At 35.8% G+C, this 135,833-nt stretch overlaps 7 protein-coding genes and 2 non-coding genes across 14 annotated transcripts; 3 read left to right on the top strand and 6 right to left on the bottom strand.

The window, feature by feature from the left end:
• Positions 1–2,259: 2,259 nt before the first annotated feature.
• Positions 2,260–7,301, bottom strand: khk (ketohexokinase). Of its 4 annotated transcripts, XM_059519974.1 has the most exons (9): positions 7,069–7,301; positions 6,794–6,910; positions 5,957–6,091; positions 5,562–5,696; positions 4,024–4,096; positions 3,714–3,860; positions 2,972–3,060; positions 2,670–2,827; positions 2,260–2,574 (listed from the first exon to the last, which is right to left on the bottom strand). In XM_059519974.1, the coding sequence occupies exons 1-9, from the start codon at positions 7,158–7,160 to the stop codon at positions 2,486–2,488; spliced, it is 1,035 nt and encodes a 344-aa protein (XP_059375957.1). In that variant the 5' UTR covers positions 7,161–7,301; the 3' UTR covers positions 2,260–2,485. The 4 variants fall into 4 exon arrangements, with proteins under 4 accessions (XP_059375957.1, XP_059375958.1, XP_059375959.1 ...); XM_059519975.1 differs by lacking the exon at positions 5,562–5,696 and having other exon boundaries at positions 7,069–7,299; XM_059519976.1 differs by lacking the exon at positions 5,957–6,091 and having other exon boundaries at positions 7,069–7,299.
• Positions 7,302–7,430: 129 nt separating this feature from the next.
• ankef1b (ankyrin repeat and EF-hand domain containing 1b) lies at positions 7,431–12,761 on the top strand. The gene is made up of 9 exons (XM_059519978.1): positions 7,431–7,905; positions 8,095–8,294; positions 9,124–9,273; positions 9,354–9,477; positions 9,896–10,730; positions 10,824–11,050; positions 11,633–11,760; positions 11,834–11,971; positions 12,050–12,761. The coding sequence occupies exons 1-9, from the start codon at positions 7,533–7,535 to the stop codon at positions 12,095–12,097; spliced, it is 2,223 nt and encodes a 740-aa protein (XP_059375961.1). The 5' UTR covers positions 7,431–7,532; the 3' UTR covers positions 12,098–12,761.
• A 25,654-nt stretch (positions 12,762–38,415) lies between these two features.
• On the top strand, positions 38,416–53,981 carry snap25b (synaptosome associated protein 25b). 2 transcript variants are annotated; one of them, XM_059519972.1, is made up of 7 exons: positions 38,416–38,543; positions 39,863–39,904; positions 41,624–41,672; positions 45,366–45,483; positions 49,500–49,616; positions 51,792–51,936; positions 53,158–53,981. In XM_059519972.1, the coding sequence occupies exons 1-7, from the start codon at positions 38,472–38,474 to the stop codon at positions 53,224–53,226; spliced, it is 612 nt and encodes a 203-aa protein (XP_059375955.1). In that variant the 5' UTR covers positions 38,416–38,471; the 3' UTR covers positions 53,227–53,981. The 2 variants fall into 2 exon arrangements, with proteins under 2 accessions (XP_059375955.1, XP_059375956.1); XM_059519973.1 differs by lacking the exon at positions 45,366–45,483 and adding an exon at positions 45,054–45,168.
• On the bottom strand, positions 42,887–42,969 carry trnal-uaa (transfer RNA leucine (anticodon UAA)). The gene has a single exon. It is a non-coding gene; the product is annotated as a tRNA-Leu (tRNA).
• trnal-uaa (transfer RNA leucine (anticodon UAA)) lies at positions 43,440–43,522 on the bottom strand. Its single transcript has one exon. It is a non-coding gene; the product is annotated as a tRNA-Leu (tRNA).
• Positions 53,982–58,815: 4,834 nt separating the features above from the next.
• Positions 58,816–81,970, top strand: LOC132112483 (protein ELYS-like). Its single transcript, XM_059519971.1, has 36 exons — positions 58,816–59,095; positions 65,784–65,909; positions 66,052–66,305; positions 66,650–66,830; positions 66,943–67,150; positions 67,907–68,023; positions 68,115–68,199; positions 68,288–68,438; positions 68,520–68,652; positions 68,737–68,918; positions 69,026–69,087; positions 69,167–69,295; positions 69,445–69,535; positions 69,714–69,803; positions 69,889–70,029; positions 70,126–70,230; positions 70,312–70,411; positions 70,576–70,699; positions 70,794–70,850; positions 70,944–71,090; positions 71,322–71,512; positions 71,611–71,755; positions 71,887–72,018; positions 72,107–72,254; positions 72,348–72,498; positions 74,441–74,548; positions 74,639–74,795; positions 74,927–75,142; positions 75,243–76,251; positions 76,829–76,919; positions 77,035–77,132; positions 77,209–77,462; positions 77,559–79,593; positions 79,681–79,796; positions 79,890–79,960; positions 81,107–81,970. Exons 2-36 carry the CDS (start codon positions 65,789–65,791, stop codon positions 81,303–81,305), a joined length of 7,599 nt encoding a protein of 2,532 aa, XP_059375954.1. The 5' UTR covers positions 58,816–59,095; positions 65,784–65,788; the 3' UTR covers positions 81,306–81,970.
• A 15,097-nt stretch (positions 81,971–97,067) lies between these two features.
• Positions 97,068–102,564, bottom strand: LOC132112482 (saccharopine dehydrogenase-like oxidoreductase). The gene is made up of 12 exons (XM_059519970.1): positions 102,260–102,564; positions 100,735–100,847; positions 100,050–100,130; positions 99,838–99,967; positions 99,707–99,756; positions 99,449–99,579; positions 99,075–99,192; positions 98,435–98,554; positions 98,253–98,309; positions 97,862–97,973; positions 97,693–97,774; positions 97,068–97,303 (listed from the first exon to the last, which is right to left on the bottom strand). The coding sequence occupies exons 1-12, from the start codon at positions 102,456–102,458 to the stop codon at positions 97,213–97,215; spliced, it is 1,284 nt and encodes a 427-aa protein (XP_059375953.1). The 5' UTR covers positions 102,459–102,564; the 3' UTR covers positions 97,068–97,212.
• Positions 102,565–104,504: 1,940 nt separating this feature from the next.
• LOC132112481 (consortin-like) lies at positions 104,505–125,772 on the bottom strand. Its single transcript, XM_059519969.1, has 11 exons — positions 125,701–125,772; positions 120,858–121,266; positions 118,369–118,511; positions 116,183–116,213; positions 115,789–115,875; positions 115,599–115,710; positions 114,308–114,329; positions 114,084–114,177; positions 110,828–111,363; positions 105,546–105,687; positions 104,505–105,457 (listed from the first exon to the last, which is right to left on the bottom strand). Exons 2-11 carry the CDS (start codon positions 121,228–121,230, stop codon positions 105,249–105,251), a joined length of 1,749 nt encoding a protein of 582 aa, XP_059375952.1. The 5' UTR covers positions 121,231–121,266; positions 125,701–125,772; the 3' UTR covers positions 104,505–105,248.
• Positions 125,773–126,313: 541 nt separating this feature from the next.
• On the bottom strand, positions 126,314–131,833 carry LOC132112479 (dimethyladenosine transferase 2, mitochondrial-like). 2 transcript variants are annotated; one of them, XM_059519967.1, is made up of 9 exons: positions 131,690–131,833; positions 129,660–130,125; positions 129,489–129,580; positions 128,350–128,503; positions 128,062–128,210; positions 127,867–127,956; positions 127,682–127,744; positions 127,243–127,394; positions 126,314–127,127 (listed from the first exon to the last, which is right to left on the bottom strand). In XM_059519967.1, the coding sequence occupies exons 2-9, from the start codon at positions 130,102–130,104 to the stop codon at positions 126,941–126,943; spliced, it is 1,332 nt and encodes a 443-aa protein (XP_059375950.1). In that variant the 5' UTR covers positions 130,105–130,125; positions 131,690–131,833; the 3' UTR covers positions 126,314–126,940. The 2 variants fall into 2 exon arrangements, with proteins under 2 accessions (XP_059375950.1, XP_059375951.1); XM_059519968.1 differs by having other exon boundaries at positions 127,243–127,385.
• Between the last annotated feature and the right edge of the window lie 4,000 nt (positions 131,834–135,833).

The following is a 135,833-nucleotide window of genomic DNA, read 5'->3' as shown; positions in this document are numbered from 1 at the left end:
AAAGTCCATACTGGAGTTGCTAAGCTAAATGTCAAAGCAAAATGTGATTGAAAGCATGTTCAAAAAATAGAAAAGACCCGCTGTTTCTGTTTTTTAGAGGCTGATGCACAGAAACGCTGTGAAGGAGAGGAGTGCACAATACATTTAATTTTCCATGTCGCAAGCCAGAGAAGTCGTTTGGAGATTGGCTTGTGTTTTAATGGAAAGAAAAACATTTCTGGGTGTCCATGTATGTAGTTTATGATGAATAATGACCTCTGCTTGTCAAGTCACTGGTGTCTAGACAAAGTGTTGGTAAGTGAACCTTCTGCCCTCTTTCTGATATGGGCCACCATTGGGAGTTTTTATGTTTGTTTGTTTTTTCATTTCTTCATATTGTATTGCTTTTATAACGTTAAGAACTCTAATACATAGGGATAAAAATATCTATTTTTGCTCTTTTCTTTGATAAAGTCAGCATGAAATGGCATTCAAAACCCTTTTTAGTTTTGTAATGAAACACATTTCCAAATTAAACAGAATAGTCAATGTAAGTAGGATGAAACATTATTTTATTCATCAGGGTTGGATTGGATCATCCAAAGTGTAAAATGGAGATGAGCTGAACATGAAATTTCAGTGGATTGAGAGGAATCAACATTGGCATGCCATGCACATTAAAGGAGTCTCTTTAATCAGCATGTGGAGACTGATGCCTAACTTCCCCTTTGAGAAAGTCTCGACATATCCAAAAAGACAAGCTTTTTTACTTTTTTTAAATCAGTTGTATATTACTGCAACAACTAAGTCATGCATAACTTTTAACTACTAGGCTACATAGCCCATGATAATAAATTGCTATTTGGCTACTGGTTTCCTTCTCTTCTCGGATCATATTCATGTTCATGTATTCATGTTTGTGGCTAAAAAGAAAAATTGGTTCTGAGGTCCAGTAAGTTACATTGACATTTTGATGACATATTATGAAGTTATTTGTTCTTTGGAATAATGTGCACTGATAAATGTGATTAATTTCATGCTAAGTATGTTAACAGTTGTAAAGTTTAAAAGTAAGACTACTCTACCTACAGTCACAAAAGTTACTTACATTTGTCAGTGATTGCTACAGATTTCTAGGCATGTGATACAGTATTTCCACAAATTTGAGAAAAGAGTGCATTTTACAGTATATCAAAAACGTAGGCTTAAAGGAATTCGGTTTGTATAATTTTCCCCTAAGTAAATGTCAGACAGATATTGTCAGACAGACAGGGTGTCATTAATGCACAATGGGTGTGGTAAAAGAATCCGTGTAGTGCTGGCCAGCTGTGTCTAAATGGGACTGGGTGGGAAAGTGTCACGTATCCTGTTTGTCTTTCATCTTTGTTCACTTATATTCAGCTGTCTTCCTCTGTCCCTTTTTATCTGCATACAGTGCAAACACACTCCCTACTGCAGTAGAAATGCTTGCCAACACTTCAGTATTAATCAGGGAACAATATCCCTGTACTCCGTCTCATAACTCATAAGTTTTATCAAAGCACTGTTGGATAGTATGCTCACAATATTTTTTCTTTAGTACAGGTTTAGGTTAAAAGTTTAGACTAATGTGTTCATAAAAGGCTCTTATGCTCATCAAAGCTGCATTTATTTGATCAAAAGTACAGTAAAAAAGTAATACTGTGAAATATTATTTGATTTAGATATTCATTTGGTGCTCTTATTAATAATAGTTATTTTTTATTATCAATATTGAAACTGCTTTTGCTGTTTAATACTTTGGTGAATATAAAGTGAAGCAAATTGTTTTTTGTTGCAGTATGAATGTTTTCACTTTCACTTTTGATCAACTTATTGCATCCTTTACAAATAACAGTATTCATTTCTTACCCAAAACTTCTGAAAGAAAATGTATCACTGTATTCAACATTGATAATAACAAAAAAATGCGTCTTAGAATGATTTCTAAAGGATCATGTGACAGTGAAGACTAAAGTAATAATGCTGAAAACTCAGTTTTGGTATCACAGGAGTAAATTAATTACACTTTAAAGTAAAAATAAAAATGAAAACAGTCATTTTAAATTGTAATAATATGTCACAGTATTAATATTTGTAATATTTTAGTATTTTTGATCAAATGCATTTTTTTAAAGACTTCTTTCAAAAATATGTATAAACAATATTATTCCAAATATTTGACTGGTAGTGTACACAAAAATCCTAAAGTGGAATTTATTTATTTATATATTTTTTTAAGCAGAAGTGAAGAGTTGCAAGTTGTTTTCTTCAATTTATTAATTCTTAATACAGAAGAACATCAGTAGGATATACCACCATAATTTAGACTTATCCTTTGCATATACATTAGTCTTTTCTATGTGAAGCACCATTTTCCAGTACCTCATCATGCCTTGACAATGACTACTGTTTTACAACGCTAGTTAAGTTTATCAGCATGCTTCATGTCTGTACTACATTCCAGCTGTGCACCTCTCCGCCATGTTCAGTGTAAAATTCCATCATATCCGTGGATGCCGCATTTTTTGCCTGCAATCTGGCAGCCAAATGTGAGAGCATCCTGTAGGCTGCCCCCTGCAGAAAAGAAAAAGGATCCGGTTTGGTTTATGTCCACAACTTACAATAACCTCTTACTTCTTTGTGTTTCAGAATCAGACCTTCATCCTTACCGTTAGAAAGGGAATATATCACAGAGGCATTAAACGTATCTCCTGCTCCAAGCGTGTCTACAAGCTTCTCAGGTGGGAATGCATCTGAATGGATAATTACACCATCGGGACCCATGGCATCCGCTCCCTTTTCTGCCCAGGCACAAATTAGGGTAGCTCTAGACACACAAGAAAACTCATCTAAACAAATGGAACAGCTAATATTTCAAAAAAGCACACACTTAAGCAGTGATTACGAATAGACATGGCCAGAGTTTTTTGATCATTAATGACATCTAGTGGAGGTTTTAACACTGACTCACCCCTTTCTCAGACGACCGTAGATACCCTTCAATGCAGCAGCGGATGAGGTAAACCCAAAGTGCTGGGCCACATCCTTACTGACAAAGACCTGAGTGAAAGCAGCCACTGATAAACAAGCTGTGTAGTGTACAAACATATCTCAAATGTTGTACCGGACCTGCATATATAATCGGCACACTATTTAAAGATTTTAAAAATCAAAAGCAAAAAATAAAAAAGAAATATTTGATTATGTATAGGACCTTCTTATAAGTCATATATTTTGACATTTTTAAATATATTTAAAATAGTCTTATTTAAATATATTTATGTAATATATTTAATACAATAAAAACAATACTGTTAAGAAATATTATAAACATTTTAAAATAAATGTGTTTATTGTAGTTTTTTAAATGTCATTTTTCTTTCATACGGACACAAAGCTGAATTCTAAACATTTTGAAATCAAAATCTTTTATAAAATTATAAATTCTGATCAATTTAATGCTTCCTTAAATGATCATAATAATAAAATAATAATCATAAAATAATAATTCCCACCCCAAACATTTGAACGGTAGTTTACATACATTATAATATACATAAAATATTTTGAATAAATGTTCAAAATGTAAATATTTTGAGTGATCTGACAGTCCAAAACCAGTTTACAAAGAACATTTGACAATGTGGTTTATCCATGTTAACATAATGTGTTTTATTCATGTGAAGCTTGTTTAAAATCTAGTAAAATCATACCAAATCACCAAGAGGGAAGAGCTGATAGAGGGGTTCCCTGGTCTTCTCGATTTCCACAGAGATGCTGATTCTGTTCTTCTCTTCCTGTTTACTGTTATACTCTCTCACCCTCTCAATCATCTTCACTTGTTCGTCAGCATTACGGCCCTGACAATGCATTCATAAAACAATCAGCTTTAGTTTTCTCATTATTCTCTGAAATAAAGCTATTATATTATATATATAACCTAAATAGTGTTTCAGTGTGACTAGTGCGAACTTGGGAGTGTTACTATGAAGCAAGTGAAAGATATCTGGCAGACACTCTCACCTCCCAGTGGATCCACTTGTACTGGCTCAGGTCCACCTTTGAAAAATCTTCTACAGAAACATCTGGCAAGTTTCTGATTAAACAGAGAGAATAGCTGATGAAAGTTCTTTTGTATTTTAGACTACAACAATCAGTGTTTAAAGAACGATCAGTAAATAATAATTGTACTTTGTGTACATGATAGGCCACTATCCCTTTATTTTGACATGATCTGCTGTAATCATATTATTAAAAACTGTTTAGAGTCACAAACTGAATCAGTGAAAGTCTGTATAGTGGAAAAACCCTAGATTATTGCCTTAGACCGGATGCCTGTCGGTTTGTATACGGTAAGCATTTGATAACAGTCATCAGTACAAATAGCCAGCTTTGGGCTGTGATTACAAGATAATTGTGATTATATACTAAACCAAAGACGGGAAATATTTTGGAAGTTCTCAAAAAAAAAAAAAGATTTTAGAGACTAGAGATATTATTCAAGGCCTAGGTGAAAATAAGTGTTGTTTTATATATTAAAAAACAAACACAGCAATTGAAAGTGAGGACAACGTACATTCTTAACCACGAAGATAAACCTTAACCAGGTGATATGTTATCTTCACAAATCAAAAATTCTGTGAAAAAAAAAAAGAATTGGAAAATATTAATTATTTTTCAGACTCACGAATTCTGATTTTACGTATCGCCATTGAGATTTTTTTCCCCTCAGAATTCTGACTTTTTCTCAAAAATCTGAATCACAATTTCGTTTTTCTTTTCTTTTCTTTTCTTTCTTTACAGAATTACAAATAAAAATCTAATTGCAACTTTTTCTCACAAATGCTAGTTTATCACACAATTCAAACTTTCCTTTTCAGAATTGTGCGTTTATATCTATATAGTCATGAGTTTACATATAAAGTCAGAATTGAGATTATATTATATTTTTCAATTCTGAGGAAAATGCCAAAACTGTGAGATAAGTCACAATGACCTTTTTTATTTTTTAGACACAAGCTGACTGAATGACTGGACATTAAACAACTTATTACACGGCTGCTTACCAAATAAATTTACATGATGTGAGCTTCATAATGATAAATTCTAAATTAAATTATATAGTTAAGTGGTTATCATATATTCCATATACAATATTTGGCCATAGAATGTAGCAACTGATCTTTCAGAATCATGTAATTCAGAAAGCCGTGGAATAAGCTAGTTAGTTAGTAAGCTTTGACATTGTGTCCTGTTGTATGTTGTTTAAAACAACTAAATAAAATAATCTTGTATAAAACACATTTAATAGTAAAACATAAATTAATTGAAAATAACAAATTCCCAACAAAAAATAAGCACTCAAATTAATGCATGCAATGTCAAATTGTCATGATTTGTTAATGGCAGCTACTTTAAGTCTAAATTATTGTCAATTACAGCAGTGCCATTGCGGAAAGTCTTTCTTAGATTATGTTAGAGAATGGGAAATGGTAATTTACCAGGTGCCCATCTAACTTTGGCTATGTTATGATTGTTGTAACTTTGGATGTTACTCTTACGTGTCCGAGAGCACGACAGTGCGAGAGCCCTTGGTGGGACACACCACACAACAGGCACACGGTGTCTCACCCCACAGCTGCCAAGCCACACCAGATATGTCCACCCCACACTGTGCAAAATCCCCCACGATGAAACTAGTGCAGCAAATAGAGAGGCATTGCAGTAAACCATATTCACTACTGAGTGATTTGGGAAGGAAAAATACAACAGGCTCACAAAGCGTGCCAGAACTTTGAACCATTCACTTTTAGTGCACCCTTTAAAGGGAAAAAGCATTACCACTTTGGCAGTTAGTATATTTTCACTTGTTGTTTTGATGTGATCTGCTGTGACAGCCATCCTGTGAGGAAAGAGCTTCATAGTACTTACAGTACACACAAACTCACACACAAACCTGTTCATATGCAGAATTGTACGGCTTCCTGTCGTCACACTGCTGATTACTACAGAAGCTGGAAAGGAGCAATCAGCATGCTCCAGAAGAAGAGAGATGTCAATCTTGTACATTTGAAAGTCATTCAAGATGAAGCTAGAAGAACAAATTACCAAGGAAAAGTATATCCATACAGAATACAAGTGTGCAGTGTATATAAACTTAAGTTGTGTGAGGGACAGGAAATTGTATTTCTGCTGATTTAAGTTGCAGGAGCAAGAAAATATGAGTGTGCCACATGACCCTTCAGAAATCATTCTAATATGATGATTTGATGCTATTCTTATTATTATCAATGTTGAAAACAGTTGATTTACATTATATTTTGGGGAAACCAATGCATTACCATTCAAAAGTCTGGGAAAAGAAAGATTATTTTCAAATAAATTAATACTTTTATTTAGCAAGGATGCATTAAATTGATCATGAATGTTACAGTAAATGTGTTACAAAAGATTTATTTTTCAAATAAATGCAAGATTTAAAGAATTCTGGGGGGGGGGGGGAAAGTATGGTTTTGGCAAAAAATTTAAACATTGCAACTGTTTTCAACATTGATAATAAATATCTCTTAAGTGCCAAATCAGCATATTTGAATGAATTTTGAAGGATCATGTGACCAAAAAAATAGTTCTATTAAACTGTAACTATTTTTCAACATGACTGTTTGTGTTGTATTTTGATCAAATGCACATCATTGCTGAAAATAAGGAACTCCTAATAATCATGAATGTATATATAAAATATACATAATATTTTTAAAATGTTGTTGCATAATAGTAGGTAGAAAACACTTACTCAGCTACTGGTCCAGGAGCCAAGGACCCCATAAATGCACACGGGGCCCCAAGAAGAGACAAAACTGTGCACGTGTTTGACGCATTTCCTCCCCTCTGCCATCTCTGAGACAAACAACTACCAACCAGCTGCACGTTATTGTATAACACTTGTGATGCAACATTAACTACATGCTCTTTATGGTCTGATTATGCGTTCGGAAAGCTAACGCTTAAAGTGCATTAAAATAAATAATTAGCAATTAATAGGCCTACATTATTATCAGAATTTCTTACCTGGTATCAGTATCTTCTTCCGGGTATTTATCCACAACATTTATGATATCCAGACACACCAAACCAATGCTGAGTATCTTTTTGTCTCCCATATTCTTCCTGCAGAACGAAATCCTGAACTAAGGACATGAGACGAAAGGTCATGACGTTACACTGTTCCGCACAGGAAGCACAGGAACGGGAGAACGTTTATCTTTCAGTGAACGGGAGAGCGTAAACATGAATACGAAGTCTAACGGCTTTTACCGAGTGTGGCCGAAAGTGTCAGCGCGAGCTGAACACGACGATTTCCGATTTTTACCGAGTGCAGCCGAGACTGTGCTGTCAGTTACGTTTTTGTAGTAAGTTCTAAAAACTTTGTTGTTTAAATATTTGAATGTACACATGATCTGACAGGCTTTCAGTTGCCCCATTGCCATGTTTTTAATATGATTTATTATTTTTGAAGACTAATAGATAAGAGAATGGAGGAGACTTCAGCAAGTGTGGTAAACTGGGTGGCGGAAGGCATCCTCGAGGTCCTCCAGATCTATAAACTCCTGCAATATGTGAGGGAGAAAAACAAAGCACAGATAAATAAGATGGTCGACGTGGGTGTATCCAATCTGCTAAATCTGACCGAACCCAAACAGGGACTCGGTGCCTTGTACCAAGCCTCTCTGGATCGTGATGAACACTTGGTACGGTTCCTTCTGTCACTGGGAGCCCATCCTGACATACAGGACAAGAAGGGCCGCACACCACTGATGCTGGCTGCACAGTTGGGCTACTTAAATATTGTGTATCTTTTGATCACAAATCATGCAAATGTGAATCTCACAGATGAAGAGGGAAAAGGCAAGAACATCTTTTTATGACCTCTACAATTTTAATCGAACTTGTTTACAATGTATTTACATATCGAAGTCTCAAAGTATATAACCGAAACGTTGAAATTATTGTATAGGTTCTTTGAAATAATTTTTTATTGTAATTTCCTCGGTTATATTTAGTATTGCTTTTACTAATTATCCTCTTCATTTGTAGGGATGCTGTTCTACTGCATCTCTCCAGCTAAAGAACATGCTCTCTGCCTGCAGATGGCGCTCGGCTGCAACGCAGATGTCAACAATGTTTCTAACTCGGGGAAGCCACTGCTTGTGTTCGCCTGTGAGCATGCGAAGGACTGTGAAGATCTGTGCATAAACATTTTGGAGAAAGGAGCTGATCCAAATGCAGCAAATCAGGTTGGAGATCTGTCCTCAAATCATAGCTCAGAATCAGATTAATGTTCCCTTATATGTTTGACACAGCAATAATCCAAAATTGTATGCATAGATGATTCAAAGATCTCTTTTACAAATACATAATATTACAATTACTTTTATAGCTCATATAGTATGATATAGTGACAATATGGAGCTCATATTAGGACTTTGAAGCTTTATTTAGATGTCCAAACTGAGCAATATTTTGCAGTTGCTAATGGCCATAAATTATTATTTATATGGCCAAAAAATCTGATGTAGATCAGTGAGATCTTTATAACGGTGTCATAGGATACTTACATAAAATGCATGTAAGTATTAATTGTCACTCTCTCTCTCAATAATTTGTCTTAGTAAGATTAAATATTTCGCTTTATGATTACAGTTCTGTAGATTAGACTTTATTGTGGCAGGCAAAATATATAAAACAATGATGACTGAGCGATGAAAAAAAAAAATGTTCCCCAAAAGCCTAATATATCATATTTGATATACACATTTTGACTTGATTTTGAAATATTGATTACAATGTAAGGTTATTCTTACATTTAAATCAATAAAGATTTATACATCAAAAAGACTACGTTTTTGGAAAAATACTCAAAGGCCTTTTAATTGCTAAAAAAGGAAGTAACTATCGATCAGATGACAGAATTTATGTATTTTCAGCGAAGTTTTGATCATATTGGTAATTTGGAGTCTTTCGAATTTTCCATATAAAATATGATACAGTCTGTTTAATAGGTCAGCATGAAAATTTGGATTTTGAGTTGAATCAGTATATTTGTTATGTTTTGGCTCTCCAAAGTTGACAGGATGCTCTGCGCTCATGGAGGCATCTAAGGCTGGTGCTGTGAAGCTTGTCAGAGCCATTTTACAAAAAGGAGGTAATCCTGACATGCTTGATCAGGAAGGACGATGTGCTGCCCACTTTGCCGCAGAAGGAGGTTTCCTTGAGGTTATGCCATGGCATTTTGAATAGCACAAAATTCACCTTTGTTTTGCTTTGGAGAGTATTACTGTCTCTGCTTTGTGCAGGTTTTAAAGGTGCTGTCTGCATACTCTGCTGACTTGGGTATCAGCTCGACAAAGGGTAACACACCACTGCACTTCGCTGCTGCTGGCGGCTTTAATGAGTGCTGTAGATTCCTGGCCCAAAGAGGTAGGCTGGGTCTAATGTCTTTCCATTTTCCCCAAAACAATTACTGACTAAATTAAATAAACATTGACCTGATTCAAGCTGAATACCGACACACTACTGTCTTCAGTAGAGCTGCTTATCAGTGAATTGAACTGGTTTCACATTAAATTAACTTGACACAGATATTGAACTGACTGAACCAACACTGAACTCACTGGAGTTGAACAATGACACTATTGTCTTGCTACAGATGCAGTATTTAGATTTGCCTCTTTTTTAAAGTTTGCATCAATAATTCTGTTGCTTTCCTGTTTAAACCCGAGAAGCTGCTTTGCAAATTTCTATTGGAATGCCTGGATTTTACCCACAAATTTTGCAGAACAACGGTAAATGTGACCGCACCTTTATTCATGGGAGTCCTCTCTTTTGTCCACAACAGGATGTAATCCTAAACTGAAGAATCTGGAAGGTCAACTTCCAAGCCAAGTCGCCAAAAGCAATGGCCACAAAGCTGCCCTGAAGGAGCTCAAAAAAGCAGAGAAAATGCATTTGAAGCTTTCTGCACCCGATGCTATAAACCCCAATGAACTCTGGGCCGTCACCCTTCACGACTGGTCCTGTGAGCACGAGACAACATTGCGCAAAGCCTTTGAAATGGCTGAGGGACTCGACAAACGTGTTGAAAACATTTCTGTGGAGAAATTTGTGTCTTTGCTTCAAGTGCATCAAGCTCCTGTAAGTAATGAGAACCTACAAAGGATCATCATGGAACATGACAAAAACCGTGAAAGTGTCGTCAACATAAATGACTTTTTCAAAGGCCTCAAGTACCTCCAGAAGGCCTTTGTCATCTCATCCTACGCTCCGAAGCAGGCTAAGAAGGAAAAGGGTAGCAAGGAAAAGAAGAGTGGCAAATCTGCCTCATCGTTACCCATATGCATAATGCCACCTGAGCAAATCTCAATAAGAGAGGACAGTGGACTACCTTACTACATGATCGAGATCTACCAGCCATTTACTGACACCAATCGGTTCAACCCAGACCGGCCACCAATTCACCCCATTGAGAATGATTCGGCTTGGTATATCGATGAGTCTGAAAAGACCTATACCAACATCCATTATTGTGTGAAGACTGGAGATCTAGAATCTCTCAGCCTGGCGTTTACCCAACAAGTGCCTGTTGATGTCAAGGATCAGTTCTTTAAGACACCACTCATGACAGCGTGCAGCTGTGGCAACTACCAAGTAGCTAAATTCCTCATTTTACTGAGGTAATGCTAAAAGAAAACTACAGATTTAATGTATTTGGAGGATCATTAGACTGTGTAATAAAAAAAAAAAACATTGTTTATTTGACTCCGTAGGGCTGACGTCAATGCAGCTGACCAGTTTAACTGGACGCCCCTCCACCATGCTTGCCATGCAGGTCATGTAGAAATTACCATCATGCTGGTGCAATCTGGAGCCGTGGTGGATGCAGTGGCAATGAATGGAGCAACTCCACTCATGAGAGCTATTGAAAGCTGTCGATTCAGCTGTGTAGAGTATCTCATCAAAGCTGGAGCCAATGTCATGGCAAAAAATAAGAGAGGTGCTGGGTTTGATATTGAAATGCCTCTATTTTTTCTACATTATATTATTTTTCGAAAGTTTAGTGTCAGTAAGAGTTAAATTAAGAATTTTAAGAATATTTGAAAAAACTCTCTTATGCTCACCAAGGATGCATTATATGATTAAACAAAATACAGTACAAACTGCAATATTGTGAATATATTTTTTACTATGTGTATATATATATATATATATATATATATATATATATATATATATATATCTATAGGAATAAATTAAATGTTACATAATATATATATTATGTAAATATTTTTTTAAATGTAATTTATTCATGTGAATTTTTAGCAGCATTTAATCTAGTCTTTAGTGTCACATGATCCTTCAGAAATCTAATATGCTGATTTGGTGATTAAGAAACATTATTATTATCATTAATGTCGAAAACAGTTGTGCTGCTTAATTTTGTGGAAACTTTTGTGGATTCTTTGAAGAATTGAAAGTTCAAATTTAGTTTGAAATAGAAAACTTTTTGTAACAGTCTACTATTTGTATATTTTTCTTCATTTATTTAAAAAACAATTCAATATTTTTGTATACACAGACCAAAATTGCTTGGACATTGCTATAAATTATGGCGATGCGAGAATCATTGGTTTGCTCATGGCCAAATTCAGCAGAAAGGACAAAGAAAAACCAACTTTAAAAACAGCCTCTTCAGCACAAGAAAAGGTAAAATGGGAAAATGCCCTTTTTTCTATAGCTATTGTTTGGATGTTTAATGAGTTATATTCTGTTTTTGTAGATGCGTTTTCGGTCACCAGCACCATTGGTTTCAGCAGCTGTGAAAAAAGACCTGAGAGACAATATCATAGTTAAGAACCCAAAGTTCAAGATTAGAAGTGGCACCAACAAGTCTGACATCAGCTTTGTTCCCAAAACCGTAAGATAGATTAATATAAAAAGAAAATTTCTGATGTTCGATAGACGCTGAGAATTTCTGATGTTTTCTGCATTCTAGCTTTGGGGGAAACATCTTACCAACAGTTCGCAACACACTGAGAAGTAGAAGGGAACACTTTGACAAAAAGACGCTTCTCAAGGACTTCATACACTTCAACAGAGCATCCCAGAGCTGAATGGGATTGAATGACTGGGGTGGAATAAATTAAATGTCTCTGTGCAAAACCTGCTTTGCATTCAGAGCTACTGTCTTTCTTTCATTTCTGAAAAATTAGTCTTTCCCAGACTTGTTCGTCTTTTGTCATTTGAGAAAAAAAATGAAAGAAGGACCACAGAAAAACCATGTAAATCCCTTTTCTTGACAGTGGATAAAAATAACCTTTCATAATCAGTCACTGAGATGCACAGTGGTCACCTTAGTGTGCTGCCATTTGGGATACTGCTGTACAAACCCCTGACTGAGAGCACCACCTGCTCTATAAGCCTTTTTCCTTTGCGCTTCTCCTGTGACTTTGGCTCTAACGACCAACCCCCACTGAACACAGGAAAAGGAGATGTCAGTCACATGTTTCAAGGTAACACATTAATCATTGTAAGTGATTGTGTCATTCTGATTGAAATATGCATGAACACGTGCATGATTTAAATCATCACATTGGCCAGTAGGGGGCAGTCAGAAACAATAATGCATAATTTAATGCACCATTTTAACTTGGGACAACATTTTGGTTGACAACAAGACATTAATAATAGGTCTGCTTATGTATTTAAAGATTAACATTAGAATTTTGTCTGGATGTGTTAAAGGAAGAAACACTGAAAAGTTTATTTTTTAATATAGGCTAGATATAAAATATTGTGTACAAGAAATAATGTGCACAGCACATAGGTGTACTATGACTCCGTTTAGTGGTGTTTAAATAAATAATTCACCTAAAAACTAATATGTATTCAACCTCAGGCCATTAAAGATGTAGGTGAGCTTGTGTCTTCATCAGAATAGATTTGGAGAAATTTAGCATTCCGTTACTTGACCAACAATGGATCCTTTGGATCCAATGGATGCCATCAGAATGAATCGATAAATCATAATAACACTTCCTCCAGTGCAAAGTATATATATATAATATATATATATATATATATATATATATATATATATAAATTTATTTAGAGCTGTTTTGGTCTTTTGTCACAGTGTTTGATCTGTGCATATTTCTCATCTGATTGAAAAATTTGGATATTGAATATAGATTAATCATATTTTAGAAGCAATGGTTTGGAGTTAAAATTATTTAATGGATTTGTATATTACAAACACAGTTTCTCAATTCACAAGAATGATGGACTGGAGTGATGTGGTTTATTTGTGGATTATTGTGATGTTTTTTTTATCAGCTGTTTGGACTTACATTCTGACGGCACCCATTCACTGCAGAGGATCCACTGGTGAGAAAGTGATGCAATGTTAAATTTCTCCAAATCTATTTTAAATTGCAACAAATCCATCTTTTTTTTTTTTTTTTTTTTTGGATGACCTGAAGGTAAGTACATTTTAAGCAAATCTTCCTTTTTGGATGAACTATTTATTTTACAAGACCCTAAAAACCAAACAGCTCACTCTATGTCTAAAATGTACTTTTAAATGCTGTTCATCTCCATTGAATGTAAATTCTGCAAAGCTCAATAGAAATTCAGAACACCTGCACATTGTTGTTCACAGGCTCTGACTCGGCACATTCGCATGAAAGGAGACACAGTGGAGTCAGCTGGAACTCTATCTGTGCAGCCGGATGTGATGATAGTTCAAGTGGCCATTGCAGAAAGGACAAGACACTGAAGATATCAATTCTTCTGCACTACAGACAGAAGCAGGGTAATCAATAGACAGGTTAGATTCGATATGAAATAATTCATTCATACTGTACACCAGGACTGTTAAAGCGCAAGGCCTTAAAATGATGAGGAAATGATAATTGGCTCCAGTGCTGGAGGTAATTGCCTTGATGATGTGGCACTCACAGACACACTCACCTCAGCTCCTAATCTTTAGCTCCAAAGGAAAAAGGAAGAGGAGGGGGAAAGGAGAAAGGTGTACCACAAATGAGGAGGGAGGAATATGTAGAAAAGCATATGAAGGTTATTCGATAAATGAAGGTGAAACAAGTATCAAGTCCAAATGTTATCATATGACATTCTGTTTTTTAGGACACAATTAGTTTTAAAAAAATTGAAATGTATTTATAATTCCAGTCTTGAATGCCAGTTGCTCAAATCAGCATTCTAGTGACTCTAAAGAGAAAGATCTACACTTTTAGAAAAATGGTACAAAGCTGTCAAAATATTCTTTTAAGAATTGTTCTCTGAAAAGTTCTTTGGGGAACCAAAAATGGTTCTTCTATGGAATCGCAGTGAAAACCACTCTTGCGTCCTTTATTTTTAAGTGTATAGAACCTTTCAATAGGACAAAATGTGTTACGGTCGAAACAGGTCAGTACCATGGAATCAAATATTGAACCTTTATTTTTAAGTTTGTGAAAACAGGCTTCCTCAGTGTATAGTACTGTGCAGTAAAGCTTGTATTCCATTCTCTGTCTTTAATATATGACAGCCTTTCATATTTTTTGTGGTTGGTCCAATTATGGTCTAAAATACCAAATTGTAAAAGATCATAATTAATGGTTAATTTGCATGTTCAAGTTAGTGGATCCAATTTGACCTCATCAGATATTTGAGAGTGAGTCCTTTAAAAACTGTGATGTTCCATGCTGCTGAAATATGCTGAATGTCTTATGTATTTGAATCATTAAGATGCGCACATGATATTTAGAAAGGTGGTTCTCTAAATGTGCCTCTTTTTATTATTTCACATGTATTTTCTGCTATATAATTATCTGCATCTGCAGCAGTGCCATTAAGCCTACACAAAGATGGGATATTGTTTCTGCTGCTTATTCACAGTTCAGCATGCAATCATCGATGGTAGGCAGATGATGAGGTTAATGACAGATTTCCCACCTTTTTTTTTTTTTTTTTTACCATGAGCAACATAGGATAAGGGCTCTTTCTGACATGTTGTGGGGGTGGGTTCTGGCAGTGCTGATTGACAAGAAAAACTGAAGAGAATCTGGCTTAAATAAATTAGCTTTAATTGGTAACAGTATGGGTCCTGTAAGTGCGCACTTGTGTCAAAGAATTCAGGATTAATCAGCAATTGCTCTGCCGGTGCAAACAGAAAGGAGCTGCAATGATATGTAAATCACATCTCATAATAAAAACCCAATTCACAACCTAATCTGAATTTAAATATCATCAAGACATCAATATGCTAGACTTCATTCTAGATAACAACGGCATCTTCAGACAGTAAACAAGACTTGGGTGCTAAAGACTTAGTAATCTTGTAAGTGTAAATCAATATATTTAGCAGGGTTTCCTGTTTGTTGGATGTTGCACTGACTAGCATTACTATCTCATTTGTATGTGCTGAGTCAATATCCATACCCTCCAGCAGTTATTTTCTCCTCTGCTATCTAAGGGGGTGTGTGTGATTTGTTTTACATTGCATGTTTAAACAGTCAAACTGCTTTTTGCCTCTTGGCCGGACAGTATTTTATCTCAGGAGATTCTTGACCTTCATCTGTCCTGCTGAATTAAGTATCCAGATTTTATGTCTTGATTTGTTTTAATGTAGTGAAGCACTTTGCCAGATTGTTTTGTACTACTAGCCTTCTGTTGCTTTCCTTTTCAGGTCCTCCTTCGCCAAAGTCACAATAACCTTGTCTAACACATCCTCGAAACACACTCTAGTTACAAATACAAACCGAAAGTACAGTAAACAAGAACCTTTAGAAGTCTAAAAGCCATTAAATAATTAAATAAGTGCTATTGATCCGTGCCCATTATCTGAATCTGTAAGTATATATAGCTAAAGCACTTTTATCTGATCTTGCTCCCATTAGAAAATCAGGCAGACTTGATGCTTGGGGCAAGACACAAAAAGCAATGCTTTTATTATTATTTTTTTTTTATAAAGATATTGGAAATACAAACAAGGCATCCATTTCAAAACCCACTGTACATGTAGAAAAAGGGGAAAATCAAGGTGACTTAAGCAAACTTCTGTTCCACTTGATATTTTACTCTTGCATTTTGAATAGATTAATGGAGTAGTTCATTCAAAGAGATGCATGTTTGTAGTGAACAAATCCATCATTCGAGGAAGCGATATTATGACGTATTTTGGCCAGAAAATGGTTTAAAGTTAAAATCCCTTGATGGCTTTTCACTTCACAAGATGTTAAATAATGGATTACTTCTGGATTATTATTATGTTTTTATCAGCTCTCACTCTGATGGCAGAGGATGCATTGATGAGCAAGTGATGTAATGCTAAATTTCTCCAAATATGTTCCCATGAACAAACAAACTCATCTTCATCTTGAATGTCCTGAGGGTAAGTACATTTTCTAATACTTTTCATATATTGGTGTACTATGCCTTTACCAGTACAATTGTCCCGCCATTTTCACACACTTCCTTATACAAGTTTATTTATATATTATCCATTAATGAGGCCTTGTAAACTTATGACATGGTCATATTCAAACAAAATGGACATACTTGTAATTCGGCATTTCAACAACTAAACAAAAATTCTTCATATTCCTGTGGCATCTGGAATTGTGAAATAATTACAACTGTTGATTTTAATTTAACGATGCCCATAGTTTGAAAAGGTTGCCTTTGAATATTTGAATACTTGAATATTGTCCTGAACAATGAAGCTTTGGAGTCAAAAAGGGTTGAGAACCACTACTCTGAGGCCACAATCTATGAGGTGATTCTAAAGGTTATTTCCTAGCATGTTAAAGGAGAACTGCTTAATTTCACAATCACAATAAATCAGATGGAGCCAAAGAACCCATACATTCCAATATAACATAAAGCAGGGATGAATGAGCGCTAAATCTCTAGCAGCCTCGCCCCTAGTGCTGAGGGTCATTATGACGTTAGAACATCTCGTCATCCTGGATTAGGGCGGGGACATTTACACTCACACAGGGGCTGTATGGGCACGCCCTATTGAGGCTTATTATGACGTCAGAGGGGCACGCCATCTTTGATGAGGGATGAGTTTTTTTTCACTCACTCACTCCAGAGCTGTGTGCACGCGCATTAGGTGACCCAAATCAGTGCTGAAGGAGGCAAGGCGATAGTAACATCTTCAACGTGGTTCATCGAGTGCAGGTAGGTGTTTTGATTTGTTTGCACAGCTTTTTGCATGAGCTGTAGGCGCTCAACTCTCACAGGTTCACTTCGTTAAGTTATTTTTTTTTAAAAATCATGGTGTAGTTAGCGTTTTTACTTCGATGAAGTTTCAAATAGATATCAGAACTGTAACTGATCGATTCTAAGCGTTGGCTCGTGCTTAAGCCTGTTGTGTGTATTTCAGCACCGCGGACAGCGCTCATTAAGAGACGCGCCCGCCAAAACAAAAAATACACAGAACAAGGACAAAACTACTTATATTTGCATTTAATTAACGCTTTTGTGGAAGTCAATCATCACTGGTACAAACAAACCGTTTTCTTTTGAATAAATCATAGACGTGTCCTAGTTTTTTAGCAGATTGAAATAATGAGTGTCCAGGTTTTTAATTTTTTCGTTCATTATCAAAAGAATATTTACTCAAACAACAAGTAAGGTTATTCTGGACTATATTTGCAATCATATACCGTGGGGGGGGGGGGGGTATTTTTCCATATAATGGTTGAGTGCACTATAAAAATGTAAGTGACTGTAATGGAGCTATAGGAAAAATCTCTTGCAAGTAATATATTCTAAAAGAAAAAAAACATGCATTTTATTCTATATTTATGGAGAAAAATGTAAAGATCTTCAGTATGCATTTGTTAAATATAAATATAAAATGCATGCATAAATGCAAATACACATAACAAAGAAAAATACCTTTAAGGTAAGATATATCTATGAAATATGAAATCTTCTTTTATTTAGGAAAAAGGGGCGTTCCAAAAATTCCCTGTGTGAGGAATCACATTTTAATGAGATTTAGTATATTTAATTGATATTTATTGCATTATTTACTTTGTGATTTTAATGAAGGTGTTTATTGTTGTGCTTTGTCTTCATGTTATCATTGACCACAGTTGATGAAGAGACCAATTTTCATTATCTTGTTGCATTTTAAAGGTTCCTATAAGTTGGTTCATTAACATTAAATGATTTAATGACATATATAGTCAAATAATGCCATATCATAATGCCAGAAATATTGTCACAGTAATTTTGCAACAAAACTCTGGCAACCATAGCTGTCCTTTTTACTTAACATTTTTGTTATTAATATTTTAATGTTTTATCAATTTTTTTAATCTATATAAGCCTATCCTCCATGGTGTTATGTTAACTTGCTCTTATGTTAATGCAATACTATATCATAAGACATTGATTGAATGTAAGATGAGCTTGTTGATAGATGATAAATGGGATTGAAGTCACATTGAAGGGCAGCTGGGCCCTGACCATAATTGCATTTAAAGGTATGGCTGTTCTCTATATCAATTAACACTGCCAAAAGTTTGTCACACCTCTCCATGTGCAGTGAGCCAGCAGACATCGATGTTCAAGGAGAGCCTTGGGACTTGTAATGTTGACATTGCTCTTCTGTTTTGGGGGGAAGTGGCCAGTGCAGATTGCATAACTGTTTATCTAGGCCAGGGTGTGTTTTCGTTGTCATCGTTGTCAGTTTTAGAAAATAATTGAGGCGCTTGATGCAGGTGGAAATTAATATGTTGGGAACACCCTCTACCTGTATGCATTTTGTTCCAAGGGTGTTCCACAGTGTGAAGTCTAGCGCTGCTTTTCCTAACACATGGTGTTTAAAAATTGAATGAAAACAGTGATACATTTGTCTGAAAAGGATTTGGAGCATTATTTATAGACCTCAAAGGCAATATTAACTAATCTGTAAAAATTACTTATTTTGTAGTTGTAAATAAAATAGGGATTATGGAGTATGTTTTATAAGGAAAAAAAATTACTTCAATATTTTACATTAGAAATGTAATATATGACATATATTGCCATATATCAAGATTATATTGTCAGATATGCTACCTATAAGGCAATATATAATTTTTCCATACATACATTCTCATTCACATGTAAAATTCCCATAGCAAAAATTTAAATTGAGTTAAACATGAAATTTTAAAGTAGAAAATTTGTATTTAAATGGTAAAATAATTTAAATACAAAAAAATATATTTTTCTTGTAAAACTTAATCCAGCATTTTTTGTTTTATTTACAACTATATATATATATATATATATATATATATATATATATATATTAACAATATTATTGGATTATGTTTTGTATTATGTATCATGTAATCATATAATATCAAGGGTTTAAGATGTACAGGTCTATTTATTGTATTAAATGTACTGTATTGCAAATTCAAAAACATACAGATTTTTATGAGCTAGATATATATGTTAATATATGAAATTGTTCCAATAGGCTTCATATATGTTTTTACTGCATATGACAACATATTTCATCCATGGAAATTTAATATATGCAAATATATTATTTTTTATTTATGGGACTGTACTTTTTGTCTGATGTTTCAAGATATTATCTATTTAAAAAGTTTCTAAATGTTCTGTTTCTAAATCACTTCATGTTGTGTGATTCAGCAGTGATTTTACATTGTGACATGTACAGAAACATCACATCAGTCAGAGATTATGATATAACATGCTCCTTAGGCTGCATATGACTTTACTGGCTGTGTGGATGCGCCGTATGTCAAACAGTCAAATGCAAATTGTCTGTTTGCTGTAATGTTCTCTTCTCTTGTTGACTCTGGTGGTGACTAATGCCAACCATGATGTGCATATGGGCTGTGCAGATGACAGGCTCATGTTCTGCTCTAGGCGTGCAATGCTAACATGTTAAGGCTCCTCTGTAGGGTCAGAGAGAAAGTTAGCAGCCCGCAGAAATTACTATGGCTGGTGGCTTTAATGGATGGCTTCGTACAAGCTACCTCCGCTCTATCAAATTAGTACACTGGGCTTTATCCCTTCCTGAATGGGACACTCACTTTGGTTTTAAAGCGGTAATCCCCTCTGGTAAAGATGATTGCTTTGAACCTCCCGAACGCTGCTGCACTACACAGCCAATGCTCTGACACAAATATGACAAATATATAATCGTGAAGTTTTCAAATAATCATTCCAAACTTGATATGTTTTTAAAGTGGCGGTATCCAGCAGGTTTTATGGCATCCTTAGGGTTGTTTCTCTTGTTTGTGTGCAATCTGGCATTTACCCAGAATAGCAACATTTTCTAAGGGCAGACTGTCATCTTTTTTTCCTCTTTTCAAAAAAGGACATGTGGCCTTTGATAACACAGCACATTTCACGGCTTGTTCTTTGTAACCGTATCATGTCTGCTGTGCCTCTTGCTGGGCAAAACACGGGTAACATCCTTGAAAAGTATATGCGGTTTGCTTTTATGAATGTTTTTGCTGCTGCTTCTTGTCATGTTGTGTTGTCATTCCATGCTGGCTTACAGCTGAGAAGAATCTTAGAATAGTAACTGTTAAAAATAAAGATTTTTCATGGGCATTGATGGATCCATAAAGAACACCCATGAAACCTTTCAATTGCACAATAGGGGCAAAAGGTTCTTTAGGTTATTAAACTGTTCTTCACACTAAGAAAAAGTGGTTCTTTTAAGATTTGTTCACTGAAAGGTTCTTTGCAGAACCTTAAAATTGTTCATTTATGGCATTGCTGTCAAAACCTCCTTTTGGAAACTTCATTTTTTAAGAGTTTTGGAATTTTTTTTGACCAAGGACTAAGTTTTTTTTATGCTTTGAATGTCAGTCACAACCTGTTTATTTCAGCAAACTGATGTTTTTTTCTAAATGAAATATGACTTCTCATTTCTATGAGAAGAAACGTGTGTCCTTCCTTTGGGAATTGTTTGGCTTGTGAAAAATATACCATTTGGAGCCAAGCAGTCGGAGGTGAGGGGTTTTGTGATAGCAAACGAAAAGAAATATAGTTGCAGAGGTAGAACAGGATATTACTTTCTGATTAAAGATTACAAACAAGCAATTTTTTATTTAATATAATGTGCACTGATGCATTGTGCACAATAAGACCAGAAATGTGCATTGACAAAGTAAATATAAATATATTTCTTTTCTTCTTCTTCTTCTTCTTCTTTTTCTTTTTTATGTGGACCATTTCCATAGACTGTGAAACATTTACACAGTTATTAACATCACAAATAGTGAGGTTTTTAATATTTAAATGTTCTAAATGTAGATTTTAAAAACTTTCAAATTTTCAACTTTCAAATATACTGTAAAAACAGCAGATGTGATTGCCAGAACTTTACCGTGAAAATACAGAAGCAACATTTTAAGTTAAATTAATCTTAAATTAAGAGTATATACTGTAAAAAAACATATCATTAATGGCTGAGGCACTGATGGCAAATTAAATACCTTCCTTTGTAGAGGAAGTTCCTCAAAAAAAAAAAAAAAAGGAAAAGTCATCAAAACACTATCATGGATTTTTTTCTTTTGCTGTTGGACAGTAGTTTCTGTTCACCACTATATTTGTTAACCCAACTATGATGACTTCTGAGAACCACCGAAATGTAAAAAAGGTCCATTACATGCATTTATTAATTCATACATTCATAGAGGATACATTTTAATAGTGCTCTGTTGTTTTAATGCCATATAGGCTATAGCCCATGCATGGCTTCTTGTAGTAGTGTTTTTTGGCCTATTTTGCTGCTGTACATTTGGTTTCATGTTTTATTCAACCTTTCTTCACTTTTAAGATGCCTGCCATGGATTTTTCCATGGTCTGACAGACTCGAACAGTTTTTGCATGTGTGTTGCTGTAGAGTTTTAAATATGAAGCTCCAGTCACACTCTGGGTATCGTTAAGTATGTGTTGTTGTGTCCTAAAGGCTTTAAAGGTCAGATGTTCATATATTTTAGAGAAAATGTGATGCATTGAGATACAGATCCCTTGTTGCATTTGAACTTTATTCACGAATTCCATGCAGAAAACTCTCTGTGTCCTCTGGCACATTGAATGCATTCCCTCCTTTAAGTAAAGCTATTTGGTGCACAGTCAAAGAAAAAATGTAAATAGTAAAAAACAAGAACTACTGAACAAAAATAGGCTGTGTCAGAAATGAACAAAAAGCTTTCTACCTCACATTTGCTTCCCATCCCCATTTTTGCCTTTGGCAAGGAGAAAGAAAATAGACTCATATCACAAATATGGCCTTGGGTTAAACTCTCCATTTTGCCACTGATTTAGGACCAATTCCCCTCCCACGGATTCTGTCTGCAAACATAAAAAGAAAAATACAAAACTGATGTCAGATTTTGTTTACATACACAATATCTCCAAAGCAACACATAGGAGCATGCTGGTTTGGATCTCTCTGATGAAGACCATTTCTCAGCAGAGGGCCGGCCGCTGCTCGAGGGACTCTCCTTGATCCTGGGATCAGGGTTTTAATGGAGATAAGCCTGTGGAGTGTTGGAGGCATATCCCGGGGGTTGAATGGTCATATGTGACCAGATGGTCCCTTGTGAACTGTGTCATATGAAGGAATCATGGGATAGCATTGGAGGGAGGGACCTTTGGAAGCACAGGGTAAGGTTAAATATGTTGACAAGGACATTTTGGTCACCGAGGTTAACACAGGGATTTTGAGTTACAATCCATCCGCTTTATTTGATGTTTGGTTAGTTTTATATAACATGTTATATAATTGAATTAAATGATCAATGGCCATAAAACAATACACCATAAAGGACCAGTGTTATTTTAAGTATTGTTTGTATATTTATTTATTTATTTATTTATATGCATGTGTGTGGGATTTTATTTTAATTAGCAAAAAAATGTTTTAGTTTTTTTGTTGTTACTACACTAGCTTCCAGCTATGGCACTTCAGAAGTAGCTGTGTATTTTACCAGAATATATATATATAATTTTTTTTTTTTTTTGCAAGCAACATATACATTATAAATAGTTTGTTAGAGATGAGATGAGATGTTTTTCCAGTGCTGATTTTGTAGATTGAAGGGCTCTTAAAAGTGTGGAATGGACTTATATTTTCCCTCTCTGCTGTCTTTGACGTCACAGGACAGAGGACAGTGACTAGTGAAGGGTTTGAGATGAATGGACTAACAGATAGATCTCTCCAGGTATTATCAATGTCCTTGGTTCAAACAAACTAATAAAAGGAGAAAAACAAGCCTCTCAACAATCTACTTCATAATGGTCACCTCACCATCTTTAAAAATTAAAGACAAAAGACATATGATATGAGAAGTCTTATAAAAGTAAGATGTCTAGTGATAAGCTATGAGAGGCTGTGTGTTACACTGCTTTTACAACAGGTAAAGGGTTAAAAAAAAGCAGAAGCAGCTATATGGATCAATAATTTTAAAAACTGACATAAACAGTGCATTCAGAGTATAGTCTACATTTTGAAATATTTCAGCTTGCATTAAAGAAATATTGATTTTTAAAAATGAAAATCTGTCATTTACTTTACCTGGATTTTTATTATTATCTTGGTATAACACATCTTGGCCACTCTTTTCAATATAATGAAAGTGAATAAAGACTGATAATGTGAAAATCCAAAAAATTAAGCCATTATTATGGAAATTCAAGATTGAAAGCACCAGCTCCCAATCATTTTAATTACATGAAAATATTTTTTTTCCACAAAAGAAAAAAATGATATTACAATAGCTTTGAATGAATAAACAGACTTTAGATTCAAAACTATGCATTCTATGATAGATGTAATATCATTACACAACATAATCTGGTCCTATTTATTCCTAGTGCATTGTGGATTTTATAAGATCAAATCATGTCTATGTTCAGCCCCGTGTCTCTACACAAAAACAGTGTTGCATTAATAATCTTGACCCCATAGATCTCAGTGAATAATGTATGTCTGCAGTATAAAGGCAGATACAGATGTGCCAGTGTGTAGCACTGACATTTCCACTGTCCTTGACCGCAACAGCTGCATCTGAAAGCCACAATGCACATTTGAAGGTTTCTCCATCTTATAGCACATGCTCCAAGCTATGCGTCTTCAAAAGATTTTGAATTAAAGACTCATTTTAAATGCAACGGGATCAGAAATTGGAGACCATTGTGATGTTAATGATGGAAAAGCCTCAAAATAATGAGGAATATAATAATATTCAAGCTTTATTTTTGTATCAAATCTGTTTTAGATGAGCATGGGAAGTATCATATGAGAAGAAGTATTAGAATATTGGCTTCAATGCATTTTTACTGAAACAAAGACGAGCAGTTATACGTGACATCCTCTCCATCACAGGGCTGAGATCATGATCGTGTGCCCTACTTTCAGAGTCTACGCCTCTGAGCATGATTAATGTGCTTCAGCGTGTTTTCCAAATAGAGGTACTATATCAGCCTTAACTGAAATTCTGTTGACTTTAGGAAATTAACACTGCCAACTCACTTCCTGCTAACATACCTCCTCTGGAGTTACAGGATTCAGTTCTCTTGACATTTTCGTAATTTTATAGACGTGTACATTTGGGGATCGGTTGTAGCTGACCTGTGCATTCGACCTTGTTGTGCGGTGGAAGCATCAAGACATCGGTCTGAGGAATGGAACCTGTCGTTTTCGTGACAGTTATGTTCAAATATTTAATAACAAATTTCACAGGCTGACTCATGCTAACTATACCCCACTTTCTCAGTTTTTTATCACACCTTGGAGAACTGTTGTCTTCTGGAAGGTGTTGGAATGGCTGATTAGGTTTGATGAGCTTTGCTTTTGTAATGAGCAGGATTTAATAGTTGATTATTAAAGTTAAAAGGGCTCTTGGGGGAGTAACATGGAGTTGATTTTCTCTTCTTCTTCTTCATGGTTTAATTGATGCAGTCTATTTTTAAAGAGATCGTTCACCCAACAGATGAAAATTCTGGTATCATTTATTCACCCTCATGTCGTTCCAAATCAGTATGACTTTCTTTTTTCTGTTGAACAAAAAAAAGCAGATGCATTCGCACTCTTACAGGAACAGTTCATCCAAAAAAGTTTGCTGAAAATGTACTTAACCCCAGGGCATTCAGTATGGAAATGAGTTTGTTGCTTCATTGGAACATTCATTGGAGAAATTGAGCATTATCACTTGCTTACCAATGGAACCTCTGGAGTGAATGGGTGCCGTCAGAATGAGAGTCCAAACAGCTGATAAAACATCCGAAGGTAACCTACATGGTGCCAGTACATTAAAGGGATCATATGATGTTGCTAAAAAAGAACATTATTTTGTGTATTTGGTGTAATGAAATGTGTTTATGCAGTTTATGTTTAAAAAACACATTATTTTCCACATACTGTACATTATTGTTTCTCCTCTATACCCAGCCTTTCTGAAATGCGTTGCTTTTTATAAAGCTCATTGTTCTGAAAAGCGAAGTGTACTCTGATTGGCCAGCTATCTAGTGCATTGTGATTGGCCGAATACCTCAAGAGTGTGATGGAAATGTTACGCCTCTTACCATACTGTGATGCCGTGTCCAGGTGAGATGAGACAAAAACAATAAAACCCATTATAAACGAGGCATTTGTTGCATCCAGTGGGGACATAATTACTTTTTTATAATGACTTATACTGTGTTTTTACGCGTTAAACATAAAAATATGTCTGCATTTGTGATCAGAGAAATTACAAACAACAAGCGCTACTCTACACTGCTTAAAACTTGCATTTGAATCATCAGTGGCAAATTGTAAGCTTCTCCACCAGGTTCAGGAAAATTCCTCCGTAAAATGCGTTGCAACTGCTGAACTTTTCTGGAACAGTGTTGTAATTACAACTTAACAGCTGATTTCTAGTTGTGTCCTCTTTTAGAAGGCCAAACAAAGTATTTTCACTTTCGCAACGAAACACACAGCATCTCAACAACATGGCATCGGCGGCAACAATACTACAGCAAAAATAAAAGTTACGCCTTCTTTTTTTTTACATAAACATTTGGGCGGCTTTATGCAAATCTTCCCACACAGTGACGTAGACATGTGTGGGCATGTTTAAATGATTTTAGGAGGGCGTGGACGAGTCTTTTAAATAGAATATCTCTTGGGTTTGGGACTTTAGTCTTTGCAACTTTAGGGATCTTATCTATTCACGAACAGCATGTAACACTCCAAAGAGAAAAGAAAACTTAAAATCACATCATATGACCCCTTTAATATCTTAAGTAGATATTTAAAGTGAAAAGGTGCATGTTTGTAACAAACAAATCCATCATTAAGATTGGAGATAAACCATTGCTTCATATGCACAGACCAAGCACCATTACAAGCAAAAACAATCAAAAACAGTCCTAAATAAATATGTTGATGGATTTTGATGTGAGAGGACAACAGGGGATGGACTAGTTTTTTGTGGTTATGGATTATGGACTAGTATTTTGGCCAGAACAAATGGTTAAAAGTTAAAACAACTTATTGATGAATTTGTTTCTTACAACGCACAGCTTAGGGCTGTGCAATTAATCAAATACAATTTTCATGCGCATCTCGTCAGTAAAGCTGGTTCTGTGATTAGTGGTAAATCTCCAGCACGTGCTTTCAGATGGAGTGGCATTTAATACACAGAGCCGTAGTTCACTGTCAAGCTACACAATGAATCAGCAATGAATAAGGTTCATGAAATGTGCATGAAAATCACATTCAATTATTTGCACAGCCCAAGCACAGCTTTTCACTTCATAATACATTAATTCATGGAGTGGAGTCATGTTGATTACTTGTGGATTATTGTGATGTTTTTATCAGCTGTTTGGTCTCTCATTCTGACGGCACCCATTCACTGCAGAGGATCCATTGGTGGGCAAGTGAAATGCTGAATTTCTCCAAATCGGTTCTGATGAAGAAACAAACACATCTACATCTTGAGTAGTCTGTGAGTGAGTGGGGGGGATCCTTTCCTTTAATATATAAAACAGATGATCTGTTTATTCGATGTGGAACAAGATGGATAGGTTGGATGGAAATCTGCTTTCTATGATTGTATGGTTCTTCAGGTCGCTTGGTAACTTGCAAATTACCCAGCACTTGTCTGTGCTGTTTGGATGTCCCACCATTTTCTCTTTCTCTCTATTTCTGTTCTTTACTGTGCCTTACTGTTATTTGAGTTGGCTTGTAAACATGTAGATAGCTATATGTCATGTTTGAAATCAAGTTTGGTTTTCCTTTGTTTCTCTTCTCGTTCTCTCCCTCTTTTCTGGTTGTCATGGTTATCAAGCTTTAAACTGAATGAGATTTGCTTTCTAATGGCTGTCTAGTGAATGCGAGATCAGGTAATGGTAGAGGAGTGGAAAGACCTTTGCTTTTTCTGATATACAAGGAAGTATCAGCTTCAGGATGGAGGTCACAGCTGGAATATCCAGAGACACTGCTTTGAGTAGAATGAGATCTGATTATGCTGCATATTAAGGGAACATTTGGTGTGGCATGAGACTAAATCATGCATAAAGGCACTTCTGCAAGAGTAAACATCACATATGACTATAATTAGACTCGTACCTGTGCCAGATAAGACTGTGCTGGAAGTGTTTTCTGGGGAGTAAAATCTTTAGTAAAAGTTTCCCCACGAGGTCACAGCCCATCATTATGCCAAGCAGGATAATCTCAAATGTTTTTATAGAGCATTTATTCAATAACTGCAATATTACAAAAGAGATTTATGTATAAATACACTAAATTGTTATGTATTTTACACGATCACGCTGCTTCGTTCTTAGACCTTTATGATTATCTATCTAACTATCGATCTATCCATATGTCTGTCTGTCTCTCAGTGTCATTTTGGTATCTTTGAGATTTTTTATTTTTAGTGTGTGTGAGTGTATGAGTATATGAGAGAGAGAGAGAGAGAGAGAGAGAGAGAGAGAGAGAGAGAGAGACTATTATAGTTTTTTTATTAATACCTTAATAAAAATGTTTTATCAGTTTTTGTTTATATATATATATATATATATATATATATATATATATATATACACACACACACACACAAACCTGATTGAAAAAAAGATGGGACACAAATTGTGAGTAAAAAAGGAATGGAATAATTCACAAATCTCATAAACTTATATTTTATTCACAATAGAATATAGATAACATATCAAATGTTGAAAGTGAGACATTTTGTCATGCCAAATATTGACTCATTTTGGATTTCATGAGGGCTACACATTCCAAAAAAGTTGGGACAGGTAGCAATACGAGGCCGGAAAATTAAATGTACATATAAGGAACAGCTGGAGGACCAATTTGCAACTTATTAGGTCAATTGGAAACATGATTGGGTAAAAAAAGAGCAGTGGCAGTGTCTCTCAGAAGTCAAGATGGGCAGAGGATCACCAATTCCTCCAATGCTGCGGCAAAAATGGAGCAATATCAGAAAGGAGTTTCTCAGAGAAAAATTGCAAAGAGTTTGAAGTTATCATTATCTACAGTGCATAATATCATCCAAAGATTTAGAGAATCTGGAACAATCTTTGTGCGTAAGGGTCAAGGCTGGAAAACCATACTGGATGCCTGTGATCTTCGGGCCCTTAGACAGCACTGCATCACATACAGGAATGCTACTGTAAAGGAAATCACAACATGGGCTCAGGAATACTTCCAGAAAACATTGTCGGTGAACACAATCCACCGTGCCATTCGCCGTTGCCAGCTAAAACTCTAAAAGTCAAAAAGAAGCCATATCTAAACATGATCCAGAAGCGCAGGCATTTTCTCTGGGCCAAGGCTCATTTAAAAAGGACTGTGGCAAAGTGGAAAACTGTTCTGTGGTCAGACGAATCAAAATTTGAAGTTCTTTTTGGAAAACTGGGACGCCATGTCATCCGGACTAAAGAAGACAAAGATAACCCAAGTTGTTATCAGTGCTCAGTTCAGAAGCCTGCATCTCTGATGGTATGGGGTTGCATGAGTGCGTGTGGCATGGGCAGCTTACACATCTGGAAAGGCACCATCAATGCTGAAAGGTATATCCAAGTTCTAGAACAACATATGCTCCCATCAAGACGTCGTCTCTTTCAGGGAAGACCTTGCATTTTCCAACGTGACAATGCCAGACCACATACTGCATCAATTACAACATCATGGCTGCGTAGAAGAAGGATCAGGGTACTGAAATGGCCAGCCTGCAGTCCAGATCTTTCACCCATAGAAAACATTTGGCACATCATAAAGAGGAAGATGCGACAAAGAAGACCTTAGGTTGAGCAACTAGAAGCCTGTATTAGACAAGAATGGGACAACATTCCTATTCCTAAACTTGAGCAACTTGTCTCCTCAGTCCCCAGACGTTTGCAAACTGTTATAAAAAGAAGAGGGGATGCCACACAGTGGTAAACATGGCCTTGTCCCAAATTAAATAAAGAAAAAATCATGCACTCAGCTAAATTAATCGGTTGAATTGACATATAAATGTGTGAGAGATTTCTTGTACAACCCGAATTCCGGAAAAGTTGGGACGTTTTTTAAATTTTAATAAAATGAAAACTAAAAGACTTTCAAATCACATGAGCCAATATTTTATTCACAATAGAACATAGATAACACAGCAAATGTTTAAACTGAGAAAGTTTACAATTTTATGCACAAAATGAGCTCATTTCAATTTTGATTTCTGCTACAGGTCTCAAAATAGTTGGGACGGGGCATGTTTACCATGGTGTAGCATCTCCTTTTCTTTTCAAAACAGTTTGAAGACGTCTGGGCATTGAGGCTATGAGTTGCTGGAGTTTTGCTGTTGGAATTTGGTCCCATTCTTGTCTTATATAGATTTCCAGCTGCTGAAGAGTTCGTGGTCGTCTTTGACGTATTTTTCGTTTAATGATGCGCCAAATGTTCTCTATAGGTGAAAGATCTGGACTGCAGGCAGGCCAGGTTAGCACCCGGACTCTTCTACAACGAAGCCATGCTGTTGTTATAGCTGCAGTATGTGGTTTTGCATTGTCCTGCTGAAATAAACAAGGCCTTCCCTAAAATAGGCGTTGTTTGGAGGGAAGCATATGTTGCTCTAAAACCTTTATATACCTTTCATCATTCACAGAGCCTTCCAAAACATGCAAGCTGCCCATACCGTATGCCCTTATGCACCCCCATACCATCAGAGATGCTGGCTTTTGAACTGAACGCTGATAACATGCTGGAAGGTCTCCCTCCTCTTTAGCCCGGAGTACACGGCGTCCGTGATTTCCAACAAGAATGTCAAATTTGGACTCGTCTGACCATAAAACACTATTCCACTTTGAAATAGTCCATTTTAAATGAGCCTTGGCCCACAGGACACGACGGCGCTTCTGGACCATGTTCATATATGGCTTCCTTTTTGCATGATAGAGCTTTAGTTGGCATCTGCTGATGGCACGGCGGATTGTGTTTACCGACAGTGGTTTCTGAAAGTATTCCTGGGCCCATTTAGTAATGTCATTGACACAATCATGCCGATGAGTGATGCAGTGTCGTCTGAGAGCCCGAAGACCACGGGCATCCAATAAAGGTCTCCGGCCTTGTCCCTTACGCACAGAGATTTCTCCAGTTTCTCTGAATCTTTTGATGATGTTATGCACTGTAGATGATGAGATTTGCAAAGCTTTTGCAATTTGACGTTGAGGAACATTGTTTTTAAAGTTTTCCACAATTTTTTTACGCAGTCTTTCACAGATTGGAGAGCCTCTGCCCATCTTTACTTCTGAGAGACTCTGCTTCTCTAAGACAAAGCTTTTATAGCTAATCATGTTACAGACCTGATATCAATTAACTTAATTAATCATTAGATGTTCTCCCACCTGAATCTTTTCAAAACTGCTTGCTTTTTTAGCCATTTGTTGCCCCCGTGCCAACTTTTTTGAGACCTGTAGCAGGCATTAAATTTTAAATGAGCTAATTAAGTGGATAAAAGTTTAAAATTTCTCAGTTTAAACATTTGCTACATTATCTATGTTCTATTTTGAATAAAATATTGGCTCATGTGATCTGAAATTCCTTTAGTTTTCATTTTATTATAATTTAAAAAACGGCCCAACTTTTCCGGAATTCGGGTTGTAAATGAATTTAACAGAAGAGGCGGGACAACGCAGTAAGCTTGGTGTAAAGAGAGCCAGTGGGCCATAAATCCTCTTTGAGTAGTGGGTTTAATCCGTAGCCCCATGTCGCCCTGCATGGCCGATGTGATGCAGCCTGACGGGTTTAATACACATCAGGCAGCAGATCTCTGGAGGGGAGGCAGTTCGATCTCTTTTGAAGGATACACTGAAATGTTGAGTGACTGCTCTGTTTATCTCACTGACCTCTATCCAAAACATCATTTTCTTTTTATGGACTTCGTTTTGATATAAAATTCATTGCTCTCTTCATGAGATGTGGAGGAGGACATGGTAACATCTGTTCATAGATGACTGGGGTCACATTCATCTTCTTCTTCACATTGTGTTGAATGCTCAATGAACTTCCATGAAAATCCATTTATCAGGGAGACTCTTTATTCAATGTTTCATCATTACCAGCTTTTCTTAAATGTGCTGGGTGACAAATCCTGCCGAGCAATGTGCTTTTGGGATTTGTACTGGGATGTGTAAAGAAAGGATATAAAGAAGCACCTGCTCTTTTCTTTGTCAGCGCTTACCTGAAATTGCTAGCAACATGAAGATTTGCTTAAAATGTGCTCTTTGGAGGTTAATCTGTCATAAGCTAAAATAAACTCTTGCATAAAGTCTAAAGAAATGCAAAAAGGTTCAGAAACATAGCAAGGACATCTTTAAAATTATTCAGGTGACTTCAGTCATTCAAAATAGATTTTTTTAATGATGTCCTTGCCACGTTTCTGAGCCTTGATTGTCTAAGGATCCTTGCTGTCTATGGAAGGGTCAGAGAGCTCTCAGAATTCATCCAAAATATCTTAATTTGTGTTCCGAAGAGAACGAAAGTCTCACAGGTTTTGAATGACATGAGGGTGAATAATTAATGACAGAATTTTAATTTTGGGGTAAACTGTCCCTTTAACAGCCATATTCATATGCAGTAGCAGAAATATTTCCATATAAAAATATTTTTTTTAAATAATAGTGATTTTGACTGTATGTCATTCGTCATATGCTGCTGCTTTTTTTAGTGTGATTTATTTATTTTTTAGTTGTATAATTGCATAAATATCTCAAAGGCAGACTCAGCTGGATGCTGTTTTTCACATGTTGTAAATGTTCTGTGTAAATGTCAGATCACTCTACATGTCGGAGTACTCTGTTAATTATTCTGCTTATTTTATATTCACAATAGAAGCTGAGTCATTAATGTGGTTTTGGTTTGGCGTTAAAATTAAGCATCACATTGCGAGGGTCGTTTTTGCATCAGCTAGTTCTTATCAAAGGTGTCTAGATGGAAAATCTGCTAAAACGTTGAACTGGGGGTTATTTGATGCAGAAATGAAATTATGTCCTTTTCAGTCAGATGGATCTGATTATGCGCATTAAAATATTTCAGAACCAAGCCTTGTGAACCATGTTTTTGTTCTGTGCTAGTTTTTTATTTATAATAATCAAGATGCATCACCATCACATTAAATACAAATGGAGATGGCAAATATTGTTTAGAGATAACAGCACAAAGGTAATAAGAAATATACTCAGAGAAGGTTTTTCTTTTTTTTTTATTACTGTATAAATGGATGCATAGTTTTTGTCATTTTGTGCAACATTATGTCATGTTTTCACTCATGAATATAAAAAGGCAATTTCTCTCAAATGAATAATCAACTATGTAATAAAGCCGTGTTCCTGTTTTTTATGTAATCAGAGTTCAACAAACCTGTTCTTCAATGTCAAGACAGTATATATCAACCTTGTACTTGCCCTTCACGTCAGAGGTGGTTTGCACAACACTTGCCAAAGTTTTTTTCGACATTTTTTTCAGTGCACTGTAAACGTTATTTTTTTGAGGTTGTAAATAAAAATATTATTGAAAGTAATAATATAAATTATTGGAGCATGTTTTACAAGAAAACATTTAGAAGTTTTTCTACTTTAAAATCGAACTTGTAATATATGTTTCTTGCTGTTTGTTTGTATTATTTTTGAATTTACTAGCAATATCTGAGTCAAAACAGTTTTTGCAATATTTTTTCAGTGCAGTTTAAGTTTATGAATGCAAAAAATAAAAATACAAAAATTACAGTAAGCCCTGGTGACTCAAACAGTAAAGCTCTTGCTGCTGGCAAGGTCATATACCCAGGTAAACCAAAAATATTTTACTTTGTTCCTTGAATGCTTGAATGCAATGTAAGTTGCTTTGGACTAATGCATCTGCCAAATAACTGTGAAGAGTTTGTGATGCTGCCTGCCAAAATTGGCTCTGATACATCAGTCCAGGCCATTTTTTTTTCATGACAGGAAAAGGAAAGTACGCCTACAGCTGGCATGTTTGGGTGGTGATGTAGTTTTTCTCTTGGCTTGTGGAGTAACTCTGGTTCGGCAGATAAACCACGTCCTTGAAGAACAATGATTTACAAGATGACCTGTGCATCCATGGCACTGTAGAGACAAGGCTGGAAGAAAATGCTTGCCAATGAGAAAGCCATTGGTCTTGTTCCTTATCTGACACGTCATCCATTATTGATGGAATACTGAATTAGGTTGGCTCAGGAGAGATAGTAATGGAGAGAGAGATGGAGAGAAAGCACGTCGATGATACTATACCGTGTAACTGGATCTCTAATTTCTTGTTTATCACCTGAAAGATATGCAGTTTCCATTATACTGTATGAGATAAATCATGCCATTGTCCTCCTTAAAGACCATGCAAGCTCATGTCTGTTGGATGTTTTAAGAATTAATATTTTAGGTTGCCATGTTCTTATAATTGCATTTTTAAGATGAAATATATAGTTATGTTGTGTATTTAAAGGAATTATGTCTTTTTGTGATCCTTGTAAAGATTTCAAGCACAATATATAGATAAAATAAATGAAATAACTATTTACGTTTTTATATTATATTATATTATATTATATTATATTATATTATATTATATTATATTATATTATATTATATTATATTATATTATATTATATTATATTATATTATATTATATTATATTATATTATGCAAAGGACACTAAAGAGTAAGAAGCACGCTATTCTGAACAGCACATTTCATTGACGTGATTGGACAAGGTCATTTGTGACCTTCAAATTTAATTGTTACTATTAGTAAATGTCAAGTTACGACAAGAGTGCTTTAAATAACTAACAAGTACTGTTGTTCTCTCCAGGGTTCAAAGAGATGTACAGCAGCCCTTCAGATACAGGTCACAGATGTATATATAACTTCACAGGTTCATTACAACTGAGTGGAGGTGTTCGAACTGTGCACTCTGTGATGCCACACTCTCTTGGGAGTGTGTGATTATTTTTACTCCAACATCTGAAAATGTTTCATTATATTGTGTTAGATGGTGACAGATCCACAAACGACGTGCTCACAATTATTTTCAGCTGGCGTTCACTGTACTCACAAAAGAACAAAATAAAAGCGTAATTTATTTTTCATGCACTGCACTCTTATGGACATGAAACATTAAATATCTGGCGAGGCATGAAGCAAATATAGTTCTGAACCCTCTGCCCATGGTAGATTTCTGCTACATTGACATCAGTCTGCAAAGCACATCATGGGCTTGACCTCAGAGTCCTCACACATTATAAAACCGCAATGACAAACTTCGCTGACGGCTTCTGGGTTGCTTTTACTTTTAGATTAATTTGTGTAGCGTCGTTTACACATACTATTTGTCATGAATATGTGACCTTATGCTGTCACTTTATCTTTATGTACTTTTGTAAGCTTTGAGTTATTAAGATTGTCTTAAGAAATTTTCTTTTTTCCACCTTAAGATATGCGGCTCTTTCTAAACATAACTGGCACTCGAGGAGGCTTGACAATTTCTTTTGAGGAATTGCATTTCTAGTGTGATAGTGAAAGTGTGAGACATGGCAGTTTGAGGTATCCTCACTGTGATTCTTTTAGAACATGATTCTTTTATAACAGCTTCTATATAAAGAACTGGAATAAAAAGAGAGCTATAAAGGATGACGCAGGGAGTGGGAATCTTAATACCATATGTGGTCCATATAGGCTGACCTGTTTCCACTGTAATAGATGTGTCTCTTTTCTTGCCATGCAGCATGTATGCAAATTTTAACATGCCTTTGAGTTCACTCAGATTCAGACTGATATAAATTCTGATTAATTTAAAGTTATCAATGACAAAGTGTTGTTTTGTAATGTTAATACTTAAAATGTTGAAATTATTTACATTTTAGTAAATCTGGGAGTTGATTCAAAAAAGAGTCAATTCTTAGGCGTTGAGAATCAAGAGTTGACTCTATAAAGGAATCAACTTTACTGAAGGGCTTGGAACGTTGCGATGATTTTGATTCATCGATGACTTTGAATCAGTTGATTCAATTCACCAAAGAGTTTGTTCAGACTTGTTTGCCGTTTAATTCCGTGAATCCCTCTGTATGTTACATCATGAATGAGTCTTTTCAATAGCATCTAGTCTTTCACAAGCTAAATATCATATTGGGCAGACTGAGCCTCATAAGCGAAGCTTTTGTTTTAATTTACACGTCTATGGACATAATTCTGCTAAACATGGTGAAATATTGTTTTTTCTTTTATATGCGGTAGCCCAGACTAGCTTTAATCGCTGCACGAATGTTACAAGAAGTGGCTAAAAAGCTCCGCCTATTAACAACTGACCAATCAAGGGTGGATATTAAATTTGCATAACCAATCATTGTTAGAGATTTCAGTACCGCATTAGAGCATCACCAAATAGGCTACATGTTTGATTAAAAGCAGGTCAAAGAGAAACTTTTTAAATTTAGGCAAAATGTTGATGAAATACAACTGAATATGTAATAAATATAAATCTGCCACAATGAAGGTTGAGGTTCAACTACTCTGCATATGTGATTATGTGTTAGATAGAATGGGAGCTCTCCATTTATGTGTATATAAATGTTGATATAGGTCATATTTATTGGTTCTCACAGTTATATACTGATGGTGATTAGAGATATTCTAATGCTTTATTTATCATTCAGACTATACTAAGATATCATAGAGATATGTATATGGGAGAATAATTATCAGTAGGTTACATATATGAACATAAAACCTGCTCCAATCGTTTGAGGTTCGATTAATATTAATGTAACTTATGTTAGCCTTTCCAAAATGACCTCACAGTTTGCCTTTGTTTATTTATGAATTTTTTTAATATCTAAATACTAACAATCATAACAGTGTACATTTTACACTATGTCTTGGTCACTATATATGCCATTTTTAGAATCCCATCCATCAATCCCAAATCAGATCTGGAGTTTATTCAAAATATTATAGAATCAAACAGTATGCCATTTTAGAAACACAATAGAGCTGTTGATAGTTAATTCATTTCTTAATTAGAAAAACAAACGAGAGACATTAGAACACAATAAATAAAAGCATGAAGTCTCAAGTGTGCCAGACTTCCAGCTTCAGTTCTATATAAATGTGATTCTTTAGTTAATCTAATTTTCTTATAATAGAAAAGAGAATAAGTTAATTACTCATGTTTTCTCTGGACCTCTCACCACTGAAGTGCAGAAAGAGAGATAGATAGAGCAGCCAGGGAGAAGATGGAGTATCAGAGGTCCGCTGCCTTTTCCAGTTGGCGTAAGATGAAATGGCTAATGACAGGGAGCACCAGCAGCAGTTCCAGCAGATTTCTGCCAATATATTTACATGACTTGATGCCAACTTACACTTGATTAAAGTAACATTGCATGGATTGGCACCATCCAACCAGGAAAAAAAGTGACTCTTTTTGTCTCTAGCTCAACTGGCACAGTGCAAGCAATGCAAAGGTCATGGCTTTGGTTCGCAGATAACAGATAAAATGACTAATTTGAAAGCATTGTAAGCAGTTTTGGAAAGAAAAGTTAAATGCATAAAAGAAACGCAATCTACTGTCTGTTTAAAAGACATTGTGTAGTGCTTAAGTGGTAGATCTTGACAAAATCTCTGATTGGTCCCTATGTTGATCAACAGTGGGCAGATTAAGTGTTTTGTGTGCCAGGAGATGAGGAATATAAGGGAAACATGCCAGGGCCTGGATGCCAAGATGATGCTTCAGCCAACATGACACACTTGTGTCCAATGCTTTGAGATAAACTAGATTATAAAAGCATCTTTATATGTTTGTGCTTGAGTTTCAGTGAAAAGAATAAATTATCTCAAGGTTCATGAGACACACTGGCTTTTATGAAAGCATCCAAGACCCCTGATACAGATGGAGGTGACATATGTATAATTTCAGTGAACACCCTTTAAAATGACCCTGTGGTCAGTCTAGAAAGAGCATTTGTCTTTGAAGTCAACATTAAAAGGTTTGCTTATGTGATTAGATGTATTTTTAGAAGATATGTGGGATGGTACTTTATTTTATCCATTATACATTGTTCTTATAAAAATAAATAAGTTCAGTTTTGTTGACTTTAAAGGAATAATTTACCCCCAAATTAAAATTTGCTTAGAATGAACATCATTGTTCACCAATGGGTCCTCTGCAGTGAATGGGTGCCGTCAAAATGAGAGTTCAAACAATTGATAAAAACACTACAATAGTCCACAAGCACTCTAACAATTGCTTTTCACTCCACAAGATGTTAATTTATGAACTGGAATCGTGTGGATTATCATTATGAGGTTTCATCAGCTGTTTGCACTCATTCTGTGGCACCCATTCAATGCAGAGGATACATTGGTGGAAACTGAGGGATGGGCTGAGGGTAAATTTTCAGCAATTCCTTTTCATTTCCTGCATTATTTTTAGAAGTAGCAATGAATTCATAAAGTAATTCTCAGTACACATCTTCTATGCCTATCATTTTTCTCTTTCTATTTTTTTGAGCTTTGCGTAACCTGAGTCCTTGAATTGATGAGTCAGTTTCTGAGAATCATCTAGATATATTGACTGCCATGCAATACTCGCTCGATTATTGGCTTCAAACGAAAATAAAATAAAATGCAGAGACGTACATGCAATGCACGGCACTGTGAATCACTTATGAATTCTGTTTGTTCATTAAATAATATATCACTTAACTTTTTTCTGCATTTCTGTACCATATCTGTCTGGATGGCTCGCTTTGGTGTGTCTTCTTTGGCATAGCCTAAAACAAAGCATTTTCCCTCTCCTTTCCAGCCTTCAAGAGCTACACTTCCCATTTAGAGGCGAGCACCTCATCCCTCCAACAGCCATGGCAGACGAGGCCGACATGCGCAATGAGCTGACAGACATGCAGGCCAGAGCTGATCAGCTGGGCGATGAGGTAAGTACACCTATAACATGCATGGGAGATGAACGTCTAAAAATAAACCCTAAATACGACAGCTTGTGTTTATGAATAGACCTGTCCCAGCGTGAAGGAGAATGAACACACCATGACTTCCAGACGTGCAGTAGAAGACAGAACCACTCTAAAGAGCATCTCTGAATTAATAAATTCTCTTGTGCAAAATGAAGCAGCTCTATATTAAGACTTCTCATCTATTTGTCATGGAGCGGTGGAGGATGCTTGGATATCTCCAGGCAGAAGCAGTGGTGATCAGTGAGAGGTTCTCCACTTATTTCAGACAGAAACAGCCTCCCTCACAGTGGGGGTTCTGCACTGGCTTTGATAGACCTCTAATCACACAGGTCTCCTGCTGAACAATCAGAACTTTGACACACAACTGCATGTGGGAGGGGTAACAAAAGGGAACAAAATGGTTTTATTTTAGATTCAGTTTTGGAAACGGGCTTCCATAGTCTATAGAATGTTCTATTTGAAAAAAATTGTTGTCATTTGTTATGTATGGTGACATGCCACAACTGATATATTTTAAGTTACGTAAATGTGAAAATAGACTAAAATTGGAGCACCTCGCATTCACAATATATGCACACTGATAACCAGACTACTAAAATTGTCTGGTCAGTTTGAAGCATTCACAAACAAGCCAGGATGCTTACAAAAGTAAACAAACATTTTCCAGAGGCTTTTTTCTAATTTTTCTCTCAATTAAATAGCATCGATAAACAAGCTAATCATTGTGTAATATAAAAATGTACTTGCCAGCTAGTTGACTGTTTGTCTTGACAACTTGTCAGTGCATTAAAGTGGCACATGAGACAGTATTAACACTGAAAAAAATGACACCATTCACCTTCATTATAGCCTCACAATGATGCATGCTTCCATATGATCTATGATATGACTCTTGGTAAAAGCTCTCTAAAAAGGAAATCATGATCTCAATAATGATCCTGCTATTGAGTCATATTTCTTCAGCTCAGATATATACACTGGACTGGAATGGGAGAGCTTTAAATATTCATGAGTGGATAATGCTATCTTGAGCTTTCTTTGAAGGAACAGGAAGGAAAGGAGGGGGAACAGAAATGGCTGTACATTCAGCTCAGTCTTAACTTGGCAGCCATTAGTAACATGCTGTCGGAACTGACATTATGAACATTATGGCCTTGTGCCAACTGTGGTGCTCGACACATAGCGTTCAAATAACAACACAAAGAACCTAACAACAAGCAGGAACATATTAGCTGTTGAGTGCATTGTGAGTAATAAGAAGTGTATTTTTCTTTTTACAGTCTTTGGAAAGTACTCGCCGCATGCTGCAGCTGGTCGAAGAGGTAAGATATCGATTTAACTCAGTAAACAGCAGAAAACCATCATGCTGTTCTGTCAACATATTCAGTTACATATTGCATATTGAGGATACAGATATAGACTGAAGTCATATACCTGGAAATGTGAACACTAGGAGAAATTCTTGCTCATCGGTTTGGCTGTATATGAAAAGCCGTATTTACACAGAGTTTGGTGCACTGCTTGTTTTCATGGCCTGCTGAAGGTCAGAAATGGAGACGGTGAAATAGCACCGAATTTCCGCTCTGTGATAAAAATCAATAATGATTTCAGAGAAACTCCATCTATGTGTTACTGATAGGGCAGCGGCGAGACAAAGGAGAGAAAACGAGTCTTTCTAGTGTCTAATAGAGATCAAACACTCTTGACCACACGTGGAGATGAAAGATGTTGAGAAAAAATGGTGGTTGCTTCGGCATTATAAAGATAAGAAACCTAAATTTTAGTTTTAGTATGATAGCGAGTATAAATCATATTGTTTATTTATTTATTTATTTTCTTTGTTTTATTAAATGTTTTCTTCACCAAGGCTACATTTACATGATCAGAAAAGCAATGTATATTTGTAATTGTTTTTTACTCCAGTCTTCATTGTCACATGATCCTTCAAAAACCATTCTAATATGCTGATTTGGAGATTAATAAAATATTTCTTTACATTAATTGTTTTTTTGTTTTGTTTTTTCAACAAAGTTTAACAATTACTGTATTTTAAAAATCCATTTAATGCATCCGTGCTAAAAAAAAATATTAATTTCTTATAAAAAAAATAAAAAATACAGACCCCAACTTTTGAATGGTAATGTTAGTATAATATGAAAGTTCCATTTGGGTTATTGCAGCCAAGATGCATAATATTTTTGATTTCTATATCTTAATGGTTCTTAAAAAACAGGCTCAGTACCCAGTTTTGTGAATTACATCTCGAAGTTGGTTATCCAAAGTTATGAACAAATCATTCTCCCGCTTCATTTTTGCCATTGCTGGAAGAAAATCGCATACTTGGGCTGCTAATGAACTTCAAAGGTTAGCGGTGCTGAACAAATATAATGTTCCCATCAGGTTTTCTGTTTCCATTATGCCATATGTCACTTTGATTAAATGCTGAGCTAAAGCACATACCTATCATTATTAGTATAAAATATTTTGATATTTTGATATATTAAGCTGATAAGTGGGAATATTTTACTAAATTAAGTATTGATATTTGTTTTTCATTACATATAAAGATTACTGTAGGTACTTGGTGCTGTGATAACAAACCTCAGCAGTGCTCAGTCATCTAGTTAAAATACTGAGGTGATGTGGGATTCGGAATAAGATAATCAGCTGTTCTATTTAGGTCAATAGGACCTGCACGTGCCTCAGAGAACTACTCACCATATTGCACACACACATGCTTTCATACCTTCAGAGTTCAATCCAGTGCTCTGTTTACAATTCTGAGTTAATTTTAGCTCCATACTGTCTGCCACCTCATTGCCTTCTTATAATTACCTGCCAAGTGAATAAAGCACTCTTGAAGAATTTCAATAGTTGTAATAATGCTGTGCGCTAGTCTGTCCTCTGCTGAAAAGCTATTTTATTCCCTGCTGTGCTTTTCTCATCTTATACCTGCGTGAATCTCTTTTCTGTTCACCTGTAGGCTTCTCTCACTTGTTTATTTCCTCTTTTCTCTTGCTTTTCCATTCTTGATGGATTAGAGTAAAGATGCTGGTATCAGAACTTTGGTTATGCTGGATGAACAGGGAGGTAAGTTACGGCGAAAAACTCATGGAATCATTTAATGAGGTTGCGCAGTATTTGCTTATTTTAACTTAACTGTCTATAGGCTAGTCATTAAAGAAATGATCTGAAACAATTATAAACATCAGGCAGTCATGTCAAAAGTGAAGCTTTGAGAGTCATGTGAAGAGGTAAATTGAACGATCGATGTTGCTGGTAATGACAAACAGCTTTCCTCTTCACCAGATGAAATATATCTGTGTACGTACAATCCCTGGGGCGAAAGACTTTCCAGTTAACACTCAATGCTATTTTAGGATAATTAGACAAACAAACAGCGTAGGCATTTATATATCAAAAAAGTAAAACTATAATTGATTTATCAATAGTAATATCATAACAATGACAAATTAAGCCTTTATAATGCTTGAGGCTTTATACAGTTGTATTTGGATAATAAGAAATTTTGAGTTCCTTTCCACATGGAAGAAAATTTAGAATTAGTCTGTCAAAACAACATACTGTCCTTCTCATTGTGTTAAATTATGGATGTAGTGTTTCTCAGACTGCCTTAGGACAATCCATTTCCTACTTTAAATGATCTTGCTACCTTTCTTACCTCCAGTTTTAGAGCAGAACAACAGCACGTCTCGTAAAGATGTGCTCTGATTGCTGGATGTAATAGTCTCCTAGAGCTCAGAAGGCTTTTTTAACTAAAGAACTACATAAAGTCAGTTGTCTAACTCAAGGGCACAGCAACGGTAGCTCATTAATCATATTTTCAGCATTTCAAACCAACAACCTCTGGGTATCAGCCTACAGTGTTAACTGTCCCAAAAGGCATGGTACTCCATCTGTTTTATTTACAGATAGAATGTGTCATGACATAAACATTAACCAAGCACAAATTGTAATGTTTGAAATAAGCTTCATTGTCAGGAGTGGAGTTCGAACCCATAAGGACATACATCCATTAAATCTAAAGTCCAAAACCTTAACCACTCAGCCACCATGGTTGTCTTGTGAGGTGGTAGTTGAAGTGACTGCTCCTCTAATATGGTTGCAAAGGCCAGTACATGTGTTAATTATAGCTTATGTCCTACGCCATAAAAACTCAGACATCCTGGTGACTTTGTGGCAGTCTTTATTCCTTTTAGAAGTACTTCATAATCACTTTTAAGAAAGCTGGTATAATGACCCATACAACTGCATTACTATTCGACTTGAAATTCACATTTATTTACCAGGAGTGGGGTTTGAACCCACGAGGACATTTGTCCATTGGATCTTAAGTCCAACGCCTTAACCACTCGGCCATCCTGGTTGCTTTCTCTGGGTGTAGTTGTAGAAATTATAGAATTTGTTCATAACAGAATTGACATTTGATACTGGGAGTGGGGTTTGTACCCACAAGGACATTTGACCATTGAATCTTAAGTCCGACGCCTTAATCAGCCATCCTCGTGACAAATCCCGCTTTATTAGTTTTAGACGAACTTCATAATCAATTTTGACAAACCAGTTTGTTGGTAACAACCACATACAGCTGCATTACTATTCTACATAAAATTTACATTTATTTAGCAGGAGTGGGAGTGGAGTGGGGCTTAAACACAAGAACTTTTGTCCACTGGATCATAAGTCCAATGCTTTAACCACTTGGGCACATAAATTCAGATGTTGATGATAATCAGAATAATTTTGGAATTCCTGTCATGACAGACAAATGGACCTACCTGCTCTCATGTTGAGTACCATTTGCAGAAAATTAAATTGATATAGAAATAATTCTGCTACCAGAAGGGGGATTTAAACCCACAAGGACATTTGTCCACTGGATCTTAAATCCAACGCCTTAACCACTCGGCCATCCTGGTTAGAAGATTGGAAAGGCACTAAAATAGCTCAGTTGATGCAATGCACACTACCGGCTCAGTCCTGGTGTTATTTTACTCAAGATACAAAAAAGTGATGATATGCTTCATATAACTGTCAACCAATGATGAGACGAGTCCCCCACCATCTCTTTCTTGCCTCCTTCCTCCTCTTTCTTCAGTCACGCGGCTCTTGCTCATGAGATTAGCAGTATAACCCAATTAGCCATTTGGCTTGTTGTCGGTAAATGGTGGAAACCTCACACTAGACCCTGTCAGTTGTACTTAAAATAGCATAAAGAATAAAAGTAGAATAAAAAATTTAGTTCAGCTTTTATGCTAAATTAAGGACAGATGATCAGACACTTGAATCATAGTATCATATTTGCTCATTTTTATAAACTTGCAACATTTGTTGTGCTCCCCCAGGGATTTTACAGTTTTCTAAAGCCCTACAGGAATGTGTATCCCTTCAGTCTGTTGTTCATTTCAGTTCATAAAGGATCAACCATGAAATTTTTCAGTTTACTTCCCCTTACCACGCAATAACTAATATTTCTGCTCCAAATTTTCTTTTGCTTTTTATTTCTGTTCTGTTTCTGATCATCTTTTTTCTTTCTCAGCATTTGCTTACGATGTTCACACATTCATAATCATCCTGACTGTTTCTTTTTTCAGTTTAGCTCAGACAGTGGTGGCTCAGTTACAGTGAGCAAGTGCCCAGTGATGCCAAGCATTCATGCCAACAACCACTGGATTCCCTAAAGGCTCAGAAGAGCATGCCTGTTACAAAATATTAGCATATGCTTTTTGATTTCAAAGGGATAGTTTACCCCAAAAATAAAGTCACTCTTATGTTGTTCTGAACCTGAACCTTCTTCCACTGAATGATTATGATTTCTTATACAGTGCTGATTTTGGAGCTTGACATCTCAAGTCTTCCCCCTCTCAATTTTATTATCACTTTCAAAAATAAAGGTTACAAAAGTGGGTTTCCACAGCGATGCCACAGAAGAACAATTTTTGGTTCTTCTTCTTAAAAAAAAAAAGTGTGAAAAAAAGTGTGTTTTCTTAGAATGAAGAATATTAAAAAAAAAATCTAAAGGACCTTTTATGGAATGGAAAGTTTCTTCATGAAACTATAAATGAAAAAATATATAATTTTTGTGTTTAATGGAGGACAAAGAACTTGTGTTGGTTTGGAACAATATGAGGGCATGAAAAAGACGATTTTTAATTTTGGGTGAACTATTTATTTAATTATTGCTGTAATTGATCCATATTGTCAGTTGAGCATGAATTAAACAGTTAAATGTGGGTTGAAAAGTCTTTTTTTATTTGTATATATGCTCTACGTCTCATAGCCCATGTTCTTGGCATGACCTAACCTACCTAGCCACCCACTGCATCATTCAAATGTCTCACGTTTTGAGTTGATGTGTTTCTGGACAACTTAGATGTCATTTGTCATCATCGTTTGTCTGCAAGAATGCAAAGTCTCATTTCATTACTGTCACCCCTTTGTCCTGACCAGAACAACTCGAGCGTGTTGAAGATGGCATGAACCATATCAACAAAGACATGATGGAAGCTGAGAAAAGTTTAAAAGATGTAGGCAAATGCTGTGGACTTGTATGTCCCTGCGACAAGTAGGTACTGGTGAAGCGTCCAAGGCTCTCACCTGTCTGCTGCTGTCTGACTGTCTCTTGTCACTGTGAATGTTTAAGCCTCTCTCTTTCTTTTTGTCCCTCTTTTCCTCCTTGCCTTCCCTTTCTCTTTCTCTCCTTGTTGCTTTTCCGCACTCTTTATTTCTTTTGGGGGCATAATTGACTAATGTTTAAATCAGAGCAACTGGAGCGCATCGAAGAGGGAATGGATCAGATCAATAAGGACATGAAAGAAGCAGAAAAGAATTTGACGGATCTAGGAAATCTCTGTGGTCTATGTCCATGTCCATGTAACAAGTAGGTGATGCCTGTCACCTGCCTGCCTGCTTGCCTGCCTGAACCCGACAAATAGGAAAAAATGCACGTGGCCAGTTTGCACGCTCGCTCTTGCTCGCTCTGTAGCTGCCATTTCCCCCCACTGCACTCTGCCTGGACAACTTCTCTGTGCATGGGGATGGTATTAGAGCTAAGTCCGTCTGCGGTGCCACTGTTTAACCCATAGTTATAGCTGTAGGCCCTACTCTCTGCCGGCTGAATGCGCAAATAAGCTGGGCTCTATGCTTCACTGATCCGTTGGTCAAGGACTGTTGTTCGTAAATGTTAAGTGCCTGCTTAATATGCATGTGCTACTTTTTGAAATGCAAGCATTACACACTGCATGAACGAACTTTGTGGACCGCAGATTAGAAATTCACGCTTTATTTACTTGAGGCTGGCAGAGCTGGTTTCCTGAAAGGCAAAGCATGTCACTGCATTGGGGTAACATGGTGGTCTGTCTAATTGATTATAGTCCAGCTGATTGATAATTTTGTGCTATTCATACCTTAAAGGTGCACTAAGTCATTTAGTTCTAGTCTGCGAAATTTGATTGGTTAAGTGGCACTCCAAGAATGATCATAAACTGTCCATCAGCAGTGGGACATTTCTTTGTTTGTATCCTCAATGTTCGTGTGTTACACAGACAATCAGACAGTGAGGATTTTTCAGTGACTCCATCTGCTGGTTATTTATTCAGTGATTCATTCATAGACACTGATGTACTCTTGAAACAAGAGACTAACAATGTGTGAGTCACTGAATCATTTTTAATGGATTTGTTCAAAAACACTGATTCATTTAGGGACAATAAAATGACTCTCTTTGAGTAAGTCACTTCATTAAAAAAAAAACCAATTCATTAATTCGTTCAGGAAAGAAACAATTGACTGAAAGTGAGTCAGTGAATCATTTTCTCAACACATTTGTTCAAAATCACTTATTTCTTACAGGAACAAAACAAGTGACTCTCTGTCAGTGAGTCACTGAATCATTTACTGAAATGGTTTGAGTCACTGAGTTGTTGGTTCATAAAAAAAAATTAATCCAGGAACTAAACTAGGGACTGCTTTTGAGTAAGTCCTTGAATCATTTAGCTAAGTAACTAATTAACTTACCAACCGAACCGTTCAAAAACACTGATTTAATCAGAAAAGAAGAAACTGACTCTCAATATCAGAAAGCCACTGCTGATACAGAAAACAACAGTATGAGCTTGCAGAACTGTATGGCTTCAAATATGGCTCATCCAATCAGAATTTAGTGTAGGAACTTCTTATTTTTTTAAATGGCATACAAAGATTTGAACAAATGTTTAAATGTTTACATTTTTATATGCATTGTATAGGAAGATAAGTTAATGAAGTAATGCTTTATGTAGGAATGGACGGTCACTGTTTAACATATTTGCTCTTTTCTGTTTACACTGTAATAGTGATTTCACTGATTGATAGATATTGTTTGAGGGTTATGGGTGGATTCATTCTTAACTGGGAATTTAGTAATCAACTTCATTGATGATTTGTTAAAATGATTTGTTAATTAAAAGGAAAAAAATGACTTAGTCTACCCTTAAACCTCATAAATGTACAAGCTCATTCAGTCAAGTTTTCAGCAGTATCCAAGTGGGCACAGACATTGGTTCTTATTATTCTCTGTTTCATGAGTTGCAAATATTATGCTAATAATATTCTGTGTGACCAACTCTTGCACAATGGTGCAAGCACTGCATAAATACTCATGTGAGCAACTGTCACTGGCTGAAAAGTGTTGAACCGTCATCAGCGGTAATGCAGGCCATCGTCAGACGCCAGTTGTTTGATCAAGTATTTATGAATGTTAACTATTGGGTATGCTTATTCCTTTTATGTATTTGGGGTTGAAGTAATCAAAATGTAACGGAACAAAACAGTAAATGGCTTTATTTTTTTTTTACTTTTAAAGTCAACATGAAAGGCAAGATTGTGTAATGAATATCCAGTGGGAAAATGTTGACTGGGAGCTTGATTTTGTGCATCAGAAATTGATTAGGTTGGGAAACTGGTCTTTTTATGACAGGTGACTTGATTAGAGGGCTTGTTAGCCGAAAAGAAAAGTCATTTCAAGGGTGATGCAAGTTATTACATTTAATGAAAGATAATTGATCATGCACAGTACTACAAGAACGTGTATTAAGAAGGTAAACAAGGTCAATTTTGATTTCATGTTGACTTTAAAGCATGCGCAGATGAATGTAAAGGAGATTTTGACTCACATCAGAACTTTTATTCTTGTTTCTTTTTAAAAACACGCACCTGTGTCTATAAGGATTAAGGTCATGGTTGAGTCTCACTGCCTCTGGTCAGAGCTTTTCATATCAGCTCCTGTAGTCACAATGGCAGTGGCATAAGGCGATGCGTACCATAAAATATCCATATACTGTAGAAACAGCCCTATCTTACATAAAAGGTTGAAATTAAATGTGATAGCTTATAGGAAATCACCTGCATTGCTTAGAGAGTTGCTGTGAGCTTTGTTGAGACAAGCAGAAAAATGATCTTATTTTTTAGGTACGTTTGTATCTGGACCTCAAACCTGTTAAAAACAAGTTTTGAAAAGGCCAATTCAAATCACAGTCATATATTGTTTCAATTCAGATTTCAAAATGTGTTTAGTACACATGAGTACCAATGGAGCTGAAGCAAAACTTCCCAAAAAAATATCGGGATGTCGTTGTGCGTAAACGTTTTGGGCCCTGTGAGGGGGAATTACTAAGGTCCATTATGGTACAGCCTTCTCAAAGAACCTGTGGGAGGGTGGGCTCACCAATAAAAAATACATATATGCTGGTCCTCTTGAATTTTTGCAACATTTCTCAGTTTTGGGTTAGAAATTCTCTTGAGATAATGTAACAGTTAAAGGGATAGTTCACACCAGCATGAATATTATGTCATACTCACCCTCATGTTGTTTCAAACCTGTATGAGTTTTCATCTGTGGAACACAAATTAAACTGTTTCTATTCATTTTGTATCAGTGGCAGTATTATTTCTGTACTGTTATAGTATTTATTAAAATATAATTGATTAGCTTTTATTTATTTATCTAATTTTAAGTTTTAGTCATTTTGTTTTTTTTTTATTAAGCTTTAATTTATTTTCATGTCAGTTTTTATTTTAGTACTTAAACTTATTACTTTTAATATATTTGATTTTCATATAAGTCTTTCATTAGTATTTATTTTTTATTTGGCCTTTATTTTATTTAAAGATTATTAATTATTTATTTTTGTTTTAGTGAACAAGAACAGCAGTTATATAGACAAAAACACCGAGGCATTTTTCAGAGTATTTACTTATGTGTTCCACTGAAGACAGAAGTTTGAAATTACATGAGGATGAGTAAATGGTGGCAGAATAAAAATAAAAAGGTATGTCTTTAAGTTACTATGGTGACTGTTACATACTTGGATATTGACTATCTGAACAAGCAGGCCGATTTCATCACTTACAGAATCACTTACTAAAGATTGGATTTGAAAAGTTGGTGCAGTGTAAACAAAGTCTTAGACATTTACTGTTTGCTTACTGCTGTATGATAATATGCAGTATCTAAATGTTTAATTGAACAGACTTTAGACATTTGGAATAGGTCTAATCTGTACTTTCACTGAGAACATGTTACTTCTGAATGCTTCTCTTTGTCTCTTCACCTTGATAATTGTTGTGAACCTCCTCTAATTAACTGTCACATCTCCATCAGTGTCTATGTAATTGTCTGTCACACCCCACTGTACGTGACATGTGTACGTTAGTTCCAGGAAAGTGTTGTTCATTTATTCATGAGCACCTTTAATGCATGTAATTCCATAACATGCAGATAATCCTGACCACCGTTTCCTGTCTTAAGTGTTCTCTATCTGCATGTAGTTCCTGTCAGTGCATGTCTAGTGCTTTATAGTGTTACTGAACACCGTTTGGCTTCTCACCCTGTCCTTCTCACTTCCTGTGGTTGTTCAGGCTGAAAGGTGGTGGCCAGTCATGGGGTAATAACCAGGATGGGGTGGTGTCCAGCCAGCCGGCCCGTGTGGTTGATGAACGTGAGCAGATGGCCATCAGCGGAGGATTCATCCGCAGGTCAGTTACTTAGGAGAGATTACTGCAAATACAGAAGAGTTCAGTGGACTTTGGTGAGTAGACTTTTGAGGTTGTCCTTTTCTTATGAAATTTGTCATTTTACTTCATAACCTTGTTGTTAACCTTGTTGTTAACAACTGAAAAAAATGTATACCAAAAAATTATGTGTAATTTGCTAAATGAAAATGCAAAAAAAATAATACATTTTAAATAATTAAATATTATAGTTATATATGATTGTTGTTATTATTATGCATTTCCATACTAAAAACTGGTGTGACAACAGACTACATATATCTATATATATATATAGATATATGTAGTCTGTTGTCACACCAGTTTTTAGTATGGAAATGCATAATAATAACAACAATCATATATAACTATAATATTTAATTATTTAAAATTTATTATTTTATTTTAATTCATTAATTTAATGTGACAAAATACTCAGATATTATTTAAAGTGTAAAGTAATACATCAGGTAATATTTGTTGTACTGCCTTATATATTAAGTCTTACTGTCTTGTATAATATATTCAAATTCATTAAGACTTCTTTGCATTGCAACATAATTTTCAAGACAATTAAGCAAATCTCTAGTTTGTAGTATGCTACAGTAATGCAATTATTACAGTATTATTATTATTATTATCATTATTATTATTAATGGTAATGTTGGTAAAATCTTGTTCATTAATGTAATCACATATAAATTTATTAATTACTGTATCAGTGTGGTATGTAGTGTACACTGTAAAATGATTTTTCAAAGTTGTAAATAAAACAAAGATTATTGCAGAGTATTTTACAAGAAAATACTTTTTCATTTTTTTCTACCTCAGATTTTCTCATTTAATTCAATACAGACTTGTAATTATTTATGAAATTTACTATCAGCTTCTGAGAATTTTCAGATTTATTTTAGGTACAATGCAAGAAAAAAGATGAAACTAAAGAGTTTTAGAGAAGATGAAAGCAGCAGGAATATTCCAAAATATTTGGTATCAAAATAAAATCGTGATATAAAGTCTTGGTGTTTACTATTGCTATTTGTTGCTATGGTTACAAGCATCACCTGCCAATTAGAGCAGTGTATTGACTTCAGTTACCTGTTAGTACAGCTATTTTTCGATCATTACCTCTTGTCTGCTGTTGTGTGGACAGATCAATTTGAGCGACATGTTAAATACCCTTGTCAGTCCCAAACACTGACTTTATGAGCGAAAGCTAATTATGCTGCGGTTGTTTTCATCTGTCTAGTGTATTAGCAGTAAGTACACCGCGCTTCACTTGTCAGTGAGTCACGAGGAACTCTGTTATTGTCTGTTGAAGACGAATGTCCGCTTTGTGCCAGACTGTAGCTTCAGGCACGTCAGGAATGGTCATGAATCCACTGAGCTGTTGTTGGTCTGCTGTCTCAAAATATCCCGTCAGTCCACAAACAAAATGAAATGTTTAGCTAGAGTCCATATACAACTTAATTGTTTTAGACAGTTGTTCTAGTCATTCTCCTGTAGACAGAATCCTTGGCTTAGGTAATGTCAGTAAACAGAATCGCCCACTGTATTATCATGTGCTTAATGTCCTTTTTCTGTCCTGGAAAACCTTTTAGACTATGGAAGCATGTTTCCGCAACAGAATAAAATTTTTTAAAAAGCTAACTGTGACATTTTATCTCACAATTCGGACCTTATATCATGCAATAAAAAAAAAAAACCTCTGAATTGTGAGATAAAATGTCACTATTTTTTTTCTCATTCCTGAGTTTAATTAACTCAATTATAAAACAATTCTGAGATAACATAAAAAAACATCATAATTGCATAGTATAAAGCATAATTTTTTTTTTTTTTAACTATGACAAGGCTTCCATATTGGACAGATTAGGATTACTATGAAATAAAATATTACAATATTTACTTCATAAATACATGTTTGTGATTCATTAGTGCATGCTAGTTCACAGAGAAAAAAAGGGTTTTAACATCTTTTCTCAGAATATAATAACTACATTTTTCCTGTCTATTTCATAATGCTTTATGTCACATTATGGAAGTAAAATGGGTTGCGAATGCAATTCTATGTTGACTTTGTTGTAAAAATCATCCTGAGGATATTGTGTCCATCTCAATCAGTGCTCTCAATAAACCCAGTTGTTTTTTTGTCTTCAGGGTAACAAATGACGCACGAGAGAATGAAATGGACGAGAATTTGGAGCAGGTGGGAAGTATCATCGGTAACCTCCGCCACATGGCTCTCGACATGGGCAATGAGATCGACACCCAGAACCGTCAAATCGACAGGATTATGGACATGGTAATATCATGATACTGTAATATTGGAGAAATTATTACTCAACACAAGAGCACCAATAGAGACGGCAAACTCTGTCATGAGATAACAGCTTCTAATTATACCACAAGATGCTTGATTGTGCTTGTAATGTCACATCCCACTGCAAAAATACCTTCTGAGATCAATATTTGTTTGCAATAGAGCAATTATGAATTTTAGATCATAAATGCATTTTAAAAGGGCATCATTATTCATCATTATTCTGCATTTGTATTGCTATTGCTCACTCAGAAGAGTAGTTTTCAATTTGGTAACTTCAACAAATTTCCAAGGGGGCTGCAGCATGAAATTGATTAAATTAATTTATTAATTATTTATTTAAATAATTACAATTAATATATTATAATGAATATAATTAATATAATTGTTAATGTTAATGCTAATATAATTTTTTTCTTCTCAACTTGATTCTATGATTTCAGTTAATACATTACTATAAACATAATTAATATTATTATTCATATTAATATATTAAAGTAGTCTAACTCAATTAAAATACTAAAAAAACTAAAATCTAGTTAGTTTTCTTTTCAACAACTATTAATTTTACTGAACAGCAGCTCATGAAGCTTCATAAATTACCAAATGAATTGTGATTCTCCTTTAGGGCTCAGCAAACTTCCAAGAGGCTATTTAAATAAATACATAACTATGAATCAGTAATAAAATATAATATGTTAAAATGTTGCAATAAATTCTATTTATTATTCATTTATTGAATAACACTTCTTGAAAGTTCTGGAATCACAAAATGAATATTTTTAAATTATTAATAAATATTAAGACAATCAAGCATGACCAATATTCAGCACTATAAAGCATATATATATATATATATATATATATATATATATATATATCTAAAATCATAAATAATAATATTCATCATTATTTTTTCTTATTAATTTAATGTGACAGTACTCCAATATTTTAAAGTAAAATAAACTGTAAAGTAATATATCAGGTAACATTTGTTGCACTTTCTTATATATTAAAATAATTATTTTCATGACAATTAATCACAATATAATACAATAAAAAATTTATATATTGTTTACATTTTAAAGTAATAAACTAGGTAATATTTGTTGTAATATTTTACTAATTTAAACAAAAAAATATTTGATAAATTACTGTATTAAAACACCTATTGTATCTGTATCTATTATTTTTGTCTTCTAGGCCGATTCTAACAAAACCAGGATCGACGAAGCCAACCAGCGCGCCACAAAGATGTTGGGCAGCGGCTAAACCCCTGCGAGAAGTGCTTTGGCTTCCTTTCCCCTCCCCGCTGTATACCTGCAACAGTGCACATGTGCTTTTCCCCCGACCGGTTTGCACTCATGCACTTATCAGCCCCTCTACGCTCTATCTAGGAAGTGTCGTTGTGCGTCTGTCTTGACTGATAGTCTAGTAAATGGTCACATTTACTCTGTATCTTTCTCTCCAAAGGTTAAATGTACATTTGTGCATATTTGATGGCTAGAGCTCACGTGAAGTTTCTTCTTCTTTTTTTTTGTTGGTTTCTTTATGTTTTTTTTAAGTGTATATTTATTAAATATACATATACACACATTTTTAGGATGAAATTTCTTAAAGGTTTTCAGTCATCTGTGTGTCCATGCTCTGTGTTTTACTCGATATAAGCCATGCTTCATATTCAGATGTAGCGAGACAGGAGACGAATTAGACTGTGAGGTGCAGGAGATCACATGACCGATTGCTTATCTTAGCCTGCCATTTTGTAATCGCCTTTAGACAGTGTTCAGCAATGATTATTCCACCTAAAGTGGTCAACATATGTACTGTATACAGCTTGTCACTTTCACTTATTCTTACCTGCGTTGTTCACTAAGTGTAGACATTACCATACAGCATGGGCATGTATATGCATTCGGTTTAAGCAACATCACGATAGTGCCACTTTTTATTTCTATACATCTGCAAAATGTGTCAGTTGATGTAAAATTGGAATTAAATGCCAATAAAAACTAAATAAACCTGAATCTATTGTTTTCTGCATCGGTTCTTTTGTGTGATGTTTCATATCTGATTTAATATCTTCCCAATGCAGAGACAATAGCAAGTGTTTGCTGTTGATACATGAGTGTTAGAGTAGCTGTGCGCTGTACTAACCCAGATCCTCTTTGAACCAGGGGCTTTACGTGGATTATGCCTGGCAACGTCACTAAGTACTTCCAAGTGCTGATAACACAAATACACACACACACTGGTGCAACACACACAAAAAGGATAAACACGAGCAAATGTAAACCTGGGTGTTAGGGGATGGCTGGCCAATCGTGATTATTGAAGTCAGCTGCCAGTAATGTACAGCAACATTATTAACAGGCTGGAAAAATGTCAATTTTTTGAGAAGATTACACACCATAATGAACAGATCATAGTAAACAAGGCTTAGTATATTGGTTAAAACATTAAATGTAAAATTTTAAATCATTAGTTTTATTACAAATTAATTAATTATGTATACAATTATATATAACAGCTTAATTAGGTGCACATGGGGTGAATTTTGAACAGATGTTGCTTGTGTAGTGCACTAATTTCTAACCATATAACACACTTGAAAAAAAAAACAATGTTTTGACCTTTGATTAAAAAAAAGACTTCTTCGTTGCCTTTTTCTCTATCACATTTTAGAAATCATCAGAAGTTACATATCAACTGAAAACTTAAAATTTCAAAATATATCCTTTAAATCCCATTTTAAAATCAGATATTGCATTACCATGTAAATGATACCTCAATATCATGTTACAAAATGTTTTCAGTCATGAATTATAAAAATTAGGTTTGTATCATGCACATTCAAGTCTATCTTCAAAGAAAATATAATGATTGTTTTTTTTTTTTTTTACAATTGTATGAATGAATTATATAGAATTAATGAAATAAAAATGTTTTTTGTTTGTTTTAGAATCATTGGTAGTCTTTTTTGCAATTTCCCTTAAATGATTAAAATATCACTGTCCAGGAAGTGACAAACATTTTGGTTGGAAAACAGCACAAAGGTCAGTAAGTTTTAAATTTGATTAATTCTTTTTGTTGATTTTTGTGGTTATTAGATGGTTTGTCTCATCTGAAAACATTAACACATTTGATAAAATTGCATTCTTTCAATTTCAAGGCTTTAAAATTTTTTAAAATACCCTCCTATACACCAATTTTCAGTCCCTCACTGAGAAATTACTAATATCAGCTCTGAATTTTATTCCTATTCAGAAATGTTATTAAATATTGCATTTCTGTTCTTTTCTGAAAGAACCCTAGAAATACTTCTTACAACAAGAGCATATTCATGTTACAGAGTTCAAAATATTAGCATAACTGCAGTGATGCTGGTCAAGAAACATGGTCTCACTTGTGATACTAAAGTAGTTACATTAAACAACCAGGCTGAGAAGCAAATCAACCAAAATATAAATCCAGAAATATGAATCCATTTTTGTTTTTCTCTTTGTTGTGGACAAGAAGCACAATGCTGTTCTCATCAGATGGAGATAATGTCCTCTGCTGTCCAAGCTGAAAGAGATGCTCTCAAGCGTAGCCTGAGTCCTGACTCTCACATGGCACACTTGTCGCACATCCTCAAAAGCAAAACACACATTAAAGCACCATCAGCCAAGACTGCAATATCTTTCTGCTACTATCGGAGACGTGTTTCATACTTCTCTGCAATCTCTTGATGATTTTCCTCTGCTACATTTGTGGAAATGCATTTGGCAGATATGCATCAGTGACTTCTAGATGTACACTGATACAGTATTTTACACTGCTGAGTTAGAAAACGGTGAGTAGAGGATGTTGAATGAGTTCATATGAGTACAATAATCAAGAGGTTCCATTTTCATTTCTGGAGACTGACTGGACATTATAAAAAGCCTCTAAAGAGCCTGTGAAATCCCTTGACAAAAGCACAGCTTCGTTTGTGTTGACAAATTTCCTTTGGAAAAGAGTTGTTTATAATTTAGCCAATTTAAGTCACAGCCACTCCGCAAAAAACATCTTATTCTTAATGAGTAACTAGACTGTTAATATATTTTTTAAAAAAAATATTGTATGCTTAAATTCAAAATGCACAGGAGTAAATCACGCACATCTTATTTTCATTACTGGTGCTAGATCACAAGTATAATCCATGTAGTAGTAAGTAACTGATCCGCACACTGAATAAGCTCCCATTCAAAAATGTTTTTTTTATTAGTGACGTTTCGGGCCTCACATGGCATAGTTAGTCTGAGGAAGGGCCATGTGAGGCCCGAAACGTCACTAATAAAAAAACATTTTTGAATGGGAGCTTATTCGGTGTGCGGATCTGTTACTTACTACTACATAAATTCAAAATACAATCTATGAATAGAATGATTTATAATAATAATTAATTTTAATATTCATATTATAAAATAAAATCGTATTTTATATGTTAGCCTATAGTTCATTTATTTTGTTATTTTTTTTTCAGGTAAACAAGTAAAAATGTATAATATATTAATACTTTTATAATAATAATAATAATAATAATAATGTTTTATTAATAATATAATAAATTTTTTTTACATGCATTGGAATGGGCTATTTGTAACTTTCTAATCAAAAGCAGGCAGTATTTAAAATAAAAAAATATTCTCATTAAAGTAAGCAGTTTATCATTTTTAAATGCATATCTGCATATTTTGTGTTCATACAGTTTTACGTTTTTAAGGTTTACTTTTAGCTAACATAAAATATGTTTTACGTCTTTATTGTTCTCATGGAGTTATAATACATGTTTCTGAACATTTTTCTTAGTTATGTGAATGTTTAAGACAAGGGGAATGTTCTATTTTATTTTTTGCAAACATTATTATTTTTTAAACAACCAACAGGTTCGATAAACAGTGTTTTATGCTAATGTTTTAGGAAAGATATTAAGTAACTTTAAATGAACATTCCGTTAACCTTACTATTGTTTGACCAGACCTTTAAGTCAACCGTTCCAGAACATTCTGAGGTACATAGATGGCCTCAAAAATTACACACAAAGACTAAAAGCCACAAAACTCCACATGAAATGCATTTCACAGTCTCTTTAAATGCATTAGCAGATTCATTTTTCTTAATATTCTTAATTGCGTATCTGCCAGGCATTTCTAGCCTTAACCCTCCCGCTCTCTCAGTCAGATTTTCCAATTGTGCTCAATAACCTTATTTAGCTGTGAAGCAGATGGGTTGTGACAATTCTTTGATGCATAATTTGCTCTTCAGCGCAGGTGCTGATTGAACTGGATCATTATTCAGCGATTGACACCCACTCTCAGCACCCTCTCTTCTCTCTGCTGGCCTGTTCTTCTTCATCCCCCAGCCCAGCTCCTCCTCATCCTCTGTTCACGCTTCTGTACACACACCTAGTCTCCAGCGTCGTTTAGCCAGAGCTCATTAACAAACACTGACAGCAGCTCCAAAGGCTCTCTAACTCTGACTCACTGGCTTTTGTGATAGTCTGAATGCATTTGTACATCAGATATTATTTGAATAATCATTTGAATACATATTGCACACATAGTATCCCTCATTGTAAAGCTTACTATAAACACTGTTGTGATGGACGCGTTAGTTCATCTCTTCAGGGGTTCATATTTATTCACTTTGACAATCGAGTGATGTATGGGCAAGAGCGAGGGTGTGTGGGGGAAGGGAAATGTGAATTGCATAACCTCCGAGCTCAGTCTTAGCATTAAGAAGAGGGAAGAGGAGAAGGAAAGAGTCTCCATTTGCTCTTTAACCTTATAGTGAAATGCGGAAATTCTAAATCAGGCTACAACCAGAGGTGTGAAAACAGGATGACTGGGACAACGATGTAGGCTACTTGTACATAGAGCAAATACGTGGTTCCAAAGTGCAAATTATATTTAATAAACTACAGCTTAGCTCCTCCCACCACGAAAAAGGTCAATAAACGCAGAAAGGGTCAATAAATGCAGAATAAAAAGAAATATGCATTGAAGAAGATACTTGCTATTATAGTGAATTACGTTAATGTTCATTATTATTTATTGTTGTAAAATTAATTAATACCATAAACAATTTTCCATCGCTTTACATCACAAAGTGTTTATTAAAAAAAAGCATGACTATAGCTTATTTTTACCATTGTTTTAATATACTAAATTTCACCATCTGTGTTTGTAGTAAAACTGTCGTTGTACAAATGGTAATCAATACATCAAAACCTGTACACTTTTACTATAATAAAACCATATTTCATTTTCATAAGGGTGTGTTTGCAGATGAGATATGTTAGTGTAGACTGACAGCTAGTGGTCAAAGAGGAGCAATTAACTACTAAATAAGCAGCTTCTAACATTTTAATGTTTCATTTACAAGCACAATATACTAATTATTAATACTAAAACGGAGCAACTGTGATTTTTTTAAATCACTAGGTAAAGATTAGGCTATAATTATGACATGAAACCAGGCAACTTGAATTGTTACTATGTTTTATGTGTCCTCTTGAAGTGCACACAGTTGTATTATTATTAAAAGAGGTAGTATTTATTTTTATAAAGATATACTCGGCCAGTTATTTATTTATGATTTATGAGTGGAATAATTAATATCAGGATTCAATATTAGTAAAACAAACAAAAGACAAATCACATTAAAATTGTATAATTTGCACAGATGTGGTCTCGTGATTATGAAAGACGTTCTCACGTCTTTTAATAAATGAATGCAATAACAATTTTGCAGATAGAATATGAAAACCCCGTGATTTCACTGGTCAAGGGCAGCTGCTTGAAATCTCGCGATACTCTTTGTGGTGCGCGATTTGGCTGAAGCAGATGAATGCGCAGTAGTCACTCTGCAGCGCTGTGGAAATGGCGCCTGCGTTCAAGCAGCAGTAGTCGGCAGTTATAACGATTTACACATTGAACTCACGGGAATTCAAGGTTTCGCTTTGCGACTGCTTTAAAGTTCAGCACTTCTCGACTACGAGAGTTTATTCATGCGAACCGAGTCCGGATTATGTCCGGGAAAGAGTTGACAGCAAAGCCGTGTTTGAAGTAACGTATATCCAGTTTTCTTGAGGGCCATCCTCGTCATTAGCGCGCAGGTACGTTACAATCTGTGGTAATTTTTTGCCTATATATATATCACATTAGGATACATTTTAGAGCATTTTACGTGTTTCTACAGCTCAATATCATTTAGCCCTCTTTTTTTGGATTGTTTAGTATTTAAAGCTATTGTGAGTTAACGTTAGTCTCGTGCTGTGACCGTTAGCTTGTGCGGCTAATCTGAATCTGAAGGGCTCATGGTAACAGCCTGCGTGGGCTCAACTCATGCCACAACACGGCTCTGTATGAGACATTTTACCCGCTTTATGTTTTATTACACATCGTACTAAGCTTTTTAAACTTTTTATTGACCTGTCGTCGATGTATTTTGAGTCTCTTGTTTGTTTTTACATGCTTTGTCGGTAACAGTAACAGTCCACGCTAGCGGTGCTACAGACGTGCTGTGGTTGAAAACAGTTTCCAGGAAAGGTTGTTATAATAATACAGACCATGCAGTGGTGTTTTATGTAAACCTTGCAAGAGAATGGACGCTTTTGTTTTTCTTGGAAAAGAAGCGGTGTTTGTCAGTGGTAATTTGAATGGATTTGAATGAACTTTTTGCCCCGTCTACGAAGATTTTAAGTGACCGTGCATCTAATGATGTCGCGTTACGTCATATTTATCATATATATAGTGATATTTAGAAGCAAATATTACCGCAGAAGCATGTTTGTACAGTGTTTGTGTACTTTACCTAGTAAGTATTTAATAAAACTGAGCTGTGAGCTCTGATTTTAGATTATCCATGTGAGTCTCACGCATGGGTGGTACTGTAGTCTGCGCGGGCACATGGATGAGTCCTATAGGCTGTTTGCAATAGATGACCATGTTTTTCCAGGGGGCACTATTGCATGAACAAAATGTTTTGTAATTTTACAGATCCAGACTGTCAGCCAATCCAGGGAGTCCAGCAAACTTAATAATTACTTTCGTTGAACATAGCTTTTTATAATATATTACTACCGTCAGCGAGTTATGTTTAGATGGTTTGAAATGTCATTCATGTTGTCGTTTCACGAGAGTAAAATAGTTGTTGTCATCGTGGGAAACCTTTCTCTAGTCTGGACGTAATCATGTAATTCAGATTTTCATTTAAACTTATGAGTCACGTTGTGTTTTTACAAGATAGTGTTATCATGCCTGTACCACGTCTTAAAATTGGTAAACATAAAATATATGTAAACATCCTGGTAGACTATACTAGGATAGTCAAAACTAAATCATTTGTGTGTGTGTGTGTGTTTCTGAAGGGTTTTGATATTTTTTTCTTTTATAAATATGCATTTTATAGAAATTAATTAATGCCAGTTCAGTGAGAATAGTGTCTACTGATTCTATTTCTAACTGCATAGAATATGAAAATGATCTATAAGAAACATAAAACATAAGTATTGTTTATAAAAAAATAAACTGCAAAAGGATTTACAAGTATGTTTTTAATATTTTGAATAGTTCACTGCACAAAATTAATTTGTGTGTGTGTGTATGTGTATATTTATGTGTGTTTCTATATAGCTTTTTATTTCTGTTTTAGTAATTTTTCTAATATCCGTAGCTTATTTTATCTTCATATAGATTCATTTTTTACTTCAGCTTTATTTCAGTTACAGAAAACTGTTTTTAATAAGTTTAATTAAAATAGCATCACTACCAGATGAATAATATAATGCATCAAAATATTTGGAAAAAGGCATGATTGGGTGTAGAGCCTTTTAAAGTATCCTAACTATGCACAATTAAATTAACAGTTGCGTTTTTTATGGCTGACAGTCCAAACACTCATCATACGCTCATCTGAACAGACCCACCAGTTGATTTATTATCACTCTTATATTGTATGTTTGGAGGAAACAGAAATGTGGCGGATATCAGTGATGCGCGGGTTGATCCGAAATGAGCGGTTACCCACGGTTACGAGTCATCCAGAAATATTTTTAATGATATTCGTGTCGCGGTCGGTCGGATCATTTGAAATAAAGATGCCAACTAAACCTTTGTAATTGATATAGAACTAGACACAATTCAGTGTTTCCCACAGAATTAGATTCTATTTGCGGTGGTGTGGTGTTTGGGGACCGGGGAAGGGGTGGGGTGGGGATTAAGTTACATATATCATATATATATATATATATATATATTAGTATATATCAGGGCTTTCGGTACGGTGCACGTGTGTACCGAATGACCGAATGCAATATTTTGTTTTGCGGAACATATGTACATTTTCGTATTTCCAAACGAACATATTAAGTGGCGGAAGTCTCCGCGTTCAGCGCAAATCCCACCCTGCAGCTGATACTAAGGCCGGTGACACACTGGCTGCGTGAGGTGAGCGTGGTGTTTCTGCTGCGTGTGACTTGCGTGACGGCTGCTTCGCGTTTTCTGTGTCTTTACACACCAGAATCGTGCCTGACGCGCTGCTGCTAATGTAGGTGACATAGAGGGAGGCCGCCGACAGACCAGGATCTTGTCTTCACGACAACAATATCTATACTTCATGTTGAGCATAAATATAAAGCCTACTGATAAAGGACATCGTCAACAGTATTAACGGCAAAATAGACTGTTTGACAGGTGCAATATGCCAGTGTGTCACCGGCCTAAGGTTTTCAAAAGGCATCACGCGAGTGTGAACATCACTACAACTAGGAAAAAAAGCATTGTAATTCAAACGCAGCTCCCGTCGGCATTTAAACAGACCTTTGCTCTTAATTCCGATCGGTCCAACGCAATAATGAAATCTGAGCAGGTCTAAAAACTGAAACTGTTGATGCTGCACTTTACACTTTGGAAAAGTTATATATTTTTTAAATATGAGCAGGCCTACACGCTGGGATTGGTAATGCTGCACTGTAGGGATGGGACGATAACCGGTTTTATCGATAACCGTGATAAAATGTGCTGAAGGTTAGTAATATCGTTTAAAAATGAATTATCATTAAAACCGTGTTTGATTATCGCGGTTTTAATAACTCGCAATTAAATCATGTCCAGCCAGCAACAGTCTGACGCAAGCGCAGCGCACAATGTTTTTTTGTTTTGTTTTTTCGAGAAGGAATGGCGAAAGTCAGTGACTTTTCTATGCTTCTACACTTTTTATTGTAAGGAAGGAAATGCCACAGAATTTAATCTTTCTTTAAATTAAGTGCATAGAGTTGCTTGTTTTATTAGTTTTTTGTTGATTATTAAATATAAAACTTGCTGAAATGTTTTCAGTGTGAGCATCAACTATTTTTGAACACTTTCATCTCGTTTCAACAAAACCGTGATAATATTGATAATCGTGATAATTTTAGTCACTATAATCGTGATATTAAATTTTCATCCCATCCCATCCCTACTGCACTGTAATCATAGTTATTTATTTATATTTTTCATTATATTTTATTATATGATATTGGTTTGAGACTGAGAGTATTTTATTTAGTGGAGAACTTTGCAGCAGTATTTTATTTCTTATTCTTTTTTTATTTTATCTATATATTAAGAATTATTTTAAAAAAGTGTAAACAAATTGTAAAAAAAAAAGTTTATAGTAATAAACAACCTGGAGTTTAATGTTTGCATTTCTTTTCCTTACTGCACCGAAAATGAACCGAACCGTGACTTTAAAACCGAGGTACGTACCAAACCGTGATTTTTGCGTACCGTTACACCCCTAATATATATATATATATATATATATATATATATATATATATATATATAATATATAATATATATATATATGTATATATATATATATGTATATGTGTATATATAATAAATATATCATATATTTTTAGTGACAAGTACACATTTCCATTGCCAACACTTAGTGTCAGATACCTTAAAGGGATAGTTCACCCAAAAGTGAAAATTCTATCATCGTTAACTCACCCTCAAGTTGTTCCAAACCTGTATGAGTTTCTTTGTTCTGTTGAACACAAAGGAAGATATTTGGAAGAATGACAGAATCAAACATATCTCGGTCCACATTGACTTCCATAGTATGAAAAAATATTTACTATGGTAGTCAATGGGGACCGAGATCTGTTTGGTTACAAACATTGTTCCAAATATCTTCCTTTGTTTTCAGCAGAACAAAGAAACTTTCACCTTATGTGCGCTGAATATACGCGATGGCCGGATCAACATTCTGTCCAACGTTATATAACCAATCCAGGGGTTTTTCTGCATCGATCTTTTTTTTTGGCGGCTGTCAAAGCCTTATTTAATCGGTGAGTGATGTAGAATAGAATGACTGCTGCGCCTGACAGGGCGCGTACGAGAGAGAGCCCCGGCTGCGCGCGCACACTCACAGTCTTTAAACAACACGAGCGCTTCTTGCTCTCTCTCTCCCTCGTGCATATTAATCAAAATCATTAAACACGATAGAAAAAAGGTGGAACGCCAAAAAGAAGTTTCACACGCGCTCGCGCACTCACAGTCTTCAAACTACACGAGTGCTGTCTTGCTCTCTCTCTCTCTCCCTCGTGCATAACATTAACCAAAATCATTAGACACGATAGAAAAAAGGTGGAACGCCAAAGTTTCACGTGGAGCATTGGGAGATTTTTTTTTTTTCTCCATGACAGGCTGCTGGCTCCCACTTTTAATTTTTATTTTTTGGAAAAGCACTCTCTGTATTAGCTTAAAGCCCTCAAGTTTACATTGGTTAGTGTATTCTTTCAATTGCTCTAAACAAGTATTTTGGGTGACCTTTTTTATTGAATGCTAGACATCAAGTTGTTGTTATTTTCATCTGAAAGAAGAACTTTTTTTCAGTAAGCTAGGCCCTATGTGTTCAGTAAGCTTGTTTCAGTAAGCTGTGTTTTCAAGGCTTCAAGGTTTTATTGAATGCTATCTCTATACAAGTGCAAAGTAATGCATTCTTAGTCAGTCTTTTATTTTGTAATTTTAAGAGCAATAAACATATATTGCAATGTTAAGGAATTCATGTTTTTTTTCATTCAGATATGTAAATCAACATGTATAAATTGTTAGTAGTCAATTAATGGGGAGATAATCAAAATTGAATCGGCCTGGAAAAATTTATCGTTAGATTAATCGATGCATCGGAAAAATAATCGCTAGATTAATCGTTTAAAAAATAATCGTTTATCCCAGCCCTAGTTGCCATGATTTTTGGAATGACTGATCACGAGAGGAAAAAAATGACGTTTTAGTCGCATAACATCGGTTAATGGAAATGCCGTCATTTCGCAATAGTTGTTTATCGATATTTAGAAAAAAAAACACAAAAGTTTTGCGCGAATCTGTAATGGAAACGCGACAGCGCTTAACATAGACTAACTTCTCAGAGTTATGTTGAGCAACAGTGTTCATTACTAACCATTCAACTCCGGATTGATTCTGGAATCTTCGCTGGGGGAATAAGCATTAAGCACCGGCAACAATCTGTCCTCTAACTAATGTATACTCATGTTTTGATTCAGATCATGTTCGAAGAGGAGGGGCTAGTCGTGCGTGCCTCCGTTGTCAGTTTGTGAGAGTGAGGGAGCAAGCAGCGCGCAGCTCTACAATAAAATATAATTGTACCCATATTAAATAGTTTAAAAATCTGAATCAATCAGTGGCGGTCAGCATTGATATTGTGGCGGGCCGCCACAAATTAATGAATGTATGGGAAACCCTGCAATTTTGAGGTTAAGCAGCCATGGCCATGAAAAAGAGAAGATGCACTTTTAGCGACATGGTGCATGTGAGTACCACAGAAAAAAACATGTAATCAAGAAACATGCAAATCAGTGCAATCAATTTTCAATAAACCAAATGACCCACAGGCTGACAAAGTCTCGGGAGTAGTGACTAACATTTATCATGCCGTACATCACACACATTCATATCGCTCTACCGACTGCAGTAACAAGTTAGCCCCAGTAATTTTTCCAGATTCTGAAATAGCTAAGAAAAAAAGCTGTAGAAACTTTGTGTGATATTTTGGGTCAGGTAGTGTCTTAATCTTTTAGTCGGTAGGTTTAAAAAGAAATATAGGCAATATATTACAGAAAGCTTGAAATGTCTACTTTTAAATGAAAACATTCATACCAAAATAAATAGGCTACTCTCTTATTATGTAATCCATATGAAATGTGCATTTCTCTCTGGTGTTTATGGCTAGTCCGCATCGTCAACTTCATCTTAGCAGCGACACAGAAAACACCAGTTTATTACTAAACAATTAAATGTCTCCTTGATAATTTAGACACATTCATAATCATTACCCTTTCTTTGTGGCAAACTTTGTGTACTGTCATAACGCGTATTATCCTGTAGGCTATAGCCTAAGTAATTAAATTAATATAAAGGGGTGATGCATTTACTACTTGTAAAAAATGCGGGTCAGGATGCGGGTTCGCGTACAATATTTTCTTTTTCTTTTTTTGCGGTCTGAGTTGCGGGCAAGTTAGTTGAATCATTCTGTCGGGTGCAGGTTGTTTATACATTGACCCGCGCATCACTGGCGGATATGTATGTGCCAACTGCTCCATTGGAGGCACAAAAGTGCTGGCAACTGCTGTTGTATTTGAAGTTCTTTTGTCCTCCGTGTTATCAGTGATATTTTAGCATGATTTTTGTACTAATTCGAAACATTCTGTTTGTGTTCAGTTTTTTAATCATATTATTTGCTTGATGTTTCAGGGCAGGCAGATTGATTTTTAGTATGTTTTTTCTCTTCAGTAAGCATGCGTGACCTGGCAGCCCAAGTCACCAGCAGCTTGCTGCGCTTCCCAGAGGTGACGATAGATGCTCTAGGGGAGGATGAAGTTACGCTGGACTCTGTGCTCCATGGGAGATTTACTTTTGGTGAGTCTTCTTTTTCTCTGATGGCATGTCCTTATCATTACCAGTGTCATGTTTTAGATGTTTCATGTATGTTTCCTAGGTTACTATATATCTTCAGTTCTCCTCTTGTGTTTCTCTGACATCTCTTATTTATTGGATGCAGAAAAAAGTGGACTGGCCTGGCTTGCCTGTGGGCCTCACTTGGAAGTGGTCCATGCTGTTACTGGAGAGCGTGTCTCTGCCTACCGCTTCAGCGGGGTGTCCGAACACCCGCCCACAGTGCTGGCCGTGCGAGACTTCTGTTGGCTGAAGCGAACAGGGCTGCTCATCGGTCTGGAGGAAGCCGAGGGCAGCATGTTGTGTCTGTATGATCTTGGTATCTCTCGTGTTGTCAAGGCTGTGGTCATTCCAGGCAGAGTGAGTGCGGTTTTTTTTTTTTTTTAGTATAATTGAAAAAAAATATATATTGCTATATTTTGTTTTCTTTTTTGCTCTTGTTTATTTTTTTTTAAACTAAATTGAAATGAGAAATGTTGCTTAAATTAAGTTTGTGTTTTCATATTTATTTCAATTAACATTTAAATTTTATTTCTAACTACAGTAAACCTTAGTGTAAACAGGTTTATTATGTAATTTGATTATGTAATTGATTTCTTAAAAGGCATCCTGGCTGTAATCTTGTAATTATTCCACATCTGTTGTTTTAATGACACTACTATGAGTGATCATGTGATTGATAAGAGCATCTGTTTTTTCTGCAGATCACAGCCATTGATCCCCTTGTTAGTTATGGAGGGGCCAGCGCTAACACTCAACATCTGCACCAGAGTTTGCGCTGGTTCTTTGGTGTGGCTGCTGTGGTCACAGACGTTGGTCATGTAATGCTGGTTGATCTCTGTCTGGATGACCTGTCCTGTAGTCAGAGTGAACTTGAGGCTTCAGGTGGGACTGTTGTTGTTGTTGTTTTGTTTTTTTTTAGCAAAAGCTTTCATGTGAACTGAAAAAAAAAAACTTTTCAATAGTCTCAAACCATTTTCATTTGTTTTGGCCACAGATCTAGAGGTGATCAATAAGTCTCCGTCTGAGATCCCACGTTTACGGGAGGGTGTGACGCAGCAGGGCAGACACCTGTGTCTTCAGCTCTGCAGCCCCACAGGTACTGGAGCGACAGCCCTGCAGTACATCCAGCGCACCAACCAGCTCGCTGTGGGCTTTTCAGATGGCAACCTACAGCTCTGGAACATGAAGACACTGAAAAAAGAGTAAGTAAAAGACTTAAAACAAGCTGACTTTTTTCCCATTTTAATGTGATTGTATGTTAAATTTGACATGAAATTAAAACTCACCGTCTACTTTCTAAATGCATGTTGTTGATTATATTATGAACAATTCATTTATGTTTTTGACCTTGTAGTTCTTAATCAATTTCATAATGCCATTTCATATTCCAGTAAAAATTACAGACTTTTCTATGTTGACACATACCGGGCTTTTCCAGTTATTTAGTCTGCTTAAACCTTTACACATTCTTAGAATCCACTGCAAGCTCAAATTCAGATCTGCCTCCATACAATCAATGGATCCCACCCTACATATTTCTTTTTCAGTTACCGTATTTTCTGCACGTATTTTTACATTTTCTCAAAAAAACGACAGTGCGCCTTATAATCCGGAGCGCCTTATATATGGGTCAAGGCGCTCTGTCAAAATGTTGACATTCCCTTTAGCACAGCTAGATCTAGTGGATGCATAACGCAAACCCAGTCAAACGTTTGACTGCAGTTTCTTCTTTTCTATGCGCCTTATAATCCGGTGCGCCCTATATATGAAAACAGTTCTAAAATAGGCCATTCACTGAAGGTGCACCTTTTCCGGTGCGGAAAATACGGTATCTGTTTTACTCCAGATGTATGTCACGTTATGGAAGAAGAGATCTGTCACTACTTCTGTTTTGTTTCGGCTATAATCTATTTATGCACCAATGAATTTGATTCTGAACATGTCCTCTTTTCCTTCAGATATCACTCACAGCTAGAGGGTGGCAGGGTGCCTGTCTATGCATTTACCTTCCAGGAGCCAGAGAATGACCCACGGAACTGCTGCTATCTGTGGGCAGTGCAGTCTGCACAGGATCAGTAAGTTTGCTGTTTCATGTGCTGTTATCGAAATAATCTGACTTTGTCTGATTTGGTTCTGATTTATTCGGGTGTATTTTTGTCTTTGCAGTGAGGGGGACGTAGTCAGCCTCCATTTATTACAACTGGCTTTTGGGGAGAGAAAGTGCTTGTCTTCAGGGAAAATTATTTATGAGGTACAGAGTTATTCAGGATTCTCCATTCTCAAATTTATTTGAATGTTACAGTTTTGTATCTATACAATGTGTGATGCTTGACTCTCAGGGTCTGGAGTATTGTGAGGAACGTTACAGTCAGGACTTGAACGGTACAGCTTTTCCTCTAAGAACTCAGGCCATCAATACCCGTCTGATCAGCTGTCAGTCCATAGAGAAATTTCGCCACCACCCTGATCGTGACGACAGCATGAATGAAGGTGTCTTTGTATATCCAAATCATGCTTTGCAGAGTGATTGACACTGAATGCTTTTTATAACATTTGTTTTTCTGTTTTTAGTGACTTCTCCTGATACAAGTGTGTCAGTTTTCAGCTGGCAAGTTAAATCGTATGGACAAGGCCAGCCATCGACCTTCATTGGTGTTTTTGACATTAACCGATGGTACCATGCTCAGATGCCAGATTCATTAAGGTGGGTATGCTTCTAGTAAAGGTTGAAAATACAGTCAGATGTGTGGTGAGGGACATGTAAATAGACTTCCTCTTTCCCATTCAGAACGGGCGAATCCTTAAGAAACTGTCCATATCTGGCAGTGTGGTCTCTTGACTGTGCGATTGAAACGACAGCTCCCTGTACACTGTTGGACATCCTGATTCATGAGCGCAGTCTAAGTAGGGGTCTGCCCTACATCTGTCCTCCACCTGAACAGTTCTTCAATCCCACAACCTACAACTTTGGCAAGACATGTTCATTTTTTTTATATGATTATTAATTTGCATGTGTAATGGCTGTTATGTAACCCCATTTAATATGTCATAACCTCTGAATTCCTTTTCTATTCTAGATGGAAGTTGTTTGCTTAATGCTGGAATTGTGCACTTTACATGCTCTGGCTATCAGAAAGAGGTTAGATTTTGGCCCTTTAGTATACTATGCTTATATTAGTCTTTTATTTTTGGTCTGTTAAAGTCTTTCTCACTCTCAGACCTTGAGCTACTTGAAGAAGGTGGCACCAATTTTAGGTGACAGCATTTCTAATGGATACTCCCGCTGTCTCATGTCTGGTCTCCTATCCTCTCGTCTGGCTGATGTCCAGCCCTCCAGCCTCTCACAGGTATCAATTAAACATTGTACAGGAGTAAATATACACTAGTTTTATTTGTGTGCTTAATAGATCTCATTCACGTGATGAACTAGTGGTATAAGAGTATTTATACCAGTAATTCACATTTTTTAATTGATTACATTGTAATTTGCATTTAGGAAGAGCAGCTTGATGCTATTTTGTGCACTGCTGTGGAAACAAGCTCATTGGGACTCATCACTAGCTGTATTAAACAATGGACCACTGAAGGTGAGAATGGGAGAAGTAATGCATTTGTAGTCTAGAAAACTTTAATTATACTGCTGTTCTTTTTTTTTTTTTTTAAGTTTATTTTCTCACCAAATCAGCTTACAGTAAAAGCAGTAATAATGTGAATTAGTATTGTAATTAAAAACTAATATCTTTAATCTTATTTTCCTCACATAAGAGCAACCAGGGTCAGCCGTCAATCTGCGCTACATATTGGAGTGGGCCTGGAATAAGGTTGTGCGCACCAAAGAAGAACTGGATGAAATATGTGAGTTTTCTGCACCCATTTCTCTGAATATGGTTTTATTGCAAATTTAACAGCGTTCTGATTGTGCTTTTCTCTTTTTCTCCAGGTGCTCTGCTCTTTGACAGCTCTGCAAACTTCACGGATCCCCAGACACTGCAGCTGCTACAGCACAGTCAACGCTTGCTGGCAAACCTCAGCACCGTTTTCCACTGTTTGCTAAATGAGGCTCAGGAGCTCACACAGAAAGGTGTCGGGAGTGTAAACAGACATCACACTGTTCTGTGCTTTTATATGTGAAGTTGGAAATTACTAGAATGACTGACTTATTTTTGGTTACTTGCAGGGTTGATTGGACTCATGAATAAATGCATGGTGTCTAGCTTGATCTCTCAGTACGCTCAGGTGGTTCTGTGGTTCTGCCGGACTGGTCTCCTTCCAGAGGGCTCTGGTATGGTTCTCGGTCACTCAGATTCTTTGAAAAACAACTGTGCATTGCTTATGATGAACTCAAATTGTTCACTGTCAACAGAGGAAGATGATCTGCTGCAGATATCAAGGCCCTTTTACAGTCATTCTATTATAAAGAATTATTACATCAGCCAGAGGGAGGAGCTGCGGAGACTAGCCAAGTAAGTGGCTGAAATTCTGAAGAACTTTCTGAAGGCTTTTATTTATTTAACATTATTTGTATTTAGTGAATTTTATTTATTCATGTTTACTAAAAAAGTGCATAAATTAATATTTAAATCTCCAGAAGTCACAAGGTACAAAAAACGCTCTTTCCTTCCAATAGGGACAAGTGGTGTGCAGATTGCCTCATGATTGATGGCTTAGTGAGTCAGTGTGGGGAACGCCTTACAGAAATCTGGAAAAGGGACGAGGGTGGAACAGGACAGTATCCTCCCCCTTCACTTCATGTAAGTCAAGACTTGTTGAATGCGGTTGTACAACTTTGCTGCCATCAACTGCGCTTGCTTTTTTTAAAAATTTTAAAATCTGTTTCTGGTACAGGCCTTGCTGGATATTTACCTCCTGGAAAACATTGAAGAATCTACCAAACATGCTATTGTATCCTTTTTGGGTTCTTTACTAAATCTTGTCATACATGTTGTGTTGTTTATTGTTGGTTAGTAAAGATTATTCCTTGACTCAGACTCTAAGGTTATTTATTTGCTACTGGATGTGATGTACTCATTTCCTAATAAAAGTGGGGCATCCGTGGAGTCTTTTCCCACAGCGTTTGCCATTCCCATTGGGCTGGTGAAACTGGTTCAAGGCCTGTGGTTGCTAGACCATCATGATCATGAGGTATATATATATATATAAAAATCTGTGTGTTTGCACTTACACTAGTATTTTTAAAAGAAACATTACGATTTTGGCTTAATTTATAAATGGTTTGAATAGTGACAACTAGCAGATGTAAGAGCCATATCAGTTTAAACACTACTTTTAGTGTATTTTGTGTGAATGCCAAGAGGTACTTACAAACTAATACTTTATGAATAATTTGTATGGAATGGTTTTCATCTCCCTTAGAGCTCTCTGGAGCTGCTGTTGCATCCAGCCTCCAGTCACTCTCTGTGGAGCTGGCAGCACGAGCGTGTCCTGCAGGCTTTGATGTGCCAACAGAAACACAGCGTCGCCCTACGCTACCTGCATGTAATGAAGCCTCCCCTGTGCACTACCAACCAAGCCAAATTGTGCCTCTCTGTCCTGCTTCATAACAGGTATGTTTGTAATGTACCATTGGGAGTAATATGTCAGGTTAAATTGGGCTCTTTTGTAGTTTCTAAACTCTACTCTTTGATTGTTTTGGGCTGACCAGGTGTATTGTGGAGGCCTGGGCTTTGCTAAGGCAGCATTGTAACAAATTGAACATGGAGGAGATGATGAAGTTTCTTTTTGAGACCTGTCAGGACCTGGGACTGATGAAAGAGCTACTGAAACTGCCCCTTGGACTTGCAGAACAGGTGTGTGCAAATCTCTGTAGCACTTAAGTATAGCCTTGATGAGCAGAAGAGTTCTTGCACAAAAACCTTTGGACAATAGTGTATATTAGCACTGCTTTATCTTTACCTTTACCTCAAATGTACCTTTTTAGGAGTGTTTGGAGAGGTTCCTTCAAAGCACTGGAGGTTTCCAGAATCGGGAGCTGCTCATGGTCCACTACCTCCAACAGGCAAATTATGTGCCTGCACTTCAACTCAACCAGACCCTCAAAGTGAACCTAGCAGTATGTTCAATTTCATATTATAGCCTACATCTGTATTTCATGTTTTGTAAAAAAAAAAAAAAAATTGATATAATTTGGTTTAATTCAGGCTGATCGGGATCCTAAAATGAAGGAGAGGTCAAACACAAGGAACTCCATTCTCAATCAGTATGGGAAGGTTCTTCCTCGGGTTCAACGGAAATTAGCCATTGAGCGAGCAAAACCATACCAACACCCTGCTACTATTCACAGAGAAGGTACTGATGATGGTCATACTCACTTGGTCTGTGTGTTAGAATTTCAGGTTGTTAGGATAAATGCCAATTGCTGCTTTTTTTCCCCACTATTAGTTAAAAGACCTCAGCCTCTGTCAACTGTAGCTAAACGTTCAGCCTCTGAAAATGTGATGACCAGAGCAGCCTTTATCAATAATGTCCTCTCAAAGATCGAGGAAGTATGGGTTGGCAAGAACACCACTCCCAATTCATCTCCTTTCAAAAGGTACTATAAGTAGTTTTTCCCAGCTTCTATTTGAAATGTTTTCTTTAACCCCTTTGCATAGCATGGAGGTACAAATGACATACCCAAAATGAAAAAGGTTGCTGCTCATGAGTCTTTCTGACTAGATACATAATCAGCATTATATATTTATATATATGTATATGTATATATGTATATGTATATATATATGTATATATATGTATATGTAAAGAATGTACATATTTAAATGTATAAAAAATTGTTGCTGTGGTAAATGTTTTTAGCTAAATTAGCTAAAGCCACAAGTCTACACATGCTTCATTTAAAATCTGAGGACATTCTCTAAAACTGTGCATTTTATGAAACATTTTGTGAGATCATGCCATAAGAGTTTATGGCCCCCTGTAAGCACTCCTGCATGCTGTCGCCCCATGTCTGTCCCGGCAAACTGCCCCATTCATGATTCTGTTGTTCTCACACAGTGAACCTTTCACACCTCCACCAGGCCACAATACTCATTATTCCTTTATCATTATTCTTTTTTTTTTTTTTTATTCAGCCATTATAGCTTTTATTCTGGAATTACCAAGACCTATCACTTGAAACACAAATTAGGGTTGTCCTGATCTGATCCACGACATCGATATCGTGCAGATACTGACCTAGAACGCTAGATCGGAGGGGAGAAAAAATATGCTAAAGTGCCCTTGCGGTCTGCCCCCGGTCGACGATTTCTTCTGAGGGAAGGGGTGTGCAACATGAATATTTTTGATCGTGGACGATTAAAATGTCTACTTTATCTGCTTTTGAAGAAATATAGTTGTATTATGCTGCAGCGCACATTCTATCAGCTGCATTTCTGGCACCACTGAATGAATATACTGCGACAGCCGACATATCCAGTACCATAGACATAGGTATTTATGTCTATGTCCAGTACCGCTGCTCCCACACAGAGTACGCAGTAAAGCACCAACTCCCAGGGGGGCACCATCCAATTGCTCAAAAAAAAAACAAAAAAAAAACTTTCGTTTTATATTTATATTAACGTATACGTAAATAAACATAATTATAAATGATGTTTCACGGTGAAGACAGTAGACCGGCGAAGCACACGTGACGCGCCATTCTTAGAGTTTTAATGTTCCGTTTAACTCCATTCTAATATCCACTTAATCTTTCATTTTTGGCCACCTTTTTGCGATAGAAATACTAGCCTGTATAATTTCTTCAACAAAAACATGTGGACATCACAACCCTTACAAAAACGAATCCTCGTTTTTATTGAAGTAAAATTTTCTTGTGTGTCATTTCTGAATACTTGAGACTATAAAATGAATCTGACAACTTTGTTAGTAAAATCATAGCCATAGGCAATTGTCTAGGTACAAATGTAATTTGTAAATAATAATTTTTATTTTTACTTGTTCATTCAATTTTTTTAATGCTCCTGCTAAATACTATTGTACCTGCAAAAAAAGGTTTATTTTTGTGTATTATGTGTATTTGTAATGTGTATCTTTTATTCTATTTTTCTTTTTTAATAACAAAGATAAAATAATGACAAAGATTGGTTTTAGGTGGCTAAAGTGCTTCCATTTATTTTATTATTATTATTAGTAGTAGTAGTATTAGTTCAAGAATAAAATAAAAATTATCGGATTGATATCGTAATCTGCAAATGGCTAAAGCTGCGGCATCGGTATCGGTAGTGAAAAAGTGGTATCGGGACATCCCTAACACAAATAAACCGCTGCGTAAAACATTGTTGCAGTGATAGAAGTTTATTAATTTATCAAAACAGTGGACAAATATCAAAGCTAGAGTCTTTATTCTTTCTACTGATTCACAGTTTGTCCAGATACAGTATGATGTGTTAACGTGCTGTTAAAGTGAAACAACGATAATCTGGGGTCGTAGCTGACTTTTTTTTTTTTTTTTTGCTGTTGGCTTTCCTGTGCAGCCCCAAAGAGTCTGAAATGCAAGTGCCTATCCTACATCCTTCCTCTCCAAATAAACCAGAGGCCTTTGTAGGAACTCCCATAAACATGCTAACCAAAAGAATGTCCAGGTAAAACAAAGACTGGTCCAAGTGTTTTTGAAATTTCCTTTATTTGTGTCTCAGAAGACACTAGTAACATCTCACTTGCTTTGTCACCAGGCTTCTTGATTTGGTTGTGCAGCCGTCTTCCCAGAATTCTCCAGAGAGCTCTAATTTGCCTGGCACTCCTACAAGGTCCATTACTTCATGGGCTGGACCGCAGAGTGTCACCAAAGCTCCTGAGCTTAGTCTGCTGCAAACTCCGCAAGTGGTAAAGGTGAGACCGCATGGTTTGTTAAACTTTTTCACAAATGCTCACAGACTTGTTTGTAACTTTAAATGTGCAGCATGTACTTCCTCTAGTGTTTTAGGAAATTACCCACCACAATTTTGAACTCTGGTTTTCAGAGAGCTCGAGCTTTGGCGTCAGGCCCGGTTTTCTCAGCCTTCACCCCACAGTCTATTCTGAGGAGCAGCCTACGTCCCACTCCTGTGGCCACCCCTTCTGCCTCCCCAGGCCGATCAGTCACTCCTCCTTTCCGCTCCAAAGAGAGCCGCATTACCTTCATAGAGGAGGCTGATTCTCTGGAATCTCCCAAGGGCTTTGTCCACTGGAACAATGGGGTAACATACCTCTTTTACATCTAAAATGAAATGTTAAGATGAGTTTCCATGAAATTAATAAAATTTTTAGCTTTAATAATATGGTTGTGGTTCTTTACAGATTGCGATTAACCAGGAACTTAATACACCTAAGAGGTCTTCTCCATCTCCTAAAGCAAGTTTTGCAGCCTGGAGTGAACATTCAGATGCTGAAGAGGAAGAAGCAGATCTAAAGAGGACGTACATGTCCTCACTGGAAGAGAAAGAAAATCCTGATGTAGAATCTCACAGTGGATGCTCTGTCAAAGAGATCCCTGCAACGGAATCCAAACAAGTGCTTCCCACTCTTGTACGACGACCTAGTCTGGGGCAGGAAGCAAGTCTTGTGTCCAATCAGTCAGATACCACTCTTGAGTTTCATGATGCTCCTGAGGATTTTATGGCAACACAGGCAAACAGCAGTGTGGATCGGGAGGTGACCATAAGACTTCCAGACACTTCAGAGGAATGTGAGCCTCCTGTAGAAGACAACACAACGGCAGAATTAAGCTCTGTTAAGCTACCTGAGGAAGAGCTGAAAATACCTCATGAGAGCAGTACAGAGGAAGACTCATCCCATGGAAAGACACCTTCAAATGCACATGAAGCCCAAAGTAGGAGAGGAAAGCTTGAGGTGCATGTTGATATTGAGAACGATCATGTGAGGGAAGTAATTGAGGAGGAGCTTGAGGAAACTTCAGAAGCTCATGTTCTCAAGCTGGATGTAGTTACGGAGCCAAAGCTTGTTGTTCCAGTTCAGGAACAAAGCTTAGAATCTTTGGCTGAGATTTCTAAACATCAGGAAATCCAGGAGCCAGCTGAAGAATCACAAAACACATCCTCCATTTTTGTTGAAGCTCTCAGTTTTCCTCCTACTATAGAGCCTGTGAACAAGTCTATGGAAGAAAATGCTGCTTATGACACTATTGATGAACCAGCTGTCACAAATATATCAGAGTCAGTACCAGAACAACTAGTTTGTGAGGCTTCTGTATCTGAGATTCCAGCATTTGAGTTGGTGAAACACAAACAAATGACTAGTGAACCTGAGATTAATGAAGAATGTAAAAAGGAATCTATGGAAACCTCAGGTACTTTTACTTTACTTGTACTTTTTTTTTTTTTTGGACATTCAGTACCTTTCAAAAGTTTGGGTTCAGTAAGAGTTTTTAGTTTTACTTGAATGCTTTTATGTGGCTTTTAATTGCATTGAATTGTTTAAAATTGAAGTGACAGTAAATGTTACACAAATTTCTGTTTTAAATGCTGTTCTTTTAAACTTTCTATTCATCAAGAATCCTGAAAAAATGAATCTCAATTTCTACAAAATTATTAGTCAGCACAGCTTTTTTCAACACTGACAAGAAAAAGAAATGCTTCTTGAGCACCATCAGCATACAGTGTTATTGGCTGAAAATCCAGCTTTGCCATTACATGAAAACTTGCATTTTAATGTGTATTAAAACAGATAATGGTTTATTTTAATTGTAAGAATATTTCACAATATTGCTGTATTTTATTTACAAGTAATTGCAGCTTTTGTGAACATGAGACTTTCAAAAACATTGAAAACATTTTCTGACCCCAAACTTTTAAACTGTACTGTAACTGTCGTTTTGTGACTGATAATTGCGCTGGTAAGAAATTAATTTCTAATTAATATTTTAGATTTGGATGCCTTTGTGGAACAGCATTTATTTGGCCCAGATCTGTCTCCAACTTTAAACCGGTCCAGTATTAGAGAGGGATCACTCAAAAGGTGCTTGTTAATGACTTACCCATCATGCTTTCTGGGTGCTGCTTTATGCATGTTTGTCATGTCCTGACATTTAAATTTTTTTTTAACTTTTGTTGGTGCTGTCTACACCCTATAGCGAACCAGGTAGTGACATTAAGGAAGTTCAGCCCACTTCTGAGAATGCAGCAGATCTGAAAACACAGACATCAGAGCCTGCTACCTCAGAGTCCAGATGTAAGCCCTTATCCGGTTTAACATTATAGTAAAACAACATAATGATCCAAAACTAACCTCAGGATTCTTTCTATAGCTGTAGTGAGCTTGAATGACACTAATGGCCTCTCCAGTGCTGAATCGTCAGAGGATGAAGAAGAGTCTGAAGATGAGAAGGTGGAGGACTCAGGTAGTGAGGTTGAGATTATAGATGAAGTAAAGGGTAATGGCAGCAGTAACCACCGGCCTGCTCCTGCCCTTTACATGGAGGAACCCCCACTGCATGAGCAGTACCTTCAAGAACAAGCCAATGCTGTGCTGTCACTGGTTACACCTGAGGCTCATCTGAAAGTAAGTGCATCACTTTAAATCTTACTTTAAAACACTGACCTGTTGTACATGGACTTCTGTCATTGGTTTATTTGTTTGTTTGTTTTTACTCTGCAGGTTCAAGACACTGACATCCCAGAGGAAGAAGGTGAAGTTGTAATGGTTGGCCTTGCCCCTGCAGATCTAGACGAGGAAGATCCAATGTGTTATACTGAGCTTAAGCCATCCACCACTCTCCTGGTACCTGTAGAGCTGGCTGAGGAGCAGCATACACATCTTGTAGATGGAGGAACTTTACAGACCCTTAGCAGTGCACCGGATGGTACAATGCCAGAAGAGTCTGATGGCTTCATGCTCATGCTTGATCCAGATGTAGAGGAACTGCCTGATGTTTCAGAGTTGGACCACAATGCAGCATTGCTACCTCTACATGAACCAGAAGAACCTCAGGATGTGGAGAATCAGCTCACAACTAACTCTGATGTTGTCATCTTGGAGCATATGGTTCAAGTTCCAGACAACAGATTGGAAGACATAAAAGACTTGGTATCTGACATTGAACCTGTTGTCATGGGTGCTCCTAAAATTGAAGACCAACCAGCTGAAGTCCTCCAGATGGTGGAACAAATATTCACACCAGAAGCAGAACCATCTCTTCAAGAAACAAAAGATCTTTCCAATGGTGATGGGATAGAATCTGGTCCTTGTGAGATGCAGGAAGAAGCACATACTCCTCTTCATGGGGAAGTGTTGGAGTCTTCTCTGCCAGAGAAAGTCTTGCCTTCAGAAGAAGTTTTAGGGGCGGTCAATGAAGTTACTACATTGGACACAGAGGTGTCAGCCGCTGCAAAAGATAAAATAGCTGAGTCTAACCAAATAGACACTACACTCTTATTGGAAGGAGAAGTTGAGGAACTTTCCACAACCAAACAAATGGGAAGACCTAAGTCACCAGGAAGGCCAAAGTCACCAAGAAGAACCAAGTCACCTGCAAGAACAAAAGTTGAAAGATCTGGAAAAGCTACTGAGGAAGTTCTGGAGAATATTAAAGAGGTTCAGCACAGTCCATCATGGAGAACTAGGAAAACTGTAACATTCCCTGTACCTATCCTTGATGGAGAGAAGGATCTTACTGAAGAGGAACAAATGGATTCTCAAGTACCTTCAACACCAAGACGCATTACAAGGAGTGGCAAACAGCTCCAAGATTATCAAGTTCCTGTTACACCCAGAAGAAGCACAAGAAAAGCAAGTTCGGAACAGCATGCTAATGAGAATGACCAAGACATGCCTTCTCAGATAGTATCAAAGCCTGCAAGTCCGGCACGAAAGACCCCACAGAAAGCAACACCTAGGAAAGGATCTCGACGAACCAGGAGCACAGTGGTTGATGATGATGATGAGGCCCTGTCCATTGTTCCTATTCCCAGTGATGACACAGAAACACAGACCAGGCACAGTACCAGAAAATCCCAAGCACCAAGTGTTGAAGTTCCAGAAGCTCATCAAGAAGTCCCAGAGGAGACGATACAGCCAGCCAAAACATGTAGTAGTCCTAGTAGGGTTACACGCAAGTCTACCAGAGGACTAGCTTTAGAAATTTTCCAACAAGATCCTGCAGAAGAAGCCACAATCCTAAATCAACCTCTTAGAACTCCTCCAAGAAGCAGGAAGAAGACCGTGGCCAGCACTGCAGAAAAAGTGAACAATGCAACCTTTATTATTGATGATGCACAACTTCAGAGTGTTTCAAGAAGACTTACGAGAAGCCGGCACTGGAATCAAGGTGAAGATCTTGATAAAGAAAGACCTGATTTGACTCCTTTGAAAGTGGAGACTGAAGCTCCCCAAACTGATGCCCTTGTACAGCGACTCAAAGATGAAGAAGCCAGGGAGGAGACTGTTCCTGTTGTAACTGAAATTATACATGCCAAGAGAAGACCTACTAGATCTGCAGCGCCTCATTCACAGAATGAAACCCAAATGGCTGACATTGAAAAATCAAAATTGGCAGTGTCCAGTGAAATACAGGAACATGCAAGCAAGTCACTTGCAAGTGCTAGACGTACACGAGCGAGCAAAGTAGCAGAACAAAACTCCACGGCTGTCAATGATTCAGTTACTCCCATAGCTGATTTGAAAAGAACAAGAGGTAGTCTATAATGTAATGCCACAATTAGCATTTTATAACACTTTAATGTGCCTACAATCCATTTTATCTGCAATCCTTTAATTTTAGGAAGGAGAAAAGAAACTGTTGTGCGAAATGAAGTTGAACTTCCAGAGGTTTTGTTGTCATCTTCTGTGCCTCAAACCCATAGCTCAGGAGGGGAAGGTGATTCTCAATCGAAAGAGGCAAGCAGAACTTTCTAAAGTTTAAGTACTAACGCAGTTTTCATATGTGCTCCATCACACTTTAAACTTTATAAATTCTTCCATTTGTTGTAGGACAATGGCCCTCTAGATGATGTTGCAGTTGAAACTGAGGTTGTCAAACCCAGAAAGAAGAGGACAACCAGGTGAATGGTCGCAAGTAGTTCTATTGATATTGTTATAAGTAGCAGCTAATGTGCATGGTTATAATTCAAGCAGGATCTTTTCGTTGACAAGCTATAACTACAAAATTTGCAACTGAATAATGTGTTGGTTGTCCATCACCTTGCCTTAATTTGTTTTAAGGCTGGGCAATTTGGCAAAAAATTGATTTTTTTCTTTTTTTTCTTTTTAACTTAAAAATCTTATTACAACATGATTCAAATAACTTTTTTTTTATTAACCCTCTAGTTAAAGAAGATTATATTTTAAGTGCAGCACACGACGTTGTCAACAGGATGTAAATGTTAAACACATCACTTGTTTAATATCTTTGCAGAAAAGCATGAATTACAACTACATCCTGTACAAACGTGTCTTAAAGCCTACGTTATAATATTCAGAAGTTATAGACTAAAAAGCAAATGCTACAAAAGATTCTCACTAGTCAATGTAATTCAAATTCAAAATGACTGCTTTTATACATAGAACCAGAAAATTGTACATTTCTAAAATGCGTACTTGTATATAAATATAAATAAATCTGTACATTCATTCAAACAGTTACATATCACTATATTTCTACTTCTGTATATAGTGCATTATTTAATTTTCTGTTTTTCTTATATTAGTGTTGCTAGTGTCTGCTGCACTAGTTTACACTATGTCCATCTTTTCTTCTGCACTGGAAGCTCCTGTCACTAAGTCAAATTCCTTGTCTGTGTAAACATACTTGGTAATAAGACCCTCTCTGTCTTCTTAAGGTATAACATCAGTAAACTATTAACAATAAATGTTCTGTGAAAACCATAAGCAGCAGCTTTCAGCCTGTCACCATAATGCAAACGTGAAATATTAGACACACAGTAGTTCTTTACAGGTTTTTTATTCGATTGCGCTTATTTCTGTGTAAACATGGACGTGTTTGACTGTTGCACTAGCATCTCTTGCAGCATCTCATGCATGAAAGAAGTTCAATCACATCTTATTGCATGTTTTTTCTATTACACTTTTCCATGATGCACCTTTGTCAACACATAATCGCATTCTGTGTAAACGGCGCATCACTCGTGCAGTTGGATTGTTATTTTGTTTGATGATCTTACCCTAATTTTCTGTCGTCTTTTTAACAGAACAAAAGCTGCTCCAGAACCTCCACCTCCGGTTGAGATCAGTTTCCTCTCTCCCCTCGCCAGTCCAGCTGAACCGATCGCCAAAACTGAAAAGAGAACAGAAGAAAAGGAAACCCCTTCCCTGAGGATGAACCTACGCCGCAAACGCATGATGGATGCCATTTTTCCTAAACCTGTAACGAGGAGGAAGAAGCTTTGATTGTGAATTGTTTAATTTGGACTCATTTCCCAATTTTATTTCTCTTTTTTTCTGCTCTCCTGGTTACATAAGAGCTCTGCAACCTGCTGTTTTCTAATTAAGATGATCAGTGGATAATGTTTGGAATAAATAAACCTCTAATTTGGGATAAATAATTTTGTATAATAAATTATGCTGTTTACCGTAAGGAGCACTGAGGGACTTGAGCACCAAAAAAGAAAGGTTTAGTTTTTAAATGTTTCTACTAATTGATGCCAGTGTAAATAGCCTTTTAGCCATGTTATAAATAAAATTTGATACTTGTGAATTATTTTGTTACTTGTTTTGTTTACAGGAAAGATTTTGCAATGTGTAAAGTCAGATCAAACAATTATAAGGTTTATGGTTGTACTACTTGGGAAACATTTCGTATAGTTGGATACTTTACAGTGGTTCAAAGTGTAATAAAATCATCCATATTGCATGGATGAACTTCTTGCTTTGATGCTTGGCACTTGGTCTCCACTATCTTGAGGTCTTAAGCTGGTGAACACAGCATTATTTGGTCCTTGCAGATAATAATGTACATTTATTTTCCTTAAAATGCATCAGTTTTATTTTGAACCGCATTGTAAACATATTTGTAATGCCTGTTTGCTTTCAAATACAGAAGAGTTTACAATCTTTGATGTATTGTAGTTCTTCACAGAGGTTTGTGTGTGTGTGTGTGTGTTCATTCACTGCTGTGTGTGCGCACTTTGGATGGGTTAAATGCAGAGCACAAATTCTGAGTATGGGTCACCATACTTGGCTGTATGTATGTCACTTCACTTCAGTCATTTTCCTTCAAAAACGTAAGATGACTAACCAAACTGCAATATATGTGCATTGCTTTTTTAATACTATTTAGAGTCTTGCAATGGTGTTCTAGAATATTTACCATTCCAAGTCAAAACTAACTCATAAGTTTTTGCAATAGCAGTAACAGGTATGTTTGTTTTAGCAATCGCTACTGATAACCAGGCAATTGTATAAACAGCGGTTGAATACTTGGACAAGTAATTGTTCATCTAAAAACCCTCCGTAGTGACCTAAACGAGAAAAGAGCCCTTCTCCATTATTACAGCATGGAGACAGTGGAAGTGATCTTTAGAGAAGCCAAGGCTACTATATTATTTATCATGCTGGCCCCTGGTAGAAAGCAAGCGTAACAAAGTACCCTGGTTTCAACCTGTCACTCATACTGTGTTTTCTGTGTCCAGCGTATCCACGGGAGCATGAGGGCGAGGGGAATGGAAATGGCCAGCAAGGACTGTGAAAATGGCAGTCCGGGTCTGACCCTTCAATAAGGTTAGTACAGTTAGATTATATCACAAATTGCAGACTTGTAATTGAATATGTATTTAGGTTCATTTGTAGCACTTTATTTGGAAGTCTGCTTCAACAAGTTAAGCATGAGAATTAACCATAGCTTTGAGACTTTAAAGCTTTTTCTTATACAGAGGGAGCGGGATGCAGGCAGTCACTGCATTATCTCAGTGACCTCCAACAATATCAGTATTGTTGCATGCATTTTCACTTTTGACTACACTTACTGGTCTCACGGTGGCTTCAGAAGGAACAAAGATGGTCAGATGGTCTGTTTGTACCCGAGGAGACAGGTGGGCGCTACACTGGCCAGATAACAGATACCTGGTTATATAGAGGATATCTCACCTTGCATAAGAGTATGCATCTGTTCATGCTTACAAAGGTTGTAAAAGCAATGTGCATTTTAAAATCTTGTATCAGACTACAATTGCTGCTGTATTTATTTTGATGGTGTCATTGGTTTTGTGGAGTCTGATTAACTGATAGCGGCTGAACTAACTTTATATTTGGTTCAATCCCTCTGTTCCCTGTGGTCATTATCAGGCTTTTGTGTTTCCGGATTTGAGGCAGGGCATTTTTGATACACTGCAGGGCTACAATGCCACATTACTGGCATATGATCAGACTGGCTCTGGGAAGAGTTACTCTATGGTCGGTCATTGTCCTAACAAAGGCCTTATACCCACCCTTTGCGAGAGACTGTTTCAGTCTATCAGGAGCATGCAAGACCGCAGGCAGTGTCAGGTTGTTCAATTATATTTACATAACATCTTACTGTATTGCAGAATTTACACTGCAGTGGTGGCTCAGAGGCGCTTCTGAAGTGGCATTTATGTGTCTTTATAAAAAGACTGGTTAATGATGCTGAGAGGTGGCATGAATGCTTTTACACAGCAGTGATAACCGTACACATTGATATTAGCTGGTTCAATGCAGGCTTAAGTCTGGCTTTAATGTATTACATCTTTACACAGAGAAGGAACAGATCATCCTTAACTTGGATTTGCCTTTTGAAACGGTTTGTTATAATTAAAAATAAACAAATAAAAATGGTTACTGTAGTTTAAACCATTGTAAAAGTACCACACTAACCTAGTTTAACCATGGTATTTGTACAACTGTGGTTATACAAATGGTCATCAATGCATGGTTACTACTTTTACTATAATAAAATCATGGTTATTTTCTATCTTCCCCTTTGTGGTCTGTTCTACTTGCAGCACGATTTTGTGTGTGTGCGTGTTATGAGTATTTGCAATGCTTTTCTGTATTTGTTTTGCAAGTATTTGCTGCACATGTGCTGTCAAACTGACAAAGATGTTTTCTTACTTAGCTGGTGCTTTTTCTATTTACATGTGTTTTTTTAATTTGAAACGTATTGAGCTCTGTCAGCCATCACATAAATCCTTAAATTTAGGCTCAAATAATAAAAAACCATGCATGCAAAAATACTATTACCTATTATCTTTTTTATAAGAATTACTTTTTTAAAAGTGAAAAATTTTAAGATGTGACATTTGCCTAGTATGGTAACCCATACTCGGAATTGGTGCTCTGCATTTAACTGCATTTAGTTTTGTGCAAACTTCATATAGCCAAAATTGTAAATTCTACTTCTTGTTACAAGTATGGAAGAACCATCACTTCTACCACAAAAGACTGCTTTTTAAGTTATCTTCCTGATGTATCCAAATTCCTTAGCATATCCAAAACCTCAGAACAACTTGATGATGTAACAGAAACTATGGACTCTCTCTTTTCTAGCACTTTAAATACAGTTGCTCCTCTACGCTTAAGGAAGGTTAAGGAAAACAGTTTGACACCATGGTATAATGAGCATACTCGCACCCTAAAGAGAGCAGCCCGAAAAATGGAGTTTGACATTTCCCAACACCACAGCAGTAATGACTTTATGAACTACTTTACTTCTAAAATCGATACTATTAGAGATAAATTGCAACCATTCAGCCATCAGCTACAGTATCGCATCAGACAGTGCACTATAGACCCCCTGAGGAACAGTTCCACTAATTCTCTACTATAGGAGAGGAAAAACTTAATAAACTTGTTAAATCATCTAAACCAACAACATGTATGTTAGACCCTATACCATCTAAGCTCCTAAAAGAGGTGCTTCCTGAAGTCATAGATCCTCTTCTGACTATTATTAATTCCTCATTGTTATTAGGATATGTCCCCAAAACCTTCAAACTGGCTGTTATTAAGCCTCTCATCAAAAAACACAACTTGACCCCAAAGAACTAGTTAATTATAATCTCCCTTTTCTGTCCAAGATACTAGAAAAGGTGGTATCCTCACAATTATATTCCTTCTTAGAGAAAAATGGTATATGTGAGGATTTCCAGTCAGGATTTAGACCGTATCATAGTACTGAGACTGCTCTTCTTAGAGTTACAAATGATCTGCTCTTTATCATCTGATCGTGGGTGTATTTCTCTTTTAGTTTTATTGGATCTTAGTGCTGCGTTTGACACAATTGACCACATCATTCTTTTGCATAGACTTGAACACTTTGGCGGCATTAATGGAAGTGTTAGCATGGTTTAAATCGTACTTATTTGACCGCCATCAGTTCGTAGCAGTGAATGAAGATGTATCATATCGATCACAAGTGCAGTATGGAGTACCTCAAGGCTCAGTACTAGGGCCGCTACTCTTCACGCTTTATATGTTACCCTTGGGAGATATCATCAGGAAACATGGTGTTAGTTTTCACGGTTATGCTGATGATACTCAGCTCTATATTTCTTCACGGCCCGGCGAAACACACCAATTTGAAAAACTAATGGAATGCATAGTCGATATAAAAAACTGGATGACGAGTAATTTCTTACTGCTAAATTCTGAAAAAACAGAGGTGTTAATTATAGGACCTAAAAACTCTGCTTGTAATAACCTAGAACATTGTCTTAGACTTGATGGTTGCTCTGTCAATTCTTCGTCATCAGTTAGGAACCTAGGTGTGCTATTTGATCGCAATCTTTCCTTAGAAAGCCACGTTTCTAGCATTTGTAAAACTTCATTTTTCCATCTCAAAAATATATCTAAATTACGGCCTATGCTCTCAATGTCAAATGCAGAAATGTTAATCCATGCATTTATGACCTCAAGGTTAGATTATTGTAATGCTTTATTGGGTGGTTGTTCTGCACGCTTAGTAAACAAACTACAGCTAGTCCAAAATGCAGCAGCAAGAGTTCTTACTAGAACCAGGAAGTATGACCATCTTAGCCCGGTCCTGTCAACACTGCACTGGCTCCCTATCAAACATCGTATAGATTTTAAAATATTGTTTATTACTTATAAAGCCCTGAATGGTTTAGCACCTCAGTATTTGAATGAGCTCCTTTTACATTATAATCCTCTACGTCCGCTATGTTCTCAAAACTCAGGCAATTTGATAATACCTAGAATATCACAATCAACTGCGGGCGGCAGATCCTTTTCCTATTTGGCGCCTAAACTCTGGAATAACCTACCTAACATTGTTCGGGAGGCAGACACACTCTTGCAGTTTAAATCTAGATTAAAGACCCATCTCTTTAACCTGGCTTACACATACTAATATGCTTTTAATATCCAAATCCGTTAAAGGATTTTTAGGCTGCATTAATTAGGTAAACCGGGAACACTTCACATAACACCCTATGTACTTGCTACATCATTAGAAGAATGGCATCTATGCTAATATTTGTCCGTTTCTCTCTTATTCCGAGGTCACCGTGGCCACCAGATCCATTCTGTATCCAGATCAGAGGGTCACTGCAGTCACCCGGATCCAGTACGTATCCAGACCAGATGGTGGATCAGCACCTAGAAAGGACCTCTACTGCCCTGAAAGACACCGGAGACCAGGACAACTAGAGCCCCAGATACAGATCCCCTGTAAAGACCTTGTCTCAGAGGAGCACCAGGACAAGACCGCAGGAAACAGATGATTCTTCTGCACAATCTGACTTTGCTGCAGCCTGGAATTGAACTACTGGTTTCGTCTGGTCAGAGGAGAACTGGCCCCCAACTGAGCCTGGTTTCTCCCAAGGTTTCATTCTGTCACCGATGGAGTTTCGGTTCCTTGCCGCTGTCGCCTCTGGCTTGCTTAGTTGGGGTCACTTCATCTACAGCGATATCGTTGACTTGATTGCAAATAAATGCACAGACACTATTTAACTGAACAGAAATGACATCACTGAATTCAATGATGAACTGCCTTTAACTTTCATTTTGCATTATTGACACTGTTTTCCTAATGAATGTTGTTCAGTTGCTTTGACGCTATGTATTTTGTTTAAAGCGCTATATAAATAAAGGTGACTTGACCTGACTTTAACCCATCCAAGTGCACACACACAGCAGTGAGTATGGAACACACACACACCCAGAGCAGTGGGCAACTATGTTTTCCAGTGCCCCGGGAGCAATTGTGGGGGTTCACTTCAGCCATGGGTATTGTGGGTGGAGAGAGTGCTGTTCATTCACTCCCCCCACCTACAACGAACCTGCAACCTTCAGGTTACAAGTGTGATGCTCTAACCATTAGGATACAGCTGCCCAAGGAAATGTGTTGGCCGTAAACTGTGCTCAGGTTGTAGACCTGTTATCAATATCCAGCCGAGGGGATTCTGTGTGTTCTGTTCTTCGGCTTCTGAGCTGACAGCTGCTGAGGGCTTCCACATTTAGTCTCTGTGTGACAATCAGTGTTAAATTGATTGAAATGTCTATTTCTGATTAGATATCTTTTAGGTTTGTTTAATTTGTATACATCCAGTGTTCTTTTAGTTTTATGTACTTCTATAAAACATTAATATTTTGAATTAGATAAAATTTTTCATATTTTCAGTTTTCATTTCATTTTTTTTTATTGTTAGTTTTTGTTTTGCCCAGGCATCATTTCAAATAGTGTTTTAAAAGTTTTCAGCTAGTGTTTGCATTTTATTTTATTTCAGTTAATGAAAATTATTTCTAATGGTTTTAGGTAACAATAACACCACCTGCAGGGCCACAGAAGATATTTTGAAGAATGTTGATAACCAGACAATTGCTGGTCCCCATTGACTTCCATATTATGGAAAAATTCTGTAGAAGTCAATGCTGATCAGAAACTGTTTGTAACATACAGTCTTCATTTCAATGTGTGTAATATTATTTTAAACAGCCAAAAGAAATTCATACGGTTTGGAAAATCTTAAGGGTGAGTAAATGACAAAATTTTTATTTTTTGCATGAACTATCCGATCAAAGGATACAGTTTTTACCTTAAATAAATACATAAGTACTTTAAAAAAATACATTTAGGCCAGTCAAATGCTGCTTACTTTACTATGACTCTTATTACCCTATTCTTTCAGTTTTTGAGTGAAATAAACTATCTGCCATTTGGCATTTCTACAATGGAAGTTTTAACTAAAAACACTAATGTATATAATATGCTGGTATAAGTTCCAGGCTTTCATATTGTAACAAAACGTAAAAAATAATGCACCTTTCAATCGTGATTATTTTTCATTATTTTTCATTTTTAGAAATCAAGAACTTGGCAATGTCAGACTCTAAGGGTCATGACCCAGAGAAGTTCACTGCGGTGAGAGTGACATCTGTGGAGAGCAAACAGGTGAGAAATTTGTCGGCATTTGATTTAATTACAGATAAAGCTCTTTTCTTTTTTTGGATATGCATGATGCATAAGAGCAACAGTGAAAAGTCTCTTTCTCGGAGTACAGAAGAAAGTAGAACTTCCAAAATGTAATTAGATGTTTTTGAAAACACGGGCTAGTGTAATTGAATAAGAGACTAATGAAATTACAGCATCAGATGTAGAGCTGAAGCACGAGGCTGCTGATGTTTTATTATCTCAGCATGCACAAAAATGTTCTGGAACCCTCCTGAACTTAGTCATATTTTCCCCTAAAATACAAATTGTGTCATGCTTTACTCAATCTCTTGTTTCAAACCTGTATGAGTTCCTTTCAAAAGAAGATATTTTTAAGAATATTGGTTACAAGTTGCTGGTAGCCATTGACTTCCATAATATGGAAAAAAAATACTAAACGGGTCAATGGCTACCAGCAACTGTTTGGTTACCAATATTCTACCAAATATCTTCTTCTGTGTTCAACAGAAGAAAGAAACTCATACAAGTTCGGAAGGAACACACACACACACACACTATATATATATATATATATATATATATTTGCACTAAAAGCAGTCCTTATTTAATTTGACATGCCTATTTCCACCCTTTCCCTGAAACTTATATTTGAACAGGCGACTTTTTGCTGCTATGGCTTTCAAACTTTTCATAAAAACATGAGATCTGTTATCATCTAAACGTCCACGCTTTTTGTCTTAGGTATGGATGTGGTCCAAAGCCAAATCTGTCAACCGTAAGTTTCTGTTAGTTTGGAAGGAACAGAGGAGGCCATACTGCAGGCACAGCTAGTACCCTGCAGCCCAACGGGATTGTGGGTAACATTTCTTCATTGAAATGTGTTGAACGAATTAAATATTAGTGAAGACGGCATCCTTATAGGCCCGTCAGAGATACTTGGGAAATGACTGGACTTTCAGCTGGTCTTGGATCAGTGCTGTGGCCTACGCCGGGTTAAAGAGGCCTGGAACAGAGGCGTGCAGATCAGTGCTGGCAGTATACAGTGGAAAGTTTGTTTAACTCTTCTTCGATTTTGTGAAATCTTATTTCTGTTTTATATAAGAAATAAGTCTTCTGTGTGTCAAAATTAATTTCTTTATGAAAAATTTATTTGATGTTTAATGAAAGATTAATTCATTAAAAATGTATTTGTTTTATTTTAGCAATAATGCTTCTAATTGTCCCATAATTATCATCAGATTCATTGCCAGATTAATTTGGCTTTTATTTTATTTCATTTACATTTTTGTTTAATTTTTAGGTATTTTGTCATTTTTATTAGTTTAGTATTTCTAAATAGTTTAAATTTATTTTATTTCAGTTTTAGTAGTCTTCAGCTTTTTACTTTTAATTTAATAAAATTTTCATTTGGTTAAAGTTTTACATGTAATATTAGTATTTTATTTCATTTCAGCTGAATTTTTTAATATATATATTTTTTTCAATTCAATTCAAGTTTATTTGTATAGCGCTTTTTACAATACAAATCGTTACAAAGCAACTTTACAGAAAATTGTTTCTACAATATTTAGTAGTAGCTAGTAGTTTGTGCACGTTTGACAGGATTTTAGAAAAAATAAAAAAATAATAATAATAATACAAGACGTAGTCAGCTAGACGATGAACTATCAATATTATTAATTAATAGTAATTATATGATGCAGTCACACATGTAGCAATAATTGTTAGTTCTGTTTGTTGATTCAAGGTCAGGATCATCTGGGGTCCTCTGAGGGTCGGCATCATCTCTTCTCAGGTGTTCTGGATCCAGACTGGAGCTTGTGTAAATCCTAGTTACCACAGGATGTAAATCCCGTGGCGAAACATAGAAACAAATAGAGACATCATTAGCATAGCTGCTGATCCAACAAAGTAAAATTAGTTTAACCCAAGCTAAAGAATAAAAATGCAGATGCAACTACACTCACAATTTAAGAGATACATTATTTGAATGCTTGGCGAAAGAGATGCGTTTTTAATCTAGATTTAAACAGAGAGAGTGTGTCTGAACCCCGAACATTATCAGGAAGGCTATTCCAGAGTTTGGGAGCCAAATGTGAAAAAGCTCTACCTCCTTTAGTGGACTTTGCTATCCTAGGAACTACCAAAAGTCCAGCGTTTTGTGACCTTAGGGTGCGTGATGGGTTGTAGCGTGGTAGAAGGCTAGTTAGGTACGCAGGAGCTAAACCATTTAGGGCCTTATAGGTAAGTAATGATAATTTGTAACTGATACAGAACTTAATAGGTAGCCAGTGCAGAGACTGTAAAATTGGGGTAATATGATCATATTTTCTTGACCTCGTAAGGACTCTAGCTGCTGCATTTTGGACGACCTGTAGCTTGTTTATTGACGAAGCAGGACAACCACCTAGAAGTGCATTACAATAGTCCAGTCTAGAGGTCATAAATGCATGAACTAGCTTTTCTGCATCACAAACAGATAACATGTTTCGTAGCTTGGCAATGTTTCTAAGATGGAAGAATGCAGTTTTTGTAACATTGGAAATATGATTTTCAAAAGACAAATTGCTGTCTAATATAACACCCAGATTTCTGACTGTAGAGGAAGTAACAGTACATCCGTCTAGCTGCAGATTGTAATCTACACGATTCTGTGTGGTGTTTTTTGGTCCAATAATTAATATCTCTGTCTTATCCGAATTTAATTGGAGAAAATTATTTGTCATCCAATCTTTTACATTTTTAACACACTCTGTTAGCTTAGATAATTGGGAAGTTTCATCTGGTGTCGTTGAGATAAATAGCTGAGTATCATCAGCATAACAGTGGAAGCTAATTCCGTATTTTCTAATAATATTACCAAGGGGCAACATGTATATTGAAAATGGAAGGGGACCTAGGACGGATCCTTGTGGCACTCCATATTTTACTGATGATAAATGAGATGACACCCCATTTAAGTAAACAAAATGGTAGCGATCGGACAGGTAGGATCTAAACCATCTTAGAGCCTGCCCTTGAATACCTGTATAGTTTTGTAATCGATCTATGAGTATGTCATGATCTATGGTGTCGAACGCAGCACTAAGATCAAGTAAGACTAGAAATGAGATGCAGCCTTGATCTGACGCAAGAAGCAGGTCATTTGTCATTTTAACAAGTGCAGTTTCTGTGCTATGGTGGGGCCTAAAACCTGACTGAAATTCTTCATATAGATCATTTTTATGCAGGAAGGTGCTCAATTGAGCAGACACAACTTTTTCTAAAATTTTAGACATAAATGGAAGATTTGAAATAGGCCTATAATTTGCTAGTACACTAGGATCTAGTTTTGGTTTCTTAATAAGAGGCTTGATAAGCGCCAGCTTGAATGGTTTTGGGACGTGACCTAAAGATAACGACGAGTTAATGATATGGAGAAGCGGTTCTTCGGCTACAGGTAACAGCTCTTTTAGTAATTTAGTGGGTACAGGATCTAATAAACATGTTGTTGGTTTAGATACAGTGATAAGTTTATTTAGCTCTTCCTGTCCTATATTTGTAAAGCACTGCAGTTTATCTTTGAGTGCGATGGATGAAACTGAAGTGTTAGACGCTGTAGAATCTACATTCGCTATTGTATTTCTAATGTTATCTATTTTATCAGTGAAGAAATTCATAAAGTCATTACTATTTAACGTTGGTGGAATATTTGAATCAGGTGGCGTCTAGTAATTTGTTAATTTAGCCACTGTGCTAAATAAAAACCTTGGATTGTTTTGGTTATTTTCAATGAGTTTGTGTATATGCTCTGCCCTAGCAGTTTTTAGAGCCTGTCTATAGCTGGACATACTGTTTTTCCATGCAATTCTAAAAACTTCCAAGTTAGTTTTTCTCCATTTGCGTTCAAGACTACGAGTTACTTTCTTGAGAGAGTGAGTATTACTGTTATACCATGGCACAGTACGTTTTTCTCTAACCTTTTTCAATTTGATGGGGGCAACAGCTTCTAATGTATTAGAGAAAATAGTGCCCATGTTGTCAGTAATTTCATCTAATTCATGTGTATTTTTGGGTACAAATAGCAGTTGAGATAGATCAGGCAGGTTATTTGCGAATCTTTCTTCGGTGGCTGGAACAATAGTTCTGCCCAGACGATAACGCTGAGACATATAGTTCATAGAGACATATCAGTTATACGCAGCATGCACGATACAAGGAAATGGTCTGTAATATCATCACTTTGGGGTACAATATCTATAGCAGTAAGATCGATTCCATGCGATATAATTAGATCTAGTGTATGATTAAAACGATGAGTGGGCCCGGTGACATTTTGCTTGACTCCAAAGGAGTTTATTAGGTCAGTAAACGCAAGTCCTAATGTATCATTTGCATTATCAATGTGAATATTAAAATCTCCCATGATTAGCGCCTTATCAACTGTAACTAGAAGGTCTGAGAGGAAATCTGCAAATTCTTTTAGGAATTCTGTATACGGCCCTGGTGGTCTATACACAGTAGCCAGAGCAAGAGATACATTAGAGATACATTTACAGTAACAATGCTTTGTCTGATGATTTGCATCCATGTTGAGATTTGAAATTAAATCTTATTTGAGCTCTGTAGGAAGCAAAATCATCATCTAATAGTTTGTCCAAAATCCTGAAATCCTGACTTTAGAAATACTTCTAAAGTCGTCTTCTGTATTCTTTACTTTGCTGGAGTGTATGTTGAGATTGAAATAATAAAGTTATTTTATGTGTGTGTGTATTTGTGTATATATATATATAAATGGCTACTTTGAAGAACCTATGACATATTTAACCAATATGACATATTTTCAGTTGTTTCACACTTTTTTGTTATGTATATAATTACATATATAATTCCACATGTGTTAATTCATAGTTTTGATGCCTTCAGTGTGAATCTACAATTTTCATAGTCATGAAAATAAAGAAAACTCTTTGAATGAGAAGGTGTGTCCAAACTTTTGGTCTGTACTGTATATATATTAGTAAATAAACAGATATGATGTTTACAATAAATGTGCATTATGTTTGTTGACAACCAAAATGTATCAGAAAACAAGACCTTTTCAAGTTGCATGTGTATTTATGCTTGTTTTGACTGCAGAAACCGGAGGCTCATCTCTCTGAGCAGCTGAGAAATGCTAACGCAGTGCTGAAGAAAGAAAACAGTGCTCTGAGAGAGCAGCTCAACTCAGCCAGAAATGGTAAATACTTTCTGTTAAGTCATGTAGGATATTATTGCTCTGTCAAGATATTGGTCAGGGTGAAATGCTAATTAGGGGCTCTTCCGTGATTGAAACCCGAGTTTTTTGTTGAATTTTTCTGGATTCCATATTTCTCCTGTTTTAATATTTCTACATTCAGGTTTATTGGTTAAATTAGATTTTAGTAATCAAAAAGCATGTCTGATTCATTTTAAATATGAGACGTATACAATATAACATCAGTTTATCAGTTCAGACATAAATGTCTTTTTGATTGTACAGTCGTGGCCAAAAGTTTTGAGAATTACATAAATATTAGTTTTCAAAAAGTTTGCTGCTAAACTGCTTTTAGATCTTTGTTTCAGTGATGTACTGAAATATAATTACAAGCACTTCATTTGTTTCAAAGGCTTTTATCGACAATTACATGACATTTATGCAAAGAGTCAGTATTTGCAGTGTTGGCCCTTCTTTTTCAGGACCTCTGCAATTCGACTGGGCATGCTCTCAATCAACTTCTGGGCCAAATCCTGACTGATAGCAACCCATTCTTTCATAATCACTTCTTGGAGTTTGTCAGAATTAGTGGGTTTTTGTTTGTCCACCCGCCTCATGAGGATTGACCACAAGTTCTCAATGGGATTAAGATCTGGGGAGTTTCCAGGCCATGGACCCAAAATTTCAACATTCTGGTCCCCGAGCAACTTAGTTATCACTTTTGCCTTATGGCACGGTTCTCCATCGTGCTGGAAAATGCATTGTTCTTCACCAAACTGTTGTTGGATTGTTGGAAGAAGTTGCTGTTGGAGGGTGTTTTGGTACCATTCTTTATTCATGGCTGTGTTTTTGGGCAGAATTGTGAGTGAGCCCACTCCCTTGGATGAGAAGCAACCCCACACATGAATGGTGTCAGGATGCTTTACTGTTGGCATGACACAGGACTGATGGTAGCGCTCACCTTTTCTTCTCCGGACAAGCCTTTTTCCAGATGCCCCAAACAATCGGAAAGGGGCTTCATCGGAGAATATGACTTTGCCCCAGTCCTCAGCAGTCCATTCACTATACTTTCTGCAGAAGATCAATCTGTCCCTGATGTTTTTTTGGAGAGAAGTGGCTTCTTTGCTGCCCTTCTTGACACCAGGCCATCTTCCAAAAGTCTTGGCCTCACTGTGCTTGCAGATGCACTCACACCTGCCTGCTGCCATTCCTGAGCAAGCTCTGCACTGGTGGCACTCCGATCCCGCAGCTGAATCCTCTTTAGGAGACGATCCTGGCACTTGCTGGACTTTCTTGGACGCCCTGAAGCCTTCTTTACAAGAATTGAACCTCTTTCCTTGAAGTTTTTAATGATCCTATAAATTGTTGATTTAGGTGCAATCTTAGTAGCCACAATATCCTTGCCTGTGAAGCCATTTTTATGCAACGCAATGATGGCTGCACGCGTTTCTTTGCAGGTCACCATGGTTAACAATGGAAGAACAATGATTTCAAGCATCACCCTCCTTTTAACATGTCAAGTCTGCCATTCTAACCCAATCAGCCTGACATAATGATCTCCAGCCTTGTGCTCGTCAACATTCTCACCTGAGTTAACAAGACGTTTACTGAAATGATCTCAGCAGGTCCTTTAATGACAGCAATGAAATGCAGTGGAAAGGTTTTTTTGGGAATAAGTTAATTTTCATGGCAAAGAAGGACTATGCAATTCATCTGATCACTCTTCATAACATTCTGGAGTATATGCAAATTGCTATTATAAAAACTTAAGCAGCAACTTTTCCAATTTCCAAAACTTTTGGCCACGCTTGTATATCATATATTACAGTTTACACATATTTCTCTCGACTAAGAGAGCCCTGTCCGTTAAAATCAACAAATTATTTGAATGAAAAATATTTTTTGCAGCTTTCCTGCTGCAACCTAGCTTGACATTATTGTTTACAAGTGATTTTATTTGTGTCTTTTCAGGGTTGAAACACTGAGTGAGAACATGACAGTGAGAACCCATCAGGAGGCCCTCAGAGAGGACCTAACTATTACAAAGTTTAAGTTGAATGTTGAAGGTCATAGGACCTTGTGAGTGAATACATTTTTATTTTGATACATTTGCAAGTGTGGATAGTGTGCAAGATTTATTATATTTGTTCTAAAAAAAAAAACCTAAAAGGCATTAGTTTCTTTTTGCATTTTACAAGTTTATAATTTGACCGCGAACACGGAATAAAATGTTTATGAAATAAACCCTTAAAATCTGACTATTGAGATTGTGTTGGAATGTGAAGGGATAAATGAAAGACGCCCACCCCAATGCTGTTAGCACTGTGATTGGTGGGCTAGCTATAAATTACATATTATAGAGGGCCAATGAGAGAATAAATTTTAATGAGTCTACACCTAGATGGTTGGGGTTTGATTTGACTGACTTCTGTGGGGAACGACCAGAGGATCCCCTTCACTATGGAAGAGCAGGTAACATTAAAGGGGACATTGTTACGAATTTAACCCATTTAATCAGACAGGAAAATATCAAAATGATGTGTCATTAGGAACCCATTGAAATAATATAATTTTTTTTTTTATGGTAAAATGTTTGTTTTATGGTTGGTCTCAATTGTGACCGGTGGGTTGTGTATGCTGAAATTTAATTATTTCTGCGGTCATTAAAACTCTTATATATCTCCAATCTGTTATTAACCCATTTTTAACTGTCTCATCACATTCTATGGTTACTATTATACACAAGACAATGAATAGGTATACTAAGACAAAAAACTGAAATGCACCCACCGGGTGCACTTGTTAATAACTAGCCTTTTGTTTTGGAGCTTTGATGCAGCAATCATATTATCAAGGTGCAAACAGGAAGTAAACTGCTCTCTGGTCATGTGATTTAATCGAGATTCTGAAATATTTTCCATATTTGCAGAAAAAATGCACCAAAACACCAGTCAGTAACATTTTTAGAGCTTTCTAAATGAAAACCTTTGTGGTTACGATTGTGACCGATGGGGTTAAATATGCCATTTTCAAAATGAACCTTAAAAGAAAATTTAATTATGTCATGACATACTGCATACAGTTTCAGACTATAAAAGTAGGCCATATACACTAAGCAACTACATTTCAGTTACATAATATTAGACACAGAATACAGTTTGATATATTCTTCATTCAGTTAGAAACAAACCAGAACAACATTCTGCAATCTTTCAAATAGGCCTAACTCAGATTCATTGGTCTTTAAAACATTTCTCTCATTTCTTGTATTATTTAAACTTTTCTGCTACAGTATTCACAAATATAACAACTCATGACAATTTTACAAAAACTGGTTCTTTCTTTTACTCGAACTATATTTCTCTCAACTCTGGGTGTGCTTTTAAGTATGTTTTTAGAGATGTCTGTCATCTGTGAGAATTAGCATTTCTGGAAGTGAAAAAAAAAAAAAAAAAACATTTTCAAACAGAACGTGATCAAATGGAGGGATTTCAAGAGCGTTTGCTCCACACTTGTAGTGCAAATTCTCAGCCATTTGAGTGCATGCGAACAACCCCATCCCAGTGTAGCATGCACAAGCGAGGACACTAAACCAAAAAACAGTAACACTCTAAGGAAAGCTTCAAATAGCAGCAAGACTTCTCTATGCTCAAGCAAGTAAATTAATATTCTGATGTTAAAGTAAGCTGGTTGAGCCCTGTTTAATCTCTCACTTAAAGGACGGAGAACTGAATGCCATGTTTGTTGAGGCGGTCGATGAGGGTGGTCTTGGCAAACGTCGCTCCTGGAGTGTAAACACCGCCGCTGTGGAGAATCACCCATAATATACATTCAGAATTTGCCACTTAAAGAGACAGATCACCCAAAAATTTAAATTCTGTCATCACTCAAACTGTTCCGAACCTGTATATGTTTCTTTTGTATGCTGAACGCAAAAGAACAATGTTGGTAACCATACAGTTGCTGGCCACAATTGACTTCCATAGTATTTTATTCTACACTATGGAAGTCAATGGGGGCCGGCAACTGTTAATTTATCAACATTCTTCAAAGTATCTTTGAATTTGTTAGCAACAGAAGAAATTGCTCCAGGTTTTAACAGCTTGAGGGTGAGAATTTTCAGCTTTGGGTGAACTAACAATACAAACCGTTTATTTGGGTTTAGTTTTGACCTCATATATGGCTGGACTCACGTGTTTGGAAGAGAATCGGATTCTTTTAACATGGTAAGAGCTGCCTGAACCATAGCGATTGGTGTGGCGACATATCCTACCTCTGGAAAACACACACAAAAATAATCAATATGAGAAAAATACGCACTGATGTAGCTCCATTAATATGAGGCAGATCTGAATATGTTACCTGGTCCTTTGACTAGTGTGCGGATCTTGCCATTGGGTTTACCCTCACTAGGGTCTGAACCTTCAGTGTAACCCTCTCCAAGAATGATGAAATGGAAAGAGGAGCCCTCCATCTGCAGATACCACAATTAAATAAAAAATTCTAAAAAATAGAGCTGATAGCCTAGATCAGGGGTGCCAAACCCTGCTCCTGGCGATCGACTGTCCTGCAAAGTTTGGCTCCACCCTAATCAAACACACCTGCCTTTATTTCATTAAGTGAGCCTGAAGACCTTAATGAGTTGCTTCAGGTGTGTTTGATTAGGATTGGAGCTAAACTTTGCAGGACAGTCGATCGCCAGGAGCAGGGTTGGGCACCCCTGGCCTAGATGATGATAATGTGAGTATAATACCTGTTTTCTAGTTGGACCTGCTTTGGAGAAGAAGCCGAATGAGAAAAACTCTGGAAACTGCAGACAAAGTATATATTTGATTACACAAGATCCATTAATTAAAATGTAGGCATCACATTAAATTCACTGATTTTTGCATTGAATATAACGTAGCTTTCACAACACGATAGAGTATGTTTTACCTTAATGAGGAGATTTCTGCCAAAGCTGAACTTAACAAGGAAAAAGAACATCAATCCAGCGAAGACAAGTTTGAAAACGTTGGAAATACCGCCGATGCCAACATACGCCCCATACTGAACCTGAATGAAACATACACAGAGTGTCAGTACATGTAAAATATATCAAAATATTTATGGCAATGTAGTAATTTTGTTTAGACTTCAATCAAGGTAGATGCCTATATATCTATCTATCTATATCTATATATAGATAGAAAACCTCGGACGTTTACTGTTTCAGTCCAGTTTCACTGATTCAGTGTTAAGTTAAACTGTGACACTCCCATTTGTACAGTTCCCTTTGCCACCTTTTTATTTTTTTAATTCTTAATGAAAATTATAAGTATGCAGGGTTGTTCATTGATACTGAACTAGCTTTTTTTAATGTGCTTTTGTAAAATATTTTTTGTTTGTTTTAATTTTGCTTTGTTTTAGTCATTTTAGCACTAATATAATATTTATTTTATTTTTATATTTACACACACACACACACACATACATATATATATATATATATATATATATATATATATATATATATATATATATATATATATATATATATACAGCATTATTCCATTTAAAAGATTGAATGACTTACCGGAGACTCCTTGAGTTCTTCAGTTAGGTAACGCTGGGTCCTTTTCACCACTGATGGGTCGGTACCCATGAAGGGAATTGCATATTGCTGCAACTCGTTACTATAAAACAGTGTGCCCCTGTAGATAGAAATTCATGTGATATTCATGAGCACCATAACATTACAGAATATTACTTGTTTGACTATATTTTTATTTTTAAAATGCAAACTTGGTAAGCATGAGAGACTTCCTTCAAAACATTAAAAATTCTTACCCCTCACAAAAAGGTCAAAATTGACCCCAAAGAGTGGAAAACGGTTATTCAAAAGCATTATAAATGGACTTCTTGAAATACTGCGGACGATATACAAATTCTAATGGTTGTCATACATACCTCCTTTTAATTTTAGGCCCCACTACAGGGAGAGGCTTGTGACCGAACTTCTTCCTGAGGCTCCGCAACTTGTTGCTGTCGGCTAAGCCGTAGATGGCCGACTGCCAGGTGCCATCATGGATGCAGCCTCCCTACGAACACACACCAGAATCTGGGTCAGTCACTTAAACACAAAGGCCTTTTAAAAACACAGACTATTTCAGTGTTCAGAGCTTTTGTTCTTAGGCTTGTTTACGTTTAAAACTTAAGAACACTGACCTCTGGCCCTGTACATGCAGTCAAAAAGCTCTCAACGGATGTTAGTGTCCCTGGTAATGGAAACAAAACATGAAATGTTTTAATATGTAAATGTACATAATTAAGGACATTATATAGCATGACAAACATACCTTTAAACTGGTCCCTGGTATAAATGACACCCATGTCTGCAGGAATGGAGTCAAAACCACAGCTTCCCACAATGTAGACGCCCTTTTCAGCAGCCTGGTCATGATAGTTCAGCTGCATACTTTCCAGGAACTACAGCAAACAGATCAATGCCAATTTATTGTTTTATTGTTATTTTGATCATGATAATAGAACAATGTGTCAGGAAAAGCACCTGTGGTTCTCCAGAGATATCAATGCAGTGTGCTCCGTTCTCCACACATGACTTGACAACAGGTTCCCCAAAAAATCTGTACTGTAGAAAAATATCAAAGATCTGAATTAGTAATATAATGACACTACTTCTTCAGCAGCAATTTAGCATATTAGAATGGTTTCTGAAATTTTTGATCAAGTTAATGCAGCCTTGCTTAGTATAAAACCCGCCTTACTGACCACAAACTTTTAAATGGTAGCGTAAATGAAAATGTATACAATATTCTATACAAAACGTCAACTTGTCAAGTTATTTAACAAATATAAAAATAAATAAATGATCTAAAGCTGTAGTCACACTAGACTTCAAGCATCTGAAATTGCATGAGCTTGCGTTTCCGGGCTCCAGCATTTGCATGCGTATGAATGGAATTCAATGGAATGAAAAGTTTATTGTGACCGACCCTTAATACAAGATCATCTGATGCTCAATGTACAAATGTGATTATCTTGTTTGAAGGACGGTATTGCATAACCACATAAAGTCACATACAGTTATCAACCTGATGTAGCAAGCTGGGTAAACATCAGAGCGTTATATTGCAAAAAGTCATTAATCAATAGCTTGAGGTTTTATGACATTTATGATTTATAATACAGCTCATATACAAGGGATTCCTTGTTCTACAGTCTTGTGTACTTACAGGGCCCACACAGCTGAGCACAATAACAGCCTGTTTGCACATCGCAGCCAGGGAATCCAGATCGCTGACATCTGCGATGAGAATATCCACCTCGGACTTCAGCTCCGGCTTACCTGAGAACAAACATTTTACAATATTATTTATGCAAACTCTGCAGAGTTAACTTATGTGTCATATTTAATGCAAACTGGTGAGACTGTAAGTTATTCAAGATTATGATTTACTGCAAAAATGCAAAACTGTCTAGGCCAAACTCCATGTCATAAATAATTCAGTTTGTCCACTAAGATCAGATAACCTTCACTAAAAGGAATCCTAAACGGTCCTATCTTTATTCAGTGACCCGTCTGGCTAAATGAATTCTTATTGAAATCTAAATATAACTCTGAGCAAATGTTCTGCTTGAGCCCATCCATTCAAAGCTACATGATTAAAGGCATTAAATATGTCACTGGAATATAATTTTCCATCAGCTGTTGAGGATGAATTAAACCGTCTCTGAAGACCACCATGACCAAAGAGCCTATTGTTTAAAAAATGCTAAACAATGCATGGTCCCACACAAAGGCATTTATTAGGAGAACAGTATCAAGCATTAAAGAAAAACAGTTCACTGCTGATTGCCACGATGTGGGTCAAAGTCAAGTCAAATCCAATATAGTTGGGTCAGTGCAACCTTTCTAACACGAAGTCATTGCCAAGTTTGCTGCTCCTACACTCTATGATGCTTCCTTTTGTACTTCTGCTAAAAAGCACAACAAAATTGAAACGCAGATGTTTTCGACAACTCATTCTGCTCAGCTATCCTGGAAATTAGCTTATATAAATATGTGACATCTGCTGAGCATTAGGTCAAATCAGAAATAAGGTTATACAATGCAATTTAACTTAGAATATTGCTTAAAATGATTTTTATTACATGATGTCCTTTTGTCATTTTAAATAATTTTAAATATTACTATTGGTTTAATTTTTATTTCAGTTGTCAATACAGTTAGTAATTTACGGTAGTCATTTGTGTGTGAAATGGATTTGTTATTCATTCAAGGCAACATTTCTCTTTTTCATTTAGTTTTTTAAGTCTTTAATCAAATATTTCTATTTTCTATTTTATTTCCATATTAAACTAACTCTAAAAGTTTTACTCAACAATAATAACCTTGTCATCGTCATACATGCAAAATGAATACCATTCACAGACATCAATGCATGCACTCATATCAACTCAGTAACAGTTCAAATGTTTTTTTTGTCTTTAGTCTTGCAACATCTATTGCATTACAAAAATACCATTGTCATCAAACGCTTTGTCTAAAATACCAGTTACAGCAATTAACCAATGAAGCAAACAAGCCAAGAACATTTCTGTAACACTTTTTATGAATTTACAAAGCTAATAAATAACTGTACTATGGTATTTTTCCAGAAACTATGGTATTTTTGGAGCGCGAGTTATACCAGTTCACTAAATTCAAATGTAGACGTTTAAAGCAACTCTAGAATAACTGAAGGAGGCATCACGCACTTAGAGATCCGGCGGCCTGCTCCAAAACTTTCTCCAGCTTGGTTCTGTTCCTGCCGGCTACGGCCCATTTCAGACTCCCCTCGGGACCCTCGGACGCGGTACGGGCCACCTCCTCCACCACGAACTGCCCCGTGAAACCAGAAGCGCCGAAGATGATGATGTGGTAGGGCCTGCTGGATGAGGTACTGAACGACGCCATAGCGCTGCCGAGCTGCTGATCGTCTGGACTGATGCTGGAAGAGACAGACTGCGATCAGCGCGCGACGAACAGCTGACACACTGACTGAGACTCGCGCCACTTCCGCTAACGCCTACAAGTCGAGGTTCTTTCAAGAGCGTCATCGATGTGCAGGCCTTGTGGTCGGAACGGGTTTGGGGGGGTGGGGGGGGGGGGTAACAATTATTTGGATTACAGTAGGATATGATTTATGTTGTTTGCATTGTTATAATTGGAATTTGAAATTAATCTAACACAAAAGTGTACACACAGCATAATACACACACACACACACAAACACAATATTTTTATTGTTAATGTTAGATAAATTACATAATTGTATGAAGCGTTAATTTGCACAAACAGATAACTCCGTTTTAATCGTTTACATTTTTATTTTATTTATTTTTTATCCTGCATTCCAATTAATATCAATCACACTGCTTGTTTTGATCAAATAATAATAACTGAAAACTAAATTAAAACAATAAAACGTGAATTATTAAAATTAATAAAAATGGGGTAATCTGCATTTGCAAATAAACTTTTCATATATGAATTATTATAACTTTCTTGGCAATAAAATATTTGTATTATCACAACAGTTGACTTATTTTCATTTGTGTATTTTTAAATATTTAATGTTGTTTACAATGTTATATTAATATATTCACTGTCATAATATGATAAATTACATAATTGTTATATTTTAATTGTTAGTACAGACTTTGGTATGCAGGTAGATAATTTAGTCAGCACATTCAAAACCCATTTTCTTCTGTAACGCAACATTTTGCCAGGATATTCAATATGTAAAATAGAAATTTAATAAAAAAAAATTTAATGGAATTTTCTTTATATATATATATATATATATATTAATACATAACAAAACATAGCTTCTGAACTTCATTCAAATAATACAGAAACTCCTCAATCTCAACAATAAGATTTATTCATGAGACATTTTAGGTCAAAAGAGATCTCATCTTTTGAAATTTCCCCCCGAGACAATAACTAAACAGATTTTAACCATACAATTAAGAAATACAACAACCATCACATGATATATACACAAAATCAAAAGGAAGCAAAGCAAATATAAGTTGCAAAGTCTCAAATTGTCTCTGTACAGGCAGTAAAAGACTGCATGCACCAGAACGTGTGATTCTAAAAGACCTGGCTTTGCATTAAATAAATACTGAAAACTCACACAATAAAGACATTCAACAGTCATCTGAACCAGCCAGACAACATGCAAATAAAAAACAATAAACTTGTACAGTTCTTGCCAAGTACGTTCATGCACTTGAGCAGAACACAGCAAACTGACATCTATGTGTTAAATCTACACATTAATTTAACTTCATTTACTGCAGACTTATGTTGACATTACCATAGTAAGACTGTGCTTCAGAAGGAAACATAAAAGAAGTTCAAGACACAGATTCGGTAGAATAAACACAGGATGTGCTTATGATAACAATAACCAAATAAGAAATAACACAGGAGGTCATGGTTTAGAACAAAAAGATAAAGGATATAAACATCATGATTGCAATAAGAGATATGCCTGAGCAAATGATATCAAAATCATATGACATTCTCGTTCTAGTACCAGTTTTATCTTAAAAGCTTCCCATTGCTAAATACGGTTATACACTGGAGGCCTGGTTTAACCCGGAGAAAACAAATCCTGGTTAGCATAGTTGCCAATTCATTTCTATGTGGAAAATGACATATTTAATAGATTTGGCTGTTTTACCCCAAAAAAAAAAAAAAAAAAACACACAAACACATATATATATATATATATATATAATAAATTGTGTGCAATTTATATAAAATATGATCAAATATATTTTATATAAAATATGAAATACACTTAAAAATTTTATAACCATAACTATAACTTGTGTGTATATATATATATATATATATATATATATATAAACAAACAACAGCTGTTTTACTTGTACTTTAAAATGGTAAATTTTGATGTTTATTAGTCATGAATTTATCAATTTATTTCAACCAGCACACCGAATAAAATAAGTATAAATACAAATCATTCATTAATAATAATTACATAAAATAATAATAATTAAAACATACAAAGGAAATTCAGTCTGATGGATGGTATATGACCTGGTCAACTGTTTGAAATAAAATATATTGATCATCTTCAGTGATTTAACTTTTTATTAATGATCAAAATATTGTAAAATCTACTGGAAAATTATTTCCCCCCCTTGATTAATAATTGAGTAACTATGATAACCGAGATTTGCCTCTTTGCTGACTTTATATCTATCTAAAACTATATCTATATCTGTAATTCCTCAATATACATGTATTGCTTTCCTGTACCTAAAAACATCTTTCCATAAGTCAATTCAAACCCATCACAGGAAAATGCTACGTCCAGGCTACAGATGATTATGTCCATTATTATATCTTAAGTACCATGATGGTCATTCACTTTTCCAATGAATAAAAGACAAAACTCTGTCAACCAAGTGTTAAGGTTTTGATTTAAGACAATAGAAATGAAGTCTCTTCACATGAGGTTCAGTTGATGGCAGTAAACAGTGGGCTACTTGAGTCAAAAACTGGCCAAAGTGGTTTCCTGTGCCTTCCAGGGGCCGGACATCGCCTCGATTGGGCTTCATCCGTGACAGCGTGACCCAGCAAAGGCCTACGTACGAGGATATCTCAGCATTAAAGATCACGGAGGCTACAGAGAAGAAGAAAACGAGTCGCCCCGTCCTGCTATGAGCTCGGGGACAGCCAGTGTTTGAGCTCATCCATGCCCCTCTGCACTCGTCCGATGTAGAAGTCCATGTTATGGAAAAAGTCTGTGCACACACTGGATTGGGCATCTCCGAAAGTGCAGTAGAGCGCAGTCCCGCCCACACTTATGACCACGGTAGCAAAGCACAACAAGAGGAGGAGCAGCCAGGAGTCTCCGCCCACCTCATCTGCATATTGCAAATCAGTGTAGAATCAGAACATGGTCAGTTTGAATACGGCAAAAATTAGTTTTTAGAAAACAATAGCAGTTCTTACCGTGGTCCAGGCCCTCGTCAGGCTCTCGGAAACGGACTTTACGCTTCGAAATGGGTTTAGGGGCGGCAGGGACAGAGCTGGTGGCTCCTTCCAGAGAGACTCTTCTCTTCAAGATCGACACAAGACCAGCAGCTGGAGTGATCTGAAAGACAGAGGGCAGGTTACTGAGAAAGATTCCTGGATTCACTGGCTCATAGTGTATCCTGAAAATTAGGAAGTGTTCTCCACTAACATACTTCACCCACTAGATGTCACTATGAGCTGAGTGTGCAGGAAATGCATTGCTCATGTATGTAAGAACCAGACTTCTTTTTTTTTTTTTTTTTGGCTGCCTGGATGTAGGGTTCAGTATGTAAAATACAGCGTTTTACCAAATTACTATTAGTGTTTTTTTTCTATTTAACAAGAAATTATTCCCAATTGTCAGACTTACATAAAATAAGCACTTTTTTATAGAAATTATTTTTAGGTTTTATTAATTTGTTTACTGCAATATAAATAAATATTAAACTTCAAACCCACATGAAGATCTACAGTTTATAATTGTAACATTTATTTATATTTAAGATTTAATATTTACTTTATTTGATAGTTAAAACGTCTATCACAGTGAAGAAGAGAATATTTTAAAGAGTTTATGTAAATCAGGTTTATTGAAATACACTGATTAAACTTAATTTAATTCAGCAAATGGACAAGGCAACATTTCTCATTTACACTTAGTTTAACCTGATGTCATAAGAAAAACTAAAAAATAACTTAACAAAAAAAATAATGTATAAAAAAAGCACATAAACTATAATGGTATCTTAATTATACTAAAATTAATGCTTTTTCTTAAATGCATTAAAACATTAAAAACATTTTTGAGACATTTAATTTCAAGTTGTACTCTCTTTACATACAAAAATAATGATATATCAGAATCATCGTTCATTAAGTAAATATTCTGATGGAATAAAAATTATTCTTAATGGGATAAAATAAATTATAATACTAAATAAGTGCTGCTGTTTAAAAAAAATAAAACAATACATTATACATGTTCTTTACTATTCAGCAAAGAGCTGGAATCCATTGGCTTTACCCCTCTTCATAAATTATGGACATGAGAATGAAAGTATTGTAGATGGTGAGGAAAGAGATTCAGTAATGTTACATCAGCCACCAAGGAATGGAAAAGGTCACAGAGAGGTCAAACTGTTAAAGACCATTCAGCACTGAGAATGAGTGGACATTCTGAAGAGCTGTGGTCTGACCAATTAATACTGAATTCCATGAATAAATCTGAATATATAATGACGTGAGAGAGGCTGCATAGTGTTGTTATTGTTAACTTAAACTATAAGTAAAACATTTAAAAATATATTTGAATTGAAATGAGCTGAAATAAAATATCAATAAATGAAAACTTAAAAATTAGAAATGGAAAAAATAAATAAATGAAATGTATTTAAATAAAATGTGTACACTAAAGTACTAAATATACTAAAGCAGAAAATAAAATAAAGCTAACAAAATATAGATAAAAATATAAATATATATATATATATATATATATTTTTTTTTTTTTTAATTACAAAGCACATAAAATTACTATAAGGTAAAATAAAATAATAAAATAAAAGCTAGAGAGTCACTAAGTAAACAACAAAGTAAAGGAAAAAAAAACACTTAATTAACAGAGGAACTACTTTACATTGACAACATTAGGTTGTTTTCTTATTTCATTCTCATTTGTAAAAGACTAGCAGGCTTGTTTTTCATTTAAACCCTTGCAGTCCACATATTTCACACTGACAGCTTCCATATTTGGCAAGATCTGTCCCAATGAAAACAAATTTTCAAGCACTGCAATTATAGTTCTCTATTTTTGCTCCATCATATCATAGCAGTTAAATTTGTCAGGAGAGACTGAAGCCAAACAGAACAGAATGACTCAATTCCACAAAGACTTTAAAAAGCAGGACAGCAGACCTCACTGTACAACTAAACACTGTATTAAATGTCCAAAATAAAACTACTAAAGCAATAAGGTATATGAGGATGTGTTTTTACCATGGTAAAGGCTGTTGTTCATCTCTAATGCTCTTTGAAGATCTCTAATCCAACTTTAGCAACAGAACTATCTGTTTCATTAAAAAGCTTAAATACATTGATGTAACAAAGTAGAGGTTAACTATACTTTAACACTTAACTATAGGCTTGGATGTTAAACTCAAAATGTTTTGCTTTAAATCTCTCATAAAAGAACTTCTTTTAGGAAGTACAAAGCGCATAATCAGCGTTACAAATTAATAGGACTAATAACAGGTGCATTAATCACTTGAGTAAATGACACTTGAGTAATTAGGCTTCTAAACAGTCCACAATGTGGTGAGCCTATCACGAAGTGGACCATTAACAGTGAGCAATCAGCAGAACAGCCCAAGAATAACACATGCTTATCATCGCTAATGAAAGTTTCCAGCTCCTCGAATGCACTCTGATGACGGACTTGAATAGAAAAAACGTCACGTTTGTTGAGTGCTGACATAACGTCAGTCAGGTAATGTTTGTTCTCTCTGTGGTTGTTCAGCATTATAAGCCACAAATGGCCATAGTAACTCCATCACTGACCAGACATGCAAGACAAGATTGTGTAAATCTACAAAACATTGGGTCAGCTGTAGAGCTTCAGAATAAATCGATGTCCACTGCTGCATCATTAATTACTGAATGAACAGATACAGCAGAGATACTTGGAATTAAAGATAGAATGAACCGTTATTTGATCATGTGACGCTGATAACTGCAGTAATGATGCTGAAAATTCAGCTTTGACCCCTGTAATAAACTACATTTTAATATGTATTAAAATAGAAAACTGTTACAACAATATTGTAATAATATTTAACAATATGACTCTTTTTACTTTAGTTTTGATCAAATAAATGCAGCCTTAGTGAGATTTTAAAAACGTTTAAAAAAGAAATCTCACAGGCTAAACTTTTGAATGTGCTTGAACAAATGTCAGCAGTGCTGATGGGATATCATACTCTGGCAGTGCTGTGTACTTGTTCTACTACAAATGAACCGATAAATAATGAGTATTGCATGTTATAATGCATGGATTTCCAGGTCAGTAGGTTCTGTCTGATTAAAAAGCATCAAAATCGGGTCTTACTGAGCACAACAGTCTGCAAGCACATCATGTTTCCGCAGTATGTTGTCGACCTTTCCAAGTAAAGGGAAAGCTCAGACAAATGTTCAAAAGTCAAACCATTTTAACAAACTCAACAGATTTGACAATTGACGGTGCAGGCTGAAGGTCAAAATCCACGTGTGTGCTGATAAACGCCATCATTGTTGAGTCACAACTCTCATGCAACATCTATTCTTGCACACAAAAGAAGATATTTTGAGAAATGTCTTGTTTTTTGTCCATATACAATTAAAGTCAACGGCACCACAACATTCTTCAAAATATCCTATTTTGTATTCCACACAATAAAGAGAGTTATACAAGTTACATACAATTTTCTTTTTATATATATAATTTAATTGTATTTATTTATTTTTTTATTTTTTGGGGGGGGGGGGGGGGGGGGGGGGGTTACATCTATGACAGCTGCAACCAGAAAGTTTTTTTTTTTTTTACGATATTAATACTTTTTGTCACTGCTCCACAAACATATTAAGCAGCACAACTGTTTTCAACATTGATAATAATAATAAGAAATGTTTCTTGAGCAGCAGATCAGCGTATTGGATTGATTTCTGAAGGATCATGTAATGATGCTGAAAATTCAGCTTTACATTACAGGAATAAATAAAATTTTAAAATGTATTCGAATATAAAAGTTACTTTAAACTGTAAAAATGTTACACACATTTTTTTTTTCTTTTATCTTACCGACCTCAAACTTTTGAATAACAGTTTTATATTGAAAGCACTAAACACAAGATGCCGCGTTATATACTAGTCCTGAAATCAAGATCCCCCCGCCAAGAAACAGCACATCACATGTTTGGGAACAGAGCACAAAAGGGTTTAAGACACAGGATATTGGCTTCATGAAAGCCTGTATTGTGCTGGCAGAGATCAGTGGTCCAGATTCCATTGTTGATTGTCTCATTGAGGGTGGAAGTGTCATTATGACATCATCACACACTGCTGCCTGTTACATTTTCATTCAGATCTGACAATCAGGGGAAAGGTCACCCTTTAGGTCACCCAGCTCTCCCAATCACTGCTAAGATTCCGACATCTATTATTTATGCTCTTATCTGACGCCTTCTTACCTCCATAACTTACAAGAAATAAAAGAGGGGCCGGGACTTGAGATCATACAAGCTGAGCTAAAAAAAAAAACAACACACCAAGAAAATAATCCAAAAACACATCACGCTTCTATGTGAGTCGCTAATGATGTGTTCTTGGTTCATTACAAGTTAAAGGGACAGTTCACCCAAAAACTTATTTCTGTCATCACTTCTGTCCGTTCTTTCTTCTGTGGAACATAAAAGAAGATATCTTTATAAAACGGAAGTCATCGGTCACCAAAACGGTTTAGTTACCAACGTTCTTCAAAACATTTTCTTTTATGTTCTGCAGAAAACAACTCGTACAGGTTTGGAATAACATGAGGGTGAGTAACAGAATTTAAATTTTTTGAGTGAACTATCACTTTAAGAACCATTGAGACAAGCAGTCGGTTATCACAGACAATTTGACTTGTACATATTTGTTTTTTAAAATTATCTAAATCAATTATATAGATAATATGAGTCTATGTTATGTCTCTTCTTTAAATTCTTTTTGCACAAATAATTTAAATAAATGGTCTTATTTTAAGATATTATTAGATGCAAAATTGTCCTTTTAACATTAGGAATATTTTTATAGTTGGAAAGGGATATACAGAGGGCTCCCTTTCTGGTAACCTTAACATGTGAAAGTTACCAGGGTTGAAATAAGGTTTCATAATATTGCATAGACAAGGTTTGCAATCTATTCTGTCTTAGAAATCTACATTGTTGTTGTGAAACCTGGAATATTCCATTCAGTCATTGACTAAAGTAGCTAGAGGTGATGCAAGATGACATCACTATGACATCACTGGATGTTATCATAGTTTCATAGTTCAAGTTCCACAGCTTAAGGGCCTAATTGGAAAGACCTTTAAAACTAATCTGATCCGAAATCAAACCAATTCTCAAAACAAAGCCATGCCAAGCACAAAACAACAAATAAGCCTCTTTGTCATTTTAACTAAATTGAGTGAAAATCTGTCACTTACCTCTTCCACCTGTATGCGTTTGGCCATGTCATCCAGCATGGACACATTCATATTATCCAGCGACTCCACCCCGTTCCCATTCTCCTCTAGATCCAACTCTGCTGTTTTCTCAGGAGCTTCCCGCTCCAGAGGCAGCTGATCTGCTCCTCCTTCCTCCAGCATCAAAGCCTCCTCTTCCTCCCCTCCATCTTCTTGCTTAGTGTGTTGGACGGACTCCACCATATCCTGCCCCGTATCCACAGTGTTCCCCGTTTCCTCTGTCACCGGCTGGGCCTCCACGTTGCCTGGTAGAGCAGTGTCCATTGGTGTTGCATCCCTGTGGGAAGCTTCAATTTTTACCCTCTCTTCTTCTGCTCCTGCATCCTCACAGGCTGGAGAGGAGGAGCTGTCCGTCACAGCCGAGGAGGAGGAGAAGGAGGAGGAGGGGTCATGCTGCTGTGCACTCTGGTTGGATTGTGGGGTGGTGCTGCTACAATCTTCATGCTGGATGACTTCCTGTTGTGCCTCAGATGTACTCTGATCCTCCATATCCTTCCCTGTTTTAGATTAAGAGAGAAGATGGTTTATATGAAACTAATTATAAAATATTTTTTGTATTACAAATATTTAATTTGAATTAAAAATACATTTTATTTTAGGTTTAATAATTGTAATAATTATTGTTACTATTATTTGAGAATACTGTTAAAATATTTTTATTTAATATATATTTATTATTTTATATATATATAATAATACAAAGTAAACTTTTATAATAATTAATATATCATAATTATGAATTACATATTATAAAAATTACAACTATTTAAAGAAATCATACATTTTGTATTATATAATGGGTGAAATCAGATGGTTCGTCACGATACAATATCGATTCTCATATGATTACGATTCAATTCGATACAGGAGTATATCGATCGATATCGATATTTTGATATTATACAGTATATCTATTTTAAACAACCATCTACATTTTTATTAACTCACACATGCAACCAAAATATAAAACAAGAACATTTATCTGAAATTATTACATTCTGCACTCAATTGGGACATTCACAACAAGAAAAGATAGGCCTACACATTTTTTTTTTTTTATAATAAAGAAAATAAACAATTGGGGAAAAAAATCTGGATGCTACTATCACACAGCGTTCAACTGCTCCGCCAACAATCCCGAGCGTTTTTAATGCTCACCTTTTCCCTTCTGGCAGTCCTTATATTGAGTCCTGATACATGATAAATAAATAATAAATAAATATTAATAAAATAATAATATACTTACAATAAATTATAATAAATATATATGAAAAATGCTGGAAAAATAGCATGAATAGTATGGTGTACTATGTCTGATTTCTTTGGATTGAATGGCGGCGTGGTCATTTGACCATCAGACCCTTGTGTACAACAGAACAGATCGATGGCAGACGATCAATCACTATTGATGCTTCCTGAGCCTGCTGCCTGAAGCCCTGTGAATCAATAATGCAGGACTCCACTGTTGACTGTTCTCTGCTCCCTTGGCGGTCATAAACGCACAGGGGGCGCTGTGCTGCTCAGAGACAGGATCTTAGTAATGACAGCTCACTGTCAGAGATCAGAGAAAGACACACGACAACCAGTGCCAGGCCGATACAGTCTGATGCTCAGTTTATAAAAACTACACTCTCCCTCACTGTAGCTCTGCCCCTGCTTTAATTGCGTTAAATATTTTTAACACGTTAAACTGAAAAAATTAATCGCCTGCATTAACTCGCCAAGTTTGACACCACTAATATTACATATATATATATATCAGACAATCAGAAACCATAGTTCAGGTCAACATCTAACAGAGGGCATGGTATTATGATGAACTTTTGGATCAGAATTCTTCATGAACAAGCAGTACGAGTGAATGCAATCAATCTCTAACTGGTGCGTCTGGGATGTTACCGGTGCAGGACAAGATGCACCTGCTGCAGGAGTCCCGGCCAAGCAGAAACCCTTCTCAACACACTCCAGAACAGGTGGCTGGGCAGAGGCTGTGTGTGTGTGTGTGTGTGTGGTGCTGCCATGCCTGGCATGTAAAAGTGAAACCGGGTCAGGGAACTCAATGCGAGTAACGCGGTGTTCAGGTAACATACCCCAGCAGCACATCAGCTGCGAGAGCCAGTGAGAAAGGGAGTCTCATCAATAAGACATGATCTGGAGGGACAGGAGGGAACTCTAACTCATGGGGTTTGCCATGGGGGACATGGGGTTTGCCTCGTCCATGGATGATGCAAGAATCCTTCTAGGTGACTAGGTGTACACAACTAATATTAAAAGAAAATTAAAACTGATCCTATTTAGGTACTTGATACATGTTAAGCAGTTTTATTTGCCATAAGAATTTACTTTTTAATAAACATTTTTCTGAAACAACTGTTGGGATAACCACAGTGAGACCAACAATGTTGTTGTTAATTGATATTTAGCTTTATATATATATATATATATATATATATATATCTAAATTCCATCGTGTCTTCTCACAAAATAGAAATTATAATTTTTTTTTTATTGTACTGTATATATTTGGAAATAATATATGCATATAATAATATATAATATGTAATGCATGTAAGCACATACTTTTTGAAAAATTGAAATCTTAATACCTATTCTGTGCGAAAACTGGAAGGTTTTAGAAAAAATAAAAAATTAATATTACACATATATACAAAAGCACTCAAATATAAAAAACCTTTTCAAAAGTTATCATTTAACTGAGTGGTAAAAGTTGAAAGAATAAAATAATATCTACAGAATTTTTATGAATCATATGAAAATTCGACGTAGTTGTAACCCGGATCATAGGGAAATAGGAATTACGTCTTCTGCGTAAGGTATAATATAAGACGACTCATATTATATTTTGTGAGAAACTGTTACATTCTCGAGCAAATCAGGGACTACTTTTGGAATCAGCGCCCCAAAATTAGTAAGAAACAAGTATTGGATTTCCTTTAGTAAATATGATGCAGGATGGTGTTATTTCACACTGAATAAATACATAAATACAGACATCATATTATGGAAATTACTCTGATGGTAGGGAGATTGTTTTTTTGTTGTAGTGTTTTTTATAATTAACCTGTTAAATTGAAATAAAAAAGCCCTAATAAATATATCTAGCACATATAAAGTATTAAATCCAAGATGATGTGTTTTTCTGTAGTTGATGGTCTATATTAGATGGTCTGGCCTGTCATTGGAGAAATAAACTCACCTGAGCTGCATGAAAGCTCTTGCGTGTTGAGGTTTTGCTCTCCTCCCTGTGTTTCTCTGATCACACTGTTCCTTTGCACTTTGGACAGCTCGCACTATGAACGCACGCAGACAACACTGACATTCACCCTCTGGTCTTTAAACATGGATTTCTTTTTTTCTTATTACAGTTACATACATATAGACATGCTGTTTCAAAAGTGAGCATCAAAGAGGCAATCTTACCTTCTCAGCGCTCCATGCAGGTCTGAAAAAAGGCGAGAAACAGTGAAGTGTCAGTCAAAATCATCTTAAAGAGCTATCTGTATTTTTTTATCTCGCTCCATCTCTCTCGTAGCGGGACAACATGCATTAAAAGGGGACGCAAATCTAAGGTCGCTCCGCTCAGCGGGAATCTAATATTAGCGCGGCACATTTCCCATACTGAAACTCTAGCACTTGTCTCAAATTGCTGAAAGCACAGCAATGGGCCATATGCTTAAACCATTACAGGACTACAAACTGCAGCCAGAGCACAGAAATGAGACACAGACGAGCTAAATTTAGGAGGGGAAAGAGAGACGCTCAGGTGTGGCTGCCCATGAAAGTGTCTGGCCCGGAGAAACGGGACAGAAAGAAACAGCTTTTACCCCGTACTTAAATTTTGTAGTGGCTCGAAAGGTTAAATATTTACTTGTACTCCATTTACAACACTGCTAACATATTTATATAGAGCTCTGCTGGACATCTGATCTAGGAAAATATGCATTATAAAAGAGTGGAGAAAAATACTTACTTATAGGGAAGCAAAAACATGTATAATATAGAATATTGTTGACCCAATCTGTAAGTAATGAAGTGTGGAACAAAATAAAGTATAAAATGTAAATAATATTAATGAAAAAATATATATATATGATATAGTTGACCTGACCTGTGTGGCTGATCAATTGTAGACTGCAATAAAACAATGATTTAAAAAAATAAAAACTAAAAGTAAAAAAAAGTGGCTGATCTATTGTAGAGAGCAATAAAAAAAAAAAGAATGAAAACAAAGTAAATAAAAAAAAGTTGACTTGATCTGTGTGGCTGCACTAATAAAGTGTGCAATGAAAATTTTTTAAATACAATAAATAAATAAAAACATAATAATATAACATAATAATAATAATAATAATAATAATAATAATAATAATAATAATAATAATGTTGCCCTGATCTTTGTGGCACATAAACGTATAATATAAAATTATAAAATATACAATTATATAAAATATTTTTGACCTAATATGTGTGGCTAGCCTATTGTAAAGTGCAATAAAATAATATAATTTCTGCATAAAAAGGTGTGAATTAAATATAAAAATATATTAAATATATATATTTTATTAATATATAAATAAATAAAATAGTGTTGACCTGATCTGTGCGGCTTAACTAATGGAGTATGTAATAAAATAAAAAATAAATAAATATACAAAGTTGACCTGATCTGTGTGGCAGACTAATGTAGTGTTCATGTGCAGTGTGCACTCACTGTCCATGTGTTCTGCAGATGTGTCTCAGTTTCTCCAGGTGTTCAGCATCCAGCTCAGTCTCTCTGTCTTCTGGACCATCCTGACACTGGCCTACCAAACTCCATCTCCTCTCTGATCACATAAAGACGAGGTTAAAAGGTGTTCTGTCAAGAACCAGCTCTGGGTAACAGTTTACCAGAATCCACTTACCCCACTGCTGCTGTAGGGCGTTGAGGTTGGACAGCAGACGTTCGTGATAGAGTCTCTCTAACTGTATGAACCTGACTGCTCTCTCATCTGGAAAATGCTCTGGTTGAGGAAAATCTACAAGAAGCGGAAAACCCCAAAGCACCAATGCACTTTACAACAGTGAAATACTATCATATAAGACAATGACAGGCTGTGGTAATGCACTGAATGTAATACAATAAACAGCATTATATCCATAAACATTGCAAGCATCCCCGATTCAGTTACAATAACAAAGGCAACAGGGTATAAAATAGGAGCTATAATGGAAAAAGCGTCAAAGGCTGTTTAAACACACCATTACACAGTTCCTCTATATTATCATATAATTGAAAAATAATAATATTAAGGATACAGTCCTCCTCACGCATATATGACTCTGCAATCTGTAAAAAAGAGAGTTTAGCCCACAGTTATTATGCATTACATTACACAATGAAAAGCATCATTAGGTAACACTGTACAATAACTCTAATGTATTACATTATATAAAACAGGTCATTAATTAAAGTTCATTTTTAAAGTGATTTATTTTGCTACACCTGCATGTACAGTATATTATTGTTGTCTGAGGTGCAAAGACTCGTTCCCATGGAGTAAAACTCCTGACATGAGCTCTCTTCAGACGTCTTGCAGGGTAAAGTTGAAGTGAAGAGGCAGGATGAAAATCACTACAGCATGTATCTCTCTGAGTGCAGACATGAGAGATGTCTCACCGAGTGGGTGGCAGTAACACGTCTCTTTTATTTCGCTCTCCTTCATTCCTCATCCATCTAATCTTCATGAGGCTGCTCACGACTAAAAGATCTACATAAACGAGGCACTAATTATTTGTTTTTCTAGAATTTATTTTTTCAGCACTGATATTCAAAAACATTGCTTTTTTATTTGTTAGGTTCTCTACAATTTTTTTTTTTATAAATTCAGTCCAAAATGCTTAATTTACATGTGTTGATAACATTGACTGATAGCAGCTCATGATAGGAAACAGAATAAAATTACTGTAATAGGTTGAAATACTGTAATTAAAAATAATTCTAATAAAATTTTAACTAAATAAAAAAAACACTAATAAAAATTACAAAAGCACAACAGAATGGTTAAACACACACACAAATTATTAAAATATTCTAAAATCTAAATGTATGTTATGCAAGCCTGTTTTCACCACAGGAAAAAAATAAAGGCAATTAAAAAAATTCTCTCTCAATTCTCACTCCCCTCTTTGAATTTTGAGTTTACATCACAAATTTGTTGTTTTTTCCCCCTTTATTTTTTTCCCCACCATGGAATAAAAATTAAAAAAGGTAGTTTATATCTCACAGTTCTCAATTTTCTTCTCAGAACTGCAAATTAACAATTCTGGTTTTGTCAAAGAACTGCAAAACAATGTTTGAAGTGTGAGACTGAAAAGCATCATTAAAATAAATCCTGTCTATTGGCATAGTTCAAATTGCCGTTCACAGCCTAAACAGCCATATAAACTTTACTGATCCTATGTTAACATAATTATGAATCATATGACTATTTCTGACCCGCTTTTGCAGCTTACTTTTAATAAATGGTCTGGGTGAGCTGAGGAAGGGGCTTTGTTGTTAATGTTGGAGTATACACCGAGCACTTAAAAAGTCAAGAGAAAATCCAGTTATCCAATTTGTTGCCTTTAAAACCTCTTTTAAGAACATAATCCACAGGGGAATAAATGAGAACAGTTCCAGCAGAGTCGTCTTGTAGCTTCACATAAATCTCTCCCCAGGATGAAACTAAACCAGCTGAGCAAAGAAGTTCTGGTAAACATGTTGAATAACGTCAGGCTCAAATAAACCTTTTAAGGTGCCGGCTTCCTATCAGATTCATCATGTACCGCTATCAGTCAGTGTTATCTGCAAGGGCCAGCAGCAACAACAGACTAACATGAGCTTATTAATGAACAATGTGGAACATCACAGGAAAATTCATCTCATGTTCTGACACACACAATAGCAGACTGAAGTAATAAGAGGTTTGCACTACTGGCATCTACTGGCAACGAAGAGATGCCCACAAAAGCTGTTACTAGGTCACACATCATTTTCAAAATCAAGGTTTTTTTTACTTATTTTTGTCAAATGTAAATTGCAGAAAGACATTTTTTATTTTTTTGTTAGCTAAAGATAAAAGTACACTACCGTTCAAAAGTGTTAGGGTACGCATAAAAAAAAATCTGTATTTTCGGTTTATAATCAGTTTTTGAAGGATCATGTGACACTGAAAACTGGAGTAGTGATTCTGAAAATTCAGCTTTGCATCAGAAATAAATTGCATTTTAAAATATGCTCAACAGCCATTTCAATTGTAATAATATTTCATAATATTACTGTTTTTGCCGTATGTTTTATTTTTAATTTGAAAGTCTATTTGTAACAGACAAGTGTTTGCAAATGATGAGACATTTAGTTGTCTCACAATCTCTCACATTTCCTTTCAATTTAACACCTCATTTAGTAATTTCGAGCAGACACACACACTCAGAGGAGCTGATGTAGAACAGGAGTACGAGACCTGATGGAGGCACTGTGGCAGAAGGGGGTGTTCTCCCTGCTCCGCCAGCTCCTGCAGAGACGCCAGCAGGGAGCGAGCGAAGCCCTGGGGAGATCTAGCATCAGCGTGAGGCGTCCCTTCAGGACTCACAAGCCCCTCTGACACTGAAAAGACAAATAACACATCCTCTTTGAACTGTATGCTATTTGTATGCATAATTATTACCAATAGACTTCTTATTTTACTGTATGTAGTTTAGTGTTATTTTAGTGCCGTTTATACACTTTTTTTTTTTTAGTTTAATATTCTGAATACTTTTACTTTTTTAAAGATTTCCAGTTAGTTAATTAAGTCAAGTTAATTTTTAATAATTGTGTGTGTGTGTGTGTGTGTGTGTGTGTGTGTGTGTGTGTGTGTGTGTGTGTGTGTGTGTGTGTGTGTGTGTGTTTTAACCATATTACTGTTTAGGATTAATTATTTTTTAAATTATTATTATTTTTTTTTAAACTTCAGTTTAAGTTTTTATTTCCATATTTATTTTCCACTTTTTCTTTCTTTCTTTCTTTCTTTCTTTCTTTCTTTCTTTCTTTCTTTCTTTCTTTCTTTCTTTCTGTGCTTCAGCTGATTTCATTTAGTTTGCATTGAACATTTAAAATTTTGCTTTGGTTTATCCATCTAATATCTGATCATATTTCAGTTAATTTCAATTAAAACAAATGTTTTAATAGTTAACGGTAATTACCCTGATGTGGTTTTGCAAGACACATGTAGCATATAGGTGTCTAAATGCTCAAAAAAATTGAATTGAGATGTTACAGCCAGTGTTAGTACATCAACACAGATATAACTCGGTCTAGAGGTTGGCCCTTATTATTCACGCCACTCAAACCTGTCTGAAAGTTGCATGACAACAATGCGATGCAGTCACTCGATCTACAGCAGAAACAGAAACAGAAGTCCTGCACTATTACTCAGGGTGTCTGAAACATCAGACAATAGAAACACTTCTCCACCTTCAGCCTGATGTCCATGTCATTCAGGATGACACCATTTGGACTGGGTTGTGACACAAAAACCATTCAATGTTTAAGGAACATTCAGTATTAGTCTTTTTTATTTTTATACACAAGCAATACTGAAAGAAACAGATTTTATATTATTAGTATAAAAATCAGATTTATTCTAGCACAGCACTGCTAATTATGACAAAAAAAATCCTCTTGGTTGGCATAGAAAACCACCAAGCATCATTTCTTTTCATATTTCTGACTTTTAGTTGTGCTCAAAGGACTAATTCTCAGAAGATCTTGTAACATTTCAGTGGAATGAATTTCACAAACTCTTTAGAATTAAACTGAAAAAACCTGCACAGTGGAACTGCAAGATGAGCTATTGATTTGTTTTTGTTCTAGAACCGTGGTAGTGTATTCACACTCATGCACTGACACATGACTCATGGGACTGAACTTGGGTTGACTGCTTCCAGGTCAACAACATCTGGAGAATTTCCCACTGTGAAGATTGGGAGCTGTTTCTGCCTTAATGTACTATAGGACCTGTTTTTTATTTATTAATTTGTTTAGTCGTGGCACTATCAAAAAACAGAATTTTGCTGTATGAAAGCTAAATAAATTATGAATGGAAAGCTAAATAAATGCTTAGCTGTCAAGAATTAATAGATTCACATTTTGGGTTGGGTACAAAATATTGATTGTGTTATTTCAATACTATTATAATAATAAAATTTGTAATTATATATTTTTTATATATTCTCAATTTTCATTTTAATTTTAGTTCAGGTTTTAGTCATTTTGTTTTTATTTATTTTTAATTATTTTTATTTAGCTGTAATCTATTTTTATTTCAGTTTTGGCTTTAGTAATTTTAGCACTTATTATTTAGCACAACTTATTTTTTTATATTATTTTATTTCTAATTTCTGAAATTATATAAGATGAAATAAATCTTGAACGAAAACCATTTCCCCCTAATTAATCTATTTCTTTTCTTTTTTTTATTATTTATTTTTAGTTAACCTGAAGTTAAGCACTTAATATTTATTTATTTCCTCTTTATTTCAATTACAATTTGTTAAAAATAGTTTAAGGGGTTGTTTACATTACACTTTTTTTGTCTAAAGATGGAAATCTCTTATGGTTTATGGCTGTTCATTTACATGCCAACACCATTTTGGAGGCCTGAAACTTCACATTTCTAAAAAATGGGTTTCAAAATGCAAGTTTTTGAAAGAGATACTGTTATCATCTCTGTGTAAACAGCAAAAACTGATTTTTTTTGTAAAGGTCACATAATACAACATTTTTGTCGTTTTTGTGGGTCCTTGTGAATGGGGAACATTTTGACAATCTTGTTGTTTGTCCATGAAATTTTCCAGAAATGCGAAGTGTAAACTAAACCACACACAGATATGAGTAACAAAGGCTTTATCTATGCTAATGCTGCAGGTTGTTTCTCAAACCGTGGTCTGGAACTCAGATATTGTCCGTTACCTGTGGGACTGGGGCTGGGTGCTGGTGAGTCTCGGATGCGTCCCTCCAGCTCTGGAGAGTAGGCTCTACTGTTACTATCCACCTCTTCCTCCTCCTCATCTTCTTCATCCTCCACCTTGGAGCTGTCATAGTCTTCGTCATCACCATTGTTGTTAGTGTTTTCCTGTCGGAGGGGCCTCTGTCCACCACGGGGCCCCTGTTCAACCTCCTCCGCTTCCTCCACCAGTCGGTTCAGGTTCTCGTCCGGGCTGCAGCTAGAGTCAGAGTCATTTAGGAGCTCGGGGTCAGTTACTCCTCCCCGCCTCACTGGGCCGTCGCTCTGCCACTGTCCGTCATCCATGAGATCCCGCAGACCAAGAGCATGAAGATCCATTCGAACCCCTGCAGCTTTCGCAGCCACTAAATGACGCTGGAGAACAAATCAGTGGGACACGTTAATGGTCTTGATCCATCATCAAAAGTAAAGAGCTCATTGGCCTTTAAGAGAACTGACTCATAGTTTACCCATAATTCCACTTCAGGCTGTCTGAGAGCAGTGCATGAATCAAAACATTTGAGATTTGTCCCTGTCTGTTTAGATTTTTACATTTGTTTATAGCTGTATTAATCAGAGGCCAAATGCAAAATAGATTTTAGCTAATGTTTTGTTTAGCTGTACAGCTCTGGTATCATTTCACATGATATCATTAGAGACTCTTTCAAAACAAAAAAAAGGTTTCAGTAACGATTATATATATATAAATGCATATGCTAAATATTAGATTTAAAAGTAATATATTTTAAAATGTATAATATACATTGTAAAAATTACACATTTTTGGAATACATTTAATAAATTATACATTATATCACCAAACTGCTGTCCTGTGTCAGCTGTAATATACTTAATTAGGAAATGCTCTTAAGTCTATATGCTCTCTCTCTCTCTCTCTCTCTCTCTCTCTCTCTCACACTCGCTCACACACTGATTGTTTGGTTCCCCTGAATAGTGAATTCATACACCATAGAGATTTTCCATAATAGTCCCCACTGGGTTTTTATAAAAGAAAAAGCATCATGCTTATTACCATTCTGTCTCATGACAGAGCTTACGCAATATCATACAGCATCTTACAGATCTTAAAGCAGACTTGCTGTTTGTTTTTCATCTGCTCAGGGGGATTCTGGAGCTGCAGCCTGAATGAATGAATAAATACTACAACACTTATAGGTCACTGCGTATAATGACAACGCTTAAGGCAGTTCAATGTGCATTAAGTGAACAAACTAAGCTGAATCCAATGTTGTTACTGTCTGAAAACTAAAAATGTAAAATACAATTCCTGTTAAAAAGCTGAAACAACAACAACAAAAATACTGGGTATTAAAAAAGGTAAAATTAAAAAAAAAAAAATTTAAATAAAAAATGTTGGCAACTAGCTGAAATAAAAAATTAAGTTGAAGTAGGCTACTTAAAGATAAATAGAAATATGTACAAAACCTAATAAAAAGATAAAAACGCAAGATAAAATTACTAAAACAATCTAAAACCTAAATGAAAACTGAATAATTAATAAAATACTACACTCAAAAATTAGTATAGGACTTCTTTTGAAACAATTGTAAATTTTTATTACATTTTTATAAATAATAATAAAAAAAAAATCAAGTACTGATTTAAACATGCAGTTTTGAAAATGACTGCAATATGTTTTTTTTGTAAAACACTCCAAAAATCTTAATTCGCTACTTTTTGTTTTAACAATAAATGATTATAATTACAATTATATAATCCACTAAAATACTCAAATAATCACTCAAATATTGAAATTACTGTCAATTTGTGTTCATTTTTTTCAGTTCAGAGTTATGAGAATTAGAGATTTAAAGTTACATTATACGGCTTTGGCTGATAAATAATGTAAGTAAATTACAATTCTAAAGTCATTTCAATTTCAGTTTTCTTTCTGCTTTTTAACCTTTTCCTTGCCAAATATAGATCAAAGACAGGAAATAAAAGAAATGTTAAGAGCTGGCCACAAACGAATGTATGTAACTACTGCAATACGAGTCTTAAATAATATTAGTTAAGTTTTATAGATGACTTACAAGCTAATAGATATGGACTAAAAACCATAAACACAATACCATTTTATTAGCTGACATTCTTTTTATTTTTTTTTATTTTTTTTTTTTTTACTTTTTAGTGTAGTATTTGCATTTATTTTTCATCTTTTATATTTTTTAAGTACTTTGAATTACTATTGTGTATAAAATGTGATATAGCCTATAATTAAACTTGCCATGTCTTGCATATATACATTAGAAATGCCATTATGTTGCAATTTACAAGTTGAACCAATGACTCATTATTTACCAGGCAGCTACAGACAGAAAGAACTTGGCTGTTTGTGAAGAGGACCTGATCCTGATGTTATTTGGCTCTAGAAGTGTAGACTGACTCACAGCAGACCTCGGGCGTTCATTCGCTTTTCTGATAAAACAGTGACTCAGTGAGCCGAGGACCACTGGATCTGTGCCTGCGGTGTGTGACCACCTACGCACATCCAAACCACATCAATGAGAAGGGGCAGGTGAACCGCTTCACACCACCCATGTGGGCTTTCTATCAATTCTGAGTGACTAGAAGTGATAACAACTAGCTATTGTCTTGGGTTTGTGACAGCTTTCATTTCAAAATCCAAATGCAAAAAAGCTCACCAGAAGATTTTTATGTAAAAAGTTGAGACTTTAAAGGGTACAGCCACAATAACATGAGGTCAGTCACATTGTGGCAAGCAGAAATTTGGGTATGTGAGCTGCTATGCTCCTTTATCCTCTTTTAAGAGAGAGCTCATTAATAATCAAAGACAGCTGCACTCTCTCATTAGCTCCTTTAACAACATTAAAGCCTGAGGGGTGAATGAGAGAGAGAGAGAGAGAGAGAGAGAGAGAGAGAGAGATGAGAGATGGGTTTATTCATCCTGAAAAACAAGCATGACTGGAGTAGCTAGATACAAATGTGTCCCGTACGCACACAGCGTTCTTCGGAACCATCTGTGAAATTAACATCAGTCCTCTATTCTGACTTCCTCTATTCTAAACTGAAGTAATACCGAAACTTCTTTCTGAATGTTTTAGAATACCTTTGGAATATGGAATAATTTGTTTGTATTCTAATTGGTTAGTCTCGGCAATAGAGTGCAGCACTTGAGCTCCGGATTTAAAAATAAAAAATTCATTTTCTCTATAAGTGAATTGATTTTGAACAACCTATTGTAAGATATGAGGTTGTTAACTGATGGTATATGCTTTTGTTAAAGCCATCAGTCTGTGTTATTTCAACTAATTTTATTTATTTTCTTATTTGAACTAACTTTTTATTTTTTTAAAAAACTGTTTGGTGAAAACTACATTACACATGAATCTGCAGAGAAACATCCACCAATCAGAGAACATAAACAGACACATAAATCAGCCAAAAGAACGTTTTAGGGCCTACCCATTCACATGAAGCAATGATTATGAGATACATATTTGTAAGCGTATTTTGTATTTAAAAATGTCATTTTGATTATGCCATTCGCAATGTTTCATGGGATTGTAATTCTTTTCCTCATCAATTTAAAGCCATTAAGTTCACATTGTACCTTTTGTTTTTAGTCTGAATTTCAAATAATGTTTGTAATGTTGTGATTTACCTCGTGGGGGGTTAGTTTGGTTCAAGGTTTATAACTCTTAAACTAAGACTCATTTTTAAAAATCCTACGGAACCAATGATATGGAAAAAAGTGGACTGTTGCATTCTATACTTTTAGAAAAAAAGATACAAAAGCTGTTATGTGGGTACACATATATGCCTTAATTTCCCCTAAAGAGTGCATATTTGTCTTAAAGGTACTTATCATTACCTACAGGGTACATATTTGTGCCTAAATGGTACATTTTAGTAACTTAAACTTGTCTACCTTTTTTTCCGAGAGAGTATTTTCTGTTTAGGGCTGCTGTCATTATGACAAAACAAACTCCTGTCATGGTGTTCAGGATCATGATGCATCACCTTGAAATGGTTTATTGTATGATAATGGCCAAGTGACTCTATATTATAGCTTATTATGTAATAATAATTAATGATAATACCAGAAAAGTCCAGGCTAGAAACAGTAAACTCAAAATATGACCTTTGGGAGGGGTTGTGACCTCTATGCATTGAAATGACATTCCTTTCCTAGCCTAATCGTGATCTATTTCCATGTATATGGAGCACAAAGAAAGTTATTTAACACATAAACAACATTTGCATATGCATATCTCACGCTCAGCGAAGCAAAACAAACCAGACAAAACTCATCATTCTGTTTTGACACATGACTTGAAATAATTATTTAAACTTAAGACACCATTCATTTTTAAAGATTATATTGTATCACAACATAATGCTTATAAACTAAGAGAGACCAACACAGGTCGTTCTGCAGCTGGATAAATAAAAGATGTTGATCTTATGTAATACAGTGTGTCCATCATCACATATAAGCTATAGGTCGGACACACACACGATTCTACGTGCATCAAAAAAATCAGTCACATTTATTTATAGAAGCAGGGTAAAGCTCTATGAGAGCCGCTTTCATCATTTCTCACATCACATTTGTGTAAAATGCTATCAAAAGTGTTAACACATTAGGTGCCGGTGGTGCGGATAGTGCAGAGAGAGCTGTCATTAATTCAATCGCTAACATGCATAGCATCATAAGTGAAGCAAGCATTTATTGCAACAAAGTGCACATTTCATTTTGCTTTTTAAACGCGGATATTATCTTTCATGAATAATGTATTCAAAATAAGAGGCAGCAGCACTTACAGATCGATAGGGCAGGTGGTTAAATTCGGATGAACAGGCAACCGCGCTCTTGACTGTCGGCTGATGTGTGTTTGTGTTCCTGCTGCACGTCTGCGCAGCTCTTTCCTGTCACTCATCCGGGTTCTTCAGCCGCCTGCGCAACTCCTCCCTCCCGCCACTATCCGGGTACTTCAGCTCAAGGACTGTATCTCATGAATATTAAGTGTATTGTATATGAACCTAAATATTAAATAAATATAAAATATACCTAAATATAAAATAATTCGTTTACACATACGTAAACACATGTCTATTCATCAACCAAGTCTTGTCATAGTAGGATTTGTAAATCTGTAGGGGACCATTGATCATTATATAAGTACTCTACCACCTTTTGGATGATATTATACGAACATACATTATATACATTTCATAATATAATCTGTGAAAAATATAAATAAAAATAATGAAAAAACAAAAGAAAAATAATGAGGGAAAAGTAAGGAAAATTCTGAACTAAATTAAATTTATTGAAACAGTTGCATCTATTTTAGCAAGTCTTTTACTTAGATAGATGTATAGATAGATAGATAGATAGATAGATAGATAGATAGATAGTGCATGTGCATGACTATTTTCTTTTTTTTTCAAAATCAAGCAATTCTTACATTCATGTAGTCATTTATTTGTTGTTTATTAAAAATTCATATATTTAAATACAACACACATTAAAAAAAAAAGACAAAAACAAGGAAACAATCAAAAAGTTATTTTAAAGATTTACATCATTAATGGGTTTGGTAATGTAATCATTAGAATAACACATAGTTTTTATTCCTGTAATGTTCAAATGTGATATTTCCTACTTACTGTCAGAGATCAAGCAGGTGTTTGGTATACTTGTAGTACACACTTAATGGTTATTGTCTTCATGGCTTCAGCATGGCAACAATACCTCTCTGAAAATGTGACGGTATCTTTATTTTTGATACCGTAAAACATCTTCAAACTCGTCTAAAAGGTATCCAACCAGCAGTCACCAACAACCAAAACGAGCACTGATGAAACCAGCTCCTCCAGTCCACATTTTATGACCAAACACAAAGTAAAGTCCTTCATAGACAAGACTGTCTAAATAGGCTTTTAGTCATCATTAAGAATTTGAATTTCTTTAAGCAATTCTTTAGCTGTCTCTTCCATATAAAACAATGTCTTTTGTTCTTCATCCATGATTAGCTCTGCATGTCTGTACATGGCGGTGTTATGCGTGACCAGTGTTTGTGGTTTCCAGCGTCTCTTCATAAAGCCAGCTCTGAGTGAAGTTTCCAGACTGCTCCATTAGCTCAAACAGACGCTTGAACTCACCAGGATAAACATCGCCTGTCATTGTGTCGTCAAGGAAGCCCAGCTTTGAAATGAGCTCTGATCCACTGCCGGGACTCCATGAGCTTTGAAAAAAACAGAATACAAAAGGAAAGTATGAACACAGCCGCCTTTATATAGGTTTAGAGCATCAGCAACTCTAGTCTGTTTCTAAATAGAGGTCAGAGTTCATAAACTTACTTAATTTGTTCTATCAGTCTGCTTTTCCTTTTGGCAAGGCATTGTTTCACCATCATAACCAGAGTGCTGCCGTTCAAGGGAGTCAGGTGAGAGTTAAACAAGTCCTCACGTGGAGTTATGCGCACTAAGCAAAGGTTATCACTCTGGGATTGCTGGGGAGAAAAAAAAACGTGTAAATGAAAAACGTGGGTGTTTCTCAGCTCATGTTTTGATAGCGAACATAACCTGTAATTAAGTGAGTGAGAGATAAATCTACGTTCATTCAGTCTGGCTCAGACCAGTGACTCATTGATCAATTCAGTCTGTTTTTTACTAATGATTTCAAGTTATTGATTAAGAAGACCTGCAATCAAATTCATTAGAAAGAAGGATGTGATGACACAGTGCTTCTCCTAAACCACTAATACAATAGTTATAGTACCTGTGTGCCAATACTTACACTCTTCTTTGAGGAGGGCCTTCCAGTCTTCTTGGTTACAGTTAGAAAGGATGACAATGGCTCCTGGTAATGGAAAAGCATAAATGCACAAATACAGTACATGCACAAACACACCAATCATTAATTGAAAATTATTCCCAGAAAAAGGTAACAATAGTGCATAAATAATGATTAAAATGTCTCACCTCATGCAGTAACTCAATATCACAGGCCATCTGCCAGAGGACACTGAAAGCTTGGTAGTTCTTGTAATCTCTTGGACGGGTCACTAGTTTCTGAAAGAAAAATAAATCATAAATCAAATAATTCATACTCGGATCCAGCTTGAAAGCTCAAACCCTCTGCTACTTATATAGCTTAAACCTGACATGCAAACTCACAGTGTATTCTTTCTGGCTGATAAACATGACCAGCTCCACACGTCCGTACTGGAAAATGGAGCGGCGTTCAAACAGGTTGTAAATCAGCTTCCATAGTATGTTCTTCTCATTCCTTTGTGAGAAGATGCCCACAATTTTGACTGGGACATCTGCTCAAAAAATGGGAAGAAATCAAAAAACATTTAAATCACACATTTATTCCTTGATTAAAAGGATTATTTACTCATTCTCATGTTATTTTCCTTCTTTCCGCCCTTTCAAAATACTCTGAATGTTTAGGGCACTAACCTGCTGACCAAGGAACCTCAGAGATGGCAAGGTCAGAAAAGAGCTTCTCTGAGTACATGGCCGGAGGTTTCATGCTGCCCTGGCCGATGGGATCCAGTTTGAAGAAGTCACAATGAACCACATCCAGCTGCCCTTCCAGTTTGTGCTCCAGGTCCTTTAAGATCAAAGGTTATTTTAGAGGTGTGCTGTTTTTGATTCATATCTATCGCGGTTACATTGACATTGATGTTCTTCGTAATCAAATAAAAGTAAACAGCTGGGAGGAGGAGCAGCTGGATGTGTGTCTTGGTTTATTTTTTTGGTTTAGCATTACGGTAGTATTAGATTGGTTTAGCATTACGTAAATGAATTCACCAATGGATCCTCTGTAGTGAATGGGTGCCGTTAGAATGAGAGTTCAAATAGCTTTTAAAAACAATGTCTTGCGAAATGAAAAGCTGCAGATCAAATTGTTAAAATGTTTTTAAACCATCTCTTCTGGTCAAAATACCAGTTCATAATCCATTATAATGCTTCGTCTAGTAAACAACACTTAATCTGTGTATATATTTCTCTCCTGATTTAGATGAGATTACTTTTTCACTGGAGAAAGCAATATTACGGACAGTTGACTATTTTAGGTGGATGCAACAGTTTGAAGTTAAACTTCTTATTTAAATAAACATGAAGCTTTTTAATTCCTGAGATGCTAACTGATTGACTGGGGTCGCACAGATTATCATTATGTTTTTATCCGTTGTTTGGACTCTCATTCTGACGGCACCCATTCACTGCAGAGGATCCATTGGTGAGAAAGTGATGTAATGCATTTCTCCAAATCCGTTCTGATGAAGAATAAACTCATCTTAGATGGCCTCAGGGTGAGTTCTGAATAACTTTTGTAGTTTTAATAACAATCCAAAATATATTTACTTAATTCAGTAGGGGAAATAGGGAATTTAATAGGAAAATAAGTTGATTAACTTGCAAAATAGTCTAAAAACCAACATAAAAAGAAAGAAAAAGACAGTGGATTGTCATCCTGCCTGAGAAATACTGTGCCATGATATTTTTGCCATATTGCACACCTCTAGGTTATTTATTAGGGAAATAAAAGCTGACAGGGAGCAGAATGAGATAAGATCATTTCAGACATCTACCTTCAGCTCAGGAAGGAAGTTTGTATCACTTTCCAGGGCAACTATTCTTTGAGCCCCAAGGTTCAGCAGAGCGCGAGTCAACACCCCAGGACCTGCGGACAAGAGACAAAACCCAAATTAATATATTTACAAATACTGACAGCATTTAAATATTAGTTGAGGAACACACACCTGGGTTACACTCAAATATAACAGCTTTCCCATCATCAATGTCTCCAGCGAGGTGGTCAGTCACGATTCTTGCGAGGGAAGGGTCTACTATGAACCGTCTCAGGTGTTTACAGGCCAGTGCTTTCTGTATGTTCTCCTCCACATCACCCAAATCCAAAGGATCATACCGGCAGAGGGGGCGAAACTGTCCCTGCAGGGGCACGGCGACAGCAGAGATGTTCCTCTGAACGCCTCCTGAGGTTGGAGAAATTCGCTCTGGTTTGCCCACCTGAGCCGGGGTCTTCCTTGACCCGGAGGGGAATGGGTCTAGAGAGAAAGTTCTCACTGAGGTGGACAAAGTCCTGTGCTTAGTTAAAGGCAGAGCACAGTGTGCTGCAGATCTTGATGTTCCACAAAGTGTTCTTAAAGTCAGGACAAAGAACCGACATCCTCCACACGCTGCCATGATGACCAACACGCTTGAAGCCTGAAATCATATAATATGCAATAAAATAGTAAATCCAAACCTCACCAATTAATTTTTTTAATGTAATACTATTGCATTATATATTATATATATATATATATTATATATATATTATATATATATATATATGCATTATATATGCATATTATAAATAATATATTAATATTATATAATGCATGTTCAGTTAAAAAAAAAACATTTTTATAACATTAACATACAACATTTTATATATATATATATATATACATATATATATACATATATACATATATATATATATATACATATATACATATATATATATATATATACATACATATATACATATATATATATATATATACATATATATATATACATATATACATATATACATATACATATATATATATATATATACATATATATATATATACATATACATATATATACATATATATATATATATATATAGTACAGACCAAAAGTTTGGACACACCTTCTCATTCAAAGAGTTTTCTTTATTTTCATGACTATGAAAATTGTAGATTCACACTGAAGGCATCAAAACTATGAATTAACACATGTGTAATTATATATGGAATTATATAAATAACAAAAAAGTGAAACAACTGAAAATGTGTTATATTCTAGGTTCTTCAAAGTAGCCACCTTTTGCTTTGATTACTGCTTTGCACACTCTTGGCATTCTCTTGATGAGCTTCAAGAGGTAGTCACCTGAAATGGTCTTCCAACAGTCTTGAAGGAGTTCCCCGAGAGATGCTTAGCACTTGTTGGCCCTTTTGCCTTCTGTCTGCGGTCCAGCTCACCCCTAAACCATCTCGATTGGGTTCAGGTTCGGTGACTGTGGAGGCCAGGTCATCTGGCGCAGCACCCCATCACTCTCCTTCTTGGTCAAATAGCCCTTGATGCCTTCAGTGTGACTCTACAATTTTCATAGTCATGAAAATAAAGAAAACTCTTTGAACGAGAAGGTGTGTCCAAACTTTTGGTCTGTACTGTATATATATATATATATATATATATGTCACGACTTTCATATATATATATATATATATAAGCTGCATTTTGCCCAAAACATTTTAAAGTTTTTTAAAGGGCTTGAAACTCCTATTTAATTTTTTATTTAACATGCATTATATAATATTAATATATTATTTATAATATGCATTCCTATAAAGTAATTTTATAGAGACTGTACACACAATAAGCAATTTGCAACAGATAAAATGTTTTTGAGTTGAAAAATTTACTAGAAAAACGTGTTAAAAATCTGATATTTCCTTGGTTTAAATGACTAGATAACCATCAATACAGCCATTTCACGTGGTTATATAAGTAAATTATGATCAGAAATCTTCTTCGCGTAACTCTAATATACTTTACTGAAAATAACTCTGTAAATACACATTTGAACCTTGGCTAAAATGCATCACATAACGTACTATAATCCTGTCCAATGCTGTGGCAGAGAAACGTAATGTTACTCGTTTACTGTCGCGATAAATTAAACACATGCAGATTGTCGGCTTCACATCTATAGATAATTTGAACTCAAACTAACCTCAAATAACACGGTTCTTGACCACGAGATCTAAATTAAAGAAAGCTGCGCATCACGCGCATCTGTGACATTGAACCCCGCATGTTGTTGACATAGACAGTTCCGCAATCCTATTGGTGCGGCGCACAACGTACGTCATGTTGCCGCGACGCGCCAAAATCATGCCAAAATACTGTGTCAGTTTTGCGCATTAATATTATTATTCTATTATTTGTTATTCTGTTATTCTAATATTATTATTTGCAGGAAACATTCGTCTAAATGCAAAACTATTTATAAATATATAAATAATTATGAAAATATCAGATATATGTTGAAAACAGGATGTATTGAAGGCAAAAAGGGACAAATGTTTTTCTACATATAGTAAAAAATAATTGTCAAACTCCAGTTAATGGCCTGTATTTTTAATCATTTTGCAATTATTCCTTTTTTTTTTTTTGGTTTATGCAAATTAGTGTAATCTGTCCGTACTGGCGTCCAAACTCAGGGCATACACTATTACTGTTTCCATATAGAGCAAAAATACATTTTAATTAATATTCTGTTTGATTAATCTGTTGACCTTCTTAATGATACAGTGGAATATATTTAATATGACCACTTATCCAAACGTTATTATTATTTTTTTTTTTTTCACAAAAGCCTTGCATACAAGATCCAAGTGGAACATGATGTTGTAATTGTAATTGGCTTGCAATCTAAATCTCAGAGTGCACCAGATGAATCATGAATCATCGATCATCATTCAGAATAGCTCAGTTATAAATTTGGGAGATGACCACAAAATGTTGTCACCTGAATTAGTGTTCTTGTTGGCATATGAAAGCAATGGATCCAAACCTATATATCCAAAATTCTAAATGACAAAACTCGAGATGTTTATCCATTTGTCATAAAAAAGCTGAAATATTTCATTTGCAGATGTTCCTTCAGTTTCCCAAGTTGATGGTAAGCAAACCACTTTAAGTGTTAAATTCTCTACACTGAAGTTTTCTCATAGTGAAGTGAGGTATAGTGATACACCAAGACTTGATCCTGGCAAAAAGTCAATGCTTGTCAAGGAACTATGATTAACTGATTTGAAGCAACTAGCACAAGAACCTGTTTTACAGGTATAAATCTGAATCTGAATAAATCTGAAGCAGTTGTTTCACACTGCATTTATTTCTTTTACAGGTTTGAGGCACCAAAGAGAATTCTTACTGACCAAGGCACAGAGTCTAGTTTATTGAACGAAGGAAAAAAAGCATTTAAATGCAAAATAAATAAATAAATAAATAAATAATAATAATAATATAAATAATAAAAATAAAAATAATGCAGTGCATTTCTAACGTTTGGAACCCCCAGCAACGTCGCTTTGCCCCTGCCCCTCAGGAGGTCTGTGAAGGCCACTGGTATGTAAATGACATATATGCACTGCAATACAATGGTATTTGTGGCAGTACTAAAAAAGCAAAAGTAAAAAGCAAAAATCTCTGCATGCTTCTCTTCTCTTCTGCCGTTTTACCTATGTTTTTGTGATATGAAATGAGTTTGTTTGATCAATGGATTCAAAGCATTCATAAACTGATGGAGGATAAAATGCACGAGTTCTGCATGACACGTCTGAGTGTGGTCTCTAGGAGGCGCTGTTGCTCTTTCACTGACGTTGCTGCACTCGAGTTATTTTACAGCTAATGATGTGTGTCCGACATTAGAGTGCTGTTTACATTGGCTACATAAAATAAACGAATCTATTGTATAAAGACTCAACACATCTTTTAGGTTAAGAAAAAATACCTCTAAACTGCTTTTTAAATTGCTAAACGTTACTTTTAGTGAAGGCGGCTTTAACTAATTAGCAGGATTAATACGTTTTCACTGCACGTCCAATGGATTAATATTTTTAGCATGTTTTTTTATGCATTAATACAAATGTAATTCATTGATTGAGACTATAGTTTTGTGCATTTTTATGTATAATAACTCCACACAGCTTGTAGTTTTTTGAGTAGCTTGTGTAAAGTTAGACACTGTTCAGAACAGCATAATATCCATCTGCTGTGAAAGAGACAATATAGATATTTAGCTTAATTTGGCTTTCCATTTCAGTTTGATTATGTCATATTAGCAGTGGTAATATGTAATTCTTCTATGATAAAAATGGTAACTAAATTAAAAACTTAAAAACTTTTTTTAGATGATCATAAATATTAGTTAAGATGGCTACACACAAGATTTGATATAAAATACATGTATACTGTAGATATTCTTAATTCAGTCTAAATAAGACAGAATTTCTTTTTATGATAGCCTTGACTCATGGTTGCCTAAATATAGATAATTATTTAAAGAAATGTAAAATATATATTGCATTCAGCAGAGCGATTAACCTAATTCAAAGTAAAAGTTTGTTTACATACTATATGGTTGTAGTGTGTATATTTATTATGTATATATAAATACACACACACATACATGTGTGTATATTAAAGGTGGAGTGTGTAGATTTTAGCGGCATCTAGCGGTAAGGTTGAGAATTGCAACCAGCGGCTCAGTCCCCCGCTCACCCCTCCTTTAGAGAAGCTACGGTGGACGCCACAGGTTAAGATGTCCTTGGTGAAGACAGCAGAGAGCAATGAGATATCTTTACAAAGCTAAATTAAGGAATTATATTTACTTTATTAATCACTGTGTCAGTGTTTTATTCACAAGAACAAAGTTACGAAACTACGCTCTGTAGAGCAGTTTGTCCTGCTACTGTAGAAACATGATGGCGACTTCCGTGTAAGGGGACCCGAGGTGCATGTAGATAATTGCTCAATCTAAGGTAATAAAAACATAACAGCTCATTAAGTAAGGTCTTTATACACCTCTGAAAACATAGTTATGTATATTATATTGCATTTCTGTAAATAGATTGTTGTAAATATTACACATTGCACCTTTAAGGAAAAATATATTAGCTTTATATATAACATAGCCTACTTATATTTTTTTATAATATATACAAATATGTGTGTGTGTGTGTGTGTGTGTGTGTGTGTGTGTGTGTTTATAGTCTTAACTTATGACTTATATATAGCTTGCAGAAACCAATTACCTCAAGAGTCAGAACTAATTCACCAGTTTACTCAAGTTGCACCAACACTGACAGAACAGTTAAGCATTAATGTGCTCCAAAATTTCTATTCAAATACAGGCCAAATTAAAATATAAGCCTTACTTTACTATGTTGCGAATCTGAAAAACAAGGTTTGTTGTTGAGAGCATCTGTTGAGAAAGTTTTCATCAGTATCACTGTCATAAGTCATTTTGTTACAGGTTTTTTCTCGTGGCAGTCTGGCTTGTTTGTTGTCATCATTGCTATTAATTTCAGACACGTACTGTATTTTCATTTTCCTCCCACCGAGCAGAAAGTGTGTGTAGGATGATGCTGTACTGACATTTCTAACAGATCTGCTGTGATTTAATTCACACTAGTTTTTCATGCCCTCTCTGTAGCCTGATTATTCCTGACACTTGATTAGAGTCTACAAAACTCTCAGTGCTCACAAATACTCCTGCATGGTGTGTGTTGAGAAAATCATACAGTAGTTCTCAGCAGTCAGGCAGTGCATAAATGTTGAGATTGTTTCTGTATTTCAGTGAAAATTGGCATCCGTGGTTCCATGAAGAACCTTTAAAGTCCATGGAAACTTATCATTGCACAAAAATCTTTAGATGGAAGTCCATTGTATTTTTCTGCTGGTTTTATCATCCTCTTTGACTGAAAGGTGCATCTAGTCGCTTAGAAAAGTAACATCTTTAGTGATGTTTAAAGGAATAGTTCACCCACATTTGCTCTCTTTCAGGCCATCTAAGATGTAGATGAGTTTGTTTCTTCATCAGAACAGATTTGGAGAAATTTAGCATGCAATCACTTGCTCACCAATGGATCCTCTGTAGTGAATGGGTGCCGTCAGGATGAGAGTCCAAACAGCTGATAAAAACATCATCATAATCCCCAAGTTATCCACACCACTCCAGTCCATCAATTAATCAATTGTGAAGTGAAAAGCTTGTTTGTAAGAAACAAATTCATTGCTTCAAAGGCATTTTAATGTCAAACTATCGCTTCTGGCCAAAACACCAATCCATAATCTAAAAAAAAAAAACC

This window comes from Carassius carassius, chromosome 32 (assembly GCF_963082965.1).
Source record: "Carassius carassius chromosome 32, fCarCar2.1, whole genome shotgun sequence".
NCBI lineage: Eukaryota > Metazoa > Chordata > Actinopteri > Cypriniformes > Cyprinidae > Carassius > Carassius carassius.
Note: the sequence above shows the minus strand (reverse complement) of the source record. Positions and strands in the feature narration are given on the sequence as shown.

Excerpts from the sequence above, each read along its gene's own strand:
- khk (XM_059519974.1), bottom strand. The coding sequence starts at position 7,160 with ATGGGAGACAAAAAGATACTCAGCATTGGTTTGGTGTGTCTGGATATC. Across the intron at positions 6,092-6,793 it reads GCTCCTGGACCAGTAGCTGA|CTTCATCTTGAATGACTTTC; the intron begins GTAAGTGTTTTC and ends TTGTTCTTCTAG. Across the intron at positions 3,061-3,713 it reads TCTTCCCTCTTGGTGATTTG|GTCTTTGTCAGTAAGGATGT; the intron begins GTATGATTTTAC and ends GCTTTCACTCAG.
- ankef1b (XM_059519978.1), top strand. The coding sequence starts at position 7,533 with ATGGAGGAGACTTCAGCAAGTGTGGTAAACTGGGTGGCGGAAGGCATC. Across the intron at positions 9,274-9,353 it reads CAGAAGGAGGTTTCCTTGAG|GTTTTAAAGGTGCTGTCTGC; the intron begins GTTATGCCATGG and ends TGCTTTGTGCAG. Across the intron at positions 10,731-10,823 it reads AAATTCCTCATTTTACTGAG|GGCTGACGTCAATGCAGCTG; the intron begins GTAATGCTAAAA and ends TTGACTCCGTAG.
- snap25b (XM_059519972.1), top strand. The coding sequence starts at position 38,472 with ATGGCAGACGAGGCCGACATGCGCAATGAGCTGACAGACATGCAGGCC. Across the intron at positions 39,905-41,623 it reads TGCTGCAGCTGGTCGAAGAG|AGTAAAGATGCTGGTATCAG; the intron begins GTAAGATATCGA and ends TTGATGGATTAG. Across the intron at positions 41,673-45,365 it reads TATGCTGGATGAACAGGGAG|AGCAACTGGAGCGCATCGAA; the intron begins GTAAGTTACGGC and ends TGTTTAAATCAG.
- LOC132112483 (XM_059519971.1), top strand. The coding sequence starts at position 65,789 with ATGCGTGACCTGGCAGCCCAAGTCACCAGCAGCTTGCTGCGCTTCCCA. Across the intron at positions 67,151-67,906 it reads ATGAAGACACTGAAAAAAGA|ATATCACTCACAGCTAGAGG; the intron begins GTAAGTAAAAGA and ends CTTTTCCTTCAG. Across the intron at positions 69,536-69,713 it reads TAAACAATGGACCACTGAAG|AGCAACCAGGGTCAGCCGTC; the intron begins GTGAGAATGGGA and ends TCCTCACATAAG.
- LOC132112482 (XM_059519970.1), bottom strand. The coding sequence starts at position 102,458 with ATGGCGTCGTTCAGTACCTCATCCAGCAGGCCCTACCACATCATCATC. Across the intron at positions 100,131-100,734 it reads TGCTCAGCTGTGTGGGCCCT|TACAGATTTTTTGGGGAACC; the intron begins GTAAGTACACAA and ends ATTTTTCTACAG. Across the intron at positions 99,968-100,049 it reads ATATCTCTGGAGAACCACAG|TTCCTGGAAAGTATGCAGCT; the intron begins GTGCTTTTCCTG and ends TGTTTGCTGTAG.
- LOC132112481 (XM_059519969.1), bottom strand. The coding sequence starts at position 121,230 with ATGGATCTTCATGCTCTTGGTCTGCGGGATCTCATGGATGACGGACAG. Across the intron at positions 115,711-115,788 it reads CGCCCTACAGCAGCAGTGGG|AGAGGAGATGGAGTTTGGTA; the intron begins GTAAGTGGATTC and ends TTATGTGATCAG. Across the intron at positions 114,330-115,598 it reads ATCTGCAGAACACATGGACA|ACCTGCATGGAGCGCTGAGA; the intron begins GTGAGTGCACAC and ends GCCTTTTTTCAG.
- LOC132112479 (XM_059519967.1), bottom strand. The coding sequence starts at position 130,104 with ATGGCAGCGTGTGGAGGATGTCGGTTCTTTGTCCTGACTTTAAGAACA. Across the intron at positions 127,957-128,061 it reads TCAGCCAGAAAGAATACACT|AAACTAGTGACCCGTCCAAG; the intron begins GTGAGTTTGCAT and ends TTTTTCTTTCAG. Across the intron at positions 127,395-127,681 it reads GGCCCTCCTCAAAGAAGAGT|CAATCCCAGAGTGATAACCT; the intron begins GTAAGTATTGGC and ends TTTTCTCCCCAG.